The sequence below is a fragment of the Magnolia sinica genome, chromosome 17 (assembly GCF_029962835.1).
Source record: "Magnolia sinica isolate HGM2019 chromosome 17, MsV1, whole genome shotgun sequence".
Lineage (NCBI taxonomy): Eukaryota > Viridiplantae > Streptophyta > Magnoliopsida > Magnoliales > Magnoliaceae > Magnolia > Magnolia sinica.
This window is the reverse complement of record NC_080589.1, coordinates 178,409-322,587: the sequence shown is the minus strand read 5'-3', so window position 1 is coordinate 322,587 and position 144,179 is coordinate 178,409. Positions and strand designations below refer to the sequence as shown.

At 39.8% G+C, this 144,179-nt stretch overlaps 7 protein-coding genes, 1 long non-coding RNA gene and 1 other non-coding gene across 13 annotated transcripts; 5 read left to right on the top strand and 4 right to left on the bottom strand.

The window, feature by feature from the left end:
- Positions 1-8,420: 8,420 nt before the first annotated feature.
- Positions 8,421-9,087, bottom strand: LOC131230757 (uncharacterized). The gene has a single exon (XM_058226714.1). The coding sequence runs from the start codon at positions 8,907-8,909 to the stop codon at positions 8,604-8,606; it is 306 nt and encodes a 101-aa protein (XP_058082697.1). The 5' UTR covers positions 8,910-9,087; the 3' UTR covers positions 8,421-8,603.
- Positions 9,088-40,455: 31,368 nt separating this feature from the next.
- Positions 40,456-47,600, top strand: LOC131230834 (uncharacterized). Its single transcript, XM_058226840.1, has 3 exons — positions 40,456-41,198; positions 45,334-45,768; positions 47,188-47,600. The coding sequence occupies exons 1-3, from the start codon at positions 40,583-40,585 to the stop codon at positions 47,379-47,381; spliced, it is 1,245 nt and encodes a 414-aa protein (XP_058082823.1). The 5' UTR covers positions 40,456-40,582; the 3' UTR covers positions 47,382-47,600.
- A 12,375-nt stretch (positions 47,601-59,975) lies between these two features.
- On the top strand, positions 59,976-67,881 carry LOC131231727 (arogenate dehydratase/prephenate dehydratase 1, chloroplastic-like). The gene is made up of 3 exons (XM_058228029.1): positions 59,976-61,106; positions 61,239-61,301; positions 67,732-67,881. The coding sequence occupies exons 1-3, from the start codon at positions 59,976-59,978 to the stop codon at positions 67,879-67,881; spliced, it is 1,344 nt and encodes a 447-aa protein (XP_058084012.1).
- Positions 67,882-70,319: 2,438 nt separating this feature from the next.
- Positions 70,320-77,446, bottom strand: LOC131231183 (anaphase-promoting complex subunit 13). Of its 3 annotated transcripts, none has more exons than XR_009164237.1 (5): positions 77,334-77,446; positions 76,139-76,218; positions 75,999-76,052; positions 70,719-70,824; positions 70,320-70,623 (listed from the first exon to the last, which is right to left on the bottom strand). XR_009164237.1 is itself a non-coding variant. In XM_058227299.1 (5 exons), the coding sequence occupies exons 3-5, from the start codon at positions 76,212-76,214 to the stop codon at positions 70,559-70,561; spliced, it is 195 nt and encodes a 64-aa protein (XP_058083282.1). In that variant the 5' UTR covers positions 76,215-76,218; positions 76,835-76,908; positions 77,334-77,403; the 3' UTR covers positions 70,320-70,558. The 3 variants fall into 3 exon arrangements, 2 of the variants coding, with proteins under 2 accessions (XP_058083282.1, XP_058083281.1); XM_058227299.1 differs by lacking the exon at positions 70,719-70,824 and adding an exon at positions 76,835-76,908 and having other exon boundaries at positions 77,334-77,403; XM_058227298.1 differs by lacking the exon at positions 70,719-70,824.
- A 69-nt stretch (positions 77,447-77,515) lies between these two features.
- TRNAQ-UUG (transfer RNA glutamine (anticodon UUG)) lies at positions 77,516-77,587 on the top strand. The gene has a single exon. It is a non-coding gene; the product is annotated as a tRNA-Gln (tRNA).
- Positions 77,588-78,708: 1,121 nt separating this feature from the next.
- On the top strand, positions 78,709-80,613 carry LOC131231166 (large ribosomal subunit protein uL3c). The gene is made up of 2 exons (XM_058227273.1): positions 78,709-79,307; positions 80,184-80,613. Exons 1-2 carry the CDS (start codon positions 78,740-78,742, stop codon positions 80,471-80,473), a joined length of 858 nt encoding a protein of 285 aa, XP_058083256.1. The 5' UTR covers positions 78,709-78,739; the 3' UTR covers positions 80,474-80,613.
- A 2,249-nt stretch (positions 80,614-82,862) lies between these two features.
- Positions 82,863-113,600, bottom strand: LOC131231737 (DEAD-box ATP-dependent RNA helicase 3, chloroplastic). Its single transcript, XM_058228039.1, has 10 exons — positions 113,039-113,600; positions 110,856-110,992; positions 110,300-110,714; positions 106,187-106,285; positions 97,253-97,477; positions 96,424-96,801; positions 89,009-89,152; positions 88,553-88,648; positions 84,368-84,639; positions 82,863-83,308 (listed from the first exon to the last, which is right to left on the bottom strand). Exons 1-10 carry the CDS (start codon positions 113,444-113,446, stop codon positions 83,230-83,232), a joined length of 2,253 nt encoding a protein of 750 aa, XP_058084022.1. The 5' UTR covers positions 113,447-113,600; the 3' UTR covers positions 82,863-83,229.
- LOC131231738 (uncharacterized) lies at positions 99,739-106,178 on the bottom strand. Its single transcript, XR_009164527.1, has 2 exons — positions 103,560-106,178; positions 99,739-101,730 (listed from the first exon to the last, which is right to left on the bottom strand). It is a non-coding gene; the product is annotated as an uncharacterized LOC131231738 (long non-coding RNA).
- An 18,277-nt stretch (positions 113,601-131,877) lies between the features above and the next one.
- Positions 131,878-143,905, top strand: LOC131230415 (uncharacterized). 3 transcript variants are annotated; one of them, XM_058226339.1, is made up of 7 exons: positions 131,882-132,304; positions 132,414-132,626; positions 132,885-132,958; positions 141,158-141,307; positions 142,280-142,565; positions 142,860-143,093; positions 143,213-143,905. In XM_058226339.1, exons 2-7 carry the CDS (start codon positions 132,480-132,482, stop codon positions 143,576-143,578), a joined length of 1,257 nt encoding a protein of 418 aa, XP_058082322.1. In that variant the 5' UTR covers positions 131,882-132,304; positions 132,414-132,479; the 3' UTR covers positions 143,579-143,905. The 3 variants fall into 3 exon arrangements, with proteins under 3 accessions (XP_058082323.1, XP_058082322.1, XP_058082324.1); XM_058226340.1 differs by lacking the exon at positions 141,158-141,307 and having other exon boundaries at positions 131,878-132,304; XM_058226341.1 differs by lacking the exon at positions 132,414-132,626 and having other exon boundaries at positions 131,884-132,304.
- The last annotated feature ends 274 nt before the right edge of the window (positions 143,906-144,179 follow it).

The window sequence follows — 144,179 nt, the reverse complement described above, 5'->3', positions numbered from 1 at the left end:
CCATCAAATACAAATGTTGATTTCCGACACATCACAGTGGGGCCCACACACCTCGACCTCATGGTTATATATATATATATATATATATGAGCCAATAGTCATAACTCCGACCCATTCTACATATTTTACAATTCCTTTCCGTGTATGTATGATATCAACGGCCCGTGTCTTTCTTTTATTTTCGTGGAAAGGGCCACATTGCTGTACTCTATGATTAGGTCCTCTCAGGAACCGTCCATCCACCTCATCTGACATCATTCTAGTTGATTTATTTATTTATTATTATTATTATTATTGACATTTCAAGCAGGGAAAGAAAGAGGTGCATGGTAGCACATGTGCCTTAGCTGGTTTATTCATGCGGTAGGACCCATCTTGTACTTTTACTGTGACAACAATCATGCTGCTTTTATCATTAGGTGTGTCAAACATGTACAAGGAAAATGGATGGCTAGAAAATTATCATTGGTACGTGGCCCACCACCTAGTTTTTGGACTGGCCCGATTCTTGGGGCAGGGACATTTCCTAGTGGGTCCCACAGGATGAATGGTTAAAAATCTCACACATGTGCCTGTTCTCCGTTACGATGTCGCTGCCGATGCTAATGACCTCTTCAACTCTCTTGAAAAGGATAGCTTCTACAATCTAGTTGTGTGAACCTCTAAACCATACAGACCTCTGTTTGAAAGCTAAGAGGAATTAGTCCACACAACATAACATATTTTAGTTCAACTGAGTTGACTCAGCTTGACAGGATAAAACTCACCAGGGTTTGACATGCCAAGAGCTTCAATTAATTTTAGGGTGTTTTAGTTGCAACAAAATAAATGAAATCACTTGAAATTCTGCACTAAACTAGACCAATCATTCATCAAATTTCATGATATTTGTTGCAACCAAACACGCCCTCAAATTGAATGATTGTCTAAGTTATGGCCCTTGATGGAGTGGATTGATGGGCCAGATTCATATAGCCGACCCCAATTAATTAGAAGAAGGACAATGAAATGCGCCCTTATATGTTACTCATCAACACTCAAAAGAAGCTTGACCCAGTTACCCAACTCAACTCAACTAGAAAATACTTCTGGAGTTGAGTTTTTGTTTTCTGTCTAGATTTTGAGTCGAATTCTCATTTCCAGCACAGACATGGAGGTGCAAATCATTGCATCAGATACACCCATTAACGGAATCGTTATAAGCTTTTATTAGATAAAAAATTAAAAATAGGGAATTTGGTTTAGGAGATGAGAATAAACAAGAAGGCATCCTCATCAAACCTTCCCGTAAAGGAGCAAGTCCACCTACTCTAGCCCATGACCCGTTTTGACCCTTCCAAAGCCACCATCCATCAATACCAGCAGTTTTTGAAACATTCCACCTTGTTAAAAACCTATATATATATAAAGACCCAAGTCATGTGTTCCTGAAATCCGAAGCCCAAGTTCTTTTTGTGCTTCAAGGTCAAAGTGTATATATCAAGAACAATGAAGAGGAAGGGATCAAAATTGAGGTGGATTGTGCCTTGTTCTAGCAAGAGGTCTCTTAGGACAGACTCCCACAGGGATATACAAGAGATACTGAAGAGCAGGCTCGCGACGATCATTGAAGAAGAGCCGGAGATTGTTATTGATTGTGAAAAACCAGGTACGGCGAATCATGGTGGGTTGAAGAGAGAAGCAAAGTCGAAGCGAGGAAGACGAAAGGCTGTCTACCGATTCAGCAGTATAGGAGATATGTATGTTCAATTCATGGTTGGGTTTGCATCCAAACGAGGCTTAGGAGCACTAATCAGATGCTAACCATTAAGTTGGAATGATGGATGGGATGGTCTACTTGGAAATTCATGGTTGTAACACATCATTGATGGCCTTATTTCATGATTTTTCCCTTATTTTTGGAAATTGACATGAAAACTCTCCATAATTGACACGCTTGAACCCATTTTTTCACTCTCGTAATTGAAAATAATACATTTGTATGTACTGACTAACCATTTCAAATCTGCTGAGTAGGAAATGGGTGTATGCAAATCAATCAAGGTGGGTGCAATTACTCTCTCTCTCTCTCTCTCTCTCTCTCTCTCTCTCTCTCTCTCTCTCTCTCTCTCTCTCTCTCTCTCTCTCTCTCTCTCTCTGTTGCGAATTTATTGAAAATTTCGCAAGGTGGACTTGCTAAGAATATAAGCTGTATGTGCATAAAAAGACATTTCTTGCAGTTCATTGATGTTGGTTGCTCTACACATATCATTTTCTTTAGTTGGTTTGCAGTATATATCTTGGATAGGAATGTCACAAGGGCTGTCCCATGGTGTGAAACCAAAACTCTTTGGAAGCTAAATGCTGGTGAGCCTTTGATGCAGTCTCAAAGGGTAGTGGGCCATCCTCTGTCCAGATGACATACACGTGCATCAAGCCAGACTGTCCAGATTTTAGGCCACCAATTGAACAACTGTAACTGTTCAACTGGTGTCCATGAAACGGAAGGTTAACAAGGGAACTGGCAATGGTCCAAAATCAGCTGGAGAAATCACATGGTAATTCTATATGAATGAATTATGTGATTTAGACTGTTGACGATGGGAGGGACGTGGTGAGGTCGATCACCATCTTCCTCAGGGAATAACTATTCTGAATCCACGGAGAGCTCTCTGGACTCCTTACAAAGTTTCTTGGAATCTACAAGGGATAAAAAATAGAAATAATTGCTAACAAATTTATTGATGATAAAAAACGAAATTACAATCCTTTAAATAATGAGCTCAAACTTAGGATAGAGTTTTATACTCAAACTCCCTAAAAATGTGACCATTCCTACTAAAATTCATGGTTTTAGGCCAAAAATAATAAGTGTTTAATTTGACCTAACCATGTTGTTCTCTTAACTTTTCTAAGCCCTTTTTCACGTTGGGCACGACTACTACAACTCAAAGGATCAAAAGTTATATGCCAACTAAAACTTAATATTTATTATATAAACGAAAATAAATGGGAATTTTGATCATCGATATGATGGAATCTCGCAAATCCGGCATGGGCAACCCAACATAGTAGGGTTGGTTGGCTAAAGTAGCTTCTCATATCCTAAGATCATATATAATACGTTGAAAAACTTATCCTGATTTGCGAGATATGATTGTTTTAAGGTTCTGATGGTATGGATCATTTCTGTCTCTAATTGGGCCTTCTCTAGTCCATCTTTGCCATGAAAGTATTTGCAACCCGCCCTACATCAATAATCTAGATTGATGTTCATGTATGCCACGAATACGGTGGATGGCTCATCACCATCAAGATTCAGGGTGCACACAAGTCGGTTCGGTCCGGTTCTGGGGTGAAAATAGAACCGAACTGTTCCTAACGGTTCTAGGATAATCGGAACTAGAATCAGACCGTTTGCACCCTAGAACCAAACCGGAACTAGACTATAAAAATCGATTCGGTTCTACGGTTCTGGGCTTTTTATAATCCAAAGAGAGAGAGAGAGTTATAATCCAGAGAGAGAGAGAGAGAGAGAGAGAGAGAGAGAGAGAGAGAGAGAGAGAGAGAAGAGAATGGAACGTGGCAGCAGGGGCAGCATGAAGAGAATCAAGAGATTATGGTTTTTTAAAAAATTTAAATATTTATTGCTTGGAATGGTCCAGTTCCAAGTTCAATTCAAGGTTCAGTTCCAAGTTCGGTTCCAAGGTCAGGTCCACGGTTCGGTTCGGTTCAACAAAAACCCAAACCAAGAACTAAACTGAACTAACTGGTTCTTTGATTTTCAGAACCGGAACTGAAACTGGTGCACTTCAAAACTGGACTATACCATGCGGTTTGGTCAGTTTTAGTCTGATTTACCAGATCTGCTAGTTCCATGTGCACCCCTAATCAAGATCCCAAACAAGTGGGACTAACTTCTCAGAAGGTGATGAGAAGTCGAGGAAACTGTAAAAATGAAGAAACGGTTCATAGACAGCTGCTTACATTACGATTGTTAAACGACCAGGCAAATGGGACCCTCATTTCCTTGGCCATTAAATGGTTGCCGGTGATTTGCATACCGGCCTTGTACCACCTAATCAATATCAGTTGGATAAGAATCCCATGCCAAATGAAGAAAACCCAAGTTACAAAGCTCTCTCTCTTCATCTGGCACACATCCAATGCATCCAAACCATTCAATTGTTGGGCCAACCCACGGTAGGGGCATCCCTTATAAATTGCACCGTCTGCAGCAGCTAATCTGGCAACTTTCAAGGATTAAAATCAAGAAGTTGGACGAAAGTCCATATCCAATAATCAATATATTCGATGGACAAGTTTTCCAATCAGTGGCTAGGATCATACAACCAGAGAAGGCCCAACAGATGAATGTCCGGATGTTGTACATTTGTTGTGATTGAGTCTGTCATAGCAAAAGTAAACAGATTCCTCCCTTAGGCCCACTAGAGTGGTTGGATTAGGCTGAAAGTTGGGCTAGTGAGATTTCAAGTGATGCCGCATCACATGTACCATTCAAATTCTGTGTGAAATTCTGTGTCCATGACACGTGTGCAAAGATGCCCACGGTTGCTCACATAAGAGGGTGAGCAGGTGAGCATCTCTCTTTTAGGGCTATACATTTAACCGAGTCGAGTTGAGGTGGGCCAAGCTCGGCTCGACTCGTCCATGATATACTCGAGCTCGAGCTCGCCCTCGAGCTTAACATTGAAGCTAGGCTTTTTTGCCAAAGCTGTCGAGTCGAGTTCGAGTCGAGATAATGGTTTGAGTTGAGTCGTGTTTACCTCGAGTCAAGTTGAACTTGTTCATATGTAGGCGATCGGCGGGCAGCGGCGCACTGGGTGTGGCCGTGCGGGTAGCGGTGGGTGGGGTAAGGGAAAGAAAGAGAGGGAGGGTAGGGTCGGGTAGGATTTGTTTTTAACTTTTAAACTTTTAATTTCTTTTTTTTTTAAAAAAAATTATATATATATATATATATATATATTATTATTATTATTATTATTATTATTATATTATATTTAATGTTAATATAATATATATAATTTTTTAATTTTAAAAAATATTACTCGAAGCTGATTCAAGCTCGAGTTCGAGCTTCAAGTCGAGTCAAGTTGAAATGCACCACTCGAACTCAACTCGAGCTTTATAAAATGAGCTTGACTCGCTCCGAGTCAGCCTTTGAAGCCGAGTTAAACCGAGCTGACTCGAGCTGAATCGAGCGAGCTTTCCAAACTAGCTCGACTCGTGTACAACCCTACTCTCTATATAGCCAAATGCTCAGCTACACACCTGTTCGCACTTGAGATCTCAACATACGTGATGTGACTCTAAAATCTAAACGGTCCACATGAAGTAGTACCTCATGAAACCTCCTGGGCCCAATTTTTTACTTTCCGAACTAGCTCGAACTCGTGTACAACCCTACTCTCTATATAGCCAAATGCTCAGCTACGCACCAGTTCACACTTGAGAACTCATCATACGTGATGTGACTCTAAAATCTGAACGGTCCACATGAAGTAGCACCTCATGAAACCTCCTGGGCCCAATTTTTTACTTTGATCCAAAACTTTGGTGGGCCCTAAAAAAATAAAACAGTTTCCTCCCTTGATCTGCATTTCTCTTTGCTATGGTGCACCAGAATTTTAATTCAGGGTGAAAATTTGTCCTTTAGGGTTTCCGCATCACATGGACCTTTCGAATTAGACGCACATGACACGTGTGCAAAAGTACACACATGCATAGGTGCACAAGTGAGCATGACTATATATATATATATATATATACGGAAACGCTCACCTGCGAACCAGTTCGTACCTGTTACATACGAACTTTTTTGAGAACCCATCATACGTGATGTGGATCCAAAATCTGAACCGTTCATGTGAAGCAGCACCTCGTGAAACCCCCCAAGACCAAGTTTTACTTTTATCTACGACTTTTATGGGCCATGAAAAATTAAAACAGTTTCCTCCCTTGATTTGCATTTCTCTTTGCTATGGCCCACCAGAATTTTAGATTAGGGTGAAAATTTCCCACGTGAGGTTTCATGGGATTCCGCATCACATGGACCATCCAGATTAGACACCCATGACATGTGTGCAAAGGTGCGCACGTGCGTAGGTGCGCAGGGGAGCATGACACACTCTCTCTCTCTCTCTCTCTCTCTCTCTCTCTCTCTCTCTCTCTCTCTCTCTCTCTCTCTATATATATATATATATAAAGCTTATGAGAACTTCCCATGAGGTCGAGCTGTGTAGGCCCTACCGTGATGCATGTCAAACATCTACCCCATCAGTCACTGTGATAAGCCTAGGACTTAAAAATCAAGTCAATCCGTGACTTTTGTGGGCCACACTACATACAAAAGTTGGGAGGGGTTACCCTCTATTAAAACATTCATAATCATTTTTTGGGCCCATCGAGATGTGGTTCACAAATCCAGCCCATCCATTATGTGTGTCCCACTTAGATGAGGGGTCAAACCAAGTTTCATATGCATCCAAATTTCAAGTGAGCCCCACCAAGTGCTTTTATATGTTTTAGGCATGTCTTCACATGATTTTACATGGTATGACCTACCTGAGTTTCATATACAACTGATTTTTGGGATATCCCATAATTTAAAGGGGACCCATCAAATGTGCGGTGTTGATGTTCGACACACATCATAGTGGGGCCACACAACTCAACCTCATGGGAAGTTCCCATGAGCTCAACCGCATAGAAAGTTTTCTTTTATATATATATAAGATAGCAAAATGGTTTGGTATAGTTACTTGCACTAACATTCTTCGTGAGTTTTGGATTTATTTCGATTGTGATTCACCTAGAGACAATGTATAGGGGTGTAATTAGGAATATGGGGTATAAATAGATTTCTAATTCGTTCTTAGGTTTTCAAGGGTATAGCTTGGGTGATTCGAGGCTTATTCGAATTTAGTAATCTCTATCTTTTGTAATTTTTTTCTTTCATAATGCATATTTGTCGCTTTATGCTGTTGGGTTTTTTTTTTTTTTTTAAAGATTTTTCCACATTAAATTTAGAATCTTTATAATTTGGCTTGATATTACTATTGAAATACTTTGCTTAATACATCTCTTTGTGCTTCCGTGGTCCCCCAACAGATAAGACTCCCCCTGTGAGGGATGCAACAAAGATTTATCAAATTGTATATGCCAACCCTTTAATTACATAAAAGTTCTAGTGACCATGCATTTTTAAACAAAAGAGTCAGACTTTTAAATAACAAAAATAATCAAATTTATAACAAAAAAAATCAAATTTAAGATATTTTATTTGTGGGGTATCTACCAAACAAACTGAGACGTATTGTATAAATTGCTTGGATCACAGATTAATGATCCAGATTCGAGACTAAATTCCCTACATCTAGATCCATATGAACCAAACCATATATACAATACATACAATCCATGCCCAAAAGATTGTATACAATATCATATATTTTCTTTTGTGCTTGAGTTGTATTTTTATAAGAGCAACTACTAGTAATAATGCCATTTCTAGTTAATTTGAAAACAGAGAAAGAGAGCTAAAGCTGGTTTTAGCAACTTAAATGACTGAGGACACACTCTTACGGTTGAGCCTTCAGTTTGTAATATGGAGATCTGGTTTAGTAATTTCGACAATTAGCCCAGTGTACTGCACCAGGATGAACAAAAATAAATAAATAATTCATGACTGGCCCAATTACTTTAATCTAAACGGGTGTGACACATGCGTATGCTTTGTCTGTCCAAAAATGAAAATGCCGTCTAACCTCATTAGTAAAATGAGGTGGTAAGATTTAACGGGTGGGGGTGTGGGGCTGTATACCGTTAAAGATGACTCCGGCTTCTTTAAAGTTTGTTTTCACTAAGTACCTACTGGGCCATATCTGCAAGCATACGGCCCCAGCAATCAAATCTTGTCTGGTCATTTTACCATAGAGTTGGATGGTGAGCTCCTCAACACCCAATCCGGGTTCAAAAATTAAACTGTTGAAACACGGATTGCATGGACCAAATGCAAGAAAAGTGTATCTATCTTCCATCAAGATGGATGGATGGATGGATGGATAGGATCATCATAAATGAGTCAACTTGCATACAAACTACACGAGAAAAAAGAAAGAGGCCACACACTCATCATCCAATCCTCCACGAGGACTGAAGGTAAAGTAAAGAAAAGGCAATGTCAAAAGGTTAGGGTACTATCGTAAATAAAGAAAATTGGACAGTTGTAGTCAACACACGCCTAGCTTTTCAAGTTTGAACACGGACTTTCTCTCCTCTACTTCTCCCCTTTTACTTTTTTGTTCCACTTTTAACACGTCGAAGGTCGAACTTCTGCTTTTTAGCTTGAAAAACGCACCTCTCCACCCAAGAAAAATAAAAGCCAATAAATGGAAATGACAAAAAATAAAAATCCAATATAAACTAATTACCATTAAACTAAAATTCCAAAATATAATCTGAAAATCTATTAAGGGTCATGAGGATAGGAAAGATTACAAGTACAAAACCCACCATCTTTCCTTCTCCATTCCATAATTTACACAGATAGATTAGGCCTAAAATGTTTCACTTGGGGTAATCCCAAAAATTGAAAAATAAAACTAACAGCATGAAGAGAATGTCCAATCTCCACCGTTGGATCTGTTGATTAAGCGGTGAAACCTTCTGCGGTTGTGTCCGTACCGGAGTCTGGACCAAACCAAGCGACGTAGCTTTCTGGCGGAGCGGAGCTTGACCCAAACGAGGCGCTTGACTCGAACGAGAGATAGCTTGATTCTCTCCATCACGCTTCTCTTTCGACTGAATTGGTAGCTTCGAAGGAAGAGCTGTCTCTTTTCCATGTATGAATGCTCGCAGATTGAAAATTCTGGCCTGAAGATCGCTCCAGAAACATTTACATTCGCCATTTCAACTGAAATTCTTATGTAGCTGAGAGAGAGAGAGAGAGAGAGAGAGAGAGAGGTCTGTTTATATAAGGATGTGAGGTTTTAATTAGGAGGGAAAGAGTAAGAAAGGAAGAAAAGGAAAGACGATGCGTGAAAGAGAAGGAGAGAGAAAATGATAGAAGGGGAGATGTAAGGAAGAGCCGTTATGTATGGATGGTACCTTCAATACGAGTTATTCGACGGTTTGGATATTAGCGCTGTCTTATGCACTGTACCTACGATCGCGTTTACGCTTCCTTCACCTACACGCGGCAGGTTCCCCAAATCTGAACCGTCCAAATAGTGGGAACCGCTCTTTTGATTGCTTATTTTGTCATTATAAGATGGAGCTTGTATTCCTGACCTTTGATTAATGGACGGTTTTGATTTTCAATTTTGGACTGTTCATTAATTTGTGTTTTTACAGGATGACCGATTACGATCATAATTTCAGTAAGTATCTATCTAGAGCAGATGCCACTGTTTGAGCGGTTCAGATTTGTGCTAGATGCCATGTGTAAGCTACGGTAGCTGAAACTACATTCAGCTATAATAAATACAGCTGCGCTGCAACGAAACTCGTTACTTGAAATGCTGGAAGGTGTGGCGTTAGACGCGGATTGTATACTTACCCTGCCAGTACCGACGTCGCTACTGGTTGTTGCTTTGTGGGCCCATCATGATGTATGCGTTTTATCCACGCTCTCTATCTCATTTTAGGGTATGAGCCCACAAAATAAGGCAGATCTAAATGTAAGGTGGACAACGCCAAATTGAACGTTGGTGATTGAACGCCTACTATTAAAATAACTTTTTGGAGCCATAAAGTTTTGGATCAATTTCATATTTGATATTTGTTTTTTCCCTACATTCACGTCTGTGTGATCTAATCAACAGGCTGGACGGTTTTAACGGTAAGTATTCAATCACCACTGTTTCGCTTTTGGTGGGGCCCACCTTAAATTTGGATTTGCCTCGTTTTCGGACGTATATTCTAAAATGAATTGGAAAAATGGATAAAACACACATTATAGTGGAGCCCACATAGCACGGATCAGTAGTGAGATAGGTACTGGCAGGTTCAGTATGCAATCCCCATCCTGTGGCATGTGCATGCACTTAGCAAGAGAACATGCTGCACAAGTCTACCTGAATCCAAGCCGTTAAGATAGTGGGACCCCATCGAAGATGATGCATAGATCCAAATTAATATTGATTGGACAAATCCCAGCCTCTTGTTGTTGGATATTTGTTTAAAGCATTTGGATTAATTCCAGAACATGTTTTATTGCAACTCTGAAGTATGTCCTTATTTTTGTATCCATCCTTTGTCCGGGAACGGCTTCGGTGGATCCACCAAGGTGGGTGGGAAACCTGATCGTGGGGCCCACTGTGATGTATGTGTCTTATATCCACGCCGTCCTTGTATTTTGAAAACCCATTTTAGTGCATCATCCTAATAAATGAAGCAGATCCAAATCTCAGGTGGACCATAATATAGGAAACACCGGTCATTAAACACTTGTCGTCGTGGGTCACAAAAGTTTTGGATCAAGCTGATATTTGTTTGATCTCTTCATCCACGTATCTGAGACCTTATCAACAGGTTGGATGGTAAATAAACATTTCGATAGCCCCTGTGAATTTTTTAATGGTGGGATTCAATCACTACTGTTTCCCGTTGGTATTGTCCACTTAAGATTTGGATCTTATCGTGCTCCGAGAGCACCGGAGCATCTCTCTTAAATAAATAATAAAATCCTTCTCTGAAGCCGAAAAAACAGAGAAATATCTGATACAGCTGCCGTATGGATTTCTTCATTTTAGTTCTGTGCAACATGTCATGTTGGTAGAATATCCGATCCGTACAAAAGATGGGCCACATCATGATTCTTACGAACTATAAATATGATGCTGATATAATCACTGAGTGGGCCACATCAGTACATGGAGTGTTTCCATCTGACGTCCATAGATTTTTATTCTGTGGCCCACCCAATGAGTGGATCAACCTGATTTTCATATCATGTGATGATCTTGATTTTTCCCACCGTTTACATGGATCAGGTATTCTGTAGTTAACAAGTTGCCGGAAAAGAAATGGCTGTAACTATACAGCCTCTGAATCTGATCATTTCCCGGGGAAAAGGGAGGGGGTGGGGGTTTGTTTGAATTCGCCTTTTGCTTTCCACCGTATGGACGGTTGGATGGCGGTCACGTGCTATTTGTGATTTTCTCTGCTGTCCCTCCCTCTTCTTCGGTCTCCTCTCTCCCCACTTCAACGGCGTGGGCGGTATCTTATTGCACTCACGACGGTTCGATTCTTCCGCTCGTCATCGGCGCTTATTTCATCGGCTGTTTATGAAGTAATCGCGTAATCATCCATCTACAGTCGGTCAAACTCTAGATCTGACCGCGCGATTAGGTTACTTTCTAAGGAATGATTACGTGTACATTTTTGGCACGTGCCTCAGATACGTGGAAACTTTTCACACGTGTAATATATTTAAGCAGTTAATCGGATGGATCTCACTAGTAAGATTCATTATTTTCGAAATCAGGATATATGATTATCAGGTCGTCCACACGTGCAATTTGAATGTGGACAGTCAATTTGCTAATCTACTAATGATCGTCTGGGGCTGAGTTTCTAGATCAGCCATCTAGACACTTGGATATTAAGCCCATCTACCAGGTTTCTACGTGCAACGTGTGTGAACTGAATGGCGCTACGAGGACCGCTGATCTGAGACGCGGATTGGCTGGTGACCTGGCTCTCTGGACCACTGTAATGAGAAACAGTGGGAATACATCTCCTACAGTTGAGAAATAACTCAGGCAACATAAGTTTTGGAGCAAGCCTATATATATTTGACTTTTCTTTTTACCCATATCCATGTGGCCTTACGTGAAGGTTGGACGGAAATGTAAACCCAGGGAAGCTTTTAACAGTGGGCGTTATTATCCCCCTATTTCCTGGTAGAGTAGATAAATTAAAAATATACATTATTATGGGCCTCACAAACTCAATGTCACCGTAATAAAAAATGAGATAAGTAGATACTAAACCCAAAATAGTATGGCTCTTATCATGGGCCTACGTTGATGTATGCATTTCATATCCACACCATTCAGGGTAGTCTGGCACCATAGATTTGAGGGGATTTCATCAAATCCCATTTGACGTCATGAAGTAACTGGTGGTTTCAAATCCAAGGGTTTGAAATAAAAGGTAGAAACTTGGATTACATCTAAATTTCTTTCAAGAGCTGCATTTGTAATATGCGTCACTAGGCTACTAGCCAAATGGCCTAATGATAATATCCCAAAATAATTAGATTATCATTTGAATCGCTATAATTACTTTAATAGGATAATTTGTATCATCTAAATATTATCAATATTAATCAATGGTTAAAGCTCGTTGGTAGTTACTTGGATGTGATCCTATGCTTGTGGCTCATCCGGGACTTGGAATTTTATCATTTTCAAGCAAAGTATATATTTGAATGGCTTATTACAATTGTTGTGTCAAACATTACATATGTACACTAGTTAGATACATTAAAGTTGATTTAATAATTAAATTCAAACCCTTATAAATATACCATGCATAACTACTTTTAAATTAAAGTATGAATTCTTGGCATCAATTTCCTAGTGGAGGTGGCTAACAGTGAAGTGTGAATTGACAGTGGGTGTACTAATAAGCTCACCGAGAAAAAAATAAAATAAAATAAAGTGTGAATTCTTAATCCAAGATGTCAAACACAACAGGACAATTCTAAACCCATGTATTTCATGCTCCAAAACATGTCCTTCGCTTTCCCATATCATTGTAGGACATGATCCAAAAAATGATATAGGTTCAAATCCCAGGTGGATCATATTATAGGAAACGGCAGTCATTGGATATTAAAAACTTTTGAGGGACTATAAAAACTTTAGATCAAGGTATATTTAATTTTTCTCTTAATCCAAGTTTTATTGACCATATCAACAAGTTGGATGGCAAATAAAAATCAGGAAAACATAACAGTAAGCCTGAGGAATTTTAATGATGCCACCTTCAATCACCACAATTTCTAATGTCATGGCCTAGTGGAGATTTAGATCTACTTTATTTCATGGTTCATGCTCTAAAATGACAGGACAAATGAAATGAACCTACAATACATAAAAAAGGTAGACCCACCATAAGTGGGGCACTTACATCAAGGTGGACCCAACTATAAGTGGAGCACTGTCTTGTGTGAGGCCGGGCCGCACCTAATCCCCTTCCCTGAATCTGGGCGGGCATGCAGTTAAATATATACAGTGAGGACAGGTCACGAGAGATCTGCTGTGATTTGGTTACCACGGAATTCGCTTCCTTGGTTACAAAGTGACTGATTGGGCAAATACCTTGATTTATGTCCATGTGGTGGACAGCTAGATCAACAGTCCTATTACAAGTGTTTTCCCAACCACCTGATTGCAGTCACCTTGATGTTTGTTTGAAATTCACCTGCCCATCAAAACATGAGCTAAAAAATAGGTAGATCTAAGTCTCAAGTGGGCCACTGGACCACATGGCATGAAGCAGTGGTAATTCAACGTCCAACATAGAAACATTCACAGGGCTACGGAAGTTTTGGATCAGGCTAAATATTCTTTTGTTTTCAGATCATTTTGCATTGGCAATGACCTTATCAATTGTTTGGATAACATATAAACAACACGGTGGGCTCTTGGAGATTTCAATGATAGGCATTTTCCTTCCCAACTTTCTTATCGTGTGGCCCACTTAAGTTTTCAATCTGCCGCATATTTAGCCTCATATGCTAACATAATTAGATTGCAAAACGGATCCACAAGGAAGATTTCTAAAAAAACATCAGGGTGGGCCCCACCTATTTTCTTACCGTACGAACTTTGTGTCTTCCGGGTTCGCACGTAGATAATCTGCGACGTTTTTTATTTTATTTTTTTCCCGAGAGGATGCAACCGCACTGAACTTGGTATGACGCCAGCTGCATCGCAACATTCCTCGTATAGGTGGGAACAAAGCCGGTGTTTGAAATAGCATCGTTGAGGATCGAGACACCTTGGAAACCAAACCATCCATGGACTAAATCATGTCGGCAACGGGCGCGGATTAGATACTGACAGGTTGAATAGCCAGGCTTGCCACTGAAGTGACGTCACCAAGCTCCGTGGCCCCACCATGATGTATGTTCTGTATCCACGCCTTCCATCCATTAGGAGAGATCATTTTAGGGCAATATCCAGAGAATGAGTTAAATCCAAGCTCCATTGGACCCCATCACAGGAAACAGTGGGGATAATGACGCCGACCATTAAAAACTTCTAAAGGCTAAAAAAGTTTTAGATCAAGTTGATATTTGTGTTTTTCCTTCTTTCATGTCTTTTTTAAACTTTTGAACAAGTTGGATTTCAAATAAACATTATGGTGGGCCTTAGGATAGTTTCAACGGTGGAATCACTTTCCCCACTGTTTTCTGTGGCGGGGTCCACTACAGATTTTTATCTACCTCATTCTTTGGCTCATGCCCTAAAATCATATCTCAAAATGGATGGACAGTATATATACAACACATACATCATAATGGGACCCACATAACTTGGTGACATCACTTCAGTAGTGGACTGACTACTCAACCTGCAAGTATCTATTCCGTATTCGTCGGCAATGTGACATATTGTTATGGATAGATGTATTAAATTTGTCTGTTGGTCTGTCGATGACATCGATCAGGCTTCGATGTCATCAAAGCCAGTAGTCAATGACATCGAAGGTTGCTCGATGTCATCGATAATTTTCAAAAATTTTCACCCCTAGTCGCTGGACATTTTTGGTCCGTTTTCGATGACATCGATGGACCTTCGATGACATCAAAGATTTTATGCAGATTTTCTGCGGAAATGCAAATTTTACGATTTTTGTTTCCTATTCCGATTCTACTTCTTTCTAAACTTATATAAATGGGTGTATGTGGGATTGGGATGTATTTTAAGGCTTTCTAAAGGAGTTCCAAGAGTTCCTAAAAGGATTTTCGGGTTCCTAAAGGATGTAGCAAGGGTGAGATTCGAGGTTGTTCGAATCGGGTAAGTCCTCTCTCTTTGTAATTTCTATTTTCATAGTGGAGATCTGTCGCTTTGTGCCGTGAATTTTTCCCGCAAGGATTTTCCACGTTAAATTTGCATTCTCTTGTGTGTGCTTGGTGTTATTGGATTGTTATCCTAGATCTAGATCTGTGTGATTTCGTAGTACAAATCCCTAACAAGTGATATTAGATAAATCATTGGGGCACAGATCTGAATCTATAGGATTAGTAATAATGGGAAGCACTACGTATGAGATTGAGAAGTACTCAAGAAAAAATAATTTTGAGTTATAGAAGATCAAGATGATGAGTCCTTTAATCAAACAAGACGAAGATGGTGCTCTTGAGGAGCAAAAGTTTACTATGACTGATGATGATTGGAATACTCTTGATAAGAAGTTTTATCATCGATCCGTTTATGTCTCACGGATGAGGTTCTCTACAACGTCATGAGAGAGAAAACTGTGGCTAAGTTATGGGCGAAGTTAAAGGATGTTTATGCAAAAAAAATCCTCTAAAAATTGCCTACATTTGAAGCGGCAGTGGTATAACTTTAAGATGGTAGAGGGTGGAGATCTGGAGGCTCACATCAGTAACTTTAATAAATTAATTCGCAAATTGCTGGATATGGAGGAAGTGATTAAAGATGAAGAACAAGCATGTATGTTGCTGAATTCTCTTCCGGCGTCGTATGAGTCATTCAAGGACACTATGTGCAGCACGAATAAAATCTTAAGTTTCGACACCATTATCTCAGTCCTTCAAGGGAAGGCTATGAAAAAGTTAAACGGCGATATGAGGGCAACTTCTGATGTACTATTTACAAGGGGTAGGAATTCTGAACAAGGTACGGGTTCTTCAGGTTCTAAATCCAAATCTAAGGGCAATGACAAATGAAAGGTAAAGTGCTGGAACTGTGGGAAGGGAGGAGATGTGAAGAAGGATTGTGAAAATCCTAAATCGAAGAGAGAAGATTCTGAGGTTTCGTACAGGAGGCCAATGCTGCCACATTAGATAGATCAAGTAGATGTGATGGTGATGTTTTGTCCGTGTCTTCGCTCAGACGGTCATACGATAATCGTAAGGATGAGTGGATGCTAGACACGGGGGCATCTTTTCACATGACTCCTCATCGGAGTTGGTTCGCCAGCTGTAGGGACTGCGATGGTGGACAGGTATTTATGGGCAATAATATTGCCTGTAATGTTGTGGCTGTTGTTACGGTGCGCATCAAAATGTTTGATGGGGTGAAACGTACCTTGATTGATGTCAGGCACGTTCCTGATTTGAAGCAGAATCTGATTTCTCTTAGTGTACTTGAGGCAAAAGGATGCAAGTACATAAGTATTGATAGTGCTCGTAAGGTATTTAAGGGGGCATGGGTAATCATGAAAGCGCAACAACTCGATAACTTGTATAGATTAATCGGGAGCACTTCAAAAGGTGGAGCTACAGTGGATATAGTGAATTCCACCTCTGCACGTGTGTGGCATGTTGGGCATGGCTACATGAGCGGGCAAGGTAGGAAGGCTAAGACGCGCGGATAGGGATACAGAGTAGGTGGAGCAACCACCTATGAGAAGAATCACACGGCATGATCGCAGGATATCGACGTGGTACATGGATGACTCCAACATTGCAGAGGATTCATCTTCTATTCTGATGCACTACCAGAAAAATGGGCCAAGGCTACGGATAAAAGCCGTAGCTAAAGGCCTATAGCTACGGTTAAAGTCCGTAGCACGACCGTAGCCATTAGTGTCATAGCCGTAGGTCTTACGGATATGACTACGGATTTAATCTGTAGCCATAAAAACAATAGGTACGGATTAAATCCGTAGCAATACTTTCCGTAGCTTAAAGTATATATAGCTACGGATTATATTTGTAGCTAAAAGTAGAACGAGAATCGTAGTAATAGGCTAAAATTAAAAACAGCTACAGTTTCCACATAAACAGATATGGTTAATAACCATACCTAATGCCTATTTTTATTTAAATAAAATATAATCATGACATCTCTTACCATTGTAGTACATGCCCTGATAGATCATTCATTCATTCATTCAAATACAATCATTCATTTTAATCAAACTTCACGGGTAAATCATTCATTCATTCAATCAAACACAATCATTCATTCATTCAATCAAATACAATCATTTATTTTAATCCATTCACAAAAAAAAATTGTACAATACCAACATAATAGTTATACGTCTATTTAAAATTTTCATTCACAGCAAGATCCAATGCCTTCAAGCAGCCAAATAGCTTCTCAACAATCTCAAGCAAGAACTCCATGGATGTGCCTCTACTGGTTATCAATTTGCCATCAACTAACACCCTATTCTCAGCTTCGCTTTCATCTAAAAGCTTACTGCACATGGCTGAAAATAAATTTCATTATACAAACAACGTAGTCATATGAAAAAGCTATGCCCCGAAACTGAAGAACTAAATTATAGAGAAAGACAACAACGATATGACATAAAAAAGAAAGACAATACTCTGAAACATACACTGATCTTCTCATTTCTGAACAAGTAAAATCTGCAACAGCCAAAGACAATAAACATTCAGTAGGTACAGCAATACCAACTAAATTTGCAAAAATAGACATACTTGTAGAGTTTAGATACATATGTCCTTCCCCTCAAACTTCTCATCAATGATCTCAGCAGCTTTCCTTCCAACTTTTTGGGGAATGGGGTCAATACCATTGGCAACACAACAATGATTATAAGCAGCTTGTTCAGCTCAAGTGGCAATACTCCAAGCCTGCTCACAAAAGAGAATCGTGACACAACATATTTGGAAATGATCAATAATCAGGTACACTGTCATGGAGATATATAGTGACTGACCTATTTGCTAGTAAAAATACTACAAAACCAAACTTGCCTCCTTGTGATAGAAGTAGTCCTATTTGTACACTTTCTTGAAATGTTAATCCAACACAGGGACCTATCACAGTTATTATAAGTGTCTTGATGACAATTAGATCTGCCAAGAGCAAAAGTACATTTGGCCATTCTCGAAGAAGGAGCTGCATAGCAAAAAGCATAAGTTGTATAGAGAAAGCCTTGGGAGCAAATTGTAGCAAAATTTCTTCTACACATAAAAAGCACTTAATGTTATGCTCGTTATGCTACAAAATGAAAAATTCATTGTTCTTCTATAGAGGTCGATGAATTATCATCTTTTTTTTTCCTTTTTTTTTTAAAGACGGGATATAAAAGATGTAGAAACTTAGATGACTGCATCACGACTTAACTCCCCACAACCATTTTAGAAAATTCAAACTAGATAAAGCTCACAGAAATGTGGATCTCAAGATTAGAGATGAATTTTGGTGATATTAGAATCGACATTAAACAAATATCTAAGGAAGATGCAAAATTGTGCAATATATAAAACCAAAAAACAAAAAAAAACAAAAAAAAAAAAAAGGCACAAGAAATCTCATATACATTTACCAACAAACCTTCATAAAACCCAAAAGGAACAAGCATATTGTAGTAGGCAAATAAAAATACCAGCTGTGGCAGTAAGGATTGAAAGTGGTCCTATATGGTGATGTTATAACATCTGAGCTATGCATCACATGTGCCAAGTGAGAAAAATTTTCAGGCCAATACTATCATCAGGTAGGCAACACCACAGGGAAGGATGAGGAGGGACACCAATGATAAGCCCATGATTCAGCACAGGCCCACCAAGGTTTGTGTATTTCATTCAACCCGTGCATCAGGTGCGCCTCACCCACAGCTCTAGAAAATAGGATCTATATTGGAGGTTTTCTAGCCTCACATGTAGCTTTAGACAATAAGTGAGAGACATTTGAGCCATGCAAAAGGTGAGCCCCACTGTACAGCTAACCTGGAGCAAAATTCAGATGGAATCCACTCATCAGGCAGGCCACCTTAACAACAGAAGATGGTTGAAGGAAAAAAAAAAAACACTTGCCAATGTTCCAAATTCAAAGTACACATGCTGGGCACTTGATAAGTAAAAATACAAAGATAAGCAAATAGGGTTACTGCAACAGAGAGAAGATTATGCTGCACTCATTTGGCAGAGAATTTGGAAGGCAAGCAGAGGAATTTTATTTACCCACCCAAAGAGAACCCGACTCGTTTTGTACCAGGCCAACATCACTGGAGGCCACCTAATAGGATGTTCCACACATGTACCGTGTGAAGTGCATGTGAAAGCTAGTAGGAGGGGGAAGTTGTCATCTTCTCACATTTCAATCTTAAATTTGGTGCACAAGAAGCCATGGAGGAGATATGGTCTGTTCATCCAGAGGGTCCAAGCATGAACGGGCCATGGAGTGAAAGTCACATCTAATAAGACAACCATAACCACCTGATTGCAGTACAAATGAACACAATGAGAAATTTTCAACAGTCCAAATTCAACAAACAAAGCTCACTGATGTAATGTTTCAATGATCTGAACCATTTATATGATGGTTTTCAGAAAGGATGGAGGATATCCAAAATAAATAAATAAAAATCATAGATGGGACTATTCCAAACCTTTGGTTGTTTAACTCTTTTTCTTACTTGTCCAAGCCTTAGTCTGTGTCAGCCCTGTAGAGCTAAAGGCCAACTCTAGCCTGGCCCTGGCCCTAGTCCGGCCCATTGCCACCCTATGCCAAGCGAGCATGCATATTACTGTAGGTGATCAATTTTATGTGTATATCATGCAGCCGACTGTAGGTGATCAGTTCTATGAGCACATCCTCTAGTCCACCATTCTCAGAACATGCTGCAGTCCACCACTTTCAAAAGAATGTCCAAAAGATAGTATCATTGCATCATCCATGAGACTGCCACTAGATACCGCATCCACATAAAGAAAATAATCAAATATTTGAATTAATGCAACATCCTCCAGAATTAACAAATTAGCCTTCATGAGATCAGCAGCAGCTTCAACGGCCTCAATTCCAGCAGAACATGTACGGTAGCTGTTCCAGATAATTTGCTTGCAGCATTTGTAGCCCCATAGATGATCCTTCCACCATGAACCCCAAAAAGTTGTGTGGTTATTGATATAAACATCTTCTTCATATTTGCTCCTTGGAAGGGATGTCACCTACAAATACATCGTCATACTAAATAAGCTCCTCCACAAAAAGATTGAGAAAATTGAAAGACAATCACCAACTGTAGAACTTTTGCAGCTACCAACAGTTCCTTAGAAGTGGCCAACCCATACCATCAATTTCCAAATAATTGAAGGAAATTTATCTTCTTTTTTCTTAGTGAAATGAGCAATGCAAAGGTTCTGTTTCAGTTCATCAAGACAACCATAATTCACCTTTTCCTTTGCTTGCAGGGATTTTTATTATTCAACTACATATATTTATGCTGATATTAATTTAAAACTTATATAACAAAGTGTTTGGGGTATAATCAGTCTAACTGAAGGTATGGCCCGTAGGGTGGCATGGCAGAACAGGATTCATCTAGCTGACCCCAATTAATTGGGATAAGGCTTAGATGATGATGATGATGATGATAGCACAAAGTTTGAGAAGTGGCCAAAGAACTTGGGAAGTGAGTGTACCTGACTTGTGATTTGGGATATTTTGCGTATGGTGCAATGTGTAATATAGTAACACTTTGATGATTTGGGACAATATGCATGCCCAACTTAGAATCGCTTTTTCTTCTTCACCAAATATCAGTAAAGCTCTTTTTTTATAGTAAAGTTCTTTTCTAATTTTCTAATTGATCAACTAAAAGGAGCCCAACAAGCATATGTATAATCAGGAACATTTTCGCACCTGCTATTGCTGATCCTCATGGCACTTGGCATGACTGCAAGCTTGATATAAAACAGAATTTCTAGATAAAGAACATTTTGGCACCTGGTGTTTCTAATCCTCATAGGACTTGGTATGACTGCAAGCTTGATATAAAACAAAATTTCTAGATAAAGAACATTTTGGCACCTGGTGTTGCTGATCCTCATGGTATTTGGCATGACTGCAAGCTTGAGATAAAACAAAATTTCTAGATAAAGAACACTTTGGCACTTGTTGTTGCTAATCCTCATGGCACTTGGCATGACTGCAAGCTTGATATAAAGCAGTGTTTTTCCAGTCAACTTGAAACAATGAAAGGTCTACTCTATACACTTTAAGGAATTGCTATCTAACTGTGAATGCTTCCATGCATGGGCAAATTTTCAACTAATTAAGAAGATTTTTTTTTTCCTAATTTTTTATGCAAAAATGGGATTTGAAATCGTAGCATTTGCAAAATGATGCAAAAATGAATCATGGTCCAAAGAACAAGAAATGAACCATGTTGTTCTCTTTCTTCATGGGAGGTAGACTTCTTTAGATGCAGTTTTATTGCTGATTGTCTTTTCCTTCCGACACCCTAATTAAATTCAAAACCACAATTTTTGAAATTTTAACAACTAAAGTTCAATAGAGTGGAAATAATGGAAACCAATATTAACTTCCCTATTATTGGTACAAAGAGATGAGCTCCAAACTTTAGTTGCTTCAGAAATTAACTTCCGACTACCACCATGATGTTTTTTTAGCCATCCAATCTGTTCATAAGGTCACACAAACCAGGATGAAGGGAAAACACAAATATCAGCTTGATCCAAAACTTTGGCGGCCCCAAGATCTAATAAGTACAATTACAAACTACTCTAATCAAACAGCAATAAAGAATAGCAAAAGTTACTAAAAAAATATCCACATCAAATTCAAATAAGAGAGTAATATATATATATATATATATATATATATATATATATATATATATATATATATATATATATATATATATATATAGGGAAAAGGTACTATGCGCTCGACCTCACGAGTCCATCCCAGGAGGTCGAGCTGTGTGGGCCCCACTGTGATGTGTTTCGAACATCTACCCCATCAGTCAGATGCACCATTCCATCGTGGGCCTAGATCTTAAAAATCAAGTCAATCCGTGACTTGTGTGGGCCACACCACATACAGAAGTGGGGAGGGGCCGTGCACCATTAAAACATTCATAATCATTTTTTGGGCCCACCGAGATGTGGTTTGCAAATCCAGCCCATCCATTATGTGTGTCCCACTTGGATGAGGGTTAAGACCAAGTTTCAGCAGCATTCAAAGCTCAGGTGGGCCCCACCAAGTGCTTTTATATGTTTTAACAGTGTCTTCACATGATTTTAGATGGTATGGCCCACCTGAGTTCCTTATACGGCTGATTTTTGGGATATCCCATAATTTAGAGGGGACCCATCAAATGCACGGTGTTGATGGTCGACACGCATCACGGTGGGGCCCACACAGCTCGACCTCACGGGAGCTTATCGTGAGGTCGAGCGCATAATACCTTTTCCCATATATATATATATATATATATATATATATATATAAGGCAAGATATTTGCATTGAATTAATATGGTGACTTAAACAAAAAACAAAAAATCCAACATTTTTAGACCAAATGCATATAAAACCAAAATTTATCCCATCTAGAAAATGAATAAAAATGTGAAAGCAACAAATCAAATGCTGCAAAATTACCACCAAACCCATCTCTAAGAAAAAAAAATCATTTCAAACTCACCAACATGGATGTAGCCATGCTCATTGTGAATAAAATGTTCATAACATCATGGACTCCTATGCTTTCCATTATATTAAATTACATTAGGTGTGTGATTTACCACAGCAACCTCCCAATAGTTTCATCTTCTCATTACCAGAAAATCATTTAGTAGAATTTAAAAAAGCACATATAAGCCAACGTGAAGTCTATATTCTGTGATTTACCACAGACAACCTCCCAACAGTTTCATCTTCTCATTACCAGAAAATCATTTAGTAGAAATTAAAAAAGCACATATAAGCCAACTTGAAGTCTATATTAAGGTTGCATTTGAACAGGTTTTGGGAGGATAGGTAGATTGTTCAGCAACCTTTACAACTTATCAGTTCAGAAAGATTAACAGTTATGAGACAGTCAGTAACCAAATTGTTTGGACTCCTATTTCAAAAGAAACATGATAGGTTACGAGAAGGAGGTCGGTACTCTGTTAAGGGTTAGATCTCTCAAGACAGGACAAAATGATATAGAAATGTTTGTCTTCTGGGAATGTTTCATAAAATCCATCTATGGGAAATTGGACGGAAGGGGATACCCTGCATTAAAAAGGCATCATGTTTGGAAATGCAAGGAAAGCAGATTCGGCAATAAAGAGGACTATTCCTTTTCCGTCTAAGGGAACCAAAATTGCAATTCCACTTGATGTGAATGCGATAGCAATTTCTAGATGAAATCAATTCCACCAGACTGCAATTTTAAGACAACCAAACACATTCTCGATTTCAAGACTCCCAAATACATACAATATTGGTGCAGTCAAACGGGTATTAAAAAATAAAAACAAATAAAAAAAAGAGGGCAAAACAAATAAATAGAAGAAATTAAACAGGTTGCAGCATACCAAAATCCTCTCTGATGATGCAATCTAACGAATAAGTTGATGATGATTTTATGTTTGGAACAATGGTGCGGAAGATCGAGATAGAGAGAGAGAGAGGGACGGGAACAATGGTGCGGGAGATCGAGAGAGAGAGAGAGAGAGGGATGGGAACAATGGTGCGAGAGATCGAGAGAAAGAGAGAGAGAGAGAAGAGGCGCGGGAGATCGAGAGTGAGAGAGAAAAGGATGGACGTGAGAGGGAATGGGATTTTTCCCCAAGGAGGAGAGGGAAAGAATGAAATATTTTGTGAGAGGGGGAAAAGAAAAAGGAGCACGATTTTCGCATTTTGTACATGCTACGGTCTAAAACCGTAGCTAAAGGCCCCTTAGCCGTAGCCATAGTCTCATCCATCGTAGCCCCTTCGCGTTCATACGTCTGGCGGGATCTTGATGGACGGATTTTTCAAGGGCTTTGTGGGATCCATCTTGATGCATTTGATATATCCACTCTGTCCATTAATTTTGTAATTTTTTATATAGGGAATGACCCCAACATCTAGGCAAATTAAAGGTCCAATTGAACCACACCATCAATCGATGGCAGGTATTAATCTCCACTATTTCCTAACGTGTGGTCCACTTGAGCATTCAATCTACTTCCTTTTTTGGGCTCCTTCCATAACATTCTCTTTCAAAATGGATAGACGTATTAGATGGAGCACACAAATTTTAATGGGCCTCGTAAAGTCCCCTATGGGGTTATCCCATGTTGGATGAACATGTGAAGGTGGTAGCTTTTAGCTACGGTTTTAAGCCGTAGCAATATAGCTACGGTTTATATCCGTAGCTAAAAGCTAGCATGGTCCGTAGCCTTTGATCATTTTTTTTTGTAGTGATGGCTCTAGGTGAGCCTGGTGCTGAGAAGTGGAAGATGACTGTGGGCGATGTGATGGATTCATTGTACCAGACCGACATATGGGAGCTGGTGGAGCTTCTAATGGGCTGAAAAGCGGTTGGATGCAGGTGGATCTTCAGGAGGATACAACATAGATATAAAGCGAGGTTGGTAGCGAAGGGTTATGCTCAGAGAAAAGGGATCGGCTTCTCAGAGATATTCGCACCGACGATATAGCAGGTGTCTGTTAGATCCATGATTGGCGCTGGTTGGCCAATGTGATCTTGAGCTGGAAGGATGGATGTTGAGTCTGCACTTCTGTAAGGAAAAGGGAAGAGCAAATCAACATGAAGCAACCAGAGCGGTTCAAAGTTAAAAGGGGTTGAGAAAAGACTTTGCAGGAGGTCGTGGTTCAACCTGTCGCCTAGGCAGTGGTTTGATTCCTTCATGATGAGTCAGGAATTGATGACATGTAGATCGCCAATTATGACATGTCTGAAATCAATGTACTGAAGACTCGGTTAAGTGGGACATTCAGGATAAAGGATCGGGGGGCTGCAAAGATGGTTCTCGGCGTTGAGAATAAAAGAGGAGTAGGCTTTGATAATAACAGGAGGAATACCTTATGTGTAGGTATTAATCAAGGATGTGATGGGTCAAGAAAAGCCGGAGAGCGTTCCTTACGCGTCTCTCCTCAAGTTTTCTTCAGGACATGTCCCAAAGCAGATGAGAAAAAGCAGAATATCTCATGAGCCTTATTCGAATGCGGTTGTTAGTATATGTCATGGTCTGAATTAGACCGGTTATTTCACAGGCTATCAGTGTTGTGAGCAAGTACCCCGGTAAGCAACAATGGGTAGCGGTGAGAGTGTAAGAAGACTACGTATTTTCTTTTTGGGAAGACAGGAGCAAAGGTGGTTGGGCATGTGGATTTAGATCCGATAGACATAATCAACAAGAATGTTCCTGTAGAGAAGTTTAAGTTCTGTGTAGCTTCTCTAGGCTTGGCGATAGCGTAAAAGAAGGACGGAGTGTGCACAAGAAGCGTTGATGAATTTATGATGAGATGCAGAGACAAGAGAAGGGGACAAGAATGTAACGTCCTAGATTTTCACTGTTTTGGATTTTCAAAAATCCTTAATTTTTATTTTTTTATGTAATTAACTTATATTATCACTTACTGACCATTAGCACTCAATATTAGTTTATAAACGGGTGGTATCAGTAAAGAACCGTACTAGTCCGATTAATCAATCGTAGGACGCCAACGAATCCGCCCGATCACTTAAACACCGAATTTAGACACATGATTTGCTCACACAGAGTCTAAATCTAACCGACCTACTACTGATTAATCAAGACAAACGTAACTAAATTAAAAGATCTACTCGAAGCCGAGTTAGATAAGGCCCGGATCTTGACTAATAAATCAAATCAACCCCGTTACTCTTTTACCTTAAAACCTACGGTTTAGAGTAATCATGACCAAATCTCTACTTTCACTAGTTATAAATAGGCTACACTATGAACATAATTAATCCAAACCCTAATCATTGCCCACGAGAAATCTCAATACATAATTCATTCCAGAAATACCCCGATTTTCTGAACAAGCTCTAGACCGCTCGTCAATGGGCCACTAGTTCCAAAACTATAGAATAATATCCGTCTTACTGGGCTCAACATCTATTGCGGGAGTCGGGCCTGGGTAGTGTCCAGAACCGCTCAACTTAAGCCAAAAAGACGAGTGAATGAGAAGTGCAAATACCCTAAAAGAAGAAGCCGAAACTTAAGTAAATTGGGTCGTCTACTCTTACGCAAAGTTGAGGACTTCGGACCGTCGGTTTATGACCAAACTTCACATGTGGAGTAAGGATATTTTCCTATTCATATCCGTATAGCCGCGGCCCCGATCGACCATCGATGATCGTTAAACAAACTTCTAATCATAAATGTCAATCGGCGCATCCAAATGGCGGGCCGATCATGTCCATACGTAGGTCATCGTTAGGGTTAACTATCCTACGATGTATATCAATATGTACGCCCATGGACCCTAGAGGTTAGAAAGTCACTCCCATAGGGCTAGTATAATAAAAACCTAGCCCTTGGGGCCATTTACACCAAATCTGGCAGTATATAAGGGTTTCATTTGGGCACCCCCTCCTCCCATACGAATTTCAATAAGAGAAAGGAGGAGAAAGGGAGAAGGGAAAGAGGAGAAGAGAGGAGAAAGAGAGATGGAGAGCTTGTGAGTATGAGGGTTTGTGCACCTTCACCTTCTCACCTCCTCTATAGCAACATTGTCTTTCATTCATACCGATTCAGCGACGATTGAAGGTAAGTATTGAGTTAGGTTTGTAGGTTTAGGTCTTGTGTTTAATTCCTTCTAATTCTTATAAGCTTGTGTGCTTATTTAAGCATTTCAACGATGATTTCTTAACACCCTAACCCTATGGGCGCCATGAATCGAGCGGTTCGTCATAATGTGCGGACTATTATCTCTAGGCGGCCAAGTACCGATTTTAGGATAAATTTAATAATTTTGGATGCTAGATTGATGTACATACATAATTTAGAGTAAAAACTATATAGGAATTTATATGATAAGTATACCCATTATGCATGAAATCGTAAATTAATGTTTGATTACTTTTCAAATTGTTTGGGCATGAGAATTGTGTTGCATGTACATCCTTGCATCTAACTTTTACATATTCTTCCTTGTTGTGTGCATGATTGAATTTTCCTACACTATGTATGATGTGTGATCTTTTGATTTTTGGTAGTCTGGCACCACACGCATACATGTCTGATTTATGTTAATTAGGAGTAGTGGCATTCATTTTAATATTTTGAAATCTCATGCTTTGATGCATTGTATGTTTTATTCTATCAGTATTTGAAGACGAACTTTTAGCTGCATAGAATATCATTAAACATAGCCCATCCCCTAGATTGGTCAGGAATCTGAGATTAGTAAGGGTGGTCCCGTTGGTTGGGCCATCCTGTGACTAGATCAACTGATTCGGGCAGAGGCGAATGGGCGACAATAGTAGGACTACATGGGTTACTTGTACCCGATGTCGTGTGTTTCGTGCTCGCATAAATTTGGGCGACCTAATCCACCAACAAATCGACCACGTTTGTTAACCATGTTTGCTCACGCCTGTTGGAACCTGAAACACCCCTCACCCACTGACGCCCATTGATAACGGTTAGTAAAGTAATCCACAGCCTTGTGAGTCGAGCATAGTGGATGGGACACTATGTCCGTGCTGTCGGCCTACGCTGGGGTGACGAGCCTCTCCGTAGTGATCCGCGAGCGATCCCGCTTCCCAACACTCCTCATGTGCTTACAAATCAGGGGTGAGGAACTCGATGGGATCAAGGATCGTGGGGCCCTAGCCTCGCGCGTTGAGGGGTCATGGCCTTACAAACGGATAAGGGCATTGATATCGTCGGGTGTACTAGTTTCCCCAACCTGCTGGATGAACGGACTTAACTAAAAACTTGGTTAACACGTTCATGATCGCATTGCATTAGTTAGGTTGGCGACTCGGCAGTTGAAGTTGTAATAAGGGAGTGTTGGTCATGCGTAATCGTAAGACGAAGTCGTTTGAGGGAGTGTTGTTGCGAGAACATGCATCATACCATGATCCATGCATATGCATTAATAAGTTTAATCAGAACTGTGTGAATGTATGCTTTTCATTAAATTCATCATAGAACTGATATTGAGGTAACTTACAGCTAATGACTCTCATTGAATTGATCACTCACTCCCACTCTGGGACGGTGTTTTAAAACACCAATCAGACTCTTCGGTAGTTGCAGGTGATGCTGTGTTCAATTAGCCGTGAGGCACAAGCATTGACGAGGAGGATGAGCTGTCCTACTTCCACCTGATGGGCGGTTCACCATATATTTAACAGATGGATTTTAGATCGCTGAGTAGTGGACTAAGCGCCCTATTCTTTTGCACTCATATGTTTTTTTGTATTTTGTCGGGAGACGCCTTGTGCGATATGTTCGATATTCTTATAGACTTGTAGTTCTTAGTCACATTTATTTCAGTAGATTAGTTGTGGTTGTGGTTGTGGTTTATGTTTCAGTCGATTCCTTTATTGCTCATTTAAACTGATTTATATACAAATCACCATAATTAGGATATAAGCGACACCCGGGAATTTAGAAACCGAGTTCCTACAAGGCCCCTAAAAACCTGGGGTGTTAAAAAGAAGCTACACGGATGAAGATTGAAGACATGGTGGAGATTATTATGGACAGATGTCTTAAATCTGTTTGTTGGTCTGCCAATGACATTAACCAAGCTTCGATGTCATCGAAGCCAGTAGTCGATGTCATCGAAGGTTGCTCGATGCCATCGATAATTTTCAGAATTTTTCACCCCTAGTCGCTGGACAGTTTTGGTCGGTTTTCGATGACATCGAAGATTTTACGCAGATTTTCTACAGAAACACAGATTTTGCGATTTTTGTTTCCTATTCCGATTCTATTTCTTTTTAAACTTGTATAAAGGGGTGTATGCGGGATTGAGAGGTATTTTAAGGCTTTCTAAAGGAGTTCCAAGTGTTCCTAAAAGGATTTTAAGATTTCTAGAGGGTGTAGCAAGGGTGAGATTCGAAGTTGTTCGAATCGGGTAAGCTCTTTCTCTTTGTAATTTCTATTTTCATAGTGGAGATCTGTCACTTTGTGCCATAGTTTTTGCCCGCAAGGATTTTCCACATTAAATCTGTGTTCTCTTGTGTGTGCTATCCTATATCTAGATCTGTGTGATTCCGCAATACAAATCCCCAACATGTGTGAGAGATCTAAAGCATTCATCTGATAGGCCCTCTGATCAGCTGCGTCCTACCCCGCCCATCTCCAGCTGGGAACGGGCAGGAGCTTCGAGTGGCCACAGTGTTGTATGGGTCTTATCCACAACGTCCATCTATTTTTTTAGTATTATTTTAGTTTACATGTTAAAAAATGAGGCATGTTAAAGGCTCAAGTGGACCACACCACACGAAGAAGTGGTGATAATGATTCTCACCGCTGAAATTTTTCAAAGGCTCACTGTGATGCTTATTTGCCATCCAACCTATTCATGAAGTTACATAGACTTGATGAAGGAAAAACAAAAATATCAGCTCCATCCAAAACTTCCGTGGCCCCTAATAAGTTTTCAACATAAGACTTCAATCGCAATTGTGTAGTCCACTTGACCCTTGTATCTCCCTCATTTTTGTGCTTATACCCTAAAATGACACCAAAAAATGAATGGACCGTGTGGATAAGACCCATACATCACGGTGGCTACTCAAAGCTCCGAGTCAGGCTGGTTGTTTCAACACGTGAGAAAGATGTGCATCAAATAAATGGATGACTATGAGAAAGCAGTCGTCCATCAGAATTTAACCCACATCGCATACACTCAATCCGAACTGTCCAAATCATGGTTCCGAGATCCCTCCGTACCCCCACAGATAGTCAGATCCGCACCTTATAAACGGACAGTTGAAGATATTGACAGTCAAAAGTCAACACACGAGTGTCACATGTGCGTGCCAAAAGAAGTGTACTCGGTCGAGTAGACTCTACATTTCCTTTTGCGAGCAACGATTCCGTATCGTTCAAACATACGAAGTTGCAGATGGGATTTCCATGTGTACATTTAATGAGAACCAACGGATTTATTAGTATTAAATATCACAGATTAGCAGGAAGGGAGTTATATAATACTCCAGTAGCTTATCACGCTGATACGCAGGCACTCAGAAATGTACACGTGGCATACATTAACTCAAATTAAACCGACTAGGTTTTGGAGCCCTCTGTTACTTAGTCATAGACCCAAAATCAGATTATTTGAACAATCCTAACCACTGATTCATGGACACTTGTTTGTGGAAGGAGGACTACATTGGATATTTTCATTTTAACCGTCCAATAAATGTTCACCAATCGGATTGTCATATAATCAAATAAGCTTAAGTTTTGGCTCATGATACACCTAGAGTGAGAACTATAATTTAGACAGTTATACTTTACTCACTTGAATGCTAAGTAAGCAATTATTAAGTAAATGCTAAGTGCCTGCGTATCATCTATTACACTCTGCCAGAGTATGAAAGTTTTTCCTTCTTGTCAGAATAGGTGTAACCCTTTCTCCAAACCACAGGCTGCCTTGCAAGTTAAATCATCTCCTCGTACACTCCAACCCAAATATTATAACAGTTCAATAGAGAAGGTCTCAAGCTCAACCGGTTGGACCATCATTTGTGGTCAACCTAGCAAATAACTTTCAAAAAAATAATATTTATACGAAATCCAACCCCCGTCCAATAGGCTTCTCCAGTCTCTAGGATTATCACAAAAAATACAAAAACAAAAACAAAAGCCACATACACTGGCCAAGTGGACCACTTACTATTTTTGTTATTTTTCAATGAATACTAATTGTTTCATATGGTGTGGCATAGCCAATGAATGGATGGGTATTATATTTTTATAATGAAATCCTCGTAGTGGGAAGAAACTATTGAAAGGGTTAGATGTAAAAAAACAGAATAGGTTAGAAGATTTTGTGGATGGATCTTAAATTATGGTCCAACCGATTGGACTTGAAACCGTCATAAATATTATTTTTATTTTGTAGACTCTAGTAACGATGTCAACGTTCTTAAACAGAAGGAAGCGAGCTAATTCGGTATGTAGCTGCCAGAGCATGGGTTATGGATGCAAGCGCATAACCTTTGGGCGGGTGGCATGCCATGTCTAGACTGTTCAAGTCGTGTTCCCAATTGTAAATGGAATTTTACATATATATATATATAACGGAAAATGGACGGTCTTAATTGTTTTGATGGTGTCATCATATGGATTGTTAAAATGGAACTATCCAATTGTGGAATTCAATAATTAAATGGCCGTTGATGGGTGGGATCATTTAATAGATATGGTAATGTCCCATAAAAATGGGGCCCACGACTGGAAGGGTTTTAATTGGGCACATGCATTGCATATGTGAATGCACGGTGGGGCGTCTTGATATGTACGGCCAGTGACACTCTGGGCGGAGTACGAAAGCGTTTAGCCAACCCCAAACAAGTGAATTAAATGGCCACTGTCACGGACTTACATACGTTAGAAGCCCAAACCTCACATGCTTTTGGAAAACTTGTATTATATAAACGAATAAATGAGGAAATATTATATTTGTATTTTCACGGGATCCATACTTTCAGTAACAAATAAAAGAAAATTGTATTATATATGTATTATTTAAGTCCACATGCATGGCTAAAGATACAGGTCACAAATGAAGTTCCATGAGACAACCTCATGTAGTTAATGCTTAAAAATGAAATTTAAAAAAAAAAAAAAAAAAAAAAAAAAACACAAACAAACAATAAAATTGGTTATTGCAAAGAGATGTCATTCAACAGGTGAGACCTCATATTAATGGATTATAGGGCATGTTTCGGATTGGGTCGGGCTCCCAGGCTCAATGGTAGATAGACTATGTTTCAACATTGAAATCATACAATTATCTAGGTGTGGTTGTGGGGTGTGGATGTGAGTGTGAGTGTATTAAAAATAACATAATTTTACAGATAAAATGTAAACATGCCATGGCAAAGAATGTTACTCCGATGGTCCTCAACAGTAAAAGATTATAGAAGAATGTATACCAAATGACGAAAATAAAGGTATTCTACATATGTTAAAACTAATCTGACAATAGATCTCACGCATCATCGTATGGTATTTATAGACTAAATTGATTGCAACAATGTTTAAATAAATTACAAATTTGAATTGAAATTGAAATAGATATCTCTGTTGTTGTCTTGGTAACTATTTGAAAGCAGTTACAGTTGAGATATGGATGGATTGTCAAAAAGAAACACTCTAACGAGGAGTTCATTTTGCTTGTGTCGGCTTAAAATGAATGAAAAAATGGCATCCAACCTGTCTATTACAATCTCTACACCATAAAATCTTAGATGCATAAAAAATTGGGCTAATTAAATGATCAGCTAGACCACACCATATAAAACAATTAAGAACCACCCAATACTTCCTAATTCACATCATGGGATGCACGGTAATTGTATAAGCCTGACTTTTGGAGTGTTATGCTTTCACGGAGTAGTTACACTGAGCAAATTGCATGGCACATACACTGTGGTAGATCCACACATCTAAAGCTAGTTGTATATAGGGGGTGTACATTGAGTCGAACCAAGTCAAGCTAGCCTCAACTCGACTCGGCTTGGCCACTAGCTGACCTCAGCTTGAACTCGGCTCGGCTCGATCCTCGAGCCTGACTAGCCAGCTCTTCTCGGTTCGATCAGCAACTCGGGCCAATTCAAGTTGTGTTCGAGCCAAGATCGAATTGAGTTTGCTTGTGCAACATTTTCACAAACACCTGAACCACACCTTCAAAATCCCATTGTATATATAAAAAAAAAAAAAACAGCAATGGTTTTAAAGTTATTTTATCAAACACCTTCTAAGCAACATAAAAATCAAGAAAAAAACAAGGGTATTTGTTTTATATACATACCTTCCTTGCCACTAGTCACACTTCATTGAGTCATTTCATCAAACACTTGGTGAGCAACATCAATATTAAAGTAACTGAGTCACCAAATTGGTTCTATCCAAGTTAGATTCGAATCGAGTCGAGCTAGAGCTAGCTCGAACTCGGCTCGAACTCATTTTCAAGCTAAAAAAATCAGCTCGACTCGGCTCGAACTCAACTTCAAACCAAGTTGGATCGAGCTTTTTTGAGTTGAGTCGAGTGAGCTAACCGAGCTAGCTTGGTTCGTGTACACCTCTAGTTGTATATGAGATGTTAGTAAAATAATCAATTGGTAAAAGATGATAGTATTAGTAGACAATTTAGGAATTGATTTCATTGAAGTTCCATCCATGTGGCACTCAATTATTGAAGTAACATATGCCAGCTATGATCTTGCTTTGCAAAAGAGTAATGCTAAATTCATGTCGCACCACCCACACTTTATAAACACCTGCATAGTCACACTATAGACTACAATGGATGTTAAACTTGTAATCTTGTGCTGAAACTCTTGTAAGTCTACCACAAGGAATGAAACTTTTTATGTTTGATGGCAAAAAGCTCCATGGAACCTACTATGATGTGTGTCATATCAGTCCATCCAACGGATGCCCTCCAACTTATTTAAAATGTGATCCTAAAAATATTGTGAAAAATATTTTAAAATAAAAAATATATATTTACAATAAAAGATTTTTGTTTGAAAAATCTTACATTTTTAACGTTTTTGGGAATAGTTCCATGTCAAAAAGAAGAGAAGAAAAAATAGTATATATATATATATATATATATATATATATATATATATATATATATATATATATATATATATATATATATATATATATATATATATATATATAGTGTAGCTGTAGAGACACTAGTGGCGTACTTTGCACTTCTTCACAACCTTACGTGAACGTAGTACAACATGGAATATGGGTTAAGTGGCTGGAGTGGGTGAGTAGTCTAAATGAGACCAGTGTGGCTTTTATAAAAGGCTGGAAACTACCCGTTGGAGAGAGGTGTAACTGCCCATGCAACATTAATCTAGACCATGTAGAAACTGATGCATGTGGCTAGCCCAATAGTCATAAAACGGCTAGCTAATGAGTATAAATGACTAGCATGCAACAACTATTGTCCCACATCCAAAACGGTCAAAAACTGTCAATAACAATTAGTTTCTCACCAACAACCATATAACAGTCATATTGAGTTATGACCTTGGACCAAAACAGTCAGCAACCATGGCCTATATAAATGGTGCCTAAATGGTTCAACAAACCATTACCAATACTCAAACCATTCTCACTTGCAACCCAACAAGAAGAATAACCATATGCTCTGATCAATCAGCAAGGCTCATAGACCAACGTAGTAGTCTAAATCTCTACAATTTTCTAATCTTCTTTTTGAATTTGAGAATTTTCTTTTATTTATCTGTCAGACAAAATTACATATATAGAATTACATTCATGGTTCTTTGTATTTGTTAAACCCATAACCACATTTAAGCACGTCGTATCCTATAAATGGTTTGCCTATAACCTATCAGCATTCTCAATTACTTTGAGAAGGGGTCAATAACACTTTAAAGATAGCATGATCACACGTGCTTCAGCTTGTCCTTCATTTTTCAATTTCTTTATTATTTTACAGAATTATAAATCTATAATTTAATTTTAACAAAAAGGTCAATATATAAATCAAGTGACTCACACTACAAAAAACATTGGAATGATAACGTCCACCGTTGAAAGCTTTATGGGCCCACTGTGATCTCTATACATCATCCAACCTGTTTATAAAGTGACTGGACCAAGAAAAAAGGAAAAACCAAATATCAACATGATCAACAGGACCTGAGAAGTTTCCAGCTTTAGTTCATCTCAATCCCCGTTGTTCATTGTGGTGTGGTCTACTTGAGTTTTGAATTTGCCTAATTTTTAAGCTCACATCTTAGCATAATTTTTCTCAAATGATGGGCAGGATAGATGTCACCCACAAACATCATGGTAGGCCCACATAACTTAATTTTCACACTGTATACATGACTTCTATGAATTGCTCTTCCCAAAAGAGGAGAACTAAAAGAAAGTTGGGTGTATGATGCTCCACAGATTATGAGATTCCTACTATAAATACACAGGAGAAGATGACTATTTCAGGAGGGATAACTACAAGTTCCTTCAAGGCCTCATTTCATTGGCCCGTAATATATGACTAACTCTCTCTAATAACCTTTTGAAAGTTTGGTGGGCCCTTCCCTGACAAGTGTCTAAAAGGCCAGTAAAATGATGCCAAGTCATGTCTTGATTGAACTCGGTGTTACTTCATCCTACTTTGCTGTTTCCTCCAGGAGCAGAGGTTTTGACAAGGAGTATTCGGTCAGCATCCCTTGATAATGGGCCAGCCCAGGCCCAAGTTTTGCTCTCAGCCTTTCCCCAAGAGCAGTTATGAACTTAATGGATGGGCTTGGGCTGCAGCTGAAGGCCCAGTTACTTAGTCGACCTACCCTGCTCAGGCCTGAGTTGTACCAGGCCCATGGCTCAAGGATCCAGACCATTGGTCTAACTTGGCCCACCCTATATTCTCGATGTCTCAAAAGAATTTCAGCATTGGAAGGTTTTGAGCATCCCTACTCTTCTCCACTTTTTTGGTTTGAATGTGGACCGTTGCAGCAAGTGCCCTTGTAGTGACGATGAGACTCCACTGCCTAAAAAGTCAACTATCAACACAGTAAAGCCCTATGGTATAGAATATCATGATAAAGATCACCATATTCTGAAAACCTCATGATATTCTCACAAAAATAATCAAACGATATTATCATGAGAAAATAGGGAGATTCTCAAAATCTCAACAATTTTAATTTTTTGTGATTCTATTGCAAAATTATTGCAATTCTAACCATATAATAGATGAGATTTTAAATCAATTCATTTTTTCCCAATTAATAAATATTTTAAAAAGTTTTTAAAATCTGAAAATCTCCTGAGAAATTTCTAAGAAGGAGACTTGTCACTATGGTATTGAGACATTAAGAAGTGTTACAACACGCATGTTTGTGCCGAGCCAACCATTGGATCATTAAGTAGAAACAGGTGACCTTACGGTGGAGGGTGTTGTGGGTAAAAATGGGCTGACCAGGATGATTCAGGATGGGAGGACAACTTCCATCAAAAGGGTTGCTAAGCCATGACCCACTTGACCTCAAAGTCGAACTAGATCCAACCATCATCAATTGCAACCCTAATTCGAGACCAACTTTGAGCTCGGTTTGACCGACCTCGAACTCAGTCCGTTCGATCTCAAACTTAATCTCAACTTTGATTCGCGTAAGTTCGAGACGAGCTCGGCCCAAGTTTAAACTCGAGCTCAGCCCTATGCCCCAACCTAGTGGACCGTCCACCGCGTGAAATCTACCAGAATATCCCCTGGATTTTCTCCAAGAATCCCAAAAGAACGATCGCACCCCCTCCAAATCAATTTCCTGGTATGATGCAACATCGGGTGACAGATTCATTGCTATATACAACACCACCGCCGAGAACTTTATATATACATGTATCTTTTAGAAAGAAAGGTACACATAACTCTAAGCCTAAAAACTTAATCTTCGATTGGACCTAAATTCATTGGCCTGACTTTAGCATCGAAAGAGTCCCCTAGGTCTCCTTTTTCCTTTTCTTGTACAGGCATTCAAAGGTCTAGACAAGGCTACCTAGTTTTCTGCATCAATAGATAACATGAAACCAAAAAAAAAAAAAAATACCAATCTTGCAAATCTCCTAGCCCAGTCAAGAAAGAAAACATACAATAGTTCACATTCAACAAGAGAAGGTTGGGTCTTTATATTTGGGTGGTATACTCACAAGGGTTTTTAACACTAGGCTATTGGTTCGAGTAATCATTGTAGTGAAATCCCACTGTGGTGCATGTGGGATGTGAGTACATGTGTAAATAAATAAATAAATAAATAATAGAGAATAGTCAAATATCTAACGGCTGATATCTTCCAATCTAGAGGAATTTCAATCCATAGGCCATTGATGGTGAGGCTGATCATATCAACAGCTTGGACAAGTCCTGTCCGATTCAAGTGAGTCAACTCAGACTCGGTTAGACTCGCCACAAGTCAGAATCGGAAATAGGTAGCGTCTTAAGGCTCGATTGTCTGAGTCACCTTGACCAAGTTGAGCCATGACTCGACTCAACACCGAACGACTTGGTCCAAGTCGCCAGTCTTGAAACCAGGCCTATGATGCGTAAGGTGAGAAATTAAGAAGAGAAAATGGAGTTGCAAGCTTTTGAGAGAGAGGACCCCACTTGTTTTGAGTGCGGCTGAGAAGCGACGTCGAATATGCAATTTCCAAAGTTGTATTCATGGTCACATGAAATGCGTCCGTGAAGAGGGTCGTCCACATATCTAAAAGCGTTCTAATTCGGTGGTGGCTGATTACTGGAGTGAATTCTAGTTCCAACAGTTGGACCATGTGTATGGGTGATCCGAACCGTCCACAGTCAGGTCCCACCATTAATAAACCATAGACTATATGTAAGTTATCACAAACAATCGTGATCATTCTGTTTATGGACAGATAAATCACAGACGTTCAAATCTTCTTTCTCGGAGAGACGGAACGAACTTCCCATAAAGATAAGATGCACATGACCCATCTATGGTGTGCCATACGTCCTAAATAGAGTCTTACAGGGTCCGTTTTACCCAATCCAAAACTATTGTGTCTTTACACGGACGTTCAACTTTGGAAACAAGCCACGGTTCTCGATTACATCCACATAAATGCTGAAAACAATCATGACCGTTGTCTACAGAAGGGGTCCACCACGAAGTCGGTTAGACGAGATGGGACCCACATCTCTCATGTAGCGAAGCAAGGCAAAGGCAAAGGCCTTGCGAAATACGGCAACAAGAGCTGACTTGACTTTTTCAGATTCTTCCCTCCCTATTTCTTAATCGCGCCATAACTCGTGCCGAAAAGGTCATAAATGACGAATGCCAATCACACCTTCCCATATGCCCCTCTTATTCTCGAAAATTACCAACACCCTTTCCCATGTGCTCCTCTTAAATTTTGAATATTATTTTTTATTTTTTTATTTTTTTTTATTATTTGTATTTCATTTTAAATAGGTTTCCAAATGGCCAAGCTGGATCGTCGAGCTTTCGAGGTTGACCCCCTTGGGCAAGGCTTGAGCTGAAGAACTAGACCTGAAGGCTGGTCCTGGGCCTAAAATTTAAGCCCCTTCTAAGTTCGAGGGCATTTTTTTCAATGTAGAGAATGATTTGACAAGCCCAACAAACGGCTGGATCTTGCACAAAACAGGGTGGCCGGACTCAGGCTCGGGCTCAGAGCTGGGTGGGGTACTTTATTTTGGCTTGTCATAGGCCCTGGCTGGACTGAGGCTTAGGTTTAACTCTCCAGACAAAACTTAGACAGACCCGAGCTGAGCTTGATCCCAGCACATTAACAGCCCTAATTTTAACATTTGCACCTAGCATATGGCCACAACTTGCATTTGAAATCGGATTCCGTTTAGGTTGACTTTTGGAAATTGACTAGGATTTTTACGTTGAAAATTTGTTGAGCTTGTTAGTATTGATTTAAATTTGGTAGCTCTACTATGATGTATATGACTTATCCATGTTTTTACTCACAATTTTTAGGGCATTAGTAGAAAAAATGAGTCAAATCTAAAGCTCTAGTGAAGCACGCCTATGAAATTTCATAGTGGTTCTAAATATGTTTACCAAGGAAAGTTGTTTCCTCTCTAAGGTTCAAGGTGATGTTTATTTGTCTTTCAACCTATTCAAAAGGTCATAAGTCATTAATAATAATAATAATAACATGAAAATATCAACTTGATCTAAAACTTCAAAAGCCTTTAGAATTTGTCAACGGTAGGTGTTCAATTATAATTATTTCTTATAATATAGGTTTACTTGAGTCTTATTTAGCATAATGGAGGAATAGTATAAATGAGACCCAAACTTTGTAGTCGCTCATAAATTTAAAGCTTTTCTCCTCATATTAAATGACAAAAAATAAAAAATAAAAATCATTGTCCTTGGTTAACCTCACTTCGGTAAGCCAATCGTAATTATAATTGAAAATAATAATTATTTATTTATCTAGATTATAATTAGAATTTTAAAAAAATTAAGCACCTTAGTTTGAAAATTTTACAACATTGTATTTATTTATAAAATTTAATTGTACTTATCTATCTTCCTCTCTCCATCCAACCAAAGAGAGCACAATCAAAGGTGGCCCTTAGATGATTGACGGTCCAAATCAATATTAGGACCCCTACCGTAATGAATAGTCTCTTCAGATCATTTACTATTTGCTCTTATATTGAGCATGTATTGAATGTCATATTTGTGGAGGGATCATTAGTCAAAGGCAAACCCCATACCATTTATGAAGTCAATGACTAAAACCTTCTCTTTTAACGGTGTGGATGGTCCTTCGGGCTAGCCATTGATCAGCTGTGTAGATCATCACATCCAAATGAAAAATTAAAGGCAGTGTCCCATCCCAACTGTTTCCTACGATGTAGCCCGCATGAGACGGATGGATGGGATGAATCGTTATCAAAGTTCCACGTGTCTCCGGTTAAAGGCAGAACGAATCGCCTACCGCCAAGGAAATCGGATTGCCTACTAAGTAAACTGTTGGGCCTACATTGAATGCATGTGGTTTATCCACGCCGTCCATCCGTTTTTCCAGTTCATTTTATGGGTCAAGCTCAAAATTCAAGCATGTCCAGAGCTCAAGTGGACCACACTACAGGAAACAGTGGGAATAATAATTTCCACCGTTGAAATCTCCCTAGGGCTCACAGTGATGTTTATTTGAAATCCAACCTTTTCATAAGATTAAAAACACATGAATAAAGGAAAACGAAAATATCAGCTTGATCAAAATCTTCTGTGGGCCCCAATAAATTTTCAACGGTTGATGTTCAATTCGCACTGTTTCTCGTGGTATGGTCCACCTGATATTTGTATATTATTCATTTTTTAGGTCAAGACTTAAAATTATCTGCTAAAATGGATAGATGGAGTGAATAAAATACATAAATCAAGGTGGGGCCCACCGAGTTTACTCGGTACGCAATACGCTTCACCCGCCAAGCATCGAGAAGTGGCAGCTTTGTAAAAGTCCGAAAATGCAAGGGCGTATGTGGAGACAGCAATAACAATACGAGTGCGAAATCGTGGGAAGGATTCTTTAGAGGCAGCCACGCGGATGAGGAGCTGTCGTCGCCTCGAGTCTTCTTTTCCGTAACTTTGGAAACAAGAATATAAATAAATATATATATATATATAAGCATACAGAGAGAGAGAGAGAAGGAAGGCTGCTTGAGTCGCAAGCTATAAATACTGCTCTAATACAAAGAAAAAGTGGGAGGTTCTAGGGTTTCAACGTCTCTCGTCCTACTATATATTCATTTTCTAGGGTTTCAACCTCTCTCGTCCTACTATTTATTCATTTTCTAGGGTTTCAAAGCTCCAAACCGTTGTTGAGTTGCAGACGGTGCTAGAAATGCAAAAACCATGCCTACCTTTACTGCTATCGCTCTAGAGAGCTTGTTGGAACCTACCGTTGGAGATTCTTCTCCGAAAAACCCCTTTCCTTCCAAGCAATTACCCAAACAATCCAAAGAGTTGGCAGCAGCGCCCAAGAGATCTTCTCACATTGACATCTCTCCCGCTCTCTACACCACTCCCAAATCCGCTCTTTTCCCCAACTCTCCCGCTTCTGTCTCCCCTTCCCCCTATGTCGTTAACCGCAAACGCCGAGATGTCCCGCCGCCCAACAATCGGCTTGACGGATTCCAGGTCGAGCATAAACCTGAGGAACAGAGTGTTTTAGAAGGGGGTGATGGTCTGCTGAATCCAATGGGAGAGCATTGTGCTGCCGCCCCATTAATTGATGTTGAAGAAGAAGAAGAAATGAATGGGAGTCCTTCGGATGTTGGTGGTGGAGAAATATTGGTCAAGGAAGGCAATCCTGAGAGAGATGAAGTTTGTTTGGATGGTTTCACTGATACCCGTGATTCAATGAGCATCACCAGCAGTTGTGATGCAGATGATGGGAGCTGTTTGCGGCGGAGCTTCTGGAAACAAACACCTGTTTTGAGTCAAAGCGAGTTCTATGATGCCCCAGAAGGTTATTTAGCAATACCCCTCCTTTCTTTTTCTGATAATTCAAATTTTTTTTCTGATAAATCAATTTCTGTTTTTTTTTTTTTTTCCTTTGGTGTCGAAAACTCATGCCATCTCTGTTGGTTTCTGTTCTGCTTTTGTTATTGTTAAACAATATCAACTGTTCTATTATACGGAAACTCTTCTTCACTTGGCAACAAAGCCTTTCACCCATTACTATCTGTGATGCCTATTATTTGATTTCCCTGGACGGTTTAGATTCCCTCATCATCAGAAAAATTAAAATATAGGTTTAATGTAGTGGGAAAATACACTTTAGAATGGATAAGATGATATATAAATAAATAAGAAGAATAACGAAGGAAGAAAAAGGATAGAATTGATGCATCAAGGATGTTGGTATTTTGGGTCTTTTTGAAGATGAGCACTATGCAAAAGGTTGACCCTAAGTGAATCAATTAGAATTTGGGCCTTTTCTTTTGTTGAAAAGGCACATGAGGGTGTTCCTGTTGGCAATACAATTTTCATTAATCTTTGTTGGCTTTTAATTGGAGATAGATAATTCAATTTTGGTTCATGTTTCTGATGTGGTCATTGTTTTGGTGGTGTTACAAGCGAATTGGCGTATGCCTTCCCTAAAGCATTGATGCCAGTATGAAGGAGGCATATGGTTCTCTTTGTTATTTAACACGTTTGCAAACTTTTTGTGTGTGTGTGTGTGGAACTGCGCAGTATTTGATGTTGGAGATGCAACATAGAACTCTTGTGGTCGTGGTTTGGGTCCTTTTGGAACAAAAATAATGAAACTCATGCATATACATATACATACATGTGTGTGTGTGTGTGTATTGAAACTCTTGTGTGTGTGGAAATTCATGACTTCGAAAATCCTTCATGATTGATATCTTGTCTTTCAAAAAAAATAATAATAATAATAACGTATGCTATTTGCCTGATAGCTTCATTTGATGCCATTGGGAGATGTGTACATTATAAACACGTCAGAGAGGCAAAATATGAAATCCTTAGGCAAGGAACTGCATAGTCTTTGATGTGGGAGACACAACATAGAACTGCTTTTGGCTACTGGTTTATGAATGCAAGATACTTCAAAATGGGCAATGCATCTGTATCCATGCTCTTACTTTGATATTATGAAGTTTAGAAGTACTTATATTGTATCTAGGTTTTTTCCTAGTATCATGTCTATTTATTGATGAGATCTACCTGCTCGAGAACATCATTGGTAGTGTTGTCCCAGTTATATGATGGTGATTCCTTCTTGCGCGCTTCTTTGGTTGATATCTCAGAATTCAGGATATTATAGTTGTCATTGCTTCCATGCTTATCCTGGGACTCCTAATATTTGTGGGTCAGGTATAGCTCCATTTTTAGGATTAAAAAATCATAAATAAATCTCAAGGAGAAAGTGAGCAAAAACAATATTCCCACCTTTTCAGATCCGGAGGAGGAACTCCATCTTGTAATCTAAAAAAAAAATGATTCTCCTTTCCCTGACATCAACATTGTTCAGATCTTCAAGAGAATCAGTTTTAGCTAATCTTAGGGAACATCTAGCAATTTTTAGTTTTGACTGAGCTTCCTCTGTTTGTTCCTTTCTTTCTTTCCAATTTTGGTCTCTCATTCATAAAACATGTCCATATTGTTGTTTTTACTTATGGATGCATATTTCTTCAATATTTACTTTTTCTTTTCTTTTCTTTTTTTCTTTTTCTTTTTTTTTTTTTTTTTTGGAGTATTAGTCTCAAAAACAGCATTTCCTACTTTTTCAGCTTTGGAGGTGGATCTCTGTCTTTTCATCTTAAAAAGAAAAGGGTGATTCTTTCCCATGCAATCAAAATTGATCAGATCTTCAAGAGATTCATTATAATCTCTCGTTCATAAAACAAGTCCACGTTGCTTATGGATGCATATTCTTCAGTATTTACTTTTTCTTGTTTAAGATTATTGGTCTCATGATGTACCTACTGCTTCATTCCCTTCAATTTTACTCTTGAAGTGCTGCAAACAGTTTAGTCCTGACGTGACAGATATTTAGATAGAGAAAAATAAGTAAATGGCTTGAAAATTGATGATTGATAGCCTTCTTGCCCAACTTTTTTAAATGAATGCCTTAACAGTACTAATTTTTAATTTTGAGGGTTAATCATTGAGACACAATAAAAGTACACATTTCAAAGATAAGGAAAGCACCACCGATGCATAAACTGAGCACATCCTTATAGTCCTCCATGCCATTCCCATGTAGCCCCAGGTAGCACTGAGCAGTAGGGTATTATAAGTGTATCAAAAAGTTTATTGTTATTCAAATTCTGATATTCAAATTCTGAGCAGTAGTTATATCAACATCTTGCAATTCATTTTAGTATAGTCTCTGTAGTCTAACCATTGGGCGCATGTAAATGCTATTGTTATACCTTGTGATATTGTTGGTGGTACAATCCACACAACTTGTAAACACTGAGGTTGACTATGCAAAATAGATTAATAATTATGGATGTTTTAAGAGATAAAAACATGGAGTGGAATTAATATGCATCCAAAAACAAGGTTGTGAAATTTAAAAGGAGAAAAATAGTGTCTAGTACTAAATTGATGAAGGAAAGTGAAATGTTGAAGAAGTTAATATTATGTGATTTAGATGGTTGAGTGATTAGGAAAGTAGCAAAAGAAGTGCCAAAGGTATCTAGAAGCCACTTATACAAGGAAACTAGGTGGTGGAATGATGAGATCCAAAAGGCTATTAGCAAGAAATGATAATCTTTCAAGGGATAAGTTAATGTTATGCGGAATGAAATGGATGAGTACTAGGATAATGATGAAAGAAGTTTTAGGAGTGTTTAGATGGAGAAGCCACTCATATAAGGAAACTTGGTGGTGGAATGATGAAGTCCAAAAGACTATTAGTGAGAAATGATCATCCTTCAAGACCTAGCAAGGGACTAAACGATGAAATTTTAGAGAACATAGAAATGCCAAAAAGAATGGTAAGAAAGCAGTGAGGCCAAAGCTAAAGGCATAAGATTATTTGTACAATAGTATGGACCAATGCAGCTATAAAGGTCCAAATTTGATGTTTCTTTCTTTATTTCAACCATAGAGGAAGCTTAGAAGGCCATTTTTACGTTGTCCTATCTTGGAGATCAAAATAAAAGTTTGTAGTGGGGTTTGAGAAATCAAAGGATTGATCATTATGAGCAAAATTGGAGAAAGGGTAAACCTCCATTTTTTTTTGTCATCCTTTTGTTGTGTTTGTGTAAGGAGCCTTAATCCACAAAATCAAGCTTGATTTGTGTTCAATTAAGCCCATTTGTTTTCTTTTAGTAGGTCAACTTGACAAAGAACATTCTTGTCAAAGAATGGTCTGATACACCAATATACGTATCCAAAACACACACACACACACACACACACACACACACAAGTGATTGATTCTTGAATTTCTCTTCTCCCATTTTCTGATATTTCTACACCATTTTTTTTAATTTTTTTAATTTTTTATTTTTTTGGTGGCTTAAGAAAATTTCAACCAATACAGTCCAACAGGCTGATATGAATACAGTAAACCTGTATCATATTGTTTTTCAGCCAGGCCAGTACACCATTCGATTTCAATAGTCAGAACCATGCTTGTGATATGTTTGCCAATGATCCTATAACTCTTTGGCATGCTTGATTATTGTACTGCAACTCATTTTGTAGGAAGAAACAATGAAGCTCTTGAGTTGATACTGTGCAATCATTATGTCACTTGTCATCATATCTACAGTTTAACTGACACACACTGGTAAATAATATTACTTGTGATGTTGCATAGTGTTACATGTGAAGTTGCCATGGATGATTATTTGACATGGCTTTGCGCCTGTTGCTCAATGAAGGCAGTTGTCATGTTTGAGGTCCCAGGTTCAAGACCAGCTGCCTACCAAAAACAAAGCAATTATGTGATTCTTTACCATGTCTGATTAATGCTTATTTTTAACTCATTTAAAGGGAAGAATCAACAAATAGCCAATGTGTGGTATTTCTACTGATGCAGTTCATTTGCTTTATATTTTTGGGTTAATGTTTATGTTGAATGATTAATTTTGAAACAAGTAGATGTTCCTGACTTGCAGAATTCTTCTCCGATAGTTCTGCTTCATCACCCTCTTTCAGCTCGAATCTTGAAATTGAACTACGTGCTGTAAGGTTGAGTCTGTTTGAGGAGATTGAGAGGCGGAAAAAAGCGGAGGAAACTCTTGGTCGCATGCAGAACCAGTGGCAGAGAATTGTTGATCGTTTGTCTGAGTTTGGGTTCTCATTCCCTTTGACATCTGATGCTGGAAATGCGCAGCTTGAGGTAGACTCAACAGAGCGGTTCTGTCAAGAAGTTGTGGTTGCAAGGTTTGTATCTGAAGCTATTGGAAGGGGTCAGGCAAGGGCTGAAACTGAAGCAGCTGCAGAGGCCATCGTTGATTCCAAGAACCATGAAATTTCGCGGCTGCAAGATAAGGTGCAGTACTATGAAGCTGTGAACCATGAGATGTGCCAGAGGAATCAGGAAGTTAAAGGTATGGATTCTCTTTTGCCTCTGTTTTCAGTTTCCCTTCAGTTATGCATCATATTGTATGCCTCTCAATAAAAAAATAAAAAAGAAAAAATAAAAAGAAAAATATAAAAAGGAAAGAAAGAAAGAAAGAAAAGTAAAGGAAAGAAAAACTTAAGAAAGGCATCAGAATGCATGCAGTATTTAAGGCAGATGTATTATGCAGTAGCCCACCATCAGTTAATAGGCCTTCTGATGGTAACAAGGAAATGATGGTTATAATTATCAACTGTTAAAACTAATGCAAGTTTCTTCTTTTTTACTCAAAAGTTATGTAAGAACCATATCCTTTTTGCTGCATGACGTAATGTCAGAGGGTGGCTGGTTGCAGATGCGCACTCTTTCTTGTTATTTTTTGTACTGATTCTTCTACTCCAGTGAAGTTAGTTGTTTATTTTGATGTTGCTTTTCCAATATATGCTGGCAGACTGGGATTGAGCCCTTGGGTCAAGCGTCTCAACATTGAGGTCTTGGGTTCAAACCCAGCTTACCTTGGAAAAAGAAAAACTGTTTGCCTGAATGAAACTGTGTTCTTATAGGTGCCAGTCCTCGTTTTCTTTTTTGTTCCCTTTTTTTTTTCTGTAAAGGCTTTTTAAAAAAAAGCCAAGAAGTAGTGGATCTTTGCAAGTGATGTTATCAACTTCCAAGAACAATCCATATCCGTTGCATGTAACATATGTATATATATGTGCATGTCTGTATGTGGAATATGAGGAACCGGACATAATGAAGTAGATTACATGGCTTCAGAGAGGGGCACCATGTTTACTGACAATATGTGCATGTCTGTATGTGGAATATGAGGAACCGGACATAATGAAGTAGATTACATGGCTTCAGAGAGGGGCACCATGTTTACTGACAATGGATGGCTGTAGAAATGACAAAATTTTGGAAAAAAAAAAGAGGAGGATCCAATGAATTATTAAAACCCTAATAAATGAGGTGTCAGCTTGGTCAGCACTGAAGAAGCTGATGGTTGAATTTGGGGAACATGGTCTAAAATTGGTCCTTACTTGGTCACTACTGAATTGTAGTCAGTATTTGTTTGGCACACCTTGATAGTGTTAGTTGGATTTTTAAATAGCTGTTTTCCCCGGAAGCTTTTACTGTGAAGAACTCTTCATCTTCTAGATAAATGGTCTATGTTACCCCTCTTGCTGTCATCCGGCCTTGTGTATTTTGGTTTTTGCTCTGCGCTAGTGTATTGATTTTTACTCATGCCCCATCATCTTGTGGGCCTTCCTCACCTTACCCATATTGCAATTCCTTTTTTTGATCTTGATATGTTTAGAGGATTTCCTAAATTATGATAACTGCCACGTCCTTTTTCCCCCCACTTTCAAATATGCTCTAAATTTCCATTTTGTTGGTGATGGTGCAGAGCTGTCACGCCGCCAACGAAGAACCAGAAAGACAAGGCAGAGATGGATATGGAGCTGTATAGGCCTGTCTATTGCCCTTGGAGCGTCTGTGCTAGTTTACTCATATATACCTCATGCCGGTGAGTCATTGTCACCAGCCTCTGATGCCTCCCAGACACCTTCAGGCATGCCAGAGTCCAGGAAAGTTCTTTAAGCCATTTGGATAGCAAAACCTGTATCTGTTCTCTTCAAAGGGTGCACACTTTTGAAGATTCATATTTGAAGCAGATATGTGCCTTTTTTCTTCATATATGCAGTTTGGACATATTTCTGATCATCGCAAGTGGAGGAAATAAGACTGACAGAAAAACTATGTCGATAGAAGTTAGTACCTTGGTTGAGGTGAATGTCAACCAACTCTCTGATAAGACACCCCCCAGGGGGGAAAAAATCATAATCCCAATTTTGGTTCCAGGAAGAGTTTGTTTCTTGCCGCTTGATGGAATTCTTTATATTTGTTGTGTAATATGACGCCAACCTTCCCGCCCCGAGAAAAAAAAAAAAGGCCAGAAGAAACGAAAAGAATGGGGGAGTGATTACTGAACTCCTGTATAGTTTATGCTATTGTTGGTTCATGTTGGTAACATCCAAGCGTGTTTTTTTTTTATTTTTTTATTTTTTTAAATGACATAAAATTAGGTAGCAAAACCTTCTTTTAAACTCCCCATAATAATAATAATAACTTGTATAATTGATTAAACATTTAAACCTCTATATGGAGGAAAAAAACCTCTGCATTTTCTGTTTTTTTTTTCTTGTTTTTTTAAACCACATGTTATCAGCGGGGTCACCAGTTGATAGAATTGAATAGAATGTGAAATTTTTTGTCAGTTTAGATGAATCAATTTATGCATTTGATCAGTAGCATGGGAAATTGGTCAAGATTGAGCACAAATAAACAAAAAAAAAAGGGTCTCGTCATCTTGAATCATCCATTTGATAAACTTATTTTGTATTGCTAATGATTCCGAAGTAGTACTTTGTTTGATGATTACAACCATGTGACTTGTCTCTAGAAGAAAAAAAAAATGTCAATTAGCCTCATTCGTAGAGTTAGGATAATTCATTCTGCATGCCACAGCTTGCTCCCATTGGCAGTATGCGTGATTCTTGCACCATAGCTTGCTGCCAATGGCACTGAGTGAAGTTTCGATTGATGATTGGGCTCCCCATGGCACTATTGTGTGAATAGTCTTGATGGATGATTGGGCATTCTGTGAATGTGGAAACATTAGCAAACCACACACTCCTACCAAGTTAATGAAGGAGAAAAGAGTTTCAAGAGGACACAAATGTGAAGACCATTAGTAGAGAGACAAGTGAGTTTGCAATTACTTTAAGCTTGCAGTAGGGGTCAACATTGAGCTTGGTTATGAAATATTCTCACATTGTTTACGGACGAGTTGGTAAGACAGTTGCAAGAAGAGATCCTATTGTATATGTTGTTTGCAAATGACATAGTTTTGATTGACAAATGAGAGATGGTGTAAAAACAAATTTAGATTTATGATTGGATGTTTTAGAATCTGAAGTAATTAAAAATAGTTGGATTAAAACAGAATATACCGAGTGTGATTTTAGTAACAAAAGAAAGAAGTGAAAATGAGGAATTAATTAAGATCGTTGATCAAGATATTATTCAAAATGGCCGCTTTCGATATCATAAGTGGGCAATTCATGAGTGGAGAGATTGGAAAGCTAGGTGGAAGAAATAGAAGCATGCCTCTGGAATTTTATCTGATCGTTGTTTACTACCATGTTTTATAGGATATAATGTTGAGTTGTCAAGGAGCAACATGTTCAAAAGATGAGAATAGCGGAATTGGGGATGTTGAGATTGATGAGTGCCTAGACAAAGAAGGATATAATTAGAAATGAAAGCATTTGAGGAACTTACAAGTAACACCAGTAGGTACTAAGATGTGAAAAAGTAAGCTTGAATGTTTTGGTTATGTGCGAGTTATGAGTGAGTAGCTTGAATGTTTTGGTTATGTGGAAGTTAGGAGTGAGTTGGTCATACGTGCATTTGACCAAGCACCCCACCTGTTGGTATAAGTTGAAGCCCTGAAAGGATGTGGATGTAAGCCATAAGAAAAGACATGATAACCTATGGTCTAATTGAAAGCTTGACCCTTAATAAGGTGGGATGGTGGAACAAGATTCGATTAGCCAACAATAGTTAACTAGGATAAGGTTTACACGACAACATATATAAACATTTTTTCAAAGTTCACTCAGTATTAAACCCAAAATTTTCATTCTCCAAATTTTTGGCATTTAAGTTTCTTTGATTGAATTTATTACTGTCTTTTTTCTTCTTTTTTTTACCATGGAGGCTGAATTAAACATGAACATTTTTTGGTACTAGTTTTATTTATTTAGTTAATTATTATTGGCAGGTGCTGTTTTGCTAACTATGGTGGAACCTTTAGTCTGAGTAAGAGGAACGAATATACCAAACATTAGGTGTTTAGTACTGTTAATTTCAAATGCATCATCAGATGAGAACCACAAAATGCAGCACAGCTGCCCATGTGGTCCATAGGGGGTAGTGGTCATGGTGAATTCCCCAAACTACAAGTACTCTGGCTCCTCCCTCCGTGTATCACTTGGACAACCAACTGTTAGAAAGACGATACCAAACCAAAAATGTACGAGGAAATGTCGTGTTAGGAAAATGGTGTGGTCTGACGCCTGAATTTTTAGGACAGGACATGTGCATTGAGGACCATCTGATGTACCTAATATTTAAAAGAATGGTTGTGTTTTGTTTGTTTTGGATGCTTGAATATTTCGTGTAATGAATTATCATTCAGCACAATATTCTTAAAAAGACATGCTTTTCATCTCCCTTTTTTCTCTGTTTCAGATTCAGTAGATCAATATTTTGAAACTTGGAACCTCATCTATTTCAGTTCATGAGGTTCGTCTGCACGAATTACAATATGTCTGGGTCACGTGGCATACACCTTTTGACTGACTTGGCTCTTCGTCAGGAGAGTGGATAATCCCGCTATGGCGTGCGTGGGTGTGTGGCGGGTGCGTGTGTTAAAATATATATAAATAAATAAATAAAGGATAGTGGATTAGGTGTTAGTGTTACCCTACCGTGGGGCCCACCTTGATGATGTGCTATATATCCACACCGTCCATCCGTTTTTACAGCCCATTTTAAGACATAGTCCCAATAATTAAGCAAATCAAAAATTCAGGTGGACCACGCCAAAGGAAACAATGGTGATAAAATGCCTACCATTAAAAACTTCCTAGGGCCCACTGAAATGTTTCTTTACCATCCAACCGGTTGATAAGGTCAAGAAGAGCTGGATGAAGGGAAAATACAAAGGTCATATTTATGCAAAACTTTCGTATCCCACAATACATTTTTAATGGTCATTTACCACTATTTTCAGTGGTGTGGTCCACCTGAGATTTTCATCTGTTTAAGTTTTGGGATCAGGTCCTAAAATGATCTGGAAAAATGGATGGAAGGCATGAATATACAAGATAATCATCAAGGTGGGCCCCACACAGTAGGGGTAACACCCACTAATGTGTTAACCAGGTAACCTAATCCACTCTCCTTGGCGAGTGTGATTAATGCAGAAGAACGGAAAACAAATGATATGTAAGTTGGTAGGGTAAGTGTTACCTTTAACAGTTGCATTTTTTTCAGAGAAAGCAGAGTATCCACTTCAAACACACCCCAGACAGTCTTCAATTGAGGCTTCTAAGAGTCGTTTTGCACATTTTAACATCTGATTTTTTATTTTATTTTTATTTTTATTTTTTTTGGTCGATGATTAAGACTAGTAGTTACAGGTGGGGGATAATAAAAAGTTTCATAAAAACGCCATGACAAATTGCCAGGAAATTAATTGTGTGCCCTGATCTTGTCTGTAGAGAGGGTGTAGAAATAGGAAGATAATATAAACTATTTCTCTATTATTCTTTATTTATAATCACAATTTATTCTTAAAAATGAGCTAAAATAAATGTTAATCCTATCTAAAAGATACACCATCACACATCACAGTGGAGTCCACAGAGCTCCGCATCCCATGAGGACCACCTCTCTCTCTCTCTCTCTCTCTCTCTCTCTCTCTCTCTCTCTCTCTCTCTATGTATGTATGTATGTATGTATGTATGTATGTATGTATGTATGTATGTATGAGAATAAACATTACAGTGGACCCTAGGAAGTTTTTAATGGTGGGACGTTCAATCACCAATATTTCCTATAGTATGGTCCATCTGAGATCTGGATGTGCTTCATTTTTGGGCTCATGGCCCAAAATGATCTGGTAAAACAGATAGACGGAGTGGATATAGAATACATAAATCAAGGTGGGCCCATGGTAAGGGTGGCACTGTCTTGGATGAGGCGGGGGCTGCACCTGATCCACTCCGCCGCATCACCGTGGAGCACGAGCCTGATTTTATTAGATACCAAAAGAGGCTCGTGTTTCATGAAAATGTTACTTTGTTGGTGCACCACCTAACTATCACATGCCATCCGCCCTCCTATCAAGATCAAGGTCAAGCTCTGGGTGGGTCCTACAAATGTCTTTTCTCCAACTTCAGGTATCCTATGTCTCCCTTCCACTGAAAATTAAATGAATAGCTGAGATTTATAGGCCCCATCTTATAATTGGATCAGCATCATCTTTCTAACAGGGAATATACCTGGTGGATTCTTCAGATAACCACCTTATTTCTCATACATATGTGCCATGTTGCCACGTGTGAAAAGCGAGTTGTAGAAGGGAATGAATTGGTGTAGAGAGGTTAGGTAAGAAAAAGCCACGTACGATTTACTAATTGAGACAAACACCACACATTTGCAGGTGACAGGTACACATCTACGTCCATCCAAACTATCCAAGTTCATACCATTTAGACAATCCAGTATAGACTAATTTGTGTGGTCCAATATTTGCTAGTTATGGAATGGAGTGCTAAAAGGAAATAATTCAGCTATCCTCTTGTTTATTCCTTTTTTTTTTCTTCTTTTTTCTTTTTTAATTATTTTACCATTAAAAACTACGCAAAATGGAAAAACGTACACGACATATATAAGGCATTGATATACGTACAGATATTAATTGTTGAAGAAGTAAAGAAAGTGGATGAATTTCCATAAGGAATCAGTATAACAGCATTACATTCCCTAAACAATTTTTATTACTTCCTAACTTGGCGTCGACTCTCCCCCGATTAGTGTTGATAATGGCTCAAGAATCTCCCTCAATCTTAAGCCATCTGGTCCCAATATTCTTTCCTAATTGTAAACCACTTAGCCATGTAACCAAAACACAACTTGTGCGAATTTGCAGAAGCAGCTAAAAAAAAAAAAAAAAACTCCTGATATTATCCAACCAGATAATCACATCTCATCCACCCATTTAATTATCAAATTTAATTTTAACTTCCTAGATTAGGTGGCATTCATTTAATCAATCAAACTTAGGGTGCCTTGAGAAATATTCATTGCAATATTTCTCAATACAGATGCACACCTTCTATTGAATATCTTGCCACTGGAATCTCTAGTTTTTAAAAACGCTTGCATTCTGGGTTTTCGACTCTGTTAAGGGGAATCCCCATTAATCGTTTTTATTCCCATCTGCTTTAGAAAGGCCTCCCGGATTAATACTAAGAGTGTGAAATTCTTATATGAATACACAAAGATTAATGTAGCTAAAGTTTTCTTAACCATGACATGGTTAAGAAAAAGACGGTCCACATCCTCATCCGCTCTACCACATAATCTACAACAGGAACTTTCTCCCAAATGGTCAGCTATCTATATTCAATATCCAAAATCAACTGCTTATGGACTACTACATGAGGGTAAGTTTTGAACAATGAACCCCATGATTTAACGGTAAATGATCATATAGTGATCTAAATTATGGGCCCTACGATGGGTGCCCCATTCAAAAGGAGTGTTCAAAATTTTTCATATTGAAATGCCTATGATTCCTATCAAACCTCTTCTAATCATAGTAGATGAATGTTTTACCAATCCTTTCAATGTTCGGTGGTGATAGTGTTGGAGAACAACTACGGAAGCAAACTCCAACTAGAATCAAACAAGAGAGAGATAAACGAAAACAAAGCAATATAGAGAACACACGATGTTACGTGGAAGTATCTTTGTGAGAAAAATTCATGGTACAAAGTGACGAGCAATCCACTATGAAAATAAAAGTATAAGAGATGGAATCAACTTACAGATGTGAAAACCCTAGTTTCCTCCCTTCCAAACCCTAGTAATGATTTTGCTCTCATTATTCAACCATAATCCTATATTACACCCATTTATATAGTATTATACTTGGAATAAGAAACAAATCACACAATTATACAAAACCGTGAGCGTCGTCGATATAAGCTTCAATTGATCAACATCAATCAAGCAACCCTCGATCGATCAAGCCTCTATGTTCAATCAATTAAACATGGTGCCTCAGAAAAATAGATTGAGACTTTTCCTTCTCTTGCTTATTCTGTCTGCCTTAGAAAAATAGTTCATCTGTAGAAGATTCTTCGCCACTACTTTTCTTTCTCAACTGCTTTGATTGAAGTATCGAGAAAACAGTCTCAACGTTCAAGGTATCTTTTCCACAGCATAGAGTATCCACCATATACTCGTACAATTTCGAAAGAGACGACAACAAGATTAGGGTTGTACCTTCTTCCTCCATCTTAATTTTCACACCTGTCAATTTGCAAAGCAATTGATAAAACATACTGATATATTCATTAAGGTCCTACCCTTATGCCATATTCAGATTATAGAATTGTTTCTTCATATATAAACGATTTAAAAGAGATTTTGTCATATTCAAGCTTTCTGACTTTATCCAAAACCTGGTGATGGTCTTCTTATTAAGGACATTATAAAGGATATCGTCGAATAGACATAATTAAATCAAGATTATCGTCCTCTGATCAAGTTCTTCCCACTCTTTATCGTTTATAGTCATAAGACGCTTCGTCATGCTAAAGAGTGTCTATTGCAGCCCTTGCTGAACTAGAAAGCTTCTCATCTTCACCTTACATAGTTTAAAGTTATTTTTCTTGGTGAACTTATCTGTCTCATACTTCATGTTCGATCCATTCGTCGTCATGTCTCAAATTCAAAATCAAATTCTAACTTATAACTCCGATACTACTTATTGGGGAACTGAGGAAACAAACTCCAAATAGAATCAAACAAGTGAAGATAAATCCAAACAAGGCAACGCAAAAAACAAACTACTTTACATAGAAAAATCATTGCGAGAAAAAACACGGCACAAAGTAACGAACAATCCATTATAAAAATAAAAGTACAAGAGATAGAATTAACTTACGGATGCAAAAACCATGATTTCCTCCCTTCCAAACCCTATAGATGATTTTCCTCTCCTTGTTCTACCCTAATCCCATATTGCACCCATATAGTTAGTGTTACACCTAGAATAAGAAACAAATTGCGCAATTGCGCAAAACCGCACGCATCGTTGATGTAAGGTTTAATTGATTGGGCCTCAATGTTTGATCAATTGAACATGCTTAAAAATTGTCAAGGAAGCAAACTAGAAAATTCGGAGAATTTCGATCAATCGACCTGGGTAGTCCATCGATCGATGACCCCTGTTTCAATATAAATTATAGGCAACCAATTTCATCAGATGGGAGCAGAGGTATCACCATTATCAATTAGAAAAATAAACTAACATCTAACATATGGAAGCGCTTCAACCATGTGCATAGGCAATCATGTGAATATAACATGGATAACCATCCCTATAAATTTAGTACACGTGAAAATAAATAAAGAATAGATCCAAGATTTACATGAGTCATCACATAGAAACTACATCAAGAGGGAGTAGTGAAATAAGAAAAAGATACAAGAGGAGCAATTCTCAAATACAATAACTAGATTAAAAGAAATTCTCATAAATTTTCATCATGCAACTAAAAGAACCTTTAGAAAAAGGATTTATCCTAACTCTTTTTCAAGCAACTAAGAAAACCATCCACTTCTTCTCTTCACTTTGTCAATCAATGAAACACAACCCCTAAGAGAAACTCTCTCTTATATTCTCCTCTATATTTTCTTTGCATAATATAAAACCATTTTAGCTTCAAAGAGAAAATGCCATCTCCTTTTCTCATATAATGTATTTTAAATTTGGAAACAAAAATATTTTTTAAAAAATATTATTTTACCCTTAAAATAGCATCCCTTATTTAACATGATATATATGCCCTTTGCATGAAGCCAAGGTGATGGGTCATTCCTCCAACATATTCACTGTTCATACTCAAGTGGTGGTACCCTATTATATATTTGATAGCATTAGCATGGAGAGTGATCATACGCTAAGCTTGTTTGCATTGTATTATGATGTGAATTACTTGAAGTAGATGCATAGGTTGTTGATTCTTCTGTCTGCACCAACCATTTTGTCCGCCTGAACTCATAAGTCTTGTTCTCCACAATTTTTCAACTGGGAATTTTTGGAGAGATTTTCAAATTTTGAGCTTTTTCTTGAAATCTATTGGAAGTCTCGCCAAATTAAATATCTATTGTAAATTAATAAATATATTTAAAACTTAAATAAATATTTATATAACAAAATGTTAAGGTATTTATGAGTTTTTTAAGTTAATATCACGATAATATTAGGATAATATAAATCTCACGATAATATCGTTTTGTGTATTTGTCATGATATTGTCGGCAGATTTTCTAAAATCTCGTAGATATTTGTCATACTGACTCCAAAGCAGGGTTGATGTGCCATTGATCTAAAATAATTATTTTTATTTGAACAATCCCAATGATCATCATTGGTTTGCAGAATGGAAAGTGGAAAACTATAGATTCACGCATCAAAATCAATGGCGGCCTGCTTATGTATTTCTCCATGAATATAACTCTCACCAAAACGATCCGTACCATCCAATCAATGCCTTGAAAAAAGGAGGGTTGCAACAGAAAGGGACATTGTAACAACGGTCAGGATCATCATCTGTGTGTAGTTCCGATTTATATGGACGGTTGAGATGAAGAAGAAGGGTATTTTGTTAAATGCACAGGAAAGCAAGGTAAATTAGTGTTGCTTGCGTGGGAGCTTACGAAAGGAGGGAGACGTAAACTCGTCGAAATAGAAGGAGTTAAGTCTCTGGTTGTTGGGACTTGGGAGATGATTAGGTGCGGCCCAGGCCACAGCCAAGACAGTGCGGCCCTTAATATGGGGCCCACATAGATGTATGTATTCTAAATCCACACTGTCCATACGTCTTTCCAGATTATTTTAAATCTTGAACCCAAAAATAAAGAAAATTCAAATCTCATGTGGACCGTACTGTGGGAAACAATGGTGATTGAACGCTCCACCATTAAAAACATCCTAGGGCCCACCGTAATGTTTCCTTACTATTTATTTGTCATCTAACCTGTTCTTTTAATAAGGTCACACAAAATAAATGAAAAAACATATGTAAATAAGATTGATCCTAAACTTTTGTGGCCCACAAGAAGTTTTTAATGGTCAATCACAACTATTTCCTATGGTATGGTCCACATGAGAATTGGATCTGATTCATTTTTCGGATCATTCCCTAAAATAATCTGTAGAAACGAATGGACGGTGTGGATATAAAATAAATACATCAAGGTAGATCCCACGTTAAGGGATGCACCGTCTTGGATGAGTCCGGGTCCGAACCTAATCCGCTCCCCTGGTTGTTGTTGTGTCTCCTAATTAATAATATCTTAAAGAAAAGAAAAGGGTGACTTTTGTTTCTTGAGTTGTGGAAACTTTGACATTTTTGGGACGCATCCACACTTGGAAATTTCTCGAAGGGCCATCATTGACTATGAGTTAATCCGGGCCCCAGCGACCATATCCATCATCACTCACTGGATGATCTCAGCCGTCTGATTTCGTGGATGAGGACCATTTTCTTGTAAGCACACACAATTTTGAACGGTTAACATCGTCCCAATCAATTGAACTCTCAGAAGATCGATGCTCCATTCATAATCTATTTGAATATGGAGGGTTGGGATTTCAGTACAGGTGTGCCATGTGTAAGGGGCACTGATTGATTGGGTACTGCCCCCGCCAGGACGTAGTTAGAAACGGATGGTCATGTAGGGAGGTTTGTGGGGCCCACTTTGATCTATATGTTTTATCCACGCTGCTCATCTATTTTGACGGATCATATTAAGCACCAGCTAAAGGCAGATAGAAGACTCAAGTAGAGAAGCTTACACTTGAAAACCTTTTGGGGTTACGAAAGTTTTGAATAAAGCTGATATTTATGTTTTTCCTTTGTATAAAACCTTAGGTTGCAAATAAACTTCACAGTGAGCTCTAAAAAGTTTTAAAATGATAATAGTCCAATCCCACTGTTTCATTTGGTGTGGTGAAATTCCACTAGCGTGAGTGTGTGGGGTGTGTGCGCGTGTGTAAAAAAGAAAAGGAAAAAGCCTTATCTGCCTCCTTATTTTGCTAATAATTTAAAATAATATAATAAAATAGATGAATGGAGTGGATATAACAAATAGATATGAGGCCACATAGACACTCTGACATGACCGTCCGTCTCTAGCTAGGTCCCGGTTGTAGTACCCAATCGGCGTCCGTAAGTAAAGGGGGTGATGGGCCTACTAAATGAGAGGCTACGCAAGCAACACGTAAGCATTTCGAACCAAAGCTGTAAGCTCCTTAACCCATAAGAAGAGTCACCATCACACATCATTATCAGATGATGAATCTCTCTCCTCCTGACCTGACCTAACCCACACCCACACGTGTAACCTAAAAACCTAACCTCGATTAAGTGTCAAACGCAACCAGACACCTCTCTCCACCATTCCCCTCTCTCTCTCTCTCTCTCTCTCTCTCTCTCATATTTTTCTAATTTGGGGCAACTCATCAGGCGGTACAATTGGCATACACGCATTTCAATCTGGACCGTCCAACGCCATAAAAACCCAGTTGTGCCACCCATACAAATTAGAAAAAAAAAAAAAAAATCAAATGGATAAGATCCTCCGTTAACCACGATTTTGGACATTCTCAACAGATGGCACGTGTATGGTGGATGAGTTGCCACTAATTGTAGCAAAGCTATACACTACTTGGTCTAGTAGTCTATACTCTAGAGGGTGTTTACGAGAGTTGTTCCGTAGTCCTTTAATCAACAAAGAAAAATGCATAAAGGGTTCCTACATACATGGACGGTGAAGAACGCAACGCAAGATCTAAAATCAGTATGACTAAACCAGGGGTAGTACGGCATTTACGGGAACATTTTGGTCCAAAATTAAAAACAAAAATGAAAGTTGGTGGGAAATACACCTCATTCCTGTAAGGGAGATTTCGTAGTTTCTCCCGCAAACTTACAAAGAGTTGTTGGCTTGTTAGCTTTTAATCGACCGGGCGATCTTGCCACCACGACCTCTCTCATGGCAGGACCCTGTGAGGCCCACCCTGATTATATGTTTTATCCACACCGTCCATCCGTTTTGCCAGCTCGTTGTAGGCCATCAATCCAAAATTGAAGCATAACCAACGCTCAAGTGGACCACACCATAGGAAACAGTAGTGCGAGTGATGTCGTTCACACTTGAAATCTCCACTGTGATGTTTATTTGCCATCCAACCAGTTCATAAGGTCAGACAGACCTGGATGAAAGGAAAACACAAATATCATCTTCATCCAAAACTTACGTGGAGATTTCAATGGCAGGCGTCCAATCCCCACAGTTTCTTGTGGTGTGATCCACTTGAGCTTTCCCTAAAACGACCTAGAAAAATGGATGGATGGCGTGGATAAAACACATACATCATAGTAGACCCCACAGATTCCTGCACCACGGAGGTCGAGGGTGGCAGGATCACCACGCAATCGGCGTCCCTCCGTAAGAAATAACAAATGAGAAACAGGTAGCGTTAGCATCCCAAATTAGGGAGTTGAACCGGAAATTAGTATACGTAGCTAGGAGAAGTATGAATCTGGACCGACGATCTAGTCGACATTACCATAGATGGCCCACGGTTAAAAATCCACATTCATCAGATGACGATGTAGACTTTACGTTACGTCTCTGTTGAATGTAAACAATTAACCATTTTCATTATTCAACCCGCAAATTGAGGGCCACCACTCGGATTGTTGAGAAAAAAAAAAAAAAGGAATTGCACGCTGTATACAGGACCCAATGCAACCCCAGGCTGTGATTACTGGTCTGTTTTGGCCAAAATAGGTGGACCACGCCCAAACAATCTCCTCCATAGAATAACTATAACCTTTGGATTTGTGTCCTAGAAATAAACGGCCAATAGGATAAATAAAGAAACTTTCAGCATTGGGTAGGACCTTCCCATTTAAGAGACATTGGGCATGATCCACAAGCATAGGCCCACTTGTCAGAAACGAAAAAAACGCGTACAAAGCCCTCCCTCCGTTCGGGTCGTCTAAATACAAAGTCTACGAAAACCTGGAAATTTCTGACCTGGTGTTGTGAATCTGTCTCAACGTACCCGCGGTTTCCACCAACCACCCATCTTCCCTATATAGGTAACCCTCGCCTCACATTTCATGCCAGGGATCCTAAAAGAGATCTCTGCGCTTCCTTCTCCAATAACACATACATACCCCCACCCCCCCCTTCACTAAAATCTTCTTCCCCTTCACTAAAATCTTCTTCTCTTCTTCCTCTGCTGCTGCTTCGATGGCGCTCTGCCTTCAGACTCCACCATCAGGTCTGAGCTCCACTCGTCGAAGCGGCAGCAACACATCTCACATCCGACCTCCTTCTGTTACTGTCTTTGCAGTTAATAAAGCTAGCTCCAAGCAGCAACAAAAGGGCTCTGTGATTTCCCTCCCAACTACCTTCTCACCTGACCAAATCATCCCTTCCAGTTTTGGCCTTGATATGACTGTTCTCGAGCTAGAGCGCCTCTTCAAAGAGGCCAGAGGAAATTCTCATCTCCTCCCGCAGCTCTCTGGCCCTTCCCATCCCTCCCCTATCCCCAGTTTCTCTGGACGTCCCCCTGTCCGTGTCGCCTATCAAGGCGTTCCTGGCTCTTACTGCCAAGAAGCCGCCATCAAAGCCTTCTCCTCCATCTGCACCGCCCTCCCCTGCAATCACATGGAAGATGCCTTCCAAGCCCTTGAGGATAAAACTGCCCATCGAGCGATCATCCCCATTGAGAACTCGATTGATGGCCCCATCTATCGTAATTTCGATCTCCTCCTCCGCCACCAAGGTGTTCGGATTGTCCGTGAGCTTATCCTTCCCGTTAATCACTGTCTCTTGGCTGTGCCAGGGGCTTCGACATCCAGCTTGAAGCGGATTGTCAGCCATCCGCAGGCACTAAGTCACTGCAAGTCGAAACTCAAATCCCTCCCTCATCTGGAGATTGAAGAGGTCCCGAATGCGGCTGACGCAGCACGGTATGTATCAGAGAATCATATCGCTGATACAGCCGTGATCGGAAGCAAGATAGCAGGCAGGGAGTTTGGGTTGCAGATACTGGAACAGAATTTCCAGGATGGGAATGGGAATGGCAATTTCAATCGATTCCTTCAGCTAGGACTAGAACCGTTTCCCGAACCACAGGGAACAGAGAAATCAAGAGCTTGGAAAACAAGCATAGCATTTTCTCTGGAAAACGGTGCTTCAGATCTATTCCGGGCACTCTGGCTGTTTGAGAGCAGGAACATAACGGTGACGCGAGTAGAGCACCGCCCGAACCGGTTGAACCCAGTACGTGTGGTGAAGGAGGAAACTGGTGATGTCCGGTACATGGACTACATATTCATATTGGATTTGGAAGGGAACTTGTGGGATTCGAGCCTGGTAAACGGTATCTCAATGTTGAAGGAGATATCAGGGTTCCTAAGGGTTTTAGGGAGTTATAAGTGCGGCTTACAACAATGATGTCGATGTGATTAGAATTTGTCTTTTTTCTTCTATTTTTCCTGTGAATAGAGAAAGAGGGTCGCATTTATACCATTACCATCAAAGCAGGGTATTGGCATGGATTGTGCAGCGGTAAATATGTTGCAAAAATCTCTCAAGTTTGTATATAAAAGATTAGATAAACTCTGTTTAGTTATAGAAATACAGGATGAATGGAATTGGTGGAAGAAGTTTCAATGTTGGATTTACCTCTCACAAAAGGAGGTTTGTAATTTGATTATTACAATGATACGGCAGTTAGTTTCTCCTTCTCCTTCGTCAATCCACTCAGTGAACCGAACCTACACTGGACACGGTTTCTCCTCCCTCATCTCATCACAGAGGCATATCTCCAAATAAGGTTCAAAAACCTGATGGAATGCATATATCGCAGCACATTCGTCCTGAAGGGCCTCAAAAGGGGGCTTCTGAAAAATGGGATTTCAAGCTTGTTTTTTCGATTAACACAGCAATTTAAGTTTCAGCCCATATTTGGTTGGGAGACATATGGGAGTTTGCAACGTTCATCCAAATGCACAACGTCAACCTTTGTTTGAATCAAAACAACGTTTGGGCCTCAAACACCCCCCTTCAATGGGTGCATCCAAACAGGCCCCAAGAGTTGGATACAAACGTCTCAATGCCTCCACTGATAATATAAAGGGTTTTCCTCCCTAGCAAATAAATTTATTATAGGAAGAGGAAAAACACACACAAAAGGATTGGAAGTACAAACAAAAGCAACCTCAAAACACTGAGAAGCAAAAACAAAGTCAGTGAACAGCACTATCGTGCTGAATCTCAGATAGAGACTGGAACAAAGGCCAAGAGAACCACCCCTACCCATGGAACAAAGATGAAGTGGGGCATGTTGGTCGGGATGCGTTGGAGGGTCAGATCCTTTCCTAGGGAATTCCTTAGGCATCTTTATTTAACATTTGGATTAGCCATTGTGGTGGATGGTCGTATACCAATTCCTGGTTGATGCAAAAGCCATGAGCAGCCAGGCATGCTACAATTCAATCCCTCCATAAGATGAAAACAAAAAACAGAAAAAATCAATTTCTGCCTCGTAATATGCTGAGAATTTTGTTCAACCACCAGCATTAGATGGAAAACAAGAATGCACTTTCTTTTGAAGGGTTGAACAGCTATGGCAAAACTCTATCCAAATATTAGATATCATATTCAATGTCGTATTATGACTGGAAATATCGAAAGGTCTCCTAGTGTCTTCAGAATCTCTCAAGCAAAATGATATGAAGAGAGAAACCCTCATGGGTCTCAGGAAATCCGTTGTCATGGACCTTCAATAGAATTACTGAGACACGAAATAGAGTAGGTTTGGCTGTGGCAAAATGTGAAGATGGAAATGGAGAATGCAACATGCAGAGAGAGAGAGACGGTAGGTTTGACAGTATCAACCATAACGTAAACCATTACACATTGGCTGAGAGAGAGAGAGAGAGAGAGAGAGTCCCAAAAAACAATTACACATCGGCTGAAACAGTCTCCTACCCAACACATGCCAAAACCATTACACGTTGGCTGAAACAGTCTCCTACCCCACACATGCCAAAACCATAACACGTTGGCTGAAACAGTTTCCTACCCAACACATGCCAAAACCATTACACATTGGCAGAAACAGTCTGCTACCCCACACATGCCATTTAAAAAAGTTCTGGGAGTAGGTACAGAAGATGGGGATCCTACCAAGCTTTTTCTTGCTTGTAGCGTTTTCAATAGAAATCAGTCGACAAGCTAATTAATTATAAAATTATACATAACAAAAATATACAACTCCTATACAGTACGGAAGAATTTATCAGAAACCTTTGTCAATTTGTAGAAAAAAGGGGTTTGCTAGTCCCACTTGCATCGTCACACCTCTACAGACAGTAACATGTGCAGAGCCTGGCACATGCAGGACATCTGAACCATGTATCATATGGGTCCCACTGTAAATGTGTGAGACCCATCTGAGACATGGCCTACCCAATGGGTAAGCAGCAGAGGTTCTCAGAAGCCCTACACAGGTGCCAGGCCAGCACATTTAGCTGTCTAGGGTTGCATGGAGAGAGGTATTGGTGGGGCTAGCAAGCCTCTGCAGAAGAAAATATTAACGATGTCCACCTCAAAGTGGGAATCAGGTGGATGCTATGTCATTTTCAATGAAAAAGCACGCTAAATCCTCTGGAAGCACAGAAGTGCAGCGCTTTGCTCCACTGATTCTCCCACACAATTAGGTGAATAATCACGTGAACTTGATCCATCCTTCCATAACTAGGTTTTATACTTAACCTTCAACTGTGTTAGATCAGTGTTTCAGTTCACCAGTGATGTAGTTTATCAGCCAAATGGAAAGCTATCCTCTGTGGAACAAAACAATCCCACACCACAAAAATAAACATGAACAAGCTCAGCTTAGCAAATAGCCAGCACCCAAAATAGGATGATGGGAGACTGTGGAAATGGATTTTGGTGGGAGTGAGGAAGTACCTGTCCTCAAAAGAGTCAAAAAGTGGAGGCATCTGAGAAGCATTAGTATAAAACAAATAGGAACTTACAATATGTAAATTGAGACATTGAGACAAACTCTTTTTTGTAGAAAAATATATTCTTAAATCATTTAGATTCAGAAAAGACAAAAACTACCAATACATAGTTAACTAAGTAAATGATGTTCATGGAATCATGGCAGAAGTGGTTGGTGGTGGGACCAAGATGAGGTTAGTGTGGGAAACAAGATTCCGGAGTGATAACAACACCTTAAGGAAGAACCCTGCTGAGATCACCTCCATTTTAGTATTTTATGTTTAATTGTCATGATTCGCAGATTGAATGGGAATAATAATTCCTCATCTTTTGCTTAAAAGGCCTTTGGAACTGATTGTTATCTTTTGTAATTACAACTTTCTAAGCCATGCCAATGGTGCCCATTTTTGTCTGTACATCACCTCCAGCAAACATATAAGGTGACTCAACTTTGAGAATCTGGTTGAAGAGTCGTCTCCATGGAGGAATTTAAATTTCACAGCTTGCAAAACACAATAACTACCTAAAACAACAACAACAACAACAACAACAAAAAAACAAAAAAACAAACAAACCTTAAGCAATAGGATGGTATGTACCATCATGCCATATGCCTGTGCCTTCACCATTCCTGCACCCAGGAGGCATAAAAGGTTCAAACCTATAGACCCAATGCCTATTTTGGGTATATTTTATTGACCCCAAAAAGATGTCTATGTATGAGCTTTTTGGCCTTATATTCTACACTAGCAGGTTTTAATGGGTTATGGCTATTACACACATGGATCCTTCAAACCAGTGTTCTAAAACCCTAACATAAGGCAGCAGACAGTTCGATCAATTTGGGCCACAACAGCCACAGGAACAGGTCAGGTCAGCTAGAAACCAGTCCTTATTTTTTCTTTTCTTTTCTTTTTTTGGAGGCTATATATATATATATATATATATATATATATATATAAAGAAGGCTAAAAGCCAAAGAATATAAAAGCAAAGAAAGAGATAAAAACAAACAAAAGAGACAACCTACAAATATAGCCAGCTATCTGGAAATTGAGCAGCCGGGAACACATTAGCTGCATATACCCATTCGATTACATTCATTTTCACCCTATTAAAAACTTCGAAAAAACAACCCTTTCAGTTTCTAAAACATCTACTATTTCTTTCCAACCAAATGATCCATAGACGTGCTAATAAACATAACCCCCATATTTGATTCCCAGTCTTGCTCTTGCCCCCTCCATGCCAAGCCAAGAAAAATTGGTCAATCGATCTTGTAATAACCCATGAAACTCCAAATAGTTTAAAGAAGCCGGACCACATCTTTGATGTAAAAAGGCAATGAATGGAAAGGTGGTCAACTGACTCCTCGTTATCAGATTTTTCAATGAGCCACACCAAAACGTCTTCCTTTGAGATTGATGGGAGGTGATTTGAGAAAAAATCCAACAGCCTTGCAAACTCCACCTCTACCTCGATCAAATTTCTTCTACTAGGACTCCAAATAACTTCCTCACCATGAATGGAATAGTACCTCTCAACCAAGATATTTGGATCTATAGCAATATGAGCTAGAGAGGAAATAATATACTCAAATTTTGATTTCCCACCAATATGTCCTCCCAAAATCGTTTCTTCCCATTTCCTAATGAAAACCCCACACATTCCCAAACCTTATCCTTTAATACGTTCGCCGACTTCCATAACCCCCCCCCCCCCCCCCCCCCCCCCTCAACACCATATTCTACCCAACACCTCTCTCCACAAACTGCCCTCAACCCCAAATCTCCACACCCATTTACCCAACAATGCCATGTTCATCATCCCCAACTTTCGCAGCCCCACACCTCATTGAGAAAATGGTTTGCGTACTTCATCCCAATTCAAAAGATGAAATTTATGCTTTTCTTCCGACTCTTGCCAAAGAAAATCCTATTTGATCTTTTCTAACTTGACATCAACTGATTTTGGGCATCTAAAGATAGACATGAAATAGATCAGAAGATTTGACATAGCCGATTTAATTAGTGTTAACCTTCCGCCCAAAGAAAGATGTGTCTCCCTCCAAGATGATAATTTCCCTTTGAATCTTTCGATCACTTCATCCCATAGATGCTTAGCCGGCTTCTCAATACATAAAGGAAGACCAAGTATGAAGATGGGAAGGAACCTGCTCTACATCCAAGCCAAGCTGCCTAGGTGTCAGACTCCTTAGAAAGACCCACCCCCAAGATTCTGCTTTTACTTATGTTGACCTTTAAACTTGAGATTTAATTTGCATAGTAATAGCATGTCATCTGCATACTGAAGATGAGAGGTTTGAAATTCTCGATTATCCACCCAAAAACCCTCCACTAATCCCACCAACACCCCTTGTTCAATCATCCACCTAGAAACCAATCTTGGGCAACAAACCGTTTGAATCGTCTGGTTGAACTGATACACACCCAGTTTGGTATTTCCACCCAGTTGCGCAGAACAGTTCAACTGTTGGTAATTTTAAAATGAGTATCATGAAGTTCAAAACAACAACCAACTTTATACGAACCAAATACATCACCAACTGTGCTACAGGCATTTAGTTGCTTAACTGCTATCATTTAATTGATTTTATACATGTCAAAGAGGCTAACATAGTCAGGCTACCAACTGGACCTGCTTGGACGTCTGATGGAAACAGATCAAGGTCCAGTCTGGGTTTTAAGATATTGCTTCAAACGAACGAATATCGGAATCAGATGCTAGGACATGGGCAAGGAAAAGCAATCCCCCTTCCATGAGACCTAAAACTTCCAGACCTATTAGGGTTTTGAAAACCGAACCTACTAGTTGTTTAATCATCGTAGCAATTGGCCTATAAATCCAAGTTATGACATTGTAAAGGAAATAGTTTCACATGATTATTAATGAGTTGTAACCAATTCTTACCATAATCACATTCTAATAATTTGGATTTACAGGACTGGCCTTATGCAACCCTTGCCCTCCGGATAAAGTGTTTGATCCTGTAGCAGTAGACATGTACCCAAAGTTCTACACATGAATCAACCACAGAACATGAACTCTGAAACCAAAATTTGCACACTCAGTGGAGTATTTGATCCTGCTGCAAAATATATGACAGCATGTACACTAAAAATTGCACTCCAACCACATGCAGGTGATTTGATCCTCATGTAACTGGCCCTATAGGTGAGCAAGTCTCTCACATATAGCGTATGCTTAGCCAATCATGATTAAAATTATATGTGCGTACATCAATGCCAAGTTAAACCATCAAAACTGTGGGACCCATTGTATATAGATCATGATCCAGACGTCAGATTGATTGAACAATCCTGACCCTTGTTTAATGGCCCTTTTTAGTTCAGACTGTTGACTATACAAATTGGGTTGACCTATGTGCAACTAGAGCCTCATATTTGGTCCATCACGCTAGACAATGAACCTGAACCACGAATTAGGCAAATAAGTAAACTGAATGGTTTTGCAAATTACGAATGCGGATGTGAGTCCTCAAACTGCAATTCAGAAAACTATGGTTTTGTCAGCCAATCAGCTTCATCATTAGCCTCTCTGTGAACGAGAAGAAAGCTGATTGGACGATGTCTATGCATGTCCAAAGCTTCCTTAACAATTTACCAATCTTTGGATTCTTTATGAATTAATCTTCACTCAACCAAAAAAGAACGAGAAAAGGAAAAGGCCTGACTGTTGCTTGAGGATAAAATGTAGAAGCAAATTATTGACTAAGATATCTCATAAGTTTAGATATCCTATCCAATTTTTCTCCTTTACGAGCACATAACAGCTAGCCTTCCACGCATGCCCAATTTTCTCTCCTACTAAACATTTCCCTTGGACAGTTTCGGATATTGTACCCCTTAATTTTTCGATTTTTTTAAAAGCAGTAATCTGTTTCTGGATTCAGGTTTCTTGTCCCTTATGAGATAACTATCATTTCTTTTTCTCAAGTATACAGGTAGGAAACGGGCTACGTGTAAAGCTTTGGGAAGATACATGGTTGGGAACTCGTCCGTTGAAGGAAGTGTTCTTGAGCCAGCCTCGGATATTTCGGTTGCGGAATGCTTTTAATGGCTACGTCCGCCGGTGTGTGGGCACCTCCTTGTAGAAGACACTTGAAGATGGAAGAGGAGGCCGAATTACTTACTTTGTTAAACAAACTCTCAGGTGTAGCATTAAGCCCAGAACAGAAGAACAGAATGGGATGTGATAACATGGGCCTTAGATTAATCCGGCTCTTTCACAGTGAGATCTTTCTACAAAAATGTTGATGGGTTCCCAAGTGGCTGAAGACATGGCGAATTCCTACTTATGGTTTTGTGGTGCTCCAAGGAAAGTTACAGCTTTTGCTTGGCTGGTGGGGTGGAAGAAGATCCTTACCATTGATAATCTCCACAAGAGAAGCTTAATAGTAGTCAAAGCATGCCCCCTTTGGTGGATGGATAGTGAGTTGGTTGACCATTTATTTCTGCATTGTCCTTTCGCAAGTGGAATTTGGGATAAAATTTTGCTTTTATTCGGGGTTTCATAGGTTACGGCAAAATCCATATCCAACTTCTTCCTTGCATGGCAAGGAGGAGTGGGTAAAGCTGGGAAGAAACTGTGGAGACTATCACTGCTAGTGGGATTATGATCAATATGACAAGAGAGGAATTCTCAATGTTTCAACAGCAAGTTGGGTACTGGGGCGGGAGTCTTACCTAAGGCAAATTATTTGGTCGTAGAATGGGCTACGACCTGTCTAGCAATGGAGGACAACCCTTTTGCTACAGAGTGTTGGGAAATTTTATAGTTGTAAACATATAAGGAATGACCAATAGGGAGCAAGGTATTCTGTATCGGTAACTGTGGCTGTAACGGTTACCACCATGCCGATACGGGGGTGTAACGGCCGTTACGACCCCGTAACGGTTGAAAATTTAGATTTGTCCGAAAAAATCTGAAAAAATATGTAGAAAATTCAGAATAATGTAAATATTTCAAATATGTATTCATTTTTTTTGTTTTGAACATGTTTATAATAGTGTAACGGTCTACTCTTTGGTGAGAGTGTTGTATCGGGCTGTCTAGTGAATTTGTGAACATGATTACAAGTCTCTAATGTTTACACATCACAATCAAGCACTAAAACTAAAAAACAGAAAAAAGGCATAAATACTACTTTTTCAAATTAAAAAAAAAAATGGCCCTTGGAGGTTCTATTCACTCAAACCACTTCAATCTACGGTTTTAATATTAAAAACTATAGTAAGAGTGATCAAAATCAGTTGTAAAATGACCTAGGAAAGTTTTTGGAATAAGAAAAGCGAAAAACTGAGAAATTTTTATTTAAATAGAAAAAAAGGTTGTCGTTTTTCAACCTTTTTGGGAGTAACGGTCATTATGTCCCGTAATGGCCTTTACGACCACCATAACAGCTGATACGATCTTAAAAAACCAATTGTCCCGTCTCACCCCTGTACCGCGTAACGGTCAAGGCCATTACCTATACGTATGGGCCTTTACGGGCGTATTGTAACGGATACGAAACACCTTGGTAGGGAGATGTATATAGTGTATATAGTTCTTGTTTTGCTCTTCTTTTTTTTAATTAACCTTATATTTTAGCTGATTGTTCTGCTTTTTGAATAAAGTTTCTGTTATCCCTCAAAAAAATAATAATAATAATAATAATAATAATAAATAAATAAATAAAACTTGACTGTCTATAGCTGTCATTGATATAATCACCTATCTTCCTTAAATTACGACATAAGAGCATGACAATAACCTATCTTCCTCAAATGACTGCATAACAATCGCCATTCTTCCTTAAGGAGATTAAATATCCTTAGCAAGGTTTGAAATGGGTGTGTTGTATGATGGATTGTTCACCACCAATACCATTAGGTACCATTTTGTACCAGGGTGTTTTGGGCTGATAAAGGGCCGATGCACCCTGTATGAGTTTCAACATGAGTTTCATGGGCTCAGGGGCGGACTCCATGAGTTTCAACATTGAGGTCATGGGTTCGGGTACCCATGTGGTGTGTGGGTGTGGGTGAGTATAAAAATTAAAAAATAAATAAAAATAAAAATAAAAAGGGCCAATACACCCACATCATCCATGGTCGATACCTGTACATATCGGGCGACACATACCAGTTTTGGACGATAGTATAAACCTTTGCTCCTCAGTATTGGCATAACAATCACCTGTTTTACTCTCTAGTTGTTGCAATGCTGGAATGGAATTGTCACCTTAAGGGATATTTCCTGGTGTGTTTTCATTTTCGTGGTCATTTCTGTCAACTTTATATGTGCTGATAGTTTCCATATAATACTCAAAGGAAATTCCAAAGGGCGCATTGTTATTTCCCCATCTTGTTTATTAATGATGCCCAATTCTGGAAGCAGAAAACCCTTAAACAGGGCACCTTTTCTAATATGTTTCTCTTCACCTCCCTCTCAAGGCAAAATGGAATGGGCAAATCCAATCCAACTCAATTGGAATTACCAGAATGCAAAGAGACCCTAAATATGTTGCAACCACTTGCTAAGATCAAATAAAAGCTCAGAAACAGAACTCCTTGAAGTAATTGCCAACAATTGCTGATTACAAGTGGGGGCTGAGATTAATTAGCATCATTGTTCTCTTAACCACATATTCCTCAGACATTCAAACTGCTTACAATGCCAAGTATTTTAGATTAAAAAGGTACATCATACAACCTTTTAGTGTTCATTGAACTATGATGCGTATCATGGAACAACTTTCTAATCTTACCTTCAAGTGTCCGAAAACCTCATTGTTGAGTGTCTAGGGCAAGATCACGCCATGTTTCCCCCTCAAATGGCTGATTCTCTTGATCTGATCAATAGCATACAGATACAGAGTCAAAGCAAAATTGGGGAACAGAACATCTACACACTTACACAGACATGCAAACAAAACAAGAGAATCACCCTATGTGATGATGGTACCCTGCAATCATGCGTCTGTAATATAAAACTGAAAAGAGAGAATACTAGATAGAGTACTTTCTTTCTGTAGGTGCACCATTTTTCCCCTCTTTGTATTGTCATGAAAATGTGATAAAAGCTTTTATCAGTGTGAAGCAGAAATAGATATGAGAAGTCTAGTGCAGTTTTTGGCATATGGGAATATCTTTTAGTGGGTGATGGGGCAGTTGCCATAAAATTGAGAAAACAGTAATTTAGCTAAACTGGAAGAGTCATACATGCACAGGCAATATACTGCATGCTACAATCAATAAAACTACAACTGAAGCTATATAAATTGGGATCTAGGCAAGCAATGTGCAATCTTGACCTCTCCTATCAAGAGAATTTCCTGCCTCTCAGGCTTTCCCAAGCTTAATGTGTAGGAACTTTGCTAGTCACTTGTTCTGATACACCACCTAGACACTCTGATAAGTTTTTTACTTAGCTGAAAGGCCAATTTAATAGCAAGTTGTCATGTTTAAAGGTCGCCAATTTTGTATATGAATCTTGTCAGGAATTTTACAAAAATTGAATTTATTTGCACTAAAAAGGCCTAGTGTCTCCAAATGATTTTCAGTAATTTGAATATACATCATCTGACATATTGCAACACTTTCACCTTTCAGCCTTTCATGACTAGTACATGCAAAATAGGAAAGATTAAGGTAGAGGTAATCAATAACAGAACACTCGGAAAGAGTTGAGAAGACAAGAGAGAAGCATGAGAAGATCAAGAGAGAAGCGTTCTAAATCTACGGCCCAAAATTTTGACCGGCTGACGTCACAAAGGAAGAATTCTAGGTCTAGGACGGCAAGAATCACTTCGGGGCCTGCTTTGATCCATGGTCAATCAAGATTGAGAGGAAGATCCCTCTCTTGGGCCCATCACAGAGAGAGAGGAAGGTTTCAAAGCAAGGGGCTGTCCCCTCGCCAGGTGGAAATGTAAGTATCTATCGCTGGGGGGCCGTCTCACGTTGATTAAAGCGGCGCTTTCAAATCTTCCCTTATACTCCATGTCCCTTTATAGATGCCTGGCAAAGATTTTAAATATCCTCGAGAAGCTGAGACGGAATTTTCTATGGAATGGTAACGATGACAAGAAGAAGTTTCATTTGGTTGCTTGGAAAGATGTTTGCAAACACTTTCGAGACGGGGGTGCAGGAATCAGAAATCTCAAAGATATGAACCATGCCCTCCTTGGTAAATGGTAGTGGAGACTTGGAGTTGAATAAGGGACCCTATGGAACAGGTTGATCAAATGTAAATATGGGAAATTAGACGAAGGCTGGTGGACAAAGGGGGTGCCAAATAGTAACGCTTCTGCTGTTTGGAGAGGTATTATCTCATGCCATTCAGAGGTTCAGAGTCATTGTCGTTTTTCCCTGGGGAAAGGAGACAAAGCTCGTTTTTGGGAGGATACTTGGGCGGGTTCCCAAACGTTGAAAGAGGAATTTCCAGTCATCTATAGGCTTGCCCCAAACCCGCTTATCTCTGTGGCCGATTGCTATTCTCTCCAAGGAAATGTTGCGGTCTGGACTCCTCCATGCAGGAGAAATCTCCATGACTGGGAAGTTGACTCTTATGTCAATCTTCTTCAGCGTTTAGGGAACTGTCATCCGAATCCGGATCAGCAAGACAACCTCCTGTGGTCCCTTGACAAAAAAGGTTTATTCTCAGTTAAATCTTTGTACCATCTTCTTGACAAAAAGACTGAAAGTCCCAAGGAGGCACTTATTGCGAAAGTCTGGAAGTATAAGGTTCCTCCAAAGATCGCCGTCTTCGGGTGGTTGGTTGGTAAGAGAAAAGTGCTCACTGTAGATAATCTGAGGAAAAGAGGAATGTTGTTAACAAATATCTGCATCTGCTGCCTGTCAAACGAGGAAACGACGGACCACCTGTTTGTGCATTGCCCTTTCTTCTACACGGTCTGGTCGACCATCCTGTCCAACTTCAACATTTCCTGGTCCTTCCCTAAATCTACTAACAGTGTCCTTGCGGCATGGCACGGTGTCTCCCTGGGAAAGAACAGATCCGCGGCCTGGAGAACCTCTCTTCTTGCTGTTTGGTGGGCTATCTGGGAAGAAAGAAATTGCCGGTGTTTCAGAGATGAATCCCATTCTGTTATCTTCGTGATCAAGAGAATCCAGCAGTTCCTCTCTGATTAGGCCTGCAGTTCTGCTAATTCCAGCCATCCTCCTCTTCTTACCGAAGTCCATCTCAACGCCACTTAGCAGCTTTTGTTTTCTTTCCCCTGTTGTTAGGTTGTCCTCAGTTTGCGGGTTGTTTCTTCCTGCTTCCTGCTTTGTGTTTTTCTTGTTTTTGCTTTTCTTTCTTTTGTTTTCTCTCAGTTCGCTATCTTAGCGGTCTGTGTTCTATCTTTTCTTTTTTATGAATTTCGATTCCTTTCAAAAAAAAAAAAAAAAGCAAGGGGCTGTCCAGGATCTCTACCTTCTCATCGCATCCCCAAAGTTGGTCCACTACTCACGACGATTATGAAAATTTAGATGGAGACTTTGTGAGAGATTAGGTTTCTATTTGAAGGCATAGCTCAGATCACCATGGGAATATATGTGGTTCAAAAGTGAACATCAAAGGTAAGGAAGTATCACATGACATTGGTAAGGTTAGAGTCATCCCTAGGGCATGAGTGCTCTAGAGCCAGCGACGGAGTTCTCGCGAGATTTAGAAAAGGAGCGAGCTCCGGGAGTCCGAATGGTTGGATAATTCCAGAGGGTGGGTGAAGGTGGAAGCTAAGAAGAAACAACGCCTAAAAGCCATGCCCGCCTCTTTTAACCCTCTAAGAGAGCTCCCCACTCTCTCCATCGATAGATTCCTGGAAGAGTGGATGGAAATCCACTTCAAAGGGTGTTTGGGAGATTTAGGGAAGTTGTTATCCCGAACAAGGGGTTCTGTAACGGTAACGGTGGCCGTAACGGCCACCACCATTACCTTTACGATACAGGTCGTAACGGCTGTTACGGCCCCTGTAACGGCCGTTACAGTCTCTTTTTTTATTGAAAAAAAAATCATGAAAAACCTATATCTGCCTCGTAATGTTTATTAATAAGTATGGAAAACATGTATCTGCCTCATAACAGACAATTACGGGGCTATTATGGCATTTATAGGGGACGTAACATACCGTTAACAGCAATTACGGGTCATTTTTTTCCATAACGGCTGTTGCAGCCGTTACGGCCCCGTAACATGTAACGGTTGCCACCATTACCTTTACGTAACAGTCTTTACGGCCCCGTAACGTCCTTTACGATACACCATGATCCCGAAGGAATGAGGGTCTGCCTCCATCAGGGGGTTCGCTTTTGTGAGGTTAATGGTGATGAGAAGCTTCGAATGGCAGTAGAAAGACTAGAAGGTTAGAAATTCTATAAAAAGGAGATCCTTGTTCACGTGGCACACTGGGCCGAGGAAGGTGAATTCAGAGTCGAGGAGGCAAATCCTGATCTCCAGACCAATCACTCCCCCGACCCTTCTTCCTCAACTCCGACAGCGTTGGAAGGAACCCCCACCCCTACTAGTCTCTTGGTCTCCTATAAGGAAGCTCTTTAGGGTAGTGGAAATGCTTATGTGCCTCCTAAGAACCGAGTCTTGATGCACTCCTTAAGGTGTCTACAATGAAAGGGGGCTAACCTTTGATTCGTATTTTAGAGTACGTCCTCTCCAAAGCCAGAGATAACCTACAATAGGGTGTGGTGGTGTCCCTACGTCAAGGCTTCTCATTTCAGGATTTGTTGCTTTGGTTTCAATTTTATTGCTTGTTGAATCCAGGGGACCTTATCCTTTGTTTCCTTTCTCCCTTGGTTGTTTGGGTCTCCCTCAGGCCTTTTTCCGATATCAATTGAATAGTGTTTACAGATAATCTACATCAGGTTGGTCCGATGGAGGAGATTTGTATATGGTCTGATTGGTCCAAATTTGGGTCGGAGGATGTATGGTTCATCTTCCCTGAAGTCCCCTGTGGAGCCTTGGTTTGAGGATTTCTGTCTCTTTGGGCTCTTGCGTTGAAGAGGTCCTTCAATCCCTAGTTGTTTCCTGTTCTCCTCAAGTGGTCCGTCATAGCCGATGGAGCTTCATGGTAGGTGTCTAGCGGACTATGGGGCCTTTTCAGGCACACATGACTCGTGTGTTTCTTCTGACCCGATTCCTGCGTGTGAGCCGAGAATGGCCACACGTCACACAAGACGGACAACTAGCGTTGGCCCATTGGGATTCTACCCCCTCGATCGCTCAAATCTATCCTCGGTTGAATGATTGATGGTGCTCGGACGATAACATATTGGGTTTGGATGATATTTTGGCAAACAAATCGCGCTTTGCACAGGTATCACCCTTGATTTCTGCTGCAAACAAGCTTTTATCACGGTTTTCATCCCTCCCTATCACCAACTTCTTGCTAATTTATGAGGTGTGGGGTCGAAGAGGTTCATCAGCGTCACACTAGGTACATGTCAAGATAAGAGCACCCCCAACTTAGCCTCAAGTGTAGCTCCAGCCATACGGGCTCACTCTGGTTCTATGATATCCCCCAAAGGTTGCAACATTTGGGTGGCTCGTGAGTAGAAATCATGTGCTAACGATCGACAACTTAAGAAAAAGGGGCATGATTTTGCCGAATGTTTGTTTGTTGTGCCTTCATGCCAAGGAATCAGTGGATCACATCTTTATTCACTATCTTGTCTCTATAGATGTCTGGTGGGATGTTCTTCATCTAGCGAGGGATCCGTGGGCTATGCCCATCTCTATGGGCAGCCTCTTTTGCATCTGGAAAGCAAATCCGTCGGAGTTATTAGGAAAAAGAAGTGGAGGGTTCTTTTGGCAGTCTTACGGGTTGTGTGGGCTCAGAGGAACAATAGTTGTTTTAGAAACCTTAAGGTTTCGTCTACTAGGGTGTTTTCTAGAATTCTTGTTTTATTTAGGGATTGGGCTCCTTAGTCCTTCTATTCTTTGGAATTCCTGGCCAGTTTGGGGCTGGCTGCTGTATTTTATTTTATTTTTGTTTGTTTTCTTTGTTCTATGTGCTTCTTTTGGCTTTGCCTAATAAATTTCTCATCTTTCAAAAAAAAAAAAAAAAAAACAATAGAACAATCGAACAAATAAAAGAATGTTCTAAAAAAGTTGACCAAAGCAATCTTCATTTGGTTATTTTTTTAAATAAATAATCATCAGGCAATTTACAATAATATCCATATCCAAGTTTACTTCAGCAGGTTAGAGAAATACTTGTGTCTTCAACATCATCTGTCCGGGTTGCCATTTCTAGTGGTAATGAAACATCTGCAAAATATTCAATAGCAGAAATAAGCATGAAAATCAGTGAATGACAATCAAGGCATAAGAAGAAATGTACCAATAAACCATACCATCATTGGGCAAGGTGTCTCTCATCCACTCCTCATCAACAATATCCAATAGTATACCAATGTTTAGCTCTGCCATGTTTCTGAGATAACAAACAAAACAAACTGCAATGAATCTAATGGATAATAAAAGGTATCTGACATTTATGAAAACCTGTTTGAAGGATGCTGCTCCAAATTTCACCAACTATGCATGATGGGCTTGTTTTGGAACCGGCAATGCCATATCGAAGTAGAATAATGGCGACTTAGTTTCATTACGGGTCAAATACTTTGAAGGCAGACGCATATAAACCTCTTCTTCATGTCTCTATGACAAAGACCATTCTTCACATTCATTAAGGAAGCAGCCAATGCTTGGAGAAGGCTACTAAAATGATAGAAACAGCCATGAGGGAGTAACAAAAAGAGTAAAAGTTTCTTAGTTTTCAAATTCAAACAGCCTAAAACAACAAAAACCTGTCTCTCAAAAATCAATCTTACATTTGCTTCACCTTTACAAGCACCTCCTCGTAGGGAGAAGATAACTGTAACCCCCATCCCTAATTACGAAAAGAAATTCTCTTCCAGCAAATACTCTTGCTAACATAAATGTAATTCTGTGTTGTTGTAAGGCTTGGGCATGTATTCAGAATCAAACCAAAGCACAAAAGCAAAGATCTAAGCCACAAATGAAATAGCTGGAGCACAGTGACTCACGATTAACAGCAACTGATTATGGAATGGGTAAAATCAGCACGAATGGAAAACTCGGATCATGTCTTTTGCATAAGCTGAAGTGAAACAATAGTTAGTGGACTACAAGTATCAACTTGATGAACATAATCGGTTTGTATCTGAAGCAAATTCAAGTAAAAAAGAATGAGAGGATTTTTATTTTTATTTTTTTCTACCCGCAATTATAGAAGGTGATTCCTCCAATGCAATTAAAAGGGCTAGATCAGGATCATATCCATGGAGAGTTGCATATCTAATGGGCTCGTAAAACTTGCTACATTGATAGTTGGGTCTTCTTATTCAGGATAGAAAAAGAGTTTGTCTGTCTGCTCTATAGTGGTTTTCTTTTGTGTCTGAGTTATAGATGTTTGTTTTGGGGCTTCCTGATTTTTCTAAACGTGGGTGGAAAAATCAGTGAGTGAGGAAAAGCAAGAAACGGAAGAAGAAGAAGAAGCAAGACTAGGGATGGAAATCAACTTACTCAAAAAAAAGATGTCTAAAGATTCAAGACAGCGCCAGTAGCGGATCAGATCGGACCAGATTTTTTAAGCACAAGGAAATGAGCAAATGAAGAATGTGAGTGATCTGTTTTCAATTTTAAACAATTTCAGGGGAACAATAGTCATATAATATATATAAAAAGATGAAACTTCGTAATACAGAGGTTCTATGGTGTAGTGGTTAGCACTCTGGACTTTGAATCCAGCGACCTGGGTTCGACTCCCGGTAGGACCTTTTCTTTTTATTTTCTTTTTTACTACGTCATCATCTTTTTTTTAATTCATATTCTGTCATCCAGACCAGACCTTTGCAGAAATCAATAAAAGATCTGGGCCATTCATCAGATGGGTCCGATGCATATATTGTATTAGATTAAAATTGCCCTTTGGATTAATATAAGCTGATTTGAACCATTTCCTGATGCATATGGATATGAGGAAAGTGCTCCAAAATAGGCCGAGTAGCCGGTCTGGCCCAAAAGCCTGACGGGAGTGTATCCATCAGTCACGTCATCAGGTGGCCTACACATATATGTCAAATCTAGAATTGCTGATTAATTTCTTATAATGAGCCACATGCTCGTGTATAAGATGGGAACCTCTCATCATATGTAGCCATGTATGACAGAATCTACACCATTCTTTTAACCATTTGTAGTCTACATATTTACACCTAAGATCCCAACAGCTGGAACTTTTTTTTATTATTATTTTAACTATTCAATCAAGGTGCTCAAGCATGCTGTCATTACTGTTACAATAGCACCGCAGAAATAGGCATTATGGACCTTTAAAAAAAAAAAAAAAACCTATTCAATCAGGGTGCTCAAGCATGCTGCCCATACCTGGCAGTCCCAGCATCGGCGTCCATAACAGGTGCCCCACTTAACCTGGGGTTGTTGTGCGAGGGCGGAGGGGCGGCCCAGTTGAGTGCGACTTGCCCCCAAGTCTGAAGGCGGGCTTGCTCTCCAAATGGATGGACAATATGGATACAACACATACATCATGGTGAGACCCACAAAACTTGGTGACATAACTTCATTAGTGAAATAGCTACTGAAGAATAGAACCGGCTATGTGGGTGCGAACCTAACCAAGGGACCCACATCGATGTATGCCTAATATATTCCGATGAAAAGTTGTCACAGTTTGAAAAATGAAGTGAATTCTACCTTGAATTTCGAATAAAATCCAAATATCTAAATGTGAAATTATGTGGGTCCTCACTGTGAAATTATGTGGTCTTATGAACTCAGTATTTGAAGCACTTTGGACATTTTGGTAATTTCAACAAATGGAGAGTCAGAGACGAAAGGATAAGGAAGACGTGAGAAGAGGAAGGAGACATGAGAGAGTGAGAGGAGAGGAGCTCTCGTTTTTTTTTTAAATGGCGGTTTCTTTCTGTACTCAATGCCCATTCGGGTCCGTCTCTACCCGAAACATTGGTAAATTTTCTCAAGCTCCATCTCTTTCCCACATTTCCGTTGCCAAAACAACCTTTCTTCCTTGTCTCTTCTCCATCCCAAAACCCGAAAGGAGTCAGAAGAGAATTGGATCCTCGTCTTCGGTTACGATGATGAGCATGGAAGCTGGTATCGGTGTGATGGGAACGAAGCTGGGCATGATGACCTACTTCGAACCGGAAGGTAGGGTCGTTCCCGTTACTGTCGTCGGCTTCCGTGAGGGCAATATCGTCACTCAGGTCAAGACCGTCTCCACCGACGGTTATGATGCCGTCCAAGTCGGTTACCGCAGGGTTCGCGACAAGAAGCTCACCAAGCCGGAGATTGGCCACCTCGACAAGATCGGCGCCATACCTATGCGCCACCTTCAGGAGTTCCGCCTTCAGTCTATTGAAGGCTTCGAGCCCAATCAGAGGCTCGTCTTGGAGGAAATCTTCAAGGAAGGAGATTTCGTTGACGTCTCTGGTAATTCCATCGGAAAGGGATTCCAAGGTATGAATTCTTTCTCTCTTTTCTTTTCTTTCATTTGATTATTGTTGCATATGATATCTCATGCAACTTCCAATTCTGCTCTGCTACCTTTGTTTACCTTCTCATTGTCTGCTAATCAGTGTAACTGGAAATTGGGATAATGATGTTGTTGAATGTTAAGTGTTTGTGAAATTGCCAACTCCACAGTGGATGGGGATATTATGTTTTAAGACTTTGCTCTTCAATGACCTCAAGCACCACATTTTTTCATTCGAGTTTTGGTTTAACAAAATTGGATTTCAATTCAAGATTTTTGGGCAACATTGGATAGTTAGGATTGTTGGATTATTTTCACTTGCTGGGCCATTTCTGATCCATGACGAGGCCAATTATTTGGACAGCCTGGATTGATATACATGTGTACCACATGCGTGGTCGATGGGTCACCATTGCTTAACATGGTATTGGAAACTAGCACTGGATTCTAAGGCCTTGTAATATTTCATATGATGATGTTGCAATGCTTCCACTACCTACAGCCTAACTCTGCTAAGGAGTTGGTGGATGTGGCTTCATTGGTAGAGATCCGTCCCCTTGCAATTGAGTTGCTCCCCGGAGTGAAGAAGTCTATGAAACCATGACATCCCGAGTCTTGACTAGAATATCAATGGCTGTCACCATTCCCATCCTTGAAGAGGGAGTGAAGAGCATTTCAACATAATTGCATTTTGCATTGCTATATAGGCAATGGCATCAACTACTAGATCTATTAAGTAGTGCATTTCAACATTGAGATATTGCATTTGATTCCAGCTTACCTATCCACACACACACACACACACACACACACACACAGGTGCTTGACTTTGATGCCAAAACCTCTTTCCTTTGATGCAGGTGGAATCAAGAGGCATAATTTCCATCGTGGACCAATGACTCATGGTTCCAAGAGTCATCGAGCCTTAGGATCCATTGGTGCTGGGACCACACCTGGTCGTGTATATAAAGGGAAGAAGATGCCAGGTAGGATGGGAGGAACGAAAACAAAGATCCGGAAGTTGAAGATTGTCAAGATAGACACTGAGCTCCGAGTTGTCATGATAAAGGGGGCTGTTCCTGGTAAACCGGGTAATCTTCTACGCATAACACCAGCAAAGATTGTCGGGAAGAACATACCAAAGAGTTAGCTTTGGATATATGCTGTCAATGAGACATTACGTTGGTTTCTTGCAGTTGTATTTGTTTCTTCAGTTTTGTTCTTTTTTCTTGAAATTGAATCTCAGTTGCCCTGATTATCTGCGCTTATAAAAAGTTGATCTAATTTTCTCCATCAGAAATTATCTCAGTCACTCTGGAAATGGAGCATCCTTGCAAATCGCCTTACCCATGAAATTCTCATTAGTGCCGTGCAAGCCGAGATATGCATCATTGCACATAATCTTGCCCTTGAACCTGTCAATTGGTGTCCGGATGTTTGAAGACTGGACCAGACTGTCTGGTTCAACTCTATTAGAGCTGGTCTGTCAATCTTTTTAGTCAAGCCTCAACAAACATCTCTGCCCTGGCAATGGCTATTATTTCTTCCGTAGTGTTAAATTATTATTAAAAAAAAAAAAAAAGTGGGTTGATTAACACAAATTCGCTGATTATTTGGTATGAGAAAATAGTGCCATGGTGGAAAATGCATTTCCATGGAACCACTTTTCCAGGAAATGCGGCAATGAAAACGCACTTATGCTATTTGGTTAACAAATGGGAAATGAGTTTTTATTGCTCATTTTTCGTATTTGGCAAGGTATGGGAAGTTAAAATGGGTGATAGAGCAACAGCTGAAAAGGAAGTTTCTCTTGAATTGCCAATCTGCATTACGGATTTGCAGAAGAATATTATTCAACATTGATCCAAACTATGCTAACCAACCTCAATTGATGAGGTTTTGGCCGAGTGGTGGGATAATGGAATAGGCGTGAATAAGATCAATTTCCTTTGGAATGTGATCCTGCTGTTTTTCTTGGTTGTATAGTTTAACTGTTTAAGGCAAGGAATGTAGCCACATTCAATAACTTAGTCTTTAGGAGGATTTTTTAATTGTGCTCAAAAGGCTATCATTGAATTTTGCAACACTAATGGCCCAGGAATTGTAACTTGTCAAGATGACTTCTTTCTTCTTAGAAAGTTGGAACCAACAAAATTTGATGGGGAAAATCATAAACCAGCTCTTGTAAAATGGTCTCTGCCAAAAACTAGATGGGCCAAACTCAACTTTGATTGGTTAGCCCTAGGAAATCTTTCAATGAGAGGAATGATGTTGTCATTCGAAATGAATCAGAAATTCTATGCACAAGAACTGTGATATCAATGTTTCAATGAGAGGAGCCGTGGTCATCGTTCAAAGCAAATCAAACGAGTTTATTGGTGTATTAGTTCTATGCACAAGAACTATGATAACGATGCAACAGAATTTCTTGCCCTATTTCATGGTTTACCACTTATCATGAGCTTTCAACATCAACCACCTAGAGATTGAATGAGAATCTTTGGTGCACATTAAAACAATTGAGGGCAATTTTGCACTAGCTTGGGAGGTGCCCACCATTGCTTTCAATTGCAGGGAGCAGCTGCACCATTTTGCCGGCTGGGATATCAACCACATTTTCGGGAAGTTGACTCTACTGCAGACATCTAACTAGCATTAGGCTAGTTAATAGTAAAAAGTGGGTCTCTATGGCTTGTTATGTATTTGTAATGGTTTGTATTTTGAGGTTCGTTTCAAGTTCAAACATCAATAAACTTCTTTTTTTTTTCTGGTGGAAAATAAGAGAGGTGTCTTGAAAGGCACCACCATCCACACTGACTCTAAGAACCAAAGGCCCCACTTGCAAGAACACAAAAATGGTTGATAATGGAAGCTTTGCATTGGAAAGCTACGATCCAAGTTTTGGGGGATTTTGCCAGCTCACCCATGGTGAGGCTTACACAGCGAACGATTTGGATCCAACAACCATGAGCCTACTCACACAAACACTCGATAATTTTTTATAATAGAAGCCCTGCAGAAGGCAAAAATCTTTCAAGTTGGTTCATTTTGAGGTCGGCCATCCATGGTTGGGCATAACAAGCCAACAGTCTGGATTCAATAATCACGTGTGCCACTACCATTTTTTTACTTCGTGTAGGCAGGAACTTGATATTTATTATTATTATTATTTTATTTTATTTTGTGCAGGTGCACATGTCTGTGACAAGTGAGCTGGGAGTCCCCGCAAACGACATGGTTGAGGCATTGAGCCTGGCCAGCATGGTCCAACTGAGTTATGCTCATGCTCTCACTTGTTAGGCCATCTGATGGAAAGATTATGGTACATGGCCCATCCCATATTTCCATGACAAGGCTCACCAGATGAACTATCTAAATCACCCAATGTCCAACCTAAACAAAAGGTTTCTAGATTTATGTTTGGCCCATAGCCAATCGAGCAAGCAAGCCAAAAAAAAAATTATATATTGAAGAAGGAAACAAAGCAAGGCATTTAAATTCAACCCTAACGCATTTGTTGGGCTCCCTAGCATTACACCTGCAACAAAAACATGACGCCATCCTCCTACATATAACAAAATTAGTGTCCATGCATTTAGAGAGAAAAAAATATATAAACTGGACTTCAGCTCCCTCTTGGTTTCTTGTTTTAATTTCTGCAATGCAAAGGCAAGATTCCATGATACAAGATAGAAAAGCAACCGAGAAAACAACATCCCTGAAGAGTTTAACTCGGATCGTTGCTTTACTAATTCTGGAGGCTTGCTTGATAAAATCCTTTCCCTTCATATCCAAACGTGTCAGGAGAATTTCGCTAATCTTCTGACGGCCAGCCTTGGATCAGAAACTATAGTACGGAGCAATGAGCAACATCTGACCTTGATCAACTAGCCCGTGTGTACAAGACTAGTAATCTTGCTTGTTTGGGCATTCAGACGCCCTGTGACCAGATCTGCCACAATTGAAACAAGCTCCCCCAAAGCTTCTGTTACAAGACAAAACAGCCACCTCAGCACTTGCAGTGATACATATGATAACTTATCTAATAAAAAAAATCAAAATGATAAATTCATTCACCCACTACTTGAATATGAAAAAATCTCCAATTGACAAAAGAATAAAATGTTTAGGGACAAGGGCTGAAGCCCCATGCCTGTCACTGGAGAGTGGAGAGTGCTTTTTCAGCAACAGTTGCCCTTGAAGGAAAGGAGGAGGCAAAATGCTCATTAATAGATTTGTCAAGGCCACTCACATGAGCAGATTAGTGCATGTATAAGCCATCCATCAGATGGGACAAAACCATGCAGAAGCTCCAACTCAAAGACCAGGCTGGTCTACTCATTAGGTGGGCTACAATGTTAGAAACAGGTGGACAGCTTAGAAATTTTCGATCCAGTTCTTTTCAGCCATATATTTGTTTCAGAAACTGTTGCCCACTTGATTAGCGACTGACCTGATTCTCGGATCAGGTCATCTACATAGTGGGCCCTCCTGATGGATGGATTGGATCTCTTACGTGTACCATGCAGCCACATGCGGTGGCACATACAAGAGGCGCCTTATACACACGTGTGGGCTTATCAAAGCTCACTCATTAAATACTGCAGAAGCAACAGCTGCAAATGTCATATCCATAGATTGCATTTTTATCTTGTATAATTTGTTTTGGGTTTGAAACTGTTCCAGTATAAAACACATGCAAAGTTGCATGAGAGCCATGAAAGCACAAAATGACAGGAACTGGGTAAATTAGTCATTTACCCAGAAAGGTGTCTAGTGAGTTGAATCCTCCAACCACAAAGTCCTTCAGACTAAGATTTTTTCTCTTTCCTTTTAAAGTAGTTGCTTTTGAATGATGATTTGTACTTGGTAGTTGGTACTCATTATAATTGCAGCCGCTAGATTAAATTCCAGGACAGTTTCGTCATGGGTCCAAGTGCTGGTATTCTTTTACTAGTAACAAACTGAATCATGATAAAAACGAGGATGAGGAAAAGTTTAAAGAGGACATGGTGTTTGTTAGCTAGTTCGCATGGAGGGATACCTGTCCCGACCCCCGTAAGGGGATGAACGGTTCGATCTCCTGCCATTGATCAGCCAATCATCCTCACTGCTTGACTTCCGTGGCCAACTATTGCCAGTTCTGTAACTCCGTCCACCACGCCGAAATCCATCCTCCTCATCGGAGTCCCTGCCACCCCAGCTTCGAGAACCCCTAGAGCCACGGTCCCTTGCACCACCTCGAGGACCGCGTTCCCTGCTTGAAAATCTCCCGTAGTAGTCGCTCGGAGGGCCATCATCTTGCAATGGAGGCAACTGCACAGACAGATTAAAAAAAATAAAAAAATACATGGTAAATTTAGCTACAACCCTTTTTCTTTGAATTATATTTAGCATAATCACTTAGAACCAAAGTCCCTAACCACATAACAAGATAGATATATATATATATATATATATATAACTCACTATAACTTGGGGGGGAGGGGGGGGAATAGTAAAAGAAAAAAAAAATCTAAATTATGATGGTTATAATATTTTCATTTACCAAAGAAATTTATCTCTTGAAAAAGAGATCTAACTAGTGAGGTTTGCTAACACCACATGCACCCACTGCATGAACCTTCACATGCAGCACATGTGCCAACCAGGAACGTGCATAGGACATTGGAGCCATGCAAAAGGTGCCCCACCTGCAGATGACTTGCCAGAAAAAATCAGGCTGTTTCACTCATCAGATGTCCCGCATGTGCAAAAAACAATGAATGGTTAGAAAAACTTGCCAAATGTCATCACAAACATTTGTGGCTAGCCTGATGAGTTGACAAGCCTGGTCTTTGCACCAGTTCATCATCACCGTCTATCCCATCTCATGTACGTCTCAGATGTCCCACGCACATGCCAGGTTGCACGTTTGCTGAATCTGTGGGTTAGCTGGCAAACCTCCTGATTAATGACAGTTTTAGCTGGGTGGAAGAAGTGGTGATGTCCCTCTGGATGTTTATTTGATTGTCTTCTACCACTCAAACTGAACAGGAAATTTTATAGGATAGCTATAAGACCAACCATGCTTTATGGACAGGATGTTGGGCAGTCACGGAACATGTAGCTGACACAAGGATGATGAGATGGATGAGTGGCAAGGCAAGGATAGAATTGCAAATGAATGCATCGAGAGAACCTAGGAATAGCACCAATAGGTAATAAAACGAGGGAAAGTAGAATTAGATGGCTTGTTCATGTGCAACGGGGACCAAGAAGCACGCCAGTTAGGAGTGAATTGGCACAAGTTCAATGCCTTTAAAGGGCAAGGGGAAGACAAAAACGGATGTGGATGGAGGTAGTAAGAAAAGACCTGATGAACTATTGTTGTCATACCACGACCCGATTTCTGAGCACCCTTAGCCCATCCACCGAGATTCCCGGGTGCGACTATGGGTAAACAAGTATTTGCATTAATGGCACACATTCACAAGCACACAACCCAAAAGAAATGATAATACTGAATCAATAAATGAACTTAGCAATAGTTTAGTCCGTCACCAAACTTATTCCTATCATCCAAACAAATCAAAACTGAAGTTCTGGCCCTTGATAGAGTGGAAATGTAGAACAAGATTCATGTAGCCGACTGCAATTAATTGGGCTAAGGCTTAGATGATGATGATGATGTGTTCCGTTTTCTGTTTCTTGTTCCATCCAAGGTTCACTTACCACTCTCGAGATAGACCTCATTACAGTCTAGAGAAACTCACATTCATAGTTTTAAAATAAAATCAACTCACATTCATAGTGCTTCACAAGGAAATTTTTTAAAACATCAAATGTTCACAAAATGGCAGCATGCACTTTAAAGAATGTAAACACATCTTCCCCTAAGTCGATCCAAACCAAGCAGCTGGGTGATGTACCTGCTTTTCAACTGAAACCAGCAAAGAAACAACAGTAAAAATGGGGAAGGGACACCCTGTGCTGTCAAAAAAAAAAAAACTCTAAAAATGGGAGGAGGTGCAAAAGTCTGAGGAAGCTGGAGGTCTAGGGATTGGTAAGGTGAGGGAGAAAAACTGTAGCCCGATTAGCAAATGGTGGTGGTGCTTTGGGAAAGAAAGAGGCATTGTGGCGCAAAGTCATTGTGGAAAAGTATGGGGCTGCAAACAGGGACTGGAACCCATCACTGCTGCGTGGGTGTCCGGCATGGAGAGTACGGAAGGACATTATTGGCAGGGGGTGGGTTGATACTATGGGGAAAAATACTAACTGATGCAGACATCAGTGGTACACCTTTAGAGTGTACCAGAGGAGGAGGCGTCGCTGACAAAGTACCAAAGCGGAGGAGTTGATGTGGATGGACATTGAGTCCATCGGACCTATTTTCTGACGCGCTACGAGTGCAGGGGCGGTATGACCGCACCCTGACCATAGATCCATGGGTCGAATTTCACACCCTACCACACTAGTGTTTTAGTTTCAGGTATTTTTGTTCTTTTTTCTTATTTCAGGGGTTTTATTACACTTTCGTTATTTTTTTCGTCTTTTTGTTATTTTTCTTGTTTTCAGGGACTTTAGTGCACTTTTACTTTTTCCATAGCTGATATATACATTGTGAGAAATCATATTTTCATTATTATTGAATAAATAGAAATTCGTATCTTTTCTTCTTCTTTATTCAAGATATTAGGGTTTCAGGATTGGTCATTGGGTTTTGAGGATTCCACCCTGATTTCAAGTTTCCTTCTATCTAGGTCTTCGAGGTGCAAGAAAAGGTAAGAATCATCCTCCTTTTTCTTTTGACGACAAAAGGACATGTACTTTCTTCATCTCGAACCCTTCATTCTTCGCCCCTTTCATTCATCTATGGATATCCCCTTTCTAGTTTGAACGGAAAAGAAGGATGGTTAGTTAGTAGAATCAGATCCCAACTTGACCGTGGACTGGCTTATGCTAAATCTGAGATATTCTCATATCCCTAGATCCTCCCTTTTTACTGTTTTCGCGATTTTATGCTAAGGGGCATGATCCTGATAGAACGACATCATCTGTGTTGAAATTTACCTAATCCCTTTGATTGGAAATGGTTAGTTGATTCGTGTATTTATTTGAATATTCTTTAACCTGATTATACATGCATATAGGATTAGATCATCACATGTCCCTGCATCACTAACGAACAGTCTTAGATTTTTGGCTAATAGAGATTATTACATCCTATTCGGGAGGATGTTCGGCTTAAAAACTGCTCCCAGCATCCAAATTCCTCAGCCTCTACAGATTAGCAAGGGAGAAAATGTTTCGGTGAAGGATTGTACTGATATTAGTGGTGTCAGGCTATCGTGGAACATAATGCTGAGGAACTTAAAAGATGAGGAAATCCTACAATTGCAGGCTCTCTTCTCGATGTTACGGGACGTCCATGTATGCCCATAGCTAGATGAGGAAAGTGACTGGTTATGAGAGAAATTAGGAAAATTCTTGGTCAAGTCTTTCTTTCGATGGGCCTCCTCAAAGCCATCATTGCAGTATGCTAAGCTTCTGTGGAGATCCCTTGTGCCCCCAAGAGTTTCAGCCTTCATGTGGCTGACAATTCGCCAAAAAATCTTGATGGTGGACAAGCTGAAGCAAAAGGGCATGGCTATCCCCAATAGATGTATTATGTGCAAGCTGAAGAAGAAGAGAATCTTGTACACATGTTCCTTCATTATCCGGTTGTTTCAGATACCTGGAATTTTTTTCTAATGGAGTTCGGAGTAGCTTGGGCAAGAGGTATCTCTATTGAGGAGTTTATTAGCTAGATAAGGACCCCCATCCACGTCAGAAGGAAGAAGCTGTGGAAGTTGGTGCCGTAGGCAGTCTGTTGGGAGATTTGGAAAGAGAGGAACAACAGGATATTCAAAGATGTCCAAATTTCTAGATTTGCCCAGATCAATAAAATCAAGGGATCTATCCTCGAATAGGCCTCTCCTTCCCCTTCAGGAGGACCTACCAAAGCTCTTAGAGGGATTGGTGTGAAGCAGCTGGGTAATGTCCCCTGTGTCTTTTGGTTAAACAGATTGTTTAACCTAGTGGGCAGGGCTCCTGTTTTCCTTTTGTTTGGGTGTTTTGCTTGTGGATGCTTGGTATTCCTGCTTTTCCAGATTTTTGTTTTAGTGAATTTTTGTTATCATGCTCCAAAAATAAAAAAGGAAAGAAAAGAAAAGGTAGGTAAAAACAAGAGTCAAAAGCTAATTCCAACCTTGGTGATCTTGGATATGGTATTTCCAGGGGGAGTCTGCTTATTCAATAGCTCTTTGGCAATCTCCTCAGGCAAGTCAAAAACTGCTCCTTGAACCTGAAAATATAAGCATTTGTAATTAGTTATTCACAGATGAAGAAAACAAATGGTAATATAGAGATGGGACTAATTTTTTGCATTGTTAAGAGAAAATGGCTGATATCTAATAACAGATTAGAGAATCGTTAATCAGTACATACTACTGTTACCACAACTAATGAAGAAGCATCAGTTAGCAGCAGTAGCATAACCACAAGTTAACTGGTCAAAAGACAGAAATCTATCCCACAGAACAGAGTTAACACTAAAGCAGAAATTAACATCAAGTACCCTTTACTACAGCTAACAAAGCAGATGTTCATGATCTGTTAGAGAAAAAGAAATCCATTTAGAAAACTTGCATCTGTAGGTACTCACTGTTTCATCTGCAATCAGATGGATTTTCCCAACATTATCGGCTGCAGCTGGATAGACATCAGATAGGAAACCAGTAACAGATCTGGCAGATAAGAACCCTCTCGAGTATCCAGGTTCACGAGTTAACTGTATTGTTACCCATCCCTGCATTGCAAGGGAACAGTTCAAACTGAATGATCAAACTCTCCATATGAAGGTTGCAGAAAAAGAATTACCAAAACAAAACATTAATCAAACATATAGTCTTTTTTTCATTTTGGACTTGAATTAATAGTTGGCATGCCACGCAGCATCGTTATCATTTGATCCAGCAAGTAGAAGTAGTACAAATTGCCAAAAGGTGCAGAAAACCAAGAATTCGACGAAAATAGCATGCAAAAAGAAACAGAATTTCACCCTTGATGTGGGTTATACGATAATCGCAGACTTCAACATTTCAATGCAGAATTTGGACTTCCCAGAATTAGTTGCATCATTTAAACAAAGAATAACAAGTTTATGTTTAGCACATGGACCAGCAACTGATAGCAAGTAATACATTCAGAGCAATGAGAAATTTTTCAAAAATAACTTCAAGAGAATTCAGAGCAATCCTTGTGAAATCTGGCAAGTGATGGGGACATCACGTGCACACGCGCACTGACGCCGCCCCCCCTGCGCACGTACGCCAGAAGGAGGGCCCCACCGTCGATCTGGATCGATGACGACGTCCAGGGAGAGCCTCCTACCTAGCTGACGAAGTTTTGATTCAAAAAAGTGAGCCCGTTAATCAAGAAAATCCCATCATAGGATCTCATGATTGTGGCTCACTCGTCGGATTGATTTCATATTTTAGGTTTTGCTTATTGTTATTATTTAGAACATCGTAAACGCTTTAGATTTCTTTGTTTGATTTTTATTTTAGTTTACTTCATCGCCAAGTAATAGGTTGCACACATGGCGCAAGTTTTGAGGTATAGGGTTTTCTTATAAATAGGCACCCCTTGTAGCTTTTTTTAATTGATTGACGATTAATAAAAATTCTGCGTTTTCTTACTCTCCGAGTTGTGAAGCCTAATTGGGTGCGAAGCCCTCCCTTCATCGAAGGGTTAACTACCATGGTGCGAAGCCACATCTATCCCGATTCACCCACATTCATCGTCATCTCTACTACCCATCTTCTACCATCCCTTCTTCTCATCTCACCCCATCATATACACTTCGAATCAATCATCTATTGCAGCAATTCTCCTCCCCACAGTAGAATTTAAGAATTTGTCCCTACAGGAGGGCTGAAACTTCGGTGGAGCACCACGCACAAACCGTACATCGGATTGAGCTGAGATTTGAGGGTTTTGGAATCCATCCCTGGCCGACCAGGGCCAAGGTAGCCTTTTTCTGAATAGTGGGCCCCACACACGTGCGGCAGAGATCACACGCATGTGCGTCTGGGCCATTGTTGTTGTCCACACGTGCAGTACTACTCTGGTTCGTCTATCTCCTCTCTTTCACTCCGCTTTCACCCAAAATCCCTAAACCTAACCCTAAATTACTCAAATCTCCAATTTTATGCCCATTTTCTTACCCTAAGGTTCCTTGATTTGAAATTGGTGAATCCCTTGGATTAGGGACTGATTGTTATGCATGTGTGGATGATTATTTCTTATCTTTGAATATCGTTTGGTTCATAATTTTTACTGATCCAGCCCTATCGTGTAAGCCTGAACCTATATAAATTCTCCTTAATTGAATGTTTGGACTTTCATGTGGGATATGGAATTTGTGTAATTGTTTCTGAACTAACGTGATCTTAAGCCTGAAATCTCGCATATCATATTTAATTTTCATGTCCTGCATCAAATTTGGTATCAGAGCCTAGGGTTCTTGTAGGGGAATTCATTACATGTTTAGGGTTTGGTTGTTTATGTCCATTACGCATCAATTCTCATCATATATGGTTGTTTAGAGGTCCATAAAACCTAACATAAGCTACTGAAATTTTCTGTTATCCCCTTATTTGAATTATTTTAGAAATTAACTTAGTTTCATATTTCTAGGTTTAGAAACTTTCCTTTTCTGTTTTTTAGAAACTAATTTTTTAGAAACTTTCTTAATCTATTCTTAGAAACTAATTTCCTTTCCTTTTTCTTTTTTTTTAGAAACTAGTTTGCTTTCCTTTTTCTTTTTTAGAAACTAACTTACTTTCTATTTTGAGAAACTTTCCTTTTTCTTTTTCTTTAGAAACTAGGTTGTTTTTTTTTTTTTAAAGAAACTTTTTAATTTGTTTTTTTTTTTTTTTGAAGCTTTCCTAATTTGTTTCTTTAGAAACTTTCCTAATTGGTTTTTAGAAACTTTCCTTTTTCGTTTTTAGAAACTAGGTTACTTTTCTTTAGAAACTTTCATAATTTGTTTTTTTTAGAAACTTTCCTAATTTGTTTTTCATAGAAACTTTCCTAATTTGTTTTTCTTAGAAACTTTTCTTTTTCGTTTTTAGAAACTAGGTTGCTTTTTTTTATAAACTTTCCTAACTTGTTTTAAAAACTTTCCTTTTTCGTTTTTAGAAACTAGGTTGTTTCTTTTAAAAATTAAATAAGTTAATTAAAAAAATTCTTATATTTTGACAACTATATTGCTGAATTTTGGTTGACACCCTACACTAAACATGGAACAATTGCAAGAGTCACTAAACAAGCTGTCCCAAAAGTTGGAGTTTATGATTAAGCGCCTGGAAATAGACCAATATTTAGAACAACTTGATGTGCGCATTACCCGACTAAAGACCATCGCCAGGACAAACCCCACCATTGAGGTAGATGTCTCATCTCAGGCAAGTGGCCTGGTGGATAGACCAATGAATAGAGTTGGTGAAGGAATCAATTATGGGTGTGCACCCGTGCACCCACCCCATGAGAGACATCAAGACCACTATTTTGAAGGGTATGACATGTGCGGCCTTGTGGCTGGAAAGAGTGCACCAGACACTAGTGTAGAGTTACCCACTGAGGTCATTCCGATAATGGATGAGTTACGTGATGTCTTTCCTGATGATCTACCGGATGAGTCTCCCCATAGGAGGGATATAGAGCACACCAGAACATGGGACACCTAATACCTACAGCCGAGTTTGCGTTTAATAGTTCTGTCGATAGGTCCACAGGTCTCAGTCCTTATGAAGTCGTTACTGTTTATAAACCTGGGAAACATATTGATCTTGTCCCTATGTCAATGTCCCATAGGGTGTCAGAGCCTGCGGAGTCTTTTGCGCATCACATTCATTCATGGCATCAAGAAATCAGGCAGAATATCACTACTAGTAATGAACATTACAAATTTTCTGCAAACCAACATAAACGTTTCAAAGAATTTAATATTGGGTACTCTGTGATAGTCTGCATCTGGCCCGAACGGTACTCTCCAAGGGCCGTTCGTAAGTTACACGCGCGTTGCGCTGGACCATTCAAAATTATAAAACGAAACGGTCTTAATGCGTATGACGTAGATCTTCCACCTTCTATGGGAATTAGTTCCACATTCAACGTGGAGGATCTAGTTACTTTTCAAGAGACCACTAATATTTTGTCCGGCCCTTCACCTACCCATCCTCATTCCCCATATTTATCCCTTGAACTATGGCCCCTTCTCGACCCATTTTTCCAGCCTCTACCTCCCATACCTACTCTTCCTGACCTTTCTTCCCAGCCTCTACCTCCCATACATACCCTTCCCGACCCATTTTTCCAGCCTCTACGTCTCATACCTACCCGTCCTGACTCATTTTCTCCGCCTCTACCTCTCATACTTACTCGTCCCGACCCATTTTCCCAGCCTCTACGTCTCATACCTACCCTTCTCAACCCATTTTTCTAGCCTCTACCTCTCATATCTACCCGTCCCAACCCATCTTCCCAGCCTTTACCTCTCATACCTATCCTTTCCGACCCATTTTCCCAACCTCTACCTCTCATACCTAACCTTCACACACCCAAAAAGGAAATATAGGATATCCTGGACCATCAGATAGTTTCAATGTTGGACGGCGGGTTTCAGAAGTACCTGGTTAAATGGAAGTCACGCCCAGCTTCAGACAGCACGTGGCTCACTGAGGAGCTTCAGAGACTTGATCCTGACATCCTGGAGCGGTTCAGGAGTTTTATTTCGCCAGTGGCGAAATCTTCGCAGCCGGGGAGAATTGATGGGGACATCACGCGCACACGCGCACTCACGCCGCCCCCCTACGCACGTACGCCAGAAGGAAGGCCCCACCATCGATCTAGATCGATGACGACGTCCAGGGAGGGCCTCCTACCTAGATGACGAAGTTTTGATTCAAAAAAATGGGACCGTTAATCAAGAAAAGCCCATCATGGGATCTCATGATCGTGGCCCACTCGTCGGATTGATTTCATATTTTAGGTTTTGCTTATTGTTATTATTTAGAACATCGTAAACGCTTTAGATTTCTTTGTTTGATTTTTATTTTAGTTTACTTCCTCGCTAAGTAATAGATTGTGCACATGGCGCAAGTTTTGAGGTATAGGGTTTTCTTATAAATAGGCACCTCTTGTAGCTTTTTTAATTGATTGAAGATTAATAAAAATTCTGAGTTTTCCTACTCTCCGAGTTGTGAAGCCTAATTGGGTGCGAAGCCCTCCCTTCATCGAAGGGTTAACTACCGTGGTGCGAAGCCACATCTATCCCGATTCACCCCCATCCATCGTCATCTCTACTACCCATCTTCTATCATCCCTTCTTCTCATCTCACCCCATCATCTACACTTCGAATCAATCATCTATTGCAGCAATTCTCCTCCCCACAGCAGAATTTCAAAATCTGGCCCTACAGGAGGGTTGAAACTTCGGCGGAGCACCACGCACAAACCATACATCGGATTGAGCTGAGATTTGAGGGTTTTGGAGTCCATCCCTGGCCGACCAGGGCCAAGGTGGCCTTTTTCTAAATAGTGGGCCCCACACACGTGCGGCCGAGATCACACGCATGTGCGTCTAGGCCATTGTTGTTGTCCACGCGTGTGGTACTTCTCTGGTTCGTCTCTCCTCTCTTTCACTCCGCTTTCACCCAAAATCCCTAAACCTAACCCTAAATTACTCAAATCTCCAATTTTATGCCCATTTTCTTACCCTAAGGTTCCTTGATTTGAAATTGGTGAATCCCTTAGATTAGGGACTGATTACTATGCATGTGTAGATGATTATTTCCTATCTTTGAGTATCGTTTGGTTCATAATTTTTATTGATCCAGCCCTATCATGTGTAGGCCTGGACCTGTATAGATTCCCCTTAATTGAATGTTTGGACTTTCATGTGGGATATGGAATTTGTGTAATTGTTTCTAAACTAACGTGATCTTAAGCCTGAAATCTCGCATATCATATTTAATTTTCATGTCCTGCATCAGCAAGGCCAGCGACAAAAGCTGGTTAAGGAAAGTATTACAAATGGCAAGGGAATTCCTACACATGTCTCACTTATTCTGAAGCCTCAAAAGCAGGACCCCTAGGGCTAGAAATTACAACTTGTGCAAACTAGTATAGTAGGCTACTAACAATTCAAGGGATTCTCTTGATGTGGTTGGAATGTTCAAAAGGGAAGACAAAACACATCAAAAAATAACCAGCTATTCAACAAGATTTCCAATGAGATGACCTAGGTAATACTCCATTGTGTGTTACTTTGTAAGGAAAACAGTTAGCCTTTAGTCAGCATCCCATTGTTCTTCACCATTCAAAGTCATTATTGTAGTTTCTAAAACACTAGATAATAGATACTGATCAGCACAATTACAAATATAAACTCTCGCAGGTTGCAATTTAAATAAGGCAACAGCTATAATGATAAACGCAAACTCTTGAAATGACCTCAACTCTATTGAGTGGAACAAGACCTCAAGTCTATTGAATGGAACAAGACAACTGACAACCCCTTACAGAACATGTTTCAAAGTATCTAGGAAGTTTCTGTTGGGAATTTTAATATCCACCTTTCATGAATGATCAAACTAGAGAATGTGTAAAACAAAATGAGGAATGCCTCACAACAACTAGTTGTGGGTGAGAAAACTGTGCAACTAGCTACTTGTGGGGTGTGTATGGCATCTAACCCAATCAGCAGAGTTTCACCACCATGAAAATGGGACCCCCCAAAAAACCAGACCGATTCAACCATCATGGGGACTACCATGTGAATTTAGAGGTTTCGGGTGTTTCTCTGCATGGCCCACCTAATGATTGGATCGGCCTGATTTCAGGTCCTTTCCATTTCATACTGGGGTAACCATGAGGATTGGATTTCATACACAAACTACGGTGGGCCCCAATGCAGCTAGTTCAATGGTTTTCTCATCTGAAATTACTTGCGAGCCGTGAGATATTCCCCAAAAATGATATGCAAAATATTCAAGTTGAGATTCTGAAATACGTTTTATCAGTGTGGTTTCTATAATGATGTCCAGCATTTGCCTAGATTTTGAATTTGGAGTTCCTTGTCCTGCTCTCCTATATCTAGAAAAATATACTTCTCCCACTCAATGAGGCCCCCATTCTGCAATAAAATTTCTGCCTCGAGCCATAGTTGCTGACCAAGAACTTCCATATTAAGATCTGTTACAGACTTCGAACAGACCCGTAGGTATGGACATTGTACTAATAGCTTAAGTTAGCATTGACCATGGAACATGAAATGAATGCCTAAGCCCCTGGGGTTAATCATAAATGCAAGGAGACCAAGGAACTCTTTCCAATTTCCACAGATGCTTTTCGTGATAACTGTAAGATTTAGGTCTCTGGTGAACTTGCACATGAAAAACACATGAAAATGTAGCCATTCAAACAGCAACGCATAACAGGAGGTGGTCAGGTTTGCTTATTTGTCATGCATACCTGAGTTGCTATCCAGTTCGTGTGTATATGTTCAATTGAGATTCTTAAGCTCTTTCATGTGCTTCCTCGGTCAGAATATGACGCAAGTAAACAGAAAAAGGAAAAACCTATTTGAAGGCATGTAATTCTTCATTTATGATCTGAAATAAATCTTATGGGCTATGACAAAAGAGCAACATTCATGATGGAGAAAAGATCAACTATGCAAAGAAAAATGCTCACGACAACAACTGTGGATCTGTTTCATAAGAATTAATGAATGCTAGCATCAAAATCAAAATCATTCCCCTCATATTGAAACATCCTAGCCACCAGTTATAGGTGCAATCATAAGTGGGGCTTTCAGTATTTAGTTTGAAGTTTGAACATAACTCATATTTTAATTGCATTCATAAAAAAAGATTAAAAAAATAACAGTCTTGAGGGCTCTTGAGGTTTCAACTCTATGTACATTAAAAAATTGCATGAAATAATAATTGCACCAGAGAAAATTGAACGAGTTCACAATGAAAAAGCAAAAGTTGATGGTTCATCAGTTACCTGCTCATGGCTAATAAGAGAACGAGATGAAGGAGGCTGAGAGAAACCACTTAAGTGTGCAAGTGCAGCAGCAAGAGCATCGGTTCCCTTTTCTTCAACCAATCGTTGTGCAGTTGGGCGGAAGTATTCTATTGATTCTGGATGGACCCCATTAAGAGTAGCAACAACTTGCTCTGCAGAAGATTCCAAGACCTCTCGTATCTGTGGTGGACTGATAAACTCAAACTTACATCCCACATCACGCTCGAGAGATTTTACAGTTCTCCTCTGGCTACTAGTAAACATCAGAATGGCAGTTCCTTCTTTCCCAGCACGCCCCGTGCGACCAGAGCGATGAACAAAAGTTTCAGGATCATTTGGCAGTTCATAGTGGATAATCTGCAGAAGGGGGAATCCAGTAATGAAGTTCTTAACACATTAATACATCTTAATCCATACGGCAACTATAGCTGAACTGCACGACATCCATAATCAATTCCAATATAATAAAAACATTTGTTAAAACTAAATCCTCATGTGCAAATAAAGAAGAAAAAATATGTAATTCCCATAACACACCAAACCCAGTCAAGGGGCTTGAAATCACCAAGTCAACAACAATTAAAAACAAATGCCTGGTTGACTATGCATCACAAAATCTATCGAATTCTTGAAAGAATTACAAATTCGAAATAATTTTGTACAACAAAAAGCCAGCTGTTGAACGGTAATAGTCAATGTCCTCACAATAATACCCCATCAAGAGAGAGATTTAATCCATCAACCACTTGAATTATAAGGATATGCCAACTAATGACAACAGCAATCTCAGCAATAATTGTCAACTCACCAGATCAACATTTGGGATATCAAGTCCACGTGCTGCAACATCTGTTGCAACAAGCACAGTAAATTTTCCTTGACGGAAACCATTCAATGTCCTCTCACGTTGGTGTTGAGATATATCCCCATGAAGTGCCTCTGAAGCAATACTATTGCTCAAGGCCATTGACACCTCATCAGCATCTCGTTTTGTTTGTGTGAAAACTATTGTCTTCCCACCTTTAGCATAGACCTGAAAATCATGTTGAAAGTCAATGTTACTTACTAGTTAAGGTAGATTTCAAGAAAAGAACCAACTAATTACATGAGTTTCAAGTCAGACATCCCAGTCTACTAGTACAAGCATCATCTTCAAGACAGAGAAATGATCAGGGAACATCTAATCCCCTCAAAAGACATCAAATTTATCCAAGAAAAATTATTAAATATGAGAACAATGCCATAATGATTCTAGAATAGAGAAAACATGTCTGCAAAGCATATCACCACAAACCATCATTGGATCAAATTTCTACTGCATGCCATATATCAGCTAATTTCCAGATTCTTTAGTTTATAGTAGCTTTGTAAAATATATATGGAGTTGTACATGTAGAGCAGCAGTGACTGTTTAAGGCGGTGATAAACTGCAATTGCACAAGCAAAATCTATAAAGAACTAACAGGCATACAGATATTAATGTTTCTGCAAATATTTCCTGTTATGATGGTACAAGTGCAATAACATTCAAGCGGCATAATTCCCGTTACATGCATACTGTAGTATATGGTATATTGTGGTTTAGAATGCTCCAGTGTCTCGCAATAGAGTGAACATGTTCTCGGAAAGTACAAATCAGAAGAAAATGATGAAAGACTGCATATGTAATCATGATCACCATCAAAGCCTCTTTTTTCTTCTTCTTTTTTACATTTTTTTTTGAAAGATACTGATATTATTCAAACCAAAAGGGCAAAAAAAAAAAACCTACAAGGAAAGAAAACATGAGAACAAAACCCACAACAGCCGAGTATAGCACCCAATCCTTAATACATTGAAAAACCCTATCAATAACCCTAAAATAAGAGCTCCTGTTGTTCCAGAAGCAGCATATATTCCTCTCCCCCCAAATGGACCAAATAACGGCAACGAGCGCAAGCAGAACCATCGAACCCTTATCCCAATTCAGTTAGGGTTAGCTACATGAATCCTATTACACTATTCCACTCTATCATGGATAGAGGTGGGCACTGGACGACTTGATCCGGGTAACTCGACTCGTTCCGATCCGACTTGACCCGAACTGAATGGGTGAGTTGGTCCGAACCGAGTAGGCTTTGCCCAATCCGAACTCAAACCGAGTCGAGTTCAAGTTACCTAGTAACTCGACCCGAAACTCAATCCGGCTAGACCCAACTCGATCCGAAACCCGACTCTCTAACCCTACCTACCCCAACCTACCCCGACCCAATCCCAAAATCTCTCTCCCTCCCTCATCCTCCTCATCTTTCAAGCCCGGCAACCACCATCACCCTCCTCCTCCTCCTCTCTCTCCTCTCCACTCTCTTGGTCTCTCCCTCCCTCATCTCTCAATCTGACTCGGTGCCAACTCGACCCGACTCGATACTTCTGACCGGATCAGACTCGGTCCGGATCAATCCAGGCCAGACCGAACTCGGATCGAGTCAAGCATGCTGGATTCGGTATCGAGTCGGGTCGAGTTCATGTCAAGCCTATTTCAAAACCGGATCGAGTCGAGTTAGCCCTAACTCGGTCCAACTCAACTCGATGCCCAGCTCTAATCATGGACCATATCCTTAATTAAACCACAAGTCCTCAAGACTATTCATATAACTTCCACCCACGTCCTTTTAAGCCTTCCCATTGCCCTTGTTGAGCCTTCAACTTGAACCACCCCACTCCTTAGGAGTGAGTCAATGTGATCTTGCAGAGGACAAGTCACAAGAATCAAACTCGATAGGACTCCTTTTTTCAGAGAGAACTGAATTTATTAGAAAACTCACAAAAGCGAGGAAAGAATACCACCCAAGCAACAAGAATCAAACAGACAACACAAATAGAATCCGCTGAAGCTGCCTTTATATAAACAACCCAACCCAAAATAAGACCACCCACACCCTCACACTCATTCCGAAAACAACACCCTTTTCTAGATCCCCAACTAACCCAAAAAATGGCCATTATGACAATCTCTATATAGCTTTACCGGATTTACCGATTCCTCCTCCGCGCCAAGCCCACCAGCAAGCCCTCCACAGTCTTCGACATCACCCAGTCGGTTTGAAGCAAGCAAAGAAAATGGTCCCAAACTCTACCAACAAAAGGGCAATGAATGAAGAGGTAATCAATCGACTCCTCATTCTCCAAAAATATCAAACAAATATTGGGGAGCATTAAGGATCTTCTATGGAGATTGTCCACTGAGAGGATTCTCTTCCAACCCACAAGCCAAACAAAAACCACCACACGAGGAGAGGCTTCGTAGAACCAATATTTATTTTTTTTAAAGGATCATAAAACCAATGATGAAACAAATGAGGCAAACTAAAAAGACTAGGTAGCTCTAATATCAAGTTAAATAGTGACCTTACAAAGACTCTCCCTGAACATTGCCTCAACCATAAAATCAAGTCTGATTCTTGAACCGCAAGCTTGGTGTTCTTAATGAAATCCAATTACCTGACGAACTCAGCCATCTCCCCATCCAACATGTTCCTTTAGCATCACCGACTCTATCACATAAACAATCTGCCAGACTACCGACCCCCTATTGATTAAAAAGCAATTTGCCACATAAACAAAATGGTCGGGAGAAGGCGAGCGACTCTCGGGAAGAGACCTTGAAGCACCCGATCGCCGTACCAAATATCCACCAAAAATTGAATATGATTCATGTTTCCAATTGAGAAAGAAATACCCTTTCGGACCAAATGATCAACTGTGTTTTCCAAGCCCCAAAGGCTCTATAATGAGTTCGTCACAAACCCAAGCCCCCTCCTACACAACATAGTTGCTAGCCATCAACTCCCTCTAAAGCCTACTCTCTTTCACACCAAATCTACTTCCCAAGGAGAGTTGAATCATATCACCCAAAAGTTTGAGAGTAGCTTACACACCTCATCCCGCCTAAGGAGATGAAACTTCTTACCATCAATAGTGCCTTTCCAAAAAAAATCTCTTCTTAGTTATAGACACCCCACCCAAAACGAGAGCAAACTACTCCTCAACTTCAACTTGGCTTCGATAAAAACATCCCTGGAAGATTCGATATCCGTTGAACAACCATACGAGTTAGGTAAGATGTATTTTTGACAAGTCAGGGGCTCGACCAATCGCACCTTGACTAAACGGCCTAGACCCATCAAAGACCCAAACCATACACCACTCTGATAACACCGTCTCCAGCCAATCCAAGAGGCCTTAAAGTCCATATGGATCAAGTAGAAAAGGTCCTCGGCACAACCCAGAAATGACTAATGGATCGAATTGGCGGACCCGCAACTCGATGAGATTAGATATCAAACGATTGACCAGGTTATCCGGAAACTTCAGTTGTGCACAGCTTTGATCAAATCGCATTTGCTAGACTCCAGAGACAAGGAAGTCCAAACGAATCAAGTCGAAAGGGTCCCCAATACCTCTCGGAGAAAACCACCAGATTCGATCGACCAACATAAATCTGGTGAAGAATAAATCGTGGCCACTCATCCTGACTCCCGAAAACCCTAGAATTCACTGTACACAGCAGCTGCTATGTAGAAAAGGACAAAATGAACAATAGGCCCCTGAAGATCTGGTTGTACGAAGGAACCTCTTTTGGCTCGAGACATCATTACCTAACCCGAAAAGCCAACGCAGGCAGAAAGGGTACCCTATAGCCTACAACTGATCCTCGAATAGTCGGCTGAGTACCTATTTAAGCACTACAATAGCGATCCTTCCGAAGGCAACAAGGGGATTAGTGGGAGACGTTGAGAGTGAAAAGAGAGGCAACATGCGTCAGTTGGTCAACAAAGAGGAGTGGCAAGGCTATTTCAGGTGTTGCTAACTCCCAAGTGTCAACTTGCCCAAGTCTCTGGAAAATCCGAAAAAAGCCTGACTGCGCCGCCACCCTTCTTGACTCAAAAGAAGAAAGAAAAGAATAGTCTTAGCAAAAGAAGCCACTGAAGTTGAGAGTAGGGTTGGAATCGGAGACATGCGACCATCCCTTTGTTAAAAAGGATGTTTGGTCTCCCATTTTCCCTCTCACGTCTCAATTCAATCTACATTCCATCCTACACATTTCAAGCACATTAGCAACACACACTCACTTTTATTTTATTTCTGCAATCCTCTTTCCTATCTACATTCTCTCTTTTACTTTATCTACCTACCCAAGGTCTTCAACCCTGTGAGGGAACGGTAAGTACTGCTTATTTCCTTTTTGCCTACTAGGGGTCTTAAACCTGCAAAGTGAGGTTAGGTGCCATTTATTTTCTTTTTGTCCTACTGTTGAGGGTCAAATATTGCATATCAGACCCAGTTATTACCTGGATTTATGAACATGGTACCGTTTAATAACCCATTTTAATCATGTTTGTGTTGCAAGGTGGAATTGCGAGCTGGGACTGGATCGAGATGCTAAAAGCACGGATTTAACGTTCAGAATGTGCTCAAGCGGCTTGGAAGTCAGCCAGAATGCAAGATCACTGGGTTTCCATCATCTGTTCGACTCAAAACTTCATACATGGCCTGAGGGCCATAAATTAACCGTATATGTCAAATTTCAGCCATTGGATCCCTCTGAAAGTGGCCCAACGGATAGATCAGCCCATAAATCAGTGATTTGGGGCCCGCCTGGTATCTGAAAATGCTTCAATCTTGGGCTCATTGAAGATGGTAGTGGGCCCCACAGTGTAATTTTTCGGATGATCTAAGCCATCCATCGTGTAGAGGGCCTCAAATACTATAAAACCTTGCTAAAATTTTACACCCAAGTGTGCACATGTGCACGATACAGAGGCCACAAATAGGCGCTCCTGCAACGTTCAAAATGAATTTTGGCATGATTTCTTATTTAGGCCTCATGAATGGACGTTCAAAACCACCCATTCTTGACCGAAATTTCGAAAATACCTCTGTGGGGCACCACCAACTCGTCAGTGAACTCCTCTTTGCGCAGGCTCTGTTTCCGCATCCGGTCGAATCCGGGATTTGCGGGAGGTAGTGGGTCACGATCATTAACATTTTGAGTGATCCAGACCGTCTAATGTGTCTACAGGGAGGCCAATACCCTAGCCAAGATTTCAGAATTGTCAGGTAGGTCGATATCACGCCGCAAATACACTCCAAACGCAAGTCGTTTTGCGCTTTTGCTGCGCATACGAACTCAGTTGCGTAAACAAATTGCGAAAGCTTTCGTGGTGCGGGAGGGAAACTTGGACTGAAGTTGTACAGGGGGTCTTCTATAAAACAGGAGGGAGAAAGCATTGAAAGGGGAGTTTTTTGGACGTGAGCTCCAGGGGACTCGGTTTTGGAGGCTTGAACGTGGGGAGGAAAACGGGAGAGAAGCTGGAGAGAGAAAGTGAAGCAGCCTAGTTTTTATTCCTCTTTTCCTTTATATTTCTTTTAAGATTTAGCCCATTCATGTGTGGCTAAACCTCTTAGCTAGGGCTAAGAGGTGAAGCCTGTAGCGAGATGGGAGATTCTACTTTGAGCCTTTAAAATTCATAAACTGAATTTGATTTAGTTGATTATTAAAGGAATATTTTTCTTAGTCTTTAATGGTCTGTTGTGACTGAAATTACAATGGGTTTGCAATGGCTTTGAATATTTCTTTTCTCTTTTGATGTTTATGACGTCAGGAGGCCCTGTTGTTCACCATCGTCTCCTGGGCATGGTTGGATGATAGTACCCTTCCTAACCTTCATAGTATGTTGATTGATTGGTTGGTGATTAGTTTAATTCTATTGTTAACTTTGTCTCCTGGGTATGGTTTGGTGATGGAATCCATTCTAATTCATATACCATTCTCGTAAAGCCTAAATCAAGTAAATTCAGTTTGATTTCCATGATTCATGATGCAAGCATAAGATCTCCCTGATCTCTACAAGTGGATCCTCTGAATCCCTAGTTTCCTTCCTCTGAATTCCTTAAGGTTTTAAATAATTATTCCACAATTATTCCTTAAAATTCTATTTGGTTAGATCATATCTTAGTCTAGTTCTAGTTCTACTTGGTTTCAGATAACGTACAGGTATCAGTCCCTGTGGATTCGACCTCGGTCTTACTGAGTTTATTACTACATCACAACCCTATACTTGGGGATTGAACACCTACCCAAAGTCATAAACTTTGTGAAGCATGATTAGACATGGTAATTCTGAAATTCCATTAAATCCCTCAAAAATCATTAAATCCCATAAAGTAAAGAGCGCATGCGGTGCAAGCTGAAAATGGTGCTTAACCCCTTCATTTTTTGTCACCAAGACCCTTACTCCAAATCTACAATCGCAGATTAACTACATGAGTCACTTGAATTGGGAAATCTTATTATCCCCCAACCTTTAAGCAATTATACAATTTCTAGTTGGTTGTAGATTTTAAGCTTCATGTGTTAGTGGTAACTACAAATCAAATGCATCTTCAAATCTGAGCCAACACCACATCCCAACTGTATCAAAAGCCAGAGAAAATAGAGGAAGTAAGCCCCACACGCATCGAGCCATGTTCACATCAGCTTTTTTAGTCTATCCAACACCGATTTAGGGCAATTGAAAAGAGAGAAAAATATAAAATACACGGGCATATTGGATAAGGCCACCTTGATAAGAGTCAAATGACCTCCCAAGTAGAGAAACCAACCTTTCCAAGTAGCCAATTTCCTTTCGATCCTCTCAATCACCTTATCCCAAAGGTGGTTGGCCAGCTTCCCAATACATAGAGGCAACCCAAGGTACGTCAAAGGAAAGGATCCCGACTTGCACCTGAAGATACACACAAAACGGCTAAGATATTCTCACCCCACGTGCACCCCCAACATTTCAGAATTAGCCACATTAACCTTCAACCCCGAAACCACTTCAAAACACGCAATTATTTTCCGAAGGTTGTCCACTGAAACCATCTCCACATCACAAAAGAGCAATGTATCATCCGCATACTGAAGATGGTTGATTTGACCCCCAACATTAAAAGCCTTGAACCCTAAAACTCTGAGCAAACCATTCTCTTCCCCTTTATGCAGCATCATACTCAGGGCCTCCCCAATGACAACAAACAAATAAGGAGAAAAAGGGTCCCCCTGCCTCAGACCTCTTGACGATTCGAAATACCCTTTTGGCAACCCATTAATTAAGATAGAGAAGGATGCAAATTGCATGCAAGATCCGATCCGCTCCCTGCACTTGCGGCCACAACCCAATCTATGAAACGTATAGTCTAAGAACCCCGAGTCCACATGATCATAAGCCTTCTCAATATCCAACCTGCAGACTAACACACCTTTCTACTTCATGTGCTTGGAGTCAATGCATTCGTGGGCAATAAGAGCAACATCCAAAATCTGTCTACCCGCCACAAAAGCACCTTCATTTTTTGAAATGACTTTAGAGAGGACATCCCTAAATCTCAAGGAAAAAAACTAGGCCAAAATCTTATTAGGGCCTCCTATGAGACCAATATGTCTGAAATCTTTTAACTGATTGGCCCCCTCCACCTTGGGAATAAGGGCAATAAAAGAAGCCCCAAGCTCACCTGAAAGCCAGCCCCACTCAGAAATTTCCAATACAAAATCCATAACATCCTTTTTAACTATATGCCAAAACTTCTGATAGAAGAGAATAGGGAAACCATTGGGACCCAGGGCCTTATCCCCACACATAGAGCATAAAGCAGCTTTCACTTCCGAGATAGGCTTCTCAAGCACAGCAACATCCTCACTAGAAATCTGTTGGAATTCAAGGTTATCCAACCTCGGTCACTTCCACCGCTCACCAGACAACAACTTTCTGCAAAATAGGTCAATAGAGTCGCAAATCTGCTCACCCCTAACCAATTCAATTATATATGTCTGGGTTTTATGTATTTGACCCTTGGCAGATGTAAGCTACAATCAAACTAGATAGACACTTAGGGTACAAAGCCAATTGAAATAGGATTTAGCCTGACACTCTAAGAATCAAGAACACCAGCAGGATGCAATGGGATAATACTTTAGCAAGAAACTAATGGCAGAAGGAGTTCCCTTCAAAACTCTACATGACAATTTTTGGATAATTCAAAATTTCAATATTTCTGGTTGGCAAATTGTCAACATGATTTCTGGTATAAAGTATTTGCATACAGAATTTAATACAACATTGTTTCCATTTTCAAATGAAGATCGATCAGATCTAGATAATGTCATAAACAGAAAAAACAACCTGAGAAATGGCCCAACTTTAAGTCAAGACAGAGAGAGAGAGAGAGAGAGGATCCTACATGTCTGCGAGCATATGCAAACACTGAACTGAAGGTCTTCAACTAAGAACAGTAATGAGAACATCAATGGCAATTTATATAGTATTGTTATTATCATGAATAAAATTCATTTCAAGATGGATTTTCTAAGCATGCCGAGTCTACAGGTGTCAAAAGTTGGCACTCGAATAATAACATGATAACTCATCCTAGAGGGATTGCAGTTTTTATACCAAAGCCATTGAGCATGTGAAATGCCAACTTGAACGCATGATATCATAATTAGAAGATGCAAAACAAGAAAATATGTGCAGAAAAATAAAATTGCATGATTATGTCACTTTTTCCCCCTTTATGATAGGTAATCCGGGCTCGGACTCGAGCTCGAGCCCTCAGTATTGAAGCATGAGGGCCTTCCAAAGAGCCACGGGCTCAAACCTATTTGCAAGATCATGTTGTTGACATTAGAAAATTAACGCAAGATGTTTATTTCCAAACATACTGTGATTAGGTCACTGAGAATGGTCCGCTTTGAAGTTGCAGTTGTTGGTATTGCATGAAGTTTGATCCCTTCTGCCAGCTTTTCATCTTGATCACCAACCTATAGAGCAAGCAATAACATGAACACTTGAGAATCTTAAAACAGTGAACTAATTAATGTCAGCTAATGAAGCATGCAAAACCTAAAAATATCCTAAGAAACCAGTCTCATACAGGGAAACCAAACCACACATGGCAAAGGTAAAAGCCTACGCCTAACCACAGTAATCCCATATTTCTCATTTATCACAAGGAAGCAGCATTATTATTGATACCTTCTGACCTCAAGAGTGCTGGAGAAACAACCTAAACAATCCTAAGGATAATCCAGGATATGTCAGATAACATCGTTAAGTGTTATGTGACTTGGTTAGCAGGACCAAGCAAAAGATTGGACAACTTGGCTGACCTGCAGGATGGTTAGAATCACTGGCATATATAACGCTCCCTCCCTCTGCGAGATTTTTCCTTTCATTTAATTATTCACGAAATTTTTTATTTTTCTGATTTTGGGGGTCAGTGACTGGTGGTTTGATGGATCTGATGTGCCCCACCATAAATGTGAGACGCCCCACACATTTCCCATATTAGAAGATCTTAACCCTTTTGATCACCATTTTACGAAGTTTTTTTAAAAAATTTTAAGGGTAAATCGCTACACTACACAGTTAAGAGAAAATTTGCAGGATCATCTAGGAAAATGACAAAGATTGGATGGATAGGATCTTTCAATTTTGGCTGGAAAATGGCTGCTATATCTGATCATTTCTTTTTTACTGCCTATTTGATTGCTACAGATAAGATGGTGACGATCATCTGGTCAGTATGACTTTTGGACTATTTGCATTGATTAGGACTATTAGGCCATGCAGCAAAATCAAGGGGATTCTATTATGATAGCCATTAGATGATTGGCTGTTAAAAGGAACAGTTATCCCAATTAGAGTAGCATTTCACATTCAAACAGCATATCTAACCATAAATGGAGAGCAAGATTTGCCGAATGACTGAGAATTTTGTCCGATAACCCATTCATGCAGTGGGCCATCAAATCAACGGTTCTAACCAATCCATATGTTTGCCATCTGTAAAGCTACCTGCATAATAGCATTAATCAAAATAACAAGCTTGCAACAATCAGATGACCATATGTTCACCTGCTAAATATGGAAGGTTGCTCCTCTATTGTTAGCCACAAAATAGAGGGCTAAAATTGTCTAATCATTCTAATGCATGGCCCCTCTATTGTATGCAAGTAGTTTGCACCATTTCTCTACTCTCTTTGCATATACCACAATCTCTCTCTCTCTCTCTCTCTCTCTCTCGTCACACCCTTTCCACCCGATCTCTCCATGAACTTGAATGTTACTAACTAACAGGTAACTTCCAGGAAATTCCTACAGTTAATGATTGCCCTCTGATGAATTGAGATTGATCCCCAGGCATGACAATAAAAAGAGTCCAATATCTTGAAGGAAATCATTCCAAAACCACATTTTATACCCACATCACTAACAATATATGTAGGTTAACCAAAAAAAAAAGGTATTAAAGAATATATATATATATATATATATATATAGAGAGAGAGAGAGAGAGAGAGAGAGTAATGCTCACACACAACTAGTTGGGCCATTTACTGAGAAAAATTCCCTCTTGAATATAGTATACACACCTGCATTGAGAGAATTTGGAATACATGTTATAGTTATGTAACGTGGCACACGTGTCGAAGACCCAAGCCATTCATCAATTGAGGCCCACCGAGGAGAAGCTATGTGCCAAAAAATAATAAATTATACGTATGAGGTAAGCGCACATGCATGTTGAATCTGAATCATTAGATTATTTTATTAACTACCCACTCTTTTTGTAAGTGTTTGACATGCTTGATCATAGGACCTTTGTTTTTCCCTAATATGTTGACAATGTACTCTCTCTAGTCTCTAATGAACGGATTTGATCTCTAATACATGAGTTGTGTGGCCAAATTCATTAACATGTGCATAGCCCACCTAAAGTTTACTCTCCATTGGTATGTCTTCCCAGATAATCATGGCTTCCCTATACAGATAAGTGGCATTACATTTACTGACTTGGAAGGAAAGATTTCGTGTGGAATAGATCCACTCCGTCCATCATGTGCACCACCTTGTGTTTGGATCGGGGCTAAAAAAATCAGGCCGAATCAACACTCGGGTGGGCCATTTCAAGGGAAACAGTTCGAAGAGATGTCCATCATCACTTTTTATTGGGCCCACTATGATGATTATATGAAATCCATTCCAACCATTAGATGCCACATTGAATTGTAGGCATAGGTCCCAAAATTTTAGGTTCATCCGTGATTCAAGGGGGCCATACGAAGGGAAAAAGTTAAGGGGGTGATTTTTTCACTCACAGATGGCACTAATTTTAAGGCCCTTGGTGTAACATGTGGCTACAGACCTGATGGCCGAGGTGGATTTAACATTAACACCATGGTGGGGCCCACCTAAGCTGCTACCCTTTTTCCCAAGTTTCCTTTAAATAAGATTAATCTTTTCTCTGCCAACATTTAATGGCATTAATTACTCCTTTGAATTACAAGGAGCTAAGGTGGGAGACGGACGACCAACCATGATTTTTTATGGGCCCACCAAGGTGTGTATGTGAGATCCACTACGACCACTAGATGTATAATACCCTGTTTGGCCTGGAACCAAAATATCGGGCTGACCTGTGATTTAGGCGGGCCACACTTATGGAAACAATTGAGAGAGACATCCACCCGTGATTACTACAGTGCCCACCGTGATGAATATGTGAAATCCACTCCAACCATTGGATGCCACACCAAAATGTAGGCTTGGGTCTGAAAATTGGTCCCATGTGTGATTCAAGTGGGTTACACTAAGGGAAACATTTTGGAAGGTGAACTTTTCCCTATACGGTTTCCAAATGTGTGGTCTACCTGAACCACTGATGGAGATAATTTTGTTTATCCCTGGGTCTAGTATGGGGTGACACACATAATGGTCGGAGTAGATTTTACATTAACACCATTGTAGGGCCCAACCGCGAGCCATCTTTTAAACTTATGTGAAAAGGGACTTTTGCCAGAGCATTTATGGTAAATCAAATAATCCTTAAATAGGTGGTTCGACAATGGACGTCCAACTTGTTGTGTGTGGGCTATGCACCTATTAATGATTTTGGCCACACACTTATTTATTAGAGATCAGATCCATTCATTACACAGAGTACATTGTCAACATGTTCGGGACAAAAAAAAAAAGCCATATGATCAAGCATGTCAAACACTTACAAAAAGAGTGGGCAGTTAATAAAACAATCTAATGATCTAGATTCAACATGCATCCACGCTTACCTCATAGGTGTAATTTATTAGTTTTTTGGCACATAACTTCTCTTTGGTGGGCCTCAATTAATAAATGGCTTGGATCTTTGATACATATATCACTTTACATAACCATAACATGTATTCCAAATTCTCTCAATGTAGGTACGTATACTGTATTCAAGAGGAAATTTTTCTCATTAAATGCCCAACTAGTTGGACCAAAGTGCAGTGTCCAACTAGTTGTATGTGAGCATTTCTCATATGTGTGTGTGTGTGTGTGTTGTGTTGCACAAGGAAACAATTGCATATTGTTGCCAAATTTCCCTACTTAGGGGGGAGGTTTCAATGATTTTGCAAGGACTTGGATTTCTAAATGCGGCATACTACATGGCACCAATTCTGTAAATGAGAAAACCAAAAGATCATATAAAAAGGCAAAATAACCCATTACGATATATTGCATCAATTATTGGTTTAACTGACATAAGGAGCATGATATGAAAGAATAGAGTAAGAATCAATCATCAACTTACACAATGACTTTGATTGGTCATTACACATATTCCACATGAATTTGAAACAACTGCATTAGTACCTTTGGCTATCTATGCTGATGCTGTTTCCCAGAAAGTAAAAAGATATATTGAAAAAGATGTTGCCCAGAAAGTTAAAGATATATTGAAAAGAAAATTTAAATCAAATGGAACAAACACTACTGAAGTAGAATGTTACCAAATCAATTGTCAAAGGATTGTCCAAGTATTTCCTCGCCAGCTTCTTGACCCAACCAGGCATTGTTGCAGAGAAGAGCATGCTTTGCCGCTCAGATGGAAGTTTTTCTAGTATAACTTCCACATCCTCCTCAAATCCAACAGCAAGCATCTGATCAGCTTCGTCAAGGACCAGATATTGAACTTCACTCAACCGGAGGCTGTTGCTATTGACCAGGTCAATGATACGGCCTGGAGTTCCCACAACAACATCTACACCCCGAGAAAGTGCATTTTGCTGGATATTGTAAGAAACTCCTCCGTAAACACAAACAGTGTTGAGATAAGGTGCTGACTCTTGGATTTCCTTATCTACTTGCTTTGCTAATTCCCTAGTTGGTGCTAGAACCAAAAAACGAGGAAGACGACCCGACCGCCTTCAAACAAACAAAGAGGTAAAATTGTGATCCAGCCATCCAGGGGAAATAATAGGAACTAGATTAGCTTCTTTTTATAAATAAATTTATTTTTATTTTTTTTATAAAAAAAAAAAGGCAAGAAAGAAAGAAAGAACGAACCTTGAAAGATTTCTTCCTTCATCATCCATGGTGAGGCGTTTAATAATTGGGATTCCGAAGGCCAATGTCTTCCCTGTCCCTGTCTTTGCACGAGCGATGAGATCTCGACCTTCCAAGGCAGGAAGTAACACAGCTCTCTAAATAAAAAGTAAAGCGGATAAGAAGGCAATAATAAGGCAAACGTAGACTAACAAAATACATATGTAAATCACTAAGAAGACCAACAAAATCAGAGAATCTTAAATAGGTATACTCTCAAAGATCAAATAGCAATGAAATAACTACTTTGCAAGAAAGCCCACAAAACTAGCACAACATTCACCCAAGAACAACAAGAGAGAGGGAGAGGAAGGGAGGGAGGGAGAACAGCAAAATAAATGCATAATGACCTCATGACAAGTGAGCCACCCAATGTACGTTGACTTTGGCTGCTTCTATCCCTCCGAAGATGGAAGTTGTTGTTTGGATGGCCGACCATCTTGGCAATAGGTAGCATAGGTTCCTTAGCACGTGCTTCGTGTGTAAAATGGAGGAATAAATGGTCCATCATCTTTTCATCATTGTGAGGCAGCTAATTAAATTGAGGGGGGGGGGGGGACTCTTCTGTTTACTATATGTTTGTGTCTTTGATCACATAAGCAATGCACAAGGTTATTGGAAGGATTAAGAATTCTCTTGTGATTTGGTCCTCATCACAAAAGAGTCTAGGGGAATCCAACCTCTGATCTCATTTTAGAGATTGGACTTCCATGCTCTGTAGATCATTAGAAATATTTATTATTATTTTATTTTTATTTTTGAAAGGAGGCGCTTGGAAAGAATTAGTCACTAAACAGTGAACAGGTTCCAAAACTAATACTTGGAAGAAATTTTTTGGCTAGAATCTCCTCACCAGTGTATCTTCTATATGATGGAAGGAGTTCAACACGAAAAGTTGGAGATCATGGCCTTTTAAAGAAAGAGGAATGACTCAGAAGATTTCCCTGGTTGAATGGGTACCCATTGTAAAAGAGTCTAGGGACCTCCGATCGAATTATAAATTGGATTGCTATGGTTGAAAGACCCTTGGAAAGAATTAGTCAATAAACAGTGGGAAGGTCCACAGCTGATGTATGGAAGAGCATTTTGATGGGTACTCTATGGATAATCCAAATAATTGGGGTCTTAGTGGTATTTTATGAAAGACAATATGCTGGTTATGACATGAGCTTTGCGAGTCCTGCTCAATGATAAGACTTAGTGACTCAACCCAAAACTCAGCTGAGCCGACTCAGATCAACAAGATTTTCAGCTGAATCAAAAGGAAACTTGTTTGTAGGCATGATTGACTAAGGAGACTCATGGAATCTTTAAAAAATTGAGTCAGTCAGTGGGTTGACTATTTTGTTGATAAAAAGGTTGATGAGAGGGTATCAGCCAAGTGGATTCCTCCTAGGCCTGGCTTTGTAAAGCTTAATGTTGATGGATGCCCTTTAGGCCTCTTGTGATGGGAGGCAGGTCGAGAAATGATAAGTGGGAGTTTTTTAAGCCTCATGGCTAATCGCGTTGCGCTAAGAGGACTGCAGATTTTCTCCTCCTCTTTAACTCTAGGAAGCTAATTATAAAAGAAGATTTTTCACAGTGTTATTGAATGGGATATGAATGATGTGCTAGGGCCTTAGAGAGATGAAACTGCCTTTTTAAAGCTTAATGTTGGTGGATGCCCTTTAGGCCTCTCATGATAGGAGGCGTGTCAAGAAATGATAAGTGGGAGGTTTTTTATGCCTCATGGCATGTGTGAGTCGCTCGTGGCTAATCTTGTTGCGCTAAGAGAAGGGCTGAGGATTTTCTCCTCCTCTCAGTCTAGGAAGCGAATTATAGAAGGAGATTTTTCGGTGTCACTGAATGGGACAAGGATGATGTGATAGGGCCTTAGAGAGATGAAATACTTATTGCGTGTTTGGGAGCTGCATGCTCTTTGGTTTCCAAAGAATGTTAACAAGGATGCCAGTAGGCTCGCTCGTAACTGGGACCTTAGAGAGATGAAATACTTATTGCGTGTTTGGGAGCTGCGTGCTCTTTGGTTTCGGAAGAATGTTAACGAGGATGCCAGTAGGCTCGCTCGTAAACTTCGGTTCATACTTCATAAATAAACAAATAGAAGAAGAATAAAAGGCTGAAATTTAAAATAAAAGGTGTTTGACCTGGATTGGGAAAAGGTGGGTAATCCCTCGCTTCTCAAGAGAGTCAACAAGCTGCTGTGGTAAACCCAAACTGGCAATGGCAAGGTTGTCATCATCTTCAGCGGCTTCACCCTCGGAGCCATCTGTCTGAAGAGAGTAATCGTCTTCCTTGGAGAAGCCACCGAGCCCTTTGAATGCCTCCTCACTCAAAACGGAATTAGGAGTGGCAATTGCAGAAGAAATGAAGAGAGGGTTGGGTCTTGGGTCGCGAGAGCTTCTCAGAGGACAACAAGCTTCCAAAACCCTGCCAGGAGCAGCTCTTAGACCTCCCAACTGGAGCTTTTCGGAGGGAGACAGAGGCGAAGTCCTTCTACAATGTTCCAGACAAGGTATTCGGTACAAGGTCGAAACGCCGACTATGGAAGCCATGACGCACTAAGGCCTCTAGGGCTCTTTTCTCTGCTTATTCTCTATCTCTATCTCTAGCGAGAGAGAGAAGAGAGAAGAGAGGAGTGAAGAGAAAAGGAAGGAAAGGTTTCGATAAGGCCAGCACCCTGAAATGTATGGCCTTACAAACCTCCACCTCGGCTCCCCGCTCAAATTGCACTTATATAGAGGTTTTTTCCCGGGAGATATTGTTTCTAGGTTGAGGGTCTTCTTGGATCAGTGCCAAAATGGCACACGTATGCAGGATCCAAGCCGCTCATCAGGTGGAAACCTCTTTCTAGGCCCTCACATTTGGTGGACCGGATGTAAGTTGATGGTGGAGCATTTATTCTTTTGTAGATGGGTAGCCTGTGATTAACCATTCTATTTTTGTCTTCGGTTATGGTTGAATCTGAACCGAGCCACATCAAGGTCAAACTTGGAGGCACCAATGAGCAAAGCCTCGGACTGATAGCGTCCGACCCAAGGTGATTTCAAGGGTTATTGCAGAGTTACAGCATCAACTTGAGGCTCGGAAGAATTTGTCACACATCCGACGAGCAGGATCTCGGAACGGTAGCAATACATCCGAGCCAACCTGCCTCCGAGTCCTTTTGCGAGAGTTCTCATGTCAACTCGGCATACAAAAGAGACCGTCACACACCCATCCAGCGTACCTCTAACTTGATCCTCTTTACTTAGCGCGTCAATAATCAGCTCATCCGTGGGCTTGGATCGCCGAACAAAATCTGAGCCGCGAGGTCGACTCGGATGAATGGACAAAATCTAGTAACACATGATAGGAGTAATGCCTAGCGCACGATCTTCGGGTAACGGCCGACAACCACACATGCGTAGCTCTCGCGTAATGGCGATAACCGTGCCGAGATTATCGGAAACGTTCAGCATGACCCTAAGATATAAATATGAATCATTTCTATAGGAACAGGTACGCAATATGTCACACCCTAAGCCCCAACTACTGTACTTAGACCCAGATTCTTAGCCTGACTTTGGCATCGGAGGGTCCCCTGCTCTAGCCAGGGTCTCCTTTGTCCTTCTCTTGTGCAGGCACACAGAGCTCGGCTCAAGTGCTCGGAGCTCGACGAAGGGTGAACCAGATTTTTGTATCAACATCTTCCATCCTTTTTTTTCCTATATGGGTAGCCCATGATCACCAACTTGACTTTTCAGCCGAGGAATCTAATGAACGGCTACGATGCTTGACATATACGAGCACTGAAGATTGGGACTGTCAACGGGCCAGGCAAGCCTCTCCAAAATCCCAGCCAAGGAGACAAAGCTCAAGGACCCAATCCGGGCCAAAAACTCCAGGTTGAAGGAAGAAGGTGATGGTTCAATTCCATTAATTAGTGCTCCAGAAAATTGATTCAATGGACCCCACTATGGAGAGGATTAAGGTTTTGTTGAAAACACCTCTGATTCTTACAGTTAGTAAATCCTCTCACAGGCCAAGCATACGAGCTTTGAAAGATTGTCTGACCCAGCCCACTAATAAATGGGCTAAATTTCCAAGCCCAGGCCTCAGATCCAATACCCAGGCTTGGTTGCAAGATACAAACAAGGTCGATGACGAGCCAGCCTAGCACAACTACAGCCCCTAGCAGCCATTAGCGGTTTCTGCTTTCCACCGTCGTTTCTTTAAAAAATCACCATCCATGGGAATGAAGGCCCCATTCGATCCACTATCTCTGTACCAAAGGTCACGTGGAAAATGCTCTCTTGGCTTAAAATTATGTTGGGGAAATGTAGAAGCGCGCGGATGAATCAAGCAAAGTATTATCAATTGTACAATTCAGTCTAAATACAAACAATTTAAATATTGCGTGGTTTTTTTTTTTTGAAAAAAACCACGACATAAAGCGATAAATAATACACTATGAAAATAAAAATTATAAGAGTCATAGATTACCGGCTTGAACGTGGCTTAAATCTATTCCTCAAACTTAAGTTATGCCCTTGAAACCCTTCCGACCGAATTTTAAAAACCTAAAACACCTCTCTCTTCTCAAATTTCAATTACACCCTCTATATATAGCGTCACATAATATCACAATCGGAACAGGAAACAAATCCTGCGCTTACGCAATTTTTGCGCGCATTCGATGACACCTTCGATGGCATTGACGATTTGTTAATGGTGTTATGGATAAAAATAAGTTCGTCAGAAGTATGAGGTCAGCTCGGGATTTGTGCACGTCACATGGTTGACTAGTGTCAGTCATGATCAATGAGCTCCTCAATAACTATAAAGTGATACTATTGTATTTTGTTGTACAATGTCGACCTCTCCCCTGGCCCCATTCATGCCTGAGCTACAATATAGATCCTCTGGATAAACTTCCAAAGCATGATCCCATACAGGATCAAGCACGCCTTGCTCAGAGACTTGTGAGAGAGCCCCTGCACTGTACGATAAAATGAAAAGGATGGTCATTCCCGATTTCGTATATGTTCTACCAAGGAAGGAAGCTTGGCTCGATCCTAGTGCTCGGATACAACCTTCACGGGCAGGTCAGTAACCTAATTGAATTCCAAAGGAAAGCTTGATCATGGCCCACCAAAGAGTCCAGGTCAGGAAACTCCTCATCAGGACAACTGTATAGGTCGACTCAGATGCTCGACCTTATCATCAACAAAGATCTCGCAAAACGGTCAAGAAACATATGCTAAATGCACGCCCATGATCAAGGGCCGTTTCTATTTATGTAACCAACTCCATTTGGCTATAAATAGGAACTCTTCCAATGGTGAAAGGTACACACAACTAGATCCCCTTGTTAGAGTCAGGGTCTCCTTTGTCTTATTCGTATGCGGGTACGTGGAGGTCCAGCAGTCCAGTAAGCGTTGACCAGATTTATGCATCAACAGATGGCATCGAGAAAAACACCAAAACATTTTGACGACAAAACATGGATTTTCCTGATTTTTCCGATGGCATCGACATATACTCGATGGCGAGTGGTCTGTCGATAGCATGGACAAACGCTGTTGTTTACAAATTTAAGATATCTATAACAAATTAGGCAGTGTGCTTTGATTTCCAGGAATTCAGGAAAAACAAAATAAATTAATAGAAAAGAATGATAGATACCAAGTGATGCCCACTTTACCAATGGGCCAGATCTCGCTGTGCAAATATACATTGTGAGTTTGTTGCTCTTCAAGCAACACACCTGGAATATGTCGGTTATCACTAGTTTTTATTCATCAGTCAATCGTCGCAGGTTAGTTCATACCGTGGGTGAATTGATCTGATAACTTCTAAATGAGTTCGGACCAAGCTAGTCGGATTAGAAATGTCCCCCATTTAGATAAACACATGGTTAGTCCAGTTGTGGATTTTGCATACCGCGGGTGAATTGATCTGATCAACTTCTAAATGAGTTCGGACCAAGCTAGTCGGATTAGAAATGTGGCCCATTTAGATAAACACATGGTTAATCCAGTTGTGGATTTCGCACGTCTACCGATTGAATAAATGTACGAATAAATGTACAGAATTGATTGAAGCATATTTGGTACTCAAACGGTTCTCTCTGTGCCACAATAGCTCCTAAAGCATGACAACACGAGAAGAATCTAACAAGGAGAAATCCTTAGGGCTTGTTTGAGAGTGGATTTGGAACTCCCTGGATTTAGAACCCCTGGATTTGAAATCCTTGGCACCTTAGATTGGTAATCAACTTTAATCCAAAAGTAGCTATGCATGATATATTTATGGGTGCTTAAATTTAATTACTAAATAAACTTTAATATCTCTAATTAGTGAACATATGTAATATTTGACACAATCGTTGTAATAAGCCCACTAAAATATATGCTCTGCCCCAAAATGATGAAATTCTAAGTCTTGGATGGGCCACAAGCACGAAATCATGTCCGAGTGACCAACCAATGACTTTTAACTGTTGATTTACATGGACAATGTTTGGACGATGCTGATCATCATATTAAGGTAATTATAGTGATGCAATTGATAATCTAATTGTTTTGGGACATCATTAATGGATCATGTGCCCAATAAAATAATAGTACGGAGACATACATACTACACGTGCAACTCGTGGAAGGATTTTAGATGTAATTCAAGCGCTCAAGGACTAGTTCCTTCTGAATTTTGTTGTGGGACCCACTTAAATGTATGTGTTGTATATTCGTGCTGCCCATTCATTTTTTTATATCATTTGATGGCATGAGCTAAAAAATGACGCAATTCCAAATCTCAAGTGGGCTATACAACAGGAAATATTGATCATTTAACAACCACCATTACTACTTTCCTAAGGTTTACCATAATATTCATTTGCTATCCAAGCTACTGATATGGATAAAGTTGATTGACAATGAAATACTTTGTGGGCCACAAAAGTTTTAAATCAAGTTGATATTGACACTATAAAGATTTCAATGGCGGCCGTTTAATGATCAACATTTCATGTGGTATGGCCCACTTGATATTTTAATCTACTTCATTTCCTGGCCTATGCAATAAAATGAGCTGGAAAAATGGATGGGGGGCATGGACACGCATCACATATGATGAGATGGGCCCCAACACTGGAAAACAATATTGATTCGAAACTTCTGTCCACCGATAAGTTTAGGTCATGTGTTGGGGTCTATATATTGGATGTTTGGATCTTCCTTATTTTTCATCTCATACTATGAAATGAGCTGAAATTTTTGATAGACAGCTGGACAAAACACATATATTATAGTGGGGCCCACATAGCTTCGGCACCAGTTAAGTAGCAGGTGTTGAGGTCACCAGCCAATTTGAATCCCGTATATACCGAGTAAACTCTGTGAGCCCACCATCATGTTTATGTATTATCTGTGCCGTCCAACCATTTTTACATATCATGCATGATCCAATATTGAACAATATCCAAAGCTTAAGTGGACCAAACCACAAGAAACAGTGTGCACTCATGTATATGTATTATGTATTATCCACATCTTCATGTATATGCATCATCCACATCATCCATCCATTTTTACATATCATTTTAGCACATGATCCCATAATTGAATCATATCCAAAGGCCAAGTAGATCACACCATGGGAAACAGTGTGCATACACCATGGGAAACAATGTGCATACAATTTAGTGTGCATACAATTTACGAGCTGCGTCCAAATCAAGCTGAATCAAGCTGAATCAAGCCAAGCTTCCACAGGAGTCGATATTGTCCTGGTTTGTTTTTTTTTGTTTTTTTTTTTTGTTTTTAACACGCTTGACTCCGAGGCTTGGTTTGGTTTAAACTTTTATTCGAATTAATCTAAGTTGAGCTTTTCCAAACTAATCTGAGTCTAGCTTTTGAGTTGGCTTGGTTTGTGTCTAGGTTGGTGGTGGTGAAAGCCCCAAAAAAAAAAAAAACCCTCACTTATTCTATTTGGACTATTTGTTGTAGACATGGGTCCATCAAAACAATACAAATGGCATACGTAGTCTGCTATGGCTGGGCTATAGCTAAATCACCGCTGTTAGGTGATCTTAACAATCCAGTCAGTGGGATTTTCTTGGTAGAGGATTGTTTCCTTCTCATCCTCTCTAAGCATCAGTTGGAGAGCAACCATGTGGGTTGCTGAGTAATTAACAAGCATCCAATGCCTGTGCTTAGATGTCCCTTCGCCTTGTATAGTCCCTCCAAGATTTTTACATTTCTTTCTAAAATCAACTTAAGGTACAAAATAAACAAAGCAAGCCAGGCAAATGAATGAAATATCAAAAGCAAGAGTCTTTAAATTTTAACTCCACGTAGATGCCCCACCCATGGTGATAAGTTGATCGAGATTGAACGAAACTTAATCCAAATCCCAAAACTCTAATCCAAATCATAATCCTAAGCCGAAACCCTAATCATAAGCCAAAACCATGATCCGAAATCAAATCCTATTCCAAACCAAACCCTGAACTTTAGAAGCTGAATCATAAAAGCCAACCCTAAACATAGTCAACTAATTTAGTCAACCCACTGAGTCAATTAACTAAGTCAACCTACTCAGCCAACTCACACTGTTAAACTTGGCCCAAGACTCATTTCAATCTAAGCGCACATGCAAAGTCCGATCAAAGTACAAAGGGAGATAACAAAGTAATCATGTTTGGCCGAGCTCCTCATGGGAGGGCTTGTTGGGGGCCGTTGCACAAAACCTTAGGATCTAGCCTCCCTAAAACATTGGAATTATGAGCTAATAAAGCAATGAAATAAATCAAAGCATAAACCAGAAGACACAAGAGATTTTTACGTAGAAAACCTTCAAAGAGGTAAAAACCACGGGACCTCGTCCAGAGCAACAATTCACTATGTAGTAGAACGTTACAACCGATCACAAGCACACACCGCTTGGATCAAACCTTCTTCACTCACGTAGGAGTGGATGAACAATAAGAGAATAGAAAAAAACAGAGAGATCTTACCGATAATGAGGACGTAAAAGCACTGAGATGTCAAGTGCACAGTAGATCACCTCTGCGAGCAGAACCTCCCTTCCACAAGCTTCCTCTCTTTCTTTCTCTCTCTCTCTCTCACATTTGATAGCCCTAAATCCTTTAGCAAACCCCTACAAAGCTTTAGGAAACTCTCTTGCATTACCTAGAAAAGTCATAGGGACCCCTATTTATAGTTTAGGCAACTCCCTTTCGCACTTCTTGCGAAACCGCCTCAAATTTATGCAGTCTGCATAAAATTCGGACATGACACTGCGTAATCTCAACTGGTTAAGTGGGGTCCTTGACCGGTCGAGCGGCCCACTCGATCAGTCGAGCACCTCCCTTTACTGGTCGAGCACCTCGAAATTTTCAAACCAAAAGCTCACTGGACTTTGAGTCGAGCGCCACTCGACTGGTCGAACACCACCCTCGACTAGTCGAGCAAGGTACTCGACCGGTCGAGCCATAAGGAGAAATTTTCCATCAAATTTTTCCCTTTTCAACTCAAGAGGAATTCACTTTATTCAAACCAGCCCGGTTTCTACAAACCTCAAACTTGCTCTTGAGCAATGCCTTGGTCATCATGTCTGACCCATTATCGTCCGTGTGGACCTTCTCAAGCTGTAACACCTTTTGTTCCAAAGTATCCTTGATTCAGTGATACTGAATCTCTGTGTGTTTCGACTTAGGGTGCTGACTTAGATTCTTACTCAAGTGTACAGCACTTTGACAATCGCAATAGACCACGTGCTGCTTCTGCTTTAGGCTAAGTTCCTGTAGGAACCTCTTCATCGAAAGCATCTCTTTACATGCCCGTGACCGCAATGTACTCGGCCTCTGTCGTTGACAATGCTACGACCTTCTGTAGCTTGTTCTGCTAAGAGACCGCTCCCCCTTCAAGCGTAAACATGAACGCCGATGTAGACTTCTTGGAATCTATCACCTGTCATATCTGCATATGTGTAGCCCTTTAACACAAGTTTTCCATCACCATAGCATAGGCTCAACCTGGATGAGCCTCTTAGATACCGCAGTATCCATTTCACTGTTGTCCAATGCTCTTTGCCAGGATTGATGAAATACCGGCTGACAACACCAACCACATATGCTATGTCTAGGCGCGTACACACCATAGCATACATCAAACTTCATACTGCTGATGCGTAAGATATCTTCTACATCTCATCCACATCTGCATTCGTCTTAGGATACTGCTTGTCGCTCAATCTGAAGTGACCATCCAGTGGAGTACTGACTGGCTTCGCTATATTCACATTGAACTGCTTTAGGACTTTTTTAATATACCACTCTTGCGAGAGTCAAAGCTTCCTACTACTTTTGTCACGGGTTATCTTCATTCCTAGGATCTGCTTAGCTGGGCCCAAGTCCTTCATCGTAAACGACTTGCCCAACTCCTGTTTCAGCCTGTCAATCTTCTTGATGTATTTTTTCATGTAAGCATGTCATCAACGTATAACAGCAGAACTAAGAAATTACCATCTAAGAACTTGCGCATGAACACATAGTGGTCCGACTCCATTCTGTCATATTCATGCTTTAACATGAATGAGTTGAACTTCTTGTACCATTGCCGTGGAGCTTGTTTCAGCCCATACAAGCTCTTCCTTAGCCTACACAATATATGTTCCTTGCCTTTGACTTCGAACCCCTTTGGTTGATGCATGTATATCTTTTCTTCTAGGTCACCATGTAGAAAGGCAGTTTTAACATCTAACTGCTCTATCTCTAGATCCATGCTAGCTGCCAACCCAAGCAACACCCGAATGGATATCATCTTCACCACTGGTGAAAATATCTCTTCAAGTCTATGCCTTTCCTCTGACCAAACCCTTTCACCACAAGTCTGGTCTTAAACCTCGTTTGTGAATTCCTCTACTCAATCTTCTTTTTGAACACTCACTTCTTGCTCAGAGCTTTCTTGCCCTTAAGCAATTTCACCATATCATAGGTGTGGTTCTTATATAAGAATTTTATCTCCTCTTACATAGCTTTCAACCACTCCCATTTATACTCGTCGGCTAGGGCCTTAGAATAATCTTCTGACTCTTCCCCATCAGTGAGCATAATGTACTCATGCGGCGAGTACTTCTTGGACGGCTATCTGTCCCTAGATGACCTCCTCACCTGTGGCTCAACAAGTGGATCAAGTGGGGGTTGCTCCCTCGGTTCATCTTTCGGAAGAACTCCCTTGTCCTTTGCACCTTATTGTATTCCCCCATCATCAGGCATCACGAGAGGAATAACCGAATCCATATCCTCTAGCTCTCTTGAACTAGGTCGCGTTTTTTCTGGCTTACATATGTCTTTAATACATTGGTCTTCGAAGAAAGCCATATCTCTGCTATTGACGAGCTTCTTCTCAATCGGATCCCACAATATATAACTGAACTTTTTATCACCGTATCCCAAGAACACACATTGCTTGATCTTTATATCGAGCTTGGACCTCTCGTCCTTTGGTACGTGAACGGATGCCCTGCATCCAAATAACCTGAGATGACTGTACGATGGATCTTGTCCAGTCCACACCTTCTTAGGTACTTCTCTATTCAACGAGGCTGATAGAGACTTGTTTATCAAATACACTACCGTGTGCATTGCTTCTCCCTAAAACGTCTTGGGCAACTTCACTTGGGATAACATGCATCTAATTCTCTCTACAATGGTGCGATTCATTCGCTCAGTCACACCATTACGTTGGGGGGTCTTGGGAACCGTCTGTTCATGCCGTATACCCAAGGACTTACAATACTCATGAAAGTCACTGCTGTATTTACCACCATTATCAGTGCGAATGCACTTCAATGATCTACCTGTCTCTCTCTCTCGACCATAGCATGAAACAATTTAAACACCAAAGACCTCGTCCTTGGATTTCAAAGCATAAATCCAAACCCTCCTAAATGCATCATCTATAAAAGTGACAAAATACAATACCCCACCCAAGGTTTTTGTCCTCATAGGATCACATACATCAGAATAAACCAAATCTAATACATGCACTTTATTAACATGAGAAACAGATTTAACAAATGAAACTCTATGCTGTTTCCCTGATAAACAATCAATACAAGTTTTGAGATATATATCTGTCGCGTCTGGAAGGAGCCGCTTCTTTGCTAGTAGCTAAAACCCTTTTTCACTCATGTGACTTAGACGCCTATGTCATATGTCAATAGCTGAATCTTTTGCTGCGTTCAACCTACCCTTGCACACACTGACACTTGCCTTGTATAGGGTGCAACACTTCTTCCCTCTGGTTGTGATCAACGAACCCTTGATGAACTTCCAGCGCCCAGTAACAAATCAGCTTTCATAGCCATCATCATCCAACCTTCCTGTTGACATCAAGTTGAAGCGAAGGTCTGAGATATGCTTCACATCCCTGAGAACCAATGTGCAGCCTACATCTGTCTTCATATAAATATCACCGACCCCTACGATCTTCGATATGCCAAAATTACCCATCTTCACAGTCTCAAAGTCACCTGACTTGTAGCTTGTGAAGAAATCCTTGCATTAAGTCGCATGAAACGAAGCTCCTAAGTCTTTCACCCAGTCAGTGTCTTGACTCGTAGCCGTGAGACAAATATCGTGATCTGCTGAAAGAATAACTACGACGTTGCCATCTAAAGCGACTGCAGTGGAGTCTGATTCATCTTCCTTCTTATTTCATTTTCCTTTCTTGTCAATCTTCTTTTTATGACATTCATGCTTGTAGTAGCCCTTCTTCCCACAATTCTAACATTCAACGTCTTTTCTGCTACTCGACTTGCCTCTTAATTTATCTTGGGCATTCCCGCCCTTTCTGTTCATTCTTCTCCCCCGATCTTGTGTCACAAAGGCCTCTTGCTGAATAGACCCTTAAGACTTCATCCTTGTCTCCTCATTGAAGAGACAACTGGTTACCTGTTCAATGGACATATTTCTGTCTGGCGCAGAGTTACTCAGAGGCAGTACCAATGTCTCCCAACTATCAGGCAATGAGTTAAGCAATAACAAAGCCTGTAATTCATCGTCCGGGACCATCTTCATAGTGGAGAGTTGGTTCAATATATTACTGACTTCATTCACGTGCTCAGCCACAGAATCACCATCTTTGAACTCTAGATTTACAAGTCATCTTTTCAGAAAAATCTTATTACCGACTGTCTTTCTCTCATACAACCCTTACAATTTCAGCCATAAGCTAGCAGCTGAGGTATCCATAGATACATGGTGGAATACGGAATCGTCCAGCCATTGTCTAATAAAACCTCACTGCCTTCCAGTCCATCTTCTTCTAATCATCATCTGACATATCCTTTGACTTTACTGATATGTCTTGAATTGGAGAATATAAGTCCTTGCAATAAAGCAAGTCCTCCATCTTAGCCTTCCATATGATCTAGTTAGAACCATTGAGACTGATCATCTTTGATGAGCTACCTTCTATAATTCAGAACCGATCCTACTCCATTCAACCAACCTGGACGCTTTGATACCACTTTGTTGGGGCCTGTTGCACAAAACCTTATGGTCTAACCTCCCCAAAACACCAGAATTACGGGATAATAAAGCAATGAAATAAATCACAGCATAAATCACACGACACAAGAGATTTTCACGTGGAAAACCCTCAAAGAGGTAAAAACCACGAGACTTCATCCAGAGCAACAATCCACTATGTAGTAGAACGTTAAATAATAAAGAAAATGATAGCCAAATTAAATAACAATGCAGAAAAGTAATCCGATCTTGAGAGGTTGATACAAATGTTATTCTAAGGACAACCTCACCAAAAACAGAGTTTATGGTAGGACAACCTTATTTCTAAAAAGGTCTTTGTATCAAGTCTCAAATCGAAGAGGAATACAAAAACAAATATGAACTGAATTGAAATTACAAACAACTTTCAAATGAAAGTGAAAATCAAGCTTATACAGGAAGAGCAGAAAGTAAATTCTAAGCTATTACAACATTCTCACAACGCTTGAAATAATTACAACATTCACCACCATACATACATCCCACAAAAATTAGTTAAAAGATTAAAAGAATAAATCAATCAACCACAACTTAAGGGATTATAGTGGTTCGCCTGTGTGTTCACCAACTGTTATACATTCACTAAAAATAGGTTTTCCCTGGTTCACCCAAAACCCTTACAATTGTGTCTTTGTATGTGGGCTTACACAATTAAAAAAATCCCACTTCCGAGTTTTCTGGCTTTCCTCGGATAACCAAAACAACAAGATTTTTCCGCAAATCTTGAAAGAAACCAAAATAATAGAAAGAATTTACAATATGTAAAATATCTCCTTCGTAGTAGAGTAGATGATTGAATGTCAAGTTCAATGTCCAAGACTCGATTACAATGGTTCTAGTTCTAATTAATTTTAAATTAAACCAAATAGGGCTTGCCTTAATTGATTTTGATTCAAAGAAAGGGAATAATAATTCCTCTTTATCAAATCGATTGGAATATAAGAAACAAAATCAATTAAAATAAAGCTAAGGAAAGAGAATATTAAATAAGCACACTCAGCTTAGCACAGAATTATCTCTCGAAGTTCGACCTTGAATACTTTAATTAAATCGAGAGATTTGTGCACTATTTATAGGTGAGAAGATCGGGTCTTCGATCCTCTACGACTAGTCGAAGCTCTAACAGATATTTGAAAAATCTTTTACTTTGACTCTACTCTCGTAGCTCACCTACTCGGTCGTAGTCCTCGAATATCTTCGCTGACTTCGAGTCGTAGATTCTACGAATGGTCGAAGATGCAGTTGACACTGTTCGAACAAATTCCGTGACTAGTCGAAGGCTAACAGATTTTATCCTAATTTATAACAAACTTACGATTGGTCGAGGAATTTCTTAGACTCGTCGAAGCAAGTCTAGGACTAGTCGAAGAAGGCCTAGGACTAGTCGAAGAACAGACCAATTAAATGTAACATTCGACTTATGTATCCGAAATGATCTACTTCTAAGGTCATCCTATGGTCAAACAAACCTCAATCATGAAGTACGGACATTGAAACAAGAGACCATGAAGAATAAGCCTTGAAGTCTTGATGTAGATTAAACCTTGAAGTAGCTCAATCTTGAAAGTGGCTTGAGTTTCACCTTGAGTCTTGAGTTTAGCTTGAGTTTCAACTTGAGTCTTGAGATCAGCTTGAGTCTTGCCTTGTACTTTCTTTTTAGCGCTTTGATACCACTTTGTTGGGGGCTGTTGCACAAAACCTTATGGTCTAGCCTCCCCAAAACACCAAAATTATGGGATAATAAAGTAATGAAATAAATCACAGCATAAATCACACGACATGAGATTTTCACGTGGAAAACCCTCAAAGAGGTAAAAACCACGAGACTTCGTCCAAAGCAACATTCCACTATGTAGTAAAATGTTACAACCGATCATAAGTATACACCGCTTAGATCAAACCTTCTTCACTCACGTAGGAGTGGATGAACAATAAGAGAATAGAAGAAAAAAGGAGATATCTCACCGATAATGAGGACATAAAAGCACTAAGATGTCAAGTACACATTAGATCACCTCTACGAGCAGAACCTCCCTTCCACAAGCTTCCTCTCTCTCTCTTTATCTCTCTCTCTTACATTACCTAAACACCTTTGATAGTCATAAACCCTTTAGTAAACCCTTGCAAAGCTTTATGAAACTCTCTTGCACTACCTAGAAAAGCCCTATGGACTCTTATTTATAGTTTAAGCAACTCCCTTTTGCACCTCTTGCGAAACCGCCTCAAATTTACACAATCTGCACAAAATTCGGACATAAATCTGCGTAACCTCGACTGGTCGAGCATTTCAGAATTTCTAAACCAAAAGCTCGCTGGACTTTGAGTTGAGCGTCACTCGAGCACCACCCTCAACTGGTCGAGCACCACCCTTGACCGGTCGAGTAAGGCACTCGACCGATCGAGGCATGAGGAGAAAATCCCCATCAGGGCTCACCTACCAAAACCAGAGAGTTGGTGAAGTACGAGCAACCCCTAGGGTGCCACTTGCCATGCGTCTTAGTTCATATTTCGCCAAGCTATTCATCGATGTGTAGCTAGTTCTTTTGCAAGCATCAAGCATGTGGTGAAGTTAAATTACTCTGATACCCCTCCCTTGTGCTAAAATTACACGTTACACCATCCACTCCAACCCATGAGATTTGTCCACGTGAAGATTTCAAATCTCAGCCATTCAAACCCTCTATAGCCTCAAGTTTTGCAAGAATTACAAGAAAATCAAGCCGATGTGCTATAAATACCCCAATTTCCTTCACATTTCAATACATCCCATAAAAATCTCATCCATGTTACTCACTTCTCTTAAGTTTTAGCATAACCATTTCATCCCTTACCCAAGGAGAGGTAAGAGCCATAGGAAAGAATCTAACGGAGGTCAAGTGTCACACCCCGAAATTCGATACTCGAGTTGGCTAGGCCCGAACCTGAATTCCAGGACTGTGAGTTGTACTTAAACAAAATATACATCGCAACCCACATTATTTCCATGCATTTTCAAGACAAATAAAACAATTAAAAATGGTCAAAATAATTATCATTAAATAAAATCCACAAATCAATCATTGAATATTTAGTTACATTGATATTCAAAAATAATTAATAACAACATATATTGATCTTTAATTAACTTCTAAATAAATAAGGGGAAAAGGTCTTCAATCTTGCCCAGCTGATTCTTTATATACAAACCCTGCAAAATAATCTATATGGGTGTGAGCGCGACAGCTTGTAGGGTCACATCTTTCCCAAAATTGAAAATTTTACGTTAACACAAATAAAACTCAATAATACAAATATGATTAATTACAAGTATTGAATCATCATTTTACATAACAACAATAACAAATTTTTTTTAATAACAACAAAATAAGACAATGCAGTCATCTAAAATCCTTTTCGATTCAATCCAGGACAGAGTACCCGTGTGTGTTGATCCTTTTAGGGAATGACCCTCGGCAGAGCACTTGGTAAATAAACTTTTAGGATAAATATCCAGGGCAGAGCACCTGTGTGTGTTGATCGTTTTAGGGAATCACTCAGGGTAGAGCACCCGTGCTGATCCTTTCGGGAATGACCCTGGGCAGAGCACCCGTACCGTACCAATTCTTTTGATAATGACCTTGGGTAGAGCACCCCATAAAAATAACATAATGGTCCTTTTAGGGCAGAGCACTTATGATATAATTATAAGCATTTAACAATAATCAAATGAATTTATTCTACATATTAGAAATCAAATAAATACATTATACATCATGTAAAACCAAAATTAAATGACTTAAATCAGTAATACGAAATAAATAATTAATGAAATGAAAGTATACAATAATGTAGTCTTTTCAACTGAGGAAATCACCTACCTGGTGTGTTGAGTGGAGGTTGAATGACATAGTTTGGACGTTGCAAATTGGAGATTGATCCAATGGACAGTTGAGATTTCCTGATTTATAAGTTGGCTCGAAAATGGAAAGAGAAAGGAGGAAAAATCGGGGAGGTTTCAATCTGCGTGGATTGCATTGTGGAAGCCTTCTAAATTCCTTACTGCAACGGAAGCTATGTGGGTCCAACGAGATGTTTGTGAGAAATCCATTCCGTCCAACTACTTTGTTGGGTCGTAATAATACATGATTTTAAAGGTAAGACAGATTTGGAATTTAGGTGGGCCATAAGATTGGAAACAGTGGGGTTGAATGTTTGCCGTTAAAATCTTCTTGGGCTGATGGTGAGCGGTCTGGATTGTTTGGTGGGTTCCGCCGATAAAGAATGGTGGAAGAAGAAAGAGGAGAGTTTAAATGGGAGAGGAAATTGGGGAGAGAGGTTAGGTCGTGCGGTGACGTGCACTTGCACGTCATTGCATTTTTTTTTCTTTGTTTTTTTTAAACGACATGGGCCCAAAAATGAGGTCGATCTGAAGTTCCAATGGGCCACATCATAAGAAACAGTGGGGAGTGAGATGACCACCATTAAAGAAATGGGTTGTCACATCAAGCCTATCCCAACCTATTTCAAAGCCACTCGAGTCACCTAGACCTCGTCCCAAGTCACTTAATCCAATCCTTGTGACACTACTGTCCAACCACCTGTTCAAACTTCAATCTGCTTCGTCTAAAACTTAGAATTAACATTGTGCAACATATTCTCATTTCCTAACCCTCATTGCTCATTAAGTTCATCATTTTTTCATAACATTTCATATTGCACCCCGGTTAGTAAAAACGTATGCTTTGCAGCTTGCCGACTTAGTCGGATCGTGCTCATTAAAAATTTGTGTTGACAGGTTTATTGCTTTGGCAAGTGTAGGAATTAGGGTAGGTTATCCAGCCCGAATCTAAGCATGTCATAAGCTTTACACTCAACACATCATTCCATATACCTATGTATAATTTGTATACGAGAACTAATCCTTTGCCCTCATGAATAGTTATATTTTGTGAAATAATGACGGAACGATAATACGAGTAGAGTGGGTGCCTAACACATTATCTCTTTATAGCCGTGGTCCCTTATCCAGAATATCTGATCAAAGACCAACAAAAATTATCTTAGAGTTGGGAATTTTCAGATCATTTCAGGGCTTAACTGACTATAGAAACGAAGTAATTAGTTAGTGATGTGTCTCGTCAAATATAATATTATTCTAATCGCATCACAAAGCCCTTAAGAAAAGGAAGTCGTTTGCGGAAGCACCAGTCGATTCCACCCTTGGGATCGATCGTCCACACTCCATCAATTTTTTTGGTTCATTTTCCTTTTTGATAATTTACAGGTAGGGCAATGAAAGTGATAAACTGGCACATGTTGGTGTGGACCTTCTGATCACTTGCACAACAATTAGGCTCGTTGATTGATCGCAAAGCTGGTTAGTGCACATGTTGCCACGAAAAGTCTCAAGCGTTGTTAGGAGGATGATAAGAAAAGATGAAAAAAAAAAAATAAAAATAAATAAATAAATAAAAACAGAGAAGAAGAAACTGATATAGTGGGCCATACATGTTTGAAAACAATGAATGTTCTAAAACAGCTGGCATTGGTCCACATTGGATGCTTTGAAAATTATCCCAATCGTATAGTGAAATACACATAAAATTGGTCCACATTGGATGCTTTGAAAAATTTCGTAGTTGTATAGTGAAAAACACATAAAATGGTAGCATCGCAAGCTTTTATTTTTATTTTTAAACATCGTATTACAGGGCTAGGTTGCTTGGGCTGGGCAGCCCGGCTCATTGCCACCCCTAGGGTGCCGATTAGGTGTTACCCAGGCAACACCTTAATGGGTGTTACCCATACCATGGGCCCACCTTGATGATGTGTTTTATATCAAGGGTTGGAGTACCAATAGGTGGTGAAATCCCACCACGACGTGAGTGTGTGGCAGTGTGTGTGCGTGTGTTAAAAAAAAAAAAAAAGATCCAAATCTCAGGTGGACCACACCATAGAAAACTATATTGATTGAACACCCACCATCAGAAACTTCCCAGGGCCTATCATAAGCAGATTTGTAATGTTTATGTGCCATCCAACCCATCGATAGGATCAACCTGGATGAAATGAAAATATAAAGATCAGCTTGATCCAGAACATTTGGGGCCTACAAATTTTTTAATCGTCATTCACCACACTTTCCAGTTGTGTGGTCCACGGGAGACTTGGATTTTCTTAAGTTCTGGGATAACGTCTTAAAAAATGGATGGACAGCATGGATACTTAACTCATTCATCAAGGTGGGCTCCACACAATAAGGGTAAATCCAAGTATTACCCAGGTAACACCTAATCCGCTTCCCAACACCACAGGCAATTAGCCAGTGATTTCTCGGGCTACCAATTTTCTATTTCATAAAATTGTGACGGGCTGATGTGCGTCTTCAATTCTCTTTCATAACATTGTGACGCGTAGATGTGATTCACGATGGTAGCGATGATAGTTTACCACCAATTAAAAAATGGAGTGACCAGGACAGTATGTGTACGTGATTCACGATGGTAGTGATGATAGTATAACACCAATTAAAAAATGGAGTGACCAGCTACCATGCAAATGACTAACGGTACAAACCATGGACTAATTGTGATTAAACACATATCTGAAGGTTACTCGGATCCATTGGTTAATTTCAAAAGAATGGTTAAACATTGAATGGTTGTCCATCAGCAATGGTCCCAGGCGCTCCGACTCCATGGATTGCACATCTTTGATGGTTTATTACAATGGTCCTGAAAGTGCACAATCACCGAATTTTAACCTTCTGGCAATCTTTAATTTTTAAATATTTAAAGAATGATTTTGATGACTAACATTCCGTGTCCCATTGGGCCCCATTTCATTTCTCATACTGGTTTTTCCATTTTCGTTCTAGATGGCCGCCTCTGGAAACCGTAGCGACGGACGCGGATTGGGTACTACCCCATTAAGGACATACGGTGGGTGCTGTCAGGGGCTCTGTGGAGTCGATCATGATGTATATTTTTTATCCACACCGTCCATTCATTTTGACTGATTATTTTAGCATTTTAACAAGAAAGAAGGTAGATTCAAAGCTCAAGTGCACCACACCAAAGGAAGAACTAGGGATTGAATTCCTACCGTTGAAGACTTCTTGGGCACATAAGTTTTGGATAAAGCTGATATTTATTTTTTCCTTCATACAGTTACACGTGACTTTACCAACAGGTTGGCTGGCAAATAAACATCACTGTGGGCCTTAGAAAATTTTCAACAGGGGGAATTTAATTTCCACTGCTTCCTTTGGTGTGGTCCATTTGAGACTTCAATCTCCCTCTTCGTTCTGTCTCGTATTCTACAATGATATTTAAAAATGGATGGACGGCGTGGATAAAACCATATAAATCAAGGTAGACCCCATAGATCCCCTGAGAGGACCTTCCGTCTCTAGGGTGCTGGTCGGGTAGTACTCAATCGGCGCCAGCCTCGTAGCGACACGGCACCGACCCTCTCTGTATTCTTTTAGCACAGGATATGGAGTCGATCTCCCCACTCTCTTCCCTTTCTTTCACTACCTGACGATTGGTTTCTAAGGAAGAGCCATCGCCTCGTTTCTCTCTCTCTCTCAAACCCTAATACCGATCAATCGGCTCGTCTCCTATGCTTTCTTGAACCCCTCTTTGCTACTCTATAGCCATTGTTTTTTTAATTTTTTTTTTAATTTTTAATTTTAATTTTTAAAATCGGCTTTTGGGGGTGGGGTTGCAGCACTCACAATCTGCTGCTCCGCCCTCTCCACTTTTCCCGTCTGACCCTGACACTTCCTTTTTCTTTCCCTTTTTGTAATTTCTCTCTATTCTTGCATAATGGTTAGTCTCAAGGAAAGTTAGATTGTGCAACTTGTCCACAGGTTAGCTCGAATTGAAGCCCCGCGCATACATTCTTCTTTGGTCATTTAACATTTTCCTCTCTGTATTTGCTCATGTTACTTGTTTGTGTTGTGCTTCTTTGGATGCCAGGGAATTTCTTTTCTTGTTGTTTTTTAAAAAAAGTCCAGGAATAGTTGTTGATACTTCCAACAAAGAATGGCACCGATTTACTATATCATCATCGCATTCCCTTGTATGGTTGGAGCAATGGCACTGGCAATGTTTCATATATACAGACACCTTCTCAATTACACCGAACCTACTTATCAGCGCTACATTGTTCGCATCATTTTTATGGTTCCGGTGTGCAATCTTTTCCATTTTCCCACTCTTCATGCTTTTCTTGTGAAATGGCTGTTTTCCCCCCATTCTTTTAATCTTTTACAATTCACATGTATTCTCAATTTAGTTAGTACATCTCCATAACTCGGTTGCTCAATTTGTATTCTTTGGCTTCTGGCCTTTCTCAATAAAATTCTTATTATCGGCTTGAAAAAAAAACTCAGTTGCTCTATTTGTAGGAAATTTATCTTGACCTCTACTGGTATAAATCTGTGACAGGTTTTTGCGCTCTTGTCCTTCCTCTCCCTGGTCTTCAATGAGAGCTCCATCTATTTTAATTCAATCCGAGAAATGTAAGTTTGCTGCTCATCTACTTTCATGGTGAATATGTTTTTTTTTTTTGCCAATAACTTGATATAAGGCCTTCCAGCAACTAACATTCTTCTCACTATAATTATCTTGCAGTTTTTCCTATTGTTTTTTCTAGCCAAATCTGACATAAAAGCTATCCTATTATTATTAGTAATAGTATCATTGTTTTGTGTGGATAACTGTTTAATGCATGAAAAATGGGAAACAGAGGAAGCAATGTTAACATTGAAGAAAATGAACTGTTGTTATATTGGGTGGTCTACGAACAATAGTGGACATGAACCAAGCACAAAGATCTATGGTTTGACATTTTGATCACCATGTTACTCACAGTATGCTTCCTTTTTTTTTGTTCTCCCCCCTTTTGAACCATATGCATCCAAAGGTGCGTGTACAGTTCCTAGAGAATACAATTTTGTCATAATCAACCGATTTGCTTACGCAGAACAGTCAGTGGCCTACTTGCTAGGTAGTCCTATCCTTTCGCATTTGCAAACTTCCTCTGTGTGTGTGTGTGTGTGCGCGCGTGTGCGTGTGCGTGTGTGTGTGGGTGTGAACTCTTGTACCTGACTCTGCAATAATGCAGTTTTAGCACAAGTCTAGAAGATAGCAAATCAAATACCAAAATAATAGCATTTTGAGCATCACACTTGATAAGATCAAGCTTGATGTGTACTTATTCCTATACCATCTGTGAATGACATTTCGTATAGATGATAGGACAGGATCTGTGATAAGCTGTGGACATCCAAACCTGTACAAATAATGCTTGTGCAGTTTCAGGCTATGTTAAAGAAACTGCATCATACTCTTTATTTGCATCTTGGTATAAATGCCTCGTGAGTCATGGTAGCTTTACTTTTCATTTCTCAAGGAGTTCACCAATGATTCTACAAAAAATGGTTTTGCCTTAGTGTATGAACCTTCTGTAGTGATTAATGGCATGCCATGATTGTTGTTTTTACATATACACTATACATGGTAAATGTATCATGTTCCTTTCTTATCATCTATAGGTTGCCAATTGTATGAGGTTGTTGCATTTGCATCATGTGACACATTGTTCTTCAATCTTAGTTTCACTTGCACAAACCTTCTACCCAAGCACCACTTTTGCTTTGAACTCGCTCTCTTACTCGGTCTTTGTAGCCGTTTATACTTGCTAACAATTTGAAACATGTGTTCTTGGCCCCTTCATCCAAACCCACTGCCTCTTCCTCTCACATTTTGTACAATTGCATCTTCAATACATCATTGTTATCATTTTTTATTATTATTTTGAAAGATAACTTTAATTAAAAGAAAGCAGAAAGAACAAAAGCCAGAATCTGCTGAGGGAGCAGAAACAAACTAAGCCTCAAGGAAGGATAAATCTACATTGATCCCATCCATATGTGAGAGGAAGCCTCAAGGAAGGCTAAATCTACATCATTGTTATCATAACCACCTTTCAATAAATAAATAAATAACCACACCACCACCATTGTCATCGTAGCCTTCTCTTGACTATTTGGAGTCGGTTTTATGGATCCCCCTTTTTTTTTTCTCCTGACTATTTGGAGTCAGTTTTATGGATCCTTTTTTTTTTTTTTTTCCCTGAAAGACAAATAATACTTTCATTGAAAAAGTACTTAGATAGCACCATGAAACAAAAAAAAAGAAGCAAGAGCATAACAAAACAACAAGAGTGCAACAAAACAGAAAAAATTACATCTTTCCTGCCCGCCCCTTTCCCACAACCCATTCGACAACAGTATCCCCAGCCAAAGTAGCTACCCACATAGCAATTCAACATACATTGCGGAAGCATTTACCATTCCTCTCACCCCAAGTTACCCAAAGAACTGCAAGGAGACGGTGTCCAAACCGCATAAACTAGTCTTGCAAAGGGCAACCCAAGCTAAGAGGAGGTCACCAATTTCATAGGGCATAGATCAAGCTAAGTTGAATTTAGCGAGAAAAGAAACCACACTTGGCTAGCAAAAGAGCAGTGAATGAGAAGATAGTTAGATGACTCCACATTGGACATACATAGGAGTCAAATATTCGGGATAATCATAGATTATTTATGGAGGTTATCGATTATCAAAATTCTTTTTCTTCCCACAAGCCAAGAGAAGGGCCTAATCTTCAGAGGGGCACCATAATGCCAAACACCGGAAGTCTTCCCAAAAACTGCCCCTTTTTTGTGAAGCATGAAATCAAATGATTTGATTGTGAATCGATCAAACTTGCCTTCAAGCCAAACCAAATTGTCACTCTCCTTGATCAATGGTCTAGAAGGATGCAACCATTATAAAAGAGCTACATGCTCCACCTCATTATCTTGCAGGAAGTAGTGGTAAGGCGGAGACCACACGGCCATCTCACCACAAATCTCAAAGCACTTGTCAATTGTGATGCACCGATCCGGCACAAGACTGGCAATGGCCGAGAATATGTTCTGGAGAGGCATATCACTACTCCACACATCTTAGAAGCAAATAGTCTCCCTATTATCTAAGGTGAAGGCTGAACCTTCTAAGAACTTTACTTTTTTGTACCTAAGATGCCTTTCCAAATTGCCGAAGCTCTTTAGTTAGAACTTTCCTTGGTCCACTAGCCTCTTGTTGAGCAATTATATTTACTAGCAAGTTGCAACAACCTCTCTCCAAAGAGCTCACCTTTCCATTCCAAACCACCACCACCACTTGCCCAAAATGGCATAATTCATCACCTCCAAGTTGGAAGAATCGACAGAGGTTAAGAGGAAATTTCCTTCTCACTTTACTTTTCTTTCCCTTGCACCACTTACCAACCCTCCTCCTTATCGTCATTAATCGGGGCTTTGCCTTTTTGAGTCTCGGTCCTCGCCTCAACATTGTCGGATTTCATGCCTTCCTCACAGATCATGTGATTTGATGATTTCCCATTGGATCATCCTTCACAACACTCGTTTGATCTTCCCTAGCTTACACTCTTCAAATTATCCGTTTTGATGAGTATCTTCTCTCGGATAATCCTTCTAGTACTGTCCCGCTATCTTGAAGTGTCAGTGGGCCTCGAAGGCGAAAAGAACTCGCGAACCGATACCTCCCCCCGGAGTCCTCCCCCGTCTTGAGACACCATGCCTTTCTCCATATCTTCTTGATTTGGATCTTCTTCTCTCTCCTTCTCGCCATTCCTTGGATTGAAACCTCGAATTTCTTAGAATTGTTGTTTTGGAGGAAATAACGTCCTAGCTAAGAACCTTTGCCGCCAAGTGAAAAGCCTTTGCGTCCCATCTCACCACTTGAACTCAAGCCCTCCAAGTCTTCCTCCTACCATCCTTTTAGGCCTTTCAACCTTATGGCTTGTTTGGATTGTGGAAAAAGAAAAGAAAAGAAAAGTGTAATGATTATACAATGTTGGATTTCCATAGATTCCATGAGCACTATTGAAACACATGGAATCCAGTGGATTCCCTTTTTAGGGTCTTGTTTCGATAACAAGTAAAAATCTCGTTTTCCTCTCAAAATGGTCACCTTGAATCTTGTGCACGAGAATTTGACTATGGAAAAAGGCAATGATGGCCATGTAAAATTCACTATTATCTTTAGCATCCAAACATCACAAAATGTCCAATGGAAAATCCTTTTCTTTTTCCACGAGCAATCCTTGGTTTGGGATTGGAAATATGAATCATTATATAATGATTATTTTCCAAGGCACTATGCAAACATGGATTCTATCTTTTGGGGTCTTGTTTAGATAGCAAGTGGAAAGGTCACATCCTTCCCACAATGGTTACTTCGCAACTTCTGCTTGAGAAGCCAAACTCTAGAGAAGGCTAATGATTGCTTAGTGGAATCCACCATTTTCTTTGATATCCGTACAACTCAAAAACACTCCAATGGAAAACCTTTTTGATATCCCTAGATTTCCATGGTTTTCCTTCTATGCCTAATCAAATTTCCCTTCCTTTTAGGGTCTCCAATTTTAGTAGACATAGTTAGATCATCTCAATTGACTCTCCTTCATTTTATCTCTGAGGCTAGTCTTAGGCATAGTTCAAAAGCCCATAAACTTTACTTGACTTGATGTCCAAGGTTCGGGTCAACTTGAAGACTCGATCAATTCTTCATTTGATTCGACTTTGTATTTCGTCATCATAACCATCATCATTATCATCTAAGCCTTATCCCAATTAATCGGGGTCGGCTACTTGAATCCTGTTCCACCATCCACTCTGTTAAAGGCCATACCTTTAGTTGGACAATGGGTCACTAAGTCCTTATTATCTCCATCCATGTCCTTTTGGGCTTTCCCCTTCCCTGTCCCCTTTTATAGCCTCCAACTTTTACAAACTCACCCCTAACTGATATGGTTCTTGGTCTCTGTTTCACATGACCAAACCATCTAATTCTATTTTCTCTCATCTTATTACCTATTGGTGCTGCTCCTAATCCACCAAATGCATTCATTTCTAATTCTATCATTCCTTGTCCTACCACTCATCCATCTCAACATCCTCATTTTAGCTACTCTTATCCTATGAACATGTTGTTCCTTAGACACCAATATTCTACCCCATAAAAGCATGGCTGGTCTTATAGCTATTCTATAAAATTTCCTGTTCAATTCGAGTGGTCACGACGATCACATGAAACTCTAGAGGCGCATCTCCATTTCTTCTACCCATCTTTTGAATTCCATGATCAATATCCTTCTCAATCTCTCCACTTACGAATTCGACTCAAGATATCTAAAGTGGTCATTTTGGGGAACTTCTTGGTCAACAATCTTAACTAATTCCTCATTTTCACTCCTATTGTTACTAAAATTGCATTCCATATATTCTGTTTTAGTCCGACTAATTTTAAATCCTTTAAATTCTACAGCGCCCCTCCATAAATCTAGCTTTGTGTTTACGCCTTCCCTCATCTTGTCAATAAAAAAACCATTTCATCTGCAAGCAACATAGAGGAATGGAGAAGAAAATGAACAAGGGTTTGGATCAGCAAAGCTTTGATGCCATGTGAAATTAGGAGAAGGAGAGAAGAAAAGATAGATGGAGAAGAAGAGAATGTGAGATAAGGGAGTGGTATATCTTCCCTCTCTTTAATAGTTTTATTTATAGAAGAGGAGGATGACAAGAGGAGAAGTTTGTTTACAAAATGCAAACAAAAGAGATAGAAGCAGATTAGATAATTTAATCCTAATTCTAATCCTATATGGTATACCATAGGTGTACACGAATCTGTGTACACTAATCTGCTGTGCACACTGCAGGTGCACACTAATCTACAACAATGGGATATCTTCCTGCAAATACCTCATAAACTTATCCATAACTAATGCGAAAAGATATGGGTTCAATGCCGTCCCCTGGTGTAAGCCCACAGTAATTGGGAAGTCACTTGTGTCTCCACTAGTGGTCCTCACATTTGTTAGCACTCCATCATACACATCCTTAATAATGTCAATATATCCTCTTGAAAGTCCTTTCTTTTCCAACAACCCACCAGAGAGTCGTGTCCTCTTGAAATTCATTTCTTTCCCAACACCCACCAAATTAACTCTCCAGGGACTTTATCATATGCTTTCTTTATGTCAATAAAGATCAGGTGGAGATCCTTCCTCTCCAAATACTCCATCAATTGTCTTATTAGGAAAATAGCTTCAGTGGTAGATCTTCTGGCATGAAATCGAACTGATTTTTTGATATATTTGTCTCATGCTTTAGTCTTTGCTCAATCACTCTCCCAAAGTTTCATAGCATGGCTCGTAAGTTTGATCCCACGATAGTCAGTGCAGCTTTTTATGTCTCCTTTATTCTTATAAATAGGTACCAATACCATGGTACTTTACCTCCATTCATTTGGCTCTCTCTTTGATCTTACCATCTTGTTGAACAACTTTGTCCACCAAAATAACCCAGTATCTCCCATACTTTCCTGCACTTCAGATATCCTAATTCTATGACAGTATCTATGGTCTTTGATGTCATTTGAGTTTATGATTCCTTCTATCCCTATGCTCTTAGAGTGGTTGTCATTTAACAAGTTTTGAAAATAGCTTCTCCATGTTTTTTCGATCTCATTGTCCTTGATTATTACCTCTTGTTATTGCTCTTAATGCATCTAACATGACCTCGGTCCCTACCCTTCCTCTCGCTCATTTTGTAAGTTTAAAAACTCCTCACCTTTTCTTGTAACCAATCTATTGTAAAGATCATCATGAGCCTTAAGCCTTAATCCTTACTCAACCATGTATTTGGTAGTCAAATTAAAATATTTAAAATCGTTGCAAGTGGTTAAATTTATTTAAAGCACATGAAATATGCAAAGAAGCGGCTGAGGGTAGGGTGATCATGATGTTTGCTTCTCATTATAAAGGACGTTGGTTGCGAGTCTGAAGCATTTTTTTTTTAACAACAAACAAGTTATTGATCTGATTCCAATAAGTTGATTGGTTTGGTTCGAGGCCTCTCGAGTCATTATTATGAGTTAGGGAGCCGAACGTCAAACCAAGTCACACTCACAGGTGAGTTTCCAAGGACAAGGCTCGAGATCTCACCAAGTGGATTTGACTTGGATCGAGGTCATGCCGAGTTGAGTTGACTCGGCCGAGTTTCAGGTTGAGTCACCCAAAATTTGAAACCATTCTCTCATGTTACTCCGGATGATCATTCTTAATTATTCTTCCTAGTCTTACCACACATCTTTATTAACATCCTCATCTCTTAAGTGTTCATCCATTGTTCATGTTATTGTTTAATTGCCCAACACTTTGCGCCACATAGCACCACCTATCTTAATAGCTAGCTGTCTTATGAACTTTTTCCTTAAACGTAAGGGCGTGTATGGATAGAGAGAAATGTGGACATGGAAAACCAACTTGGAATCCTTAGGAAATGGAAACTGTAAACTCCAATAGCATCTCAGTTGTTTGGTTTATACATCAGTTTTCCATGGAAGTGTTAAGAGGGCATGGTCGAGAGAGGTCTCTTGTAACCTTGGTAATCGGCATTTAACATTTTTAAAAAAAGAAGAAATCGATATCCTTGCTCCTTGAGTAAAACCTTTCGAAATGGAAAAGGACATTTAAGATGTTTATTTTTTCTTAGACAAGGGAAAACTAGGATTTTTTAGAAATTGTTTTTATTTTCACAGTATCCAATGTTCCCAAGCACCCCTAGGTTTAGTCAGTACATGGTGATCACACACACCGTAGAGGCACACCTCCACTACATTGATCCTCCTGGATCTATCCATCGGTTTAAATAATAAAGCAAAGATACTAAAGAAACCACCTCTGAATTGTCCTCAATGATTCAACCTACTGGAAATCTTGTGTTTCCCTGCTCTTACACTTGAATTAACTCAAACTATTGAGCTACATCTCATTGCGCATGTGTGCCCTTAAATGACTCTGTGTGGGATTTAAATCTAATGATGTTACATGATGTTCAAGTTAAATGTGAAACACTTTTCACCCTAGGAATGAACTGAGGGTGCTGTGTTTGTCTGTCAGTGCTAGCTGCTAGCATGTTGTTGAAGATATGTCTGTTCCTTTCTTTTGTTTTATCGTTTCTTTTTCTTTTTCTTTTTTAATTTTCCATATGAAAAAAAAAACTGACATTTGCTCCTGTCACTTGGCCTAAGCTCCTCTAAAACACCAATGGCAACTTGAAAAGCTTGAGAAAGAAAACCAATACAACAAGAGATGATCCACTGTTACCCATACATAAAACACATAGTAGCAAGTTGTATTTGTGCTGGCAAAGGTGACCCAGAAGAAAAATCTTATCCCTGTGCTCCAATGAAAAGTACCTATTCTAGGCAACTGAAGACACCACATGTTGGTGCCATGCAACACGAAGTTATGTCAGATTCTCACCCTTTGAAGAAAGGGAATGCAAGAAAGCAACTTGAGGACCTAGCTACGTGTTTTTTTCCCCTGTTCTTTCTTTTCCTTTCTTCTTCTTCTTCTTCTTCTTTTTTTCATTTGAGAAATACTTGGTATATTTCATTCTCTTGACTGAAACAAGATAATGCTCATCTGGGGAAAGCCCCTGTCGGTTACTTGCCAGAATTTTGGCTTATGAATTTTGGAAAAGGCTATGGCTGATAGCCTCATCATTCTTTGCAAGTTTTTTTCCCCTAAATTTGCAAGCTTTTTCACAGCATCTGATCTGAATTTTGGATGGACTCTTTTAGGTATGAAGCTTGGGTCATTTATAATTTCCTTTCACTGTGCCTGGCTTGGGTGGGAGGACCAGGTGCTGTTGTTGTAAGCTTAGGTGGTCGGATTCTGAAGCCATCATGGTGTCTGATGACATGTTGCTTCCCAGCAATACCTTTAGATGGGTATGTGCCTCATCTACGAACCTATGTTCTTCCATGTTGGTTTTGTTCTGTTGCTTTTAAATAGTGGCTTTTTGCCGGTTAAGAGATCTCGATCCCAAGAGTACTATCTTTCCTTGACCTAGCTGATGGAAAGGTGCTTGGTTCAGTCATTTCTATGCGCCCCCTTTGTCCAGATCTATTCCCATATGTCTGTTCACTGGATGGCTCTTGTATTGGTTATAGCTCAAAGATGAGTGCATGATCCTATAGATTCCATACTTTTTGGCTACCAGTCTATACAGATTTCCTATAGATTTGGAAACTAGGATCATTGTTTTCATCTCACTATTGGAATGTGGCCGTCTGAGAGGCAGGACAATGATTGAGAATGGTCCAAACTGATGAGAGCATGCATGGCTTTGGGGGGTGGAGATAGGACACTCATCAAGTGGAACTATTCATGCTATAATTCCTCAAGGGGCATTCATGCTATAATTCCTCAAGGGGTGAATGCATATCATATATGTACCATCCAACTAATATGCCATCTCTTGAATGGAGTCCTCCCAAAAGTTGCACCGGTTGGATTGTCCCAACTGTTTGATCCAGGGCATTTAATGAGGGTCCACATAAAGTTTATTTATGGGAAGTCTAGGGCTTCTACTGGGTGTGAATGTTGGACTAATCCTTATCCTAGAGGTGAAGTATATTGGATGGTCAGGATGGCCGAACACATCATTGTGTGAATGTCAACATAGTTCACCCATGTGGTGGGCATTATAAAAACCTGTATTGAAGGAAATTAATAGATAAACCTATTTCAGTAGCATATGTTGAACCACCTGGGTTGAAAATATTTAATTATGCTCAGTTTTTTACTGATAAAAAATGATTTACTTTATATTAAATACCCAACTAGTTGGGATGAGGCTCAGATGAGGGTGCTTGTTTTATATTAAATACACATTCCTGATTCTATTTATGGTTGACCAGTCGCTTCATACGGAGGTGCAAGCAAGGGTGTCTGCAGTTTGTGATTCTGAAACCCGTCTTAGTCGCAGTTACATTCATATTCTATGCAAAAGGGAAATATGAAGATGGAAATTTTAGTGCAACACAAGCGTATCTATATGTCACAATCATCTATACCATATCATATTCAATGGCACTGTATGCCTTGGCCTTGTTCTACGTGGCATGCAGAGATCTCCTTCGGCCATTCAATCCGGTTCCAAAGTTTGTCATGATCAAATCTGTTGTTTTCCTCACGTATTGGCAGGTACCCTTATTCAAATGGCTTTAACTGCTCACGTATTCATTCTTATATTTGCATCTTGTTTCTGATCAGGCTCATGCTTATAGAGCTGACAATAAGTAGAGAAGGAATAGCCAAGTAGTCACAGACTCACAGTTGAGTTTAGGGTGAAGACAGGGCCAGTGTGTCCTTCTATCATCCGGATTTCATATATTTATAGCACTTGATCATTTTATGATTTTGATGGAGTTTCAGCAGAAGATTGATTTCTTCATCAGTGGCTCTTGATTTACAAGATCAACACTCCTGTCCTTGTAGGGTGTTTTGGTTTTTCTTGCTGCCAAGTCTGGATTCCTAAGCAATCCAGAAGAAGCTGCTGAATTCCAAAATTTTATCGTATGCCTTGAGATGCTTGTTGCGGCCCTTGGTCATCGTTATGCATTTCCATACAAAGAGTATGCAGGTGCGAATATCGGTGCCTCTCGTGGTTTGACAGGCAATCTTGTCCACGCGTTGAAGTTCAATGACTTATATCATGACACAGTCCACCAGGTGATTTGCATTCTTTGGACTTTGAATACCAAAAACTGCATCTACTGCTCATGGGTTCTTGTCTACAGGGTGCGTTGGTTATGTTGTGCTGAGCTGATGCTAGGATTTTAATCTTGCAGTTTGCTCCTACTTATCATGACTACGTACTGTACAATAGTTGTGAGGGTGAAGAGGGAGCAACAAAATATCGATCTCGCACCTTTGTTCCAACTGGACAGGAGATGGATGATGTGAGAAAGAACAAACATACACTTGGGAACAAAATAGATAATATACAGCTATCAAGCCCATCCTCCTCTGGCACCATCACTCCCGAGATATTGAACACAGTACGGGACTCGATGGATCCTCAAGTGATGAAACCTCCACTACTTATGGAGCCTTCGGATTCTCTCCAACAGTCATATGACCTGTCACTGGTTGAATTAGATTTGTCTAGCTACCCTGAAGAGGTTCCTGCAGTCAGTGACTCTGGTACACAATAACATAAATATCAAATCAACGGGTGGAAGATCTGAAGCTTTGGGTTAATTTGTAATTTTTCAGTCTTTGCAGAACTGAGCAGAGCGTTGCTGCGGGATCCAAATCATGTTTTGAAGTGCTCTCATCAGTTTAGTTCCTACCTGCAAGGAAGGATTTACTAAAAAAAAAAGCACGGCCTAGTGGATGCAAATCTCTTATCCTTTCTCTGAAGAGTGACCACATATACTTACGTGGGCAAGTGTCACAGATTGAATATTGTTGTTTACTCCATTACATGGTCTTGTGGATACTGATTTTGGGTTTGTGTATATATTTCCTTTGTTGTTTTCTCTTGCCCGTTCCTTGTTTCCTTCTTCCCCTGGGCTTTTAAGCTGGTGGTCAGGTGCTGCCATATGAATGTCAAAATATGGTCAGCCTACTGTGTATGCTTACACACAACAACAAAAACATGGATTCAGTAATTAGAAATAATCACATGATGGACATTACTATGAATTCTTTTAGAGTTGAATCTTAATGAATTACCAAGAGTAACTAGCAATTGTTGCCACATAAAAAGAGTATTTGTTTTATTTTACTTCCTTTTGACACGTGTGAGATGAT

Excerpts from the sequence above, each read along its gene's own strand:
- LOC131230757 (XM_058226714.1), bottom strand. The coding sequence starts at position 8,909 with ATGGCGAATGTAAATGTTTCTGGAGCGATCTTCAGGCCAGAATTTTCA.
- LOC131230834 (XM_058226840.1), top strand. The coding sequence starts at position 40,583 with ATGCCTACCTTTACTGCTATCGCTCTAGAGAGCTTGTTGGAACCTACC. Across the intron at positions 41,199-45,333 it reads GTTCTATGATGCCCCAGAAG|AATTCTTCTCCGATAGTTCT; the intron begins GTTATTTAGCAA and ends CCTGACTTGCAG. Across the intron at positions 45,769-47,187 it reads GAGGAATCAGGAAGTTAAAG|AGCTGTCACGCCGCCAACGA; the intron begins GTATGGATTCTC and ends GTGATGGTGCAG.
- LOC131231727 (XM_058228029.1), top strand. The coding sequence starts at position 59,976 with ATGGCGCTCTGCCTTCAGACTCCACCATCAGGTCTGAGCTCCACTCGT. Across the intron at positions 61,107-61,238 it reads ACTTGTGGGATTCGAGCCTG|AGAAAGAGGGTCGCATTTAT; the intron begins GTAAACGGTATC and ends TCCTGTGAATAG. Across the intron at positions 61,302-67,731 it reads TTGGCATGGATTGTGCAGCG|GTAGGAAACGGGCTACGTGT; the intron begins GTAAATATGTTG and ends TCAAGTATACAG.
- LOC131231183 (XM_058227298.1), bottom strand. The coding sequence starts at position 76,214 with ATGGCAGAGCTAAACATTGGTATACTATTGGATATTGTTGATGAGGAG. Across the intron at positions 76,053-76,138 it reads AGACACCTTGCCCAATGATG|ATGTTTCATTACCACTAGAA; the intron begins GTATGGTTTATT and ends AATATTTTGCAG. Across the intron at positions 70,624-75,998 it reads AGATGATGTTGAAGACACAA|ATCAAGAGAATCAGCCATTT; the intron begins GTATTTCTCTAA and ends GCTATTGATCAG.
- LOC131231166 (XM_058227273.1), top strand. The coding sequence starts at position 78,740 with ATGGCGGTTTCTTTCTGTACTCAATGCCCATTCGGGTCCGTCTCTACC. Across the intron at positions 79,308-80,183 it reads CATCGGAAAGGGATTCCAAG|GTGGAATCAAGAGGCATAAT; the intron begins GTATGAATTCTT and ends CCTTTGATGCAG.
- LOC131231737 (XM_058228039.1), bottom strand. The coding sequence starts at position 113,446 with ATGGCTTCCATAGTCGGCGTTTCGACCTTGTACCGAATACCTTGTCTG. Across the intron at positions 89,153-96,423 it reads CTCTTATTAGCCATGAGCAG|GGATGGGTAACAATACAGTT; the intron begins GTAACTGATGAA and ends CTTGCAATGCAG. Across the intron at positions 84,640-88,552 it reads CCATATCCAAGATCACCAAG|TTGCCTCCATTGCAAGATGA; the intron begins GTTGGAATTAGC and ends CTGTCTGTGCAG.
- LOC131230415 (XM_058226339.1), top strand. The coding sequence starts at position 132,480 with ATGGCACCGATTTACTATATCATCATCGCATTCCCTTGTATGGTTGGA. Across the intron at positions 141,308-142,279 it reads CCAGCAATACCTTTAGATGG|TCGCTTCATACGGAGGTGCA; the intron begins GTATGTGCCTCA and ends ATGGTTGACCAG. Across the intron at positions 143,094-143,212 it reads ATCATGACACAGTCCACCAG|TTTGCTCCTACTTATCATGA; the intron begins GTGATTTGCATT and ends TTAATCTTGCAG.